Below are 130,345 nucleotides of genomic sequence, written 5' to 3'. Positions count from 1 at the left end.
AAGAAAGAAAGAAAGAAAGAAAGAAAGAAAGAAAGAAAGAAAGAAAGGAAGGAAGAAAGAAAGGAAGGAAGGAGGGAGGGAGGGAAAGAAGAAAGAAAGAAGGAAGGAAGGAAGGAAGGAAAAGAAAGGAAGAAAGAAAGAAAGAAAAAAAGAAGGAGAAAGGAAGAAAGAGAAAGAAAGAAAAAAGAAAGAGAGAGAAAGAGAGAGAGAAAAGAAAAAGTCACATGTGAACAACACTCAAAATGAGTTTTGCTGATAACTGAGAAATGTTCCACTGCGAGGACCTGGAGGATGGAAAGTGGCTTCTACTGCACCCATCCAGCTCTGCAGCTCCGTGAACTTTGCAGGTCCCTAAGCTGTGGCTTGGCCTTGAGCCTCTCTGAGTTTCAAATGCCTTCACTGCCTCCCGTTTGCCTTTGGGAGATGTCCCAAGGAGGCGATAAACCTCCGTTGAATCCCAGGGTCCTGTACTACAAAGGATTGTTTCCTAGGTACTTAATCAAGCTGAGCCTCAGTTTACAAATCTATAAAATGGGGATAATTATTTCACTGCCTATGGAGTCACTGGAGATCAAAAACCCGAAAGAAAAAGAGTCACAAGGCGGAACTGGCAGTCTCTGAACTGAAGCTGAGAGGCTCTTCCTAGGGCTTTAATTTAGGAACGGGGCTAAAGGTTAACACTGATCCGCTATCTCATTCTCACAACAGCACTATGACAAAGATGCTCTTAAATCACTGTTTTTACTAATGGGGGAATTGAGGCATACAAACACTGAGGGCTCTGAGCTGCCTAGTGCTAGAGCAAGACCATGAATCCAGAACTGTAGGAGTCCGGGGTTTCAGCCTACACACCACACAACCTCTCTTGATTCTCTCAAGCCAAATTTTCTTTGGTGGTGTGAGCAGGAAGAGCCAGGTTCTAAAACCTAAACTAGACACCACTGTTCTCACATTTCCTCCCAATCAGCCCTAATCTCTGTGGCCTCCTTTGCTGGGATACAACCCAGCGGTTTTCTCGGCCGCATTCTTATAAAAGAATGATTCCCCCCGAAGCTGAGGGCCTGATTAATCTGGGCGACTGTGGGAGGGAGAGAAGGGGAGGCATTCTTAGAACTGGGGCCTAGGTTGGGGCTGGCGGGCTCCACTTTCAGCACATTCTAGAGACCATGGGTATGGGGGTTTTGAGAGAAACCTGTGACTCACCTCGCCTCTCATGGTCTGTTTCACTCGGAGGCTCACTGTCTTCCCATCATCCTCCCTCAGCCCCCACCGCCAACTCTGCCCGGCTGCCAGCACCCCTCAGTGACCCACCCACCTACTCCTGCTACCTCCCAGCAAGCCTACAGCTCAGCAGGGCAGGAGTTCCTCTCTGCGGGGCTAGAGAGCCACAAATCCACTGGGTCTGAACATCCCTGCAGCAGACCCTTGTAGCAGCCTCCCTTCTCAACGAAAGCCACACAGCATTAATCACCTTTATCCCAAAAAGAGAAGTCCAGGGCCGGCCTAGGGAATTAACAGTAACAACTGCCACTCTTATAAAAAGGGCACGTGTGAGGGGATAGAGAACTCAGGAGATGATGGAGCAGGGAAAGGGCAGGAAAACAGGCTTCTTGACTCCTAAATGCAGTCTCCTAAGTTAAATCAACCTGCTCACACCAGTACGATGGTGGCTACAGTACGCACTACATAATACATGATAATAATGAGTGCTAACTATGTGCCACGCTAAGGCTTTTCCATAATTGTTTAAATGATTTAACTATGCTAAGTCTTTCATATGACTTTTTTTTACCTGATTTGTCATTTAGTCCTCACCACCTTCTAAGGTTGGTGATAATACCGTAGTCTAGATTTTCCAAGCAGATGCCAAAACAGGGTTACACATACAAGGGTTCAGTTAGGGGAAATTTCTTTATGAGACAAAATACGGAGTGTGAAGCGAGGCTGGGGAACCACCAGACAGTATGTGACCCCACTAAGGAAAGAGAGAAAGGAGGATGCACACAAGGGCCCTAGGCACAAGTGTCTATGAAGTTGCCAGGGGCGAAGCTGGCCATCCTTTGAGTCCTGGTTCTCCCAGGAATGGTTGTGCCTTTGCATCCCTGTTGTGCTGTCACTGGGAGCAGGAGGAAGGAATTGTGGCCTCCACACAAATGAGACAATGAATTTCAGAGCGCAGTAGCTGGGGTCCTTGGACAATTAAGCTCCCCATAATAGGAGGCCTGTGGGGCACACGTCCATGGGTGCCTCAATAATAATTCTCATTTTACTGGGTTGACAAGCTGAGGCTCAGAGAGGACAAGTCATCTGCTCATAGTTGGGGCCCAGCTTAGAGTAACTCCAAAGATTTATCTTGTGCCATATGCAACTGAGCTACTGAACACCATATCCCAAGCCATCCCCAAGACTGATGCCTCAGATTCGGTACCCAGCAGAGGGCTGGGCACACAATCAGTGTCACATTGGGAGGGAATGTGGCTGAGCTCCTGTCTAGTGAGCTCCTATACAGTGGGACCTGCATGCGTCCTGTGTGCTCCACAACACCTACGTCCCCGAGTCAAAGCCGCCTCCTCCTCCCTGCTATTGCTAACCAGAGGGGTGCCTCCTCCGTAACTTCCCACAGCACTCTGGGCCTCTCTTACAGCACTCACCAGAGTCGGCCTTATGTCACTTATGTTATGTGCACACCTGTCATCCCCCACAGGCATTTGTATGCCAGTCAGAGAAGTAGGTAGCCCGGTCAAGATCAAACACCAGGAGGCCGAACAAAGCTGAACCTCAGATTTTTGTCTTTGAGCCATTCTGCCTACACGCCCAAAATGTATGCAAATAACCATAATTGAGTGAGCAGGGCCACTGATGTGGGGAGATGTTGAAGGAATCCCCTAAACCCCTCTATATCTGACTTTTCCACTCACCCACAATGTGACCAAAGGTCTACATCTCTCAGTTTTGGGAAGTGCTACAAATGCCCTTTTACTCTCGGCTGACTGACTCTACCCCCAGATTTGCTGCTGACAGCAAACCCTTTCATAAAGCTCTCACTTGGAAAGCAATATGCAAAGTGCATTCATTCATAAATCAATACTGTCTTTTTGACAGTCCCTATCAAAAACTAAAATGTGTATACCCTTAAATCTTGCCATTCCACTACTAGGGATCTCTACTACAGAAATCCTTACGCACGTGCTCAAATATACTGTACAAGATATTTGTGAGATCTATATAAACAGTAGAAAAAGGGGGGCAGGTAGTCCTTCAGTGCAAATGAGGTTAAAAGACAAATAAAGAAGAGAGGCAGGGAAATATCCATCCATAGCAGATAAATTGTGGCATATCATATTATAAAATTCTCTGCAACCATTTAAAAAAAGAATGATAGTTCTATAAGTTTGGTCATGGAAATTCACAAGATATGCTAAATGAAGAAAGCAAGTTGCATGTTGTTTAATGGGTATGAAAAAGTTCTGTCAGTTGCACAACCATGTGAACATACTGGTGAAGTGTACAGTTAAAATGTTTAAGATGGTACATTTTCAGTTAAGTGTATTTTATCACAATTTTTTAAAAGCAGCTTGCAGAACAATATGCCTAATGATTCCATTTATACTTGTTATAACTGTCAAAGAAATTTCTCAGTTGTGCTTATAAGTATATTTGTATCTAGATAAATTAACAGAAACTTTTTGGATAAAAATTAAAAAAAAAAAAAATAAAGCCATTCAATGAAGTTATTTCTGGAGAGGGAACTGGCATCACAGAGGTGGAGAGATTATAAACAGAAAGGTTCACACCTCACTCTGTATGTCTGTACATGTATATATAATGTCTTGTTTGAGTTACTAAAATTACTTGTGTCAATTTTCCTTTAGATGCATTCATCCATCCAACAGATACTAAGCATCTACCCTGAGTAAGCTGTCATTTTCAGAGCCTGAAATAAGCCAATCAGACTGAATTTCTCCTCTACCCTTTCTCTTCCTTGCACATGGCTCAAAGAATGCCTGGCTGTCATCCTTCCCCTCCTGCCATCAACCCTCCTGTGGGTGGGTAGGGCTAAAGTCTCACTATGAGGACCATTTCCTTAGAATAGGTTTGTGACCAGAAAAGGAGACAGCTGAGTGCCAGAAAACCAAAGGCCCCTCTAGGTCTTACTACAAATGCCAGGTCTCTCTGCACCACAGACTCCATCTAACCAAGGTCTCGGTCTTAAGATTTAGATGAGATCGTGGTTTCTTTAAAAAGTAAACCTTTGACTGGTGAATTCAGAACCACATGTCTCCAAATCAGAGGGTAAGGGCTGAGAGAACTCAGCTCATTCTGAAACTTGAGGCCTTATTACCCCAAGAGGCGGTAGCTGTTTGAGGAACAAGAGACCCACAGCTGCCTGGACAGAGAGGAAGGAGCAAGATCACGTTTCACACACTCAGACAGCAGTAGTCAGAGCTAGTAACTGCCCTGGGCTAGGACCAGAGCCACCCAGACAGGATGCTCATTTGCATAAACTTGTACAGATACTTTACATATCAGCGTCCTGGGAACACTACTATTCGAGGATCAGAGAGGTTGAGACGAGTATTTGGTCACACAGGACCTCAGAGACAACACCAAAACCAAGAGGTGGGGGAGGACTTAGGAAGGGAGGAGGACTCGTGAGCAGGGAAAGGGGAAAATCAGTCCTGGTATTTCACTTGCAAATCCTGGCAGGGGTGTGGGATGGTGGTAGGAAACTTTACTGTCCCTGAGAGCAAGAAAGTTATGCAAACAAATGCATTTGCATGGCAGCCCTGGTCCCTAAAAATGACTTATCATACACAGGTTCCACCACCTCGGCAGCCCCACCTGAAATCCTGCAGGCTTGACAGCCAAAAGACTTCCTGGCCAGAGGCTCCGGGCAGTAACTTCCCTTCCAGGCAACTATGACTCCCTCTAGAGGAGACAAGTAAATTCCTAGGTAATCCTGGGTTCCAGATGGCGGTGTGTTAAAAATGGAAAGGGTGGATGCCAAGTATACTGACATTTTTGTGTGTGAGTGCCAGGGAGGCTCCCAAGGGCTCCACTTGCAAACTGAGTGGAGTAAGAACCATGAAGACAAAGAGATGAGAAAGGCTTTTTAGTGGCAGAGGGAAGAGGGACAAGGAAGCCCCTAACAATCCTGCTCTTCCAGGAGGGCTCCCAATTTCATGTAACGTCATCATTTTCCATGACGATTCATAAAGTGCCTGACTACAAAAGATCTCAGTTTAAGGTGTACCACTGTAACACTTTTTAAAAAATTAATGAATTGGGTGAAATGTGGCAAAATCCCCATCAGACCACATCCCCAAATTTTGGTTTTTGGGGAGCAAACATCATTTATGAAGGGAATCCAAGTTGGAGGGGCTGGAAAGGGAAAATGGACAGAAAACACCAAGGGCACCCCACAGACGGGCATAAATCAGATTTCTGTGAGCAGAAGCCATGAGGGGTCAAAGGTCAAGCTAACGAGATGAGCAGACAGCAGTTCAGATCAAAAGACAGGAGGGGGGTGAACCTGCTGGAGAAGGAAGGATCTAGCTCTTGCAGAGAGAAGCAAGAGTAGAAATGCAATGGGGAAATCTCCATCATGCTCTTCCATTTTCTACCATCAAAACTGTCAGTCAGGTGCCAGCTCCAAGGGCTGCTAGGAAGCTCTCCTGGGTCTCTAACAGAACAGCTCCATCTTATGCACCCCAATCACCTCTGCTCTTGTTTTGGAGAGCATCAGTTCTCTTTCTGTTACAGCAACCCCCGCCACTCCTCTACACTGAGCTCCACAAAGGCTAGACCCACTTCTGGAGTCATCTGTGTGTCTGCAAAGTCCTAAGCACTGGGCATGACACAGAGGAGGTGCTCAACATGAGGTGAATGTTGAAAATGGCATTTTTACTCTTGGATAGTGGCTGAAGGTCTTCTTTTTAAAGAGCAGCGTAGGCTGAAAAGGCCAAGGCACTGACCTGTCTGAATGGTGGCCCAGAGACCGTGGGCAGTCCTATCTTTCCACATATGAGTTGCGCTTCCCCCACCTTTCAAAGTCTTGGCACAGCCTCATTTAATCCTCACATGCCTGGGTGGGGGAGGACTGAAATCCTCCCCAACAAGGCATGGATGTGAGGTCTTCGTCCAGAGGACGAGGATCCAGGGTGTGGTTTGCTTTTTTGTTTTGTTTTTTTCACCTCACTCATGGTCATCTCAAAACCTGTGGGCAGCTGCCCTATGCCACCGGGGCTTGGATGACACATTGTTCACAGTCTGGAACAGCCCCTAATGTGTCCAGGCCTGTGGGTACAGGGAAAGGAAAGACAAAGTCACTTGCTTCTGCACACAGGCATTTTGTGTCTCCCCAATTAGGTTCTCAAGGGCAGGAACTGGGCCCTACACTTCATTTGTTTCTCCCAAAGCACAGCATACACCAAGTGCCTGGATTATCTAGCGGTCGAGTATGCTGGGGAGTCACACTGTTCTGACTGCGTGCAGGGAGGCGACAGGGAGATGAAGTCAGCAACAGGACCCAGGGGTGGCTGGAGCCCCTAAATGTAGGCGTCCGGAGACAGAGGCCGAAAGGAGCTGCATTCTCAGGGCTGAGGATGCAGTGGCTGCCCCTCAAAGCCTCCCCTGTCCCCACTCTGCCCCACCTGGGGAGCGCCCAGAGGGTTTGTTTATATTCACCAGTAAGTGGGCCAGCCACTTTCCCCAGCCTCACCACCCTCACCCTCCTCCCTTGAATAACTGAATTTCCTTCACACCCTGAGCAGGCCCGACCTACCCGACCTACTGCTACCCACTGTACCCACTCGTCACTCACAGCCTCCTGCATTTCCTGTCTCCAACCCAGTCAAAGGAAAACCCCAAATTTACTGTTATTGTTTACCAACCCAACTACCTGCTCACCCCAAGGCACAGAGACCCGCCCTGAAGCTCAGGGCAGGAACATGGACCAGGCCTAGGCCACTGACTCAACTCCAAGCCTGGGGCACCCTGTGCCCTCACTGCTGAGCAGCTCACTGAGGGGTGGGACCCTCCTGCTGATAAAGGCCACCTGGCAGCTGGCATTTTAGGAGGCATTTAAATCCACCATCTAGGCTGGGCACAGTGGCTCATGCCTGTAAGCCCAGCACTTTGGGAGGCCGAGGCAGGTAGATCACCTGAGGTCAGGAGTTCGAGACCAGCCTGGCCAACATGGTGAAACCCCATCTCTACCAAACATACAAAAGTTAGCTGGGCATGGTGGTACGCACCTGTAATCCCAGCTACTCAGGAGGCTGAGGCAGGGGAATTGCTTGAACCTGGGAGGCGGAGGTTGCAGTGCGCCAAGATCACACAACTGCACTCCAGCACGGGTGATAGAGTAAGACTCTGTCTCAAATAAATCAATCAGTCCACCATCCCACTGAATTCCTTAAAACAGCCACTGGCCTAGGACTATCACCCTCCTTCCATAGCAAAGAAAACTAGACCTTCCTCAGTGGAGCGGAATCCAGCCTCGTATCTCCTCTCCTCCCCCCCTCCGCCCTGCACTCCCTTACCAAGACGACGTCCACGTGCTTTGTTAAAAGCAGCTCTAAACTTGGAAACAGGAGGTCCAGGTCAGAATCCCTGACTAGCTGTGTGACGCTGAGCGAGTCCCTTTACTCCTCTGAGCTGGAGTTTCTTATAGGTAAGCTGGAGACGAGACTGACTACCTCAGAGGGTTCTGATGATGAAGAGATGGAGGGGAAGAGCCCAGCATCGGTGCCTGAGGGGCCCAGGAGTGTCTGTAGGCTCCTCTTTACATCTCACACCACTTAAGGGTGTTCAAGAAGCACACCTGCTCCTGAACTCATGCAGGTCAGCATCTGCCCTTAGGGACAAAAGTTTCCATTGCCATCCCACCCAGGCATTTAGCAGAAGTGTTAAGTTCTCCCTAGAAACAGGGACTCGCAGGGCCATGCCAGCATGGAAGGTCAAGGGCATGGGCATGGGGGGCGGAAAGGTGTGGTGAGACCCCACTAACCACGCCAGACCCCTCCTGGCCCTTTGCCCCAGCCATTTTCCCTGAAAGCCAACCCCAGGCTGAATCCTTGCTGACCACAGAAGCATCCTCCTGAACTGGGCTGAGTCAGGGAAGGAAGCAAAACACAAGGGCCAACGTTGGGCACAAGCACAAGAAGGCTGTGAGATGGGCCTCTGTGGCAGAATCCTGACCCCCAGTGATGCCCACGTCTTGGTCCCAGACTGTGGCTATGTTCCCTTACATGGCAAAGGGGACTCTGCAGATGGGATTACAGTTAAGAGCCCTGCAATGGGGAGATCATCCTAGATTATCTGGGTGGGCTCAATCTTATCACACCAGCTGGGTCAGAGATGTGACCACAGAAAGATCAGAAAAATGGAAGGTTGCAGTTGAAGATTGAGAAAGGGGTCCATGACCCAAGGAATGCAGGAAGCCTCCAGAATTGGAAAAGGCAAGGAAACAGCCTCCAAAGAGGAATGCAGCCCTGCTGAGACCTGGACTCCAGCCAGCCTAGTAAGACCCTATCACGTTCCTGACCTACAGAACAGAAACATCATAAATTTGTGTTGTTTTAAGCCATAAAATTAATATGGCAGAAGTTTTGTTAACAGGAAACTAACGCAGCTTCTAAAGATAGCAGAACTCTGACAACTTCCTCTCCTTCTCTCCCTCACTCCCTCCAACCACCCCTCATTCCTCCTTCTCGGATTATTGCTTCTAACACCTTCATAAGTGCAGACAAAATAAATGGATTTCTCTGAAAGCAAACCCCCATGCTGCTTTGTTTTGAGCTGTGATTTTAGAGTGATGAGTAGTATCTCAAGGCAAGAATCAACTTCAGCAACCATTGGCATGAAGGGGAGGACCAGGGCCTGATGTTCCCGTGAGCTGACAGTGGAGACATGGTCCCTCTGGCAGCAGAGGGGACAAGCAGGTCTCTCCTCCAGCGGGAAGGGGGATTTGATTTCCAATCCCACCACGCAGCTGCAGCACATTATCCCGCCTTCTCAGTCACTTTCCTCACACATAAAACAGCAGCCACCCTATACTGTCTCTCGCTGGCAGCTCTGAGGGTCACATAAGAAAATGCGGGTGACACAGTGAAGGATATGCTGTTTTCCCGTCTGACCCGGAGGGAGTGCAGTGGGACAGGTAGCCCAGTTTCCACTTTAGGCTCTGCTGTAGGTCAAGTTATCACGTGGCCCCAGCTCTGGGCTTCAGTCTTCTCATCTGTGCACTGAGAATGGGCCACAGGAATCCTGAGCTCTCTTCTAGCTCCGAGGTAGAGCATTTGGTTTCTACCTGACCCCTATCACCGCCTCCTGGAGAGTGCCGGTATTACACTAACCTGCTCCCCTGGTATCTTTTCCAGGATTTCAACAAAATTCACCAGCACCCCGTCTTCCCTGGACCCCCGTCTTCCCTGGACCCCCTGGACCGAAAACCAGTCGGCTTTCACAAGCTAAAAGTGCCAGCACCTGGTGGTGGCTATGTAGGTCAACGAATCATATGCCAAAAAGAGCTTGGCTCCTGACTCTGCATTTGGCAAAAGATGATGGGCTTGCAGCCTCTCTGTCCTGCTTTGAGGATGCCCTACACACATCCTGCTCAGGTCCTCACCAATGAGGTGCTGGCTCCTGCTCGCCCAGGGGGCCCTCTGCTCCTCTCCCAGGACCCCCAACCCACACCCCCACCACCCAACAAAACCCCTCTGCACACAGAGGCATTGGGGGCTAGCGCCTGAGCCCCAGAAAGAAAGAGAAAGAAAAACTCTCAACTATTAAATCTGTTTAGTAAAGACAATTTCGCTCATACAAAACAACAGTTTACAACAATCGAGTGCTGGACACACCATCTGAGACAAGGGAGGCGCTGCAGGCACCCAGCACCTTCCCTGGTGCACAAAGACGACCCTGGGTGCCCCTCCACCACCTGCCCCTGAGGGAGAGGAAAGGCGAAGTATTCCTGCCACCTCTCCCTCCAAGGGAAGGGGGAGTGGGGGGCCATGGCACAGAGAGCCTACCCCAGCTGCTCCTCATCTGTGCTGGGGGAGGCCCCTCCCTTCACCGGCCCCGAAGCTGAGTTGTTTGGGGTGATAGCAAATGGCTGATGGGCAAGGGGGCAAAGTCGGGACATCTTTGGTGCAAAGACTCCCCCTGACCCACCAGGCCACACAATGGAAATCTGAGGGAAGACCTCAAAAATGGCCCTGCCTTTGCCCACAAGGGGTAGCTGGCTGACGCCCCAGAACCCAGGAGAAACACAGGAAATGCAAAAGCTTTGTCAACAGAAGCTGCCCAGGCTCACCCACACGAGCTGGACGGCGGCCTATGGAGAAATGGCTAAAAATTTAAGGAAAATAAACAAAAATGGGTTAATAATGGCAAGAAGGGGAAGTAGAGAGGTCATTCAGTAGATAAGTGCCTCAGAGGACCTAGGACCAGCACTAAGTAGGGGGAAGGGGGCCCTGGGGCTGGGGGTCCAGTCTTCCTGATCGCTGTGCCAGTGCCTGGTCACTCCTCTCTCCCTCCCGGAACCCAGCTAACAGAGACAGGCCACAGAGGGCCTGGCTCAGAATCTGGATGGGCTTCCCAGGCACTTTGGCAGGCTCAGTATGGGCAGGACAGACCCCAAGAAGGGAGAAGGTTCCTAAGCCCCAGCAGGGCCGTCTCCCTCTGCAGCCCTGCCTGCCCCTGGCCCCTCAAATGCACGATCCCAGGCACAGATCTGCGCACTCATACACACGTGTGCACACACACACACACACACTCACTCCTTTTTGTCTGGCACACTGGAGATGTCTGAGGGCTCCGAGAGAGGAGGTGCATGGCATCCTCCTCCAAGGTGGCCTTGAGCTCCCAGAACGCCTGAGCCAGCGGGGACAACCCCAGGCTGTTGTGGAGAAACAGGGAGGGCAGATGGGACAACACAGGGACAATCCCTATGACAGTTTCCACAAATACCCTCTAACAAACCACAAGCCTTTGCAGTATCCAGAGAGGAAGGCGTCTGGTGGAGAGGAGGAGTGGGGCAAGGACAACAAAAGAGGTTTCATAAAAACTCTAAGTCAAATTACTGATAAAATTGCAAAATGAGCACAGGTTCAAGAGCACCTTGCTCACTTCTCTCCATAGCCTCCCAACCTCCCAACCTCTCCCACTCTGGGGTGGCCAGAGCCAAGGCAGAATTCAGCCACTGACGCAGTTCCAGGCTCCACGCAGCTGAGAAGGGGAGGAGGCGGATGTGGACAGTTCTGTGTCTCTTCGTTCAAAAAATATATTCCTGTAGAGAGTTATTGCTTGTCCTCCCGCGGGCAGGACAGCGTGGTGGCTCAGTGGGCCAAGGCCGCAGCCTCTAGGGCCCGAGCTTTCTTCCGCCTCTTCAGCAGCAGAGGGTTGGATGCATCTTCAATCTTTTTTATCTTGATCTGCTCGTAGTCAACGCGCATTGTGGCCAAGGCACTGGTCATCTCCTCCTGGGGGCACAGCAGCACCAGGAAGGGTACAGAAAGAGCCAGAAGACAGGAAGGAGAGACAGAAGAGAGATGTAAGGGCAGAAGAGAGACGTGAGAGACAGAGACAACAAGAGCAGGGTGAGGGCGGCGGGGGTGGGAGCAGAGAGAGAAGACGGGCTGCTTAGTGGTCCATGCTAACAATGGCAGCCTCACCCCAGGGCTGAGCAGCAGAGAGCTTGGCTACAGCACTGCTGCTGTTCCCTGAGAGCCCCCAGTGACCCCGCAGGAAAGGAGGAAGAGCCCTGGGCCAGGAGTCAGGAAACCTGGGTCTGGTCTGCCCCAACCAGTCACCAGCTGCGTGACCTTGAGCAGACTGTCCGTCCCCCCGCCCCGGGGCCTCAGTTTCTCTTCTGCAAAATGAGACCATTATACCAGATGGTCTTTAAGGTCCCGTTAGAGACCCAGAGAGTAAAGGGATTCTAAGAAACAGTCCTGAGTTTGGACAGGAACACAGAATTCTCTGCTCACAACCTAGTCAGCCAAGTGGCCTGGTTGCTGCTCTTGAAATGAAGACACCCCTGGGATGAAAGAGTCAGAATCAAGCTCTCCCCTACCAGCACCATGCCTCACACCTGGGCAATCCCCGCAAGCCACCCACCCCACCCGGAGCCCCTCTCGCCCAGTGGTGCCCCTCACCTTGACATCCTCCCACCGCTCCTTGTCCTCCTTCAGGACCCGGCTGGTGTGCAGTGGGGTTTGAGGGACCTTCATCGATTGCTGAGAAGACAGAAAAGGGGTCCGAGTGAAAGCCTGGGGTGGGCAGGGTCCTAAGACTCTGTCCTGTGGAACAGTCCCGTGGGACCCAAGGTTCCCCAGCCTGCCGAGCTTACCATGATCCAGGGGTGGTTCATAAACTCGGTGATGGTCATTCTCTGGGTGGGCTCTGTTTTCAGCAGGTTCCGAATGAGCATCTTCACTGTGGGACGGGGCAGGGGGCAGTGACAGCTCAGGGGCCACTCTCGCTGGCCTGCTCCTTTCCCCAGTTTTTATGGGGAAACCAGATTCAAAGAGGGGTTGCATGGAGGCAGGCTGCCTGAACAACTAGCCCCAAGGACCATGACGGCTCTACCACTTGATAGGCCCTGCACAGCCCCACAGCCTTGGCCCTGCCACCAGCCCTCCACACAGGCAAAATGAGGCAGGATGCACCCCGCAGGCGTGGGCATAGGTGTTAACCCACAGTTACACCAGGCACATGAGATGGAGGCCCATACGTGTGTCTGTGTGTAAACACACACACACACACACACACACACACAGAGGCTCTTCCCCTTGTCCTGAAAGCCTGGGTTCTTACCTTCCTCTGATACTTCTGACCATTCTGGGTTGGGAAATTCATACTGGCCCATTCGGATGCGAGTCTTCATGCCCGGAGAGATGGCAAGGCCGTGGTTGGAGTAGAAGGGGGGATACCCACACAGCCTGCATCAACAGGAGGAAGGAAGTGGGAGACACAACAGCTGTCACTTAGGGGCTCTGCACCAGGAACCGGATGAGAATCAGGCTCTTCTCCTTGTAAAGGTCACAGAGAAATCAGGGCTCATTGACACAGGCACAATATACGAAGCCAAGGACGGGGCCTGGGAATCCAGCACAGCAAGTATCTAAGGCGCACACTTTCCAGTCCATGAGCTGGTTTACACCCGCCACTTAGCTATAGGAACTGAGAGAAGGGGCATGCAGGGGACCTCCCCTGTAGAAAGAGGAATGCTAACGTCTGCCTCTTCCTCTTGTCCTGGAGAAGTACTGGCCGCCCTGACTCCCTGCCCCACCCAGCCCTCTCCCCAGCACACTCACAGGATGTACATGATGACACCCAGGGACCACATGTCACAGGACTTGTCATACTTCTCTGGACCCAGCACTTCTGGAGCTGCAAACCAAAGGTCAACATGGGTGGGCAAGCCCTCAGAATCCTGTGATCCACTCAGTTTCTCTGCGAAAGATGCTCCCCATCCCAACCTTTCAGCCTATCATGAGGTGGCAGCAGCTGGGGTGCAGAAGGAAGAGCTGAAGCCCAGCCCAGGGACTGGAACAGAACACCCTCCTCCACGAGAAACCCTGGAACTGGGATCTTAAGATTTTAAAGATCCTGAACTGCATGAGACTTTCAGACCTATGCCGTCCATTTAATTTCACAGATGCTCTGAACACGCTTTGAAAGTTTTTTCCATGCCAATCAGCTGAGGCTCCAGAACAAGACCTGGGTCCAGATTCCACTGAGAATCTGATGGAAACCATGGCTCTTCTCAGAAAGATCCCGGCAGATCCTTTCCTACAATTCCTCCACTGTAGCTTCGCTCTGACAAGCCCTACATCTCAGCAGGTCCCAGCAGAACCCGCACCAGAAGGGGCCACACAGACACAACTCTCCTAGGATTTGCGGCGCCCCCCAACAGTCAAGAGGAGGGGCTGAGAAAAGTTCTGGGAAAAGCCTAGGTCCCTGGGCCCCTTGGGGACTTACCCACATAGTATGGCGTATAACAAGGAGTGGTCAAAGAGTTGTGGCTGGTGGTTTCCTTGGCAAAGCCAAAGTCAGTGAGTTTCAAGATGGCGTTGGGCCTTTTGGAGGTGTATAAGAGATTCTCAGGCTACAGAAAGAGAGACAGAAAAATAGCAACCCTGCTGGACCTGGGAGGGGCTATCAGAAACAAAAGCGTGCTGGTTCCTTCCTTCCTCTGCTCGTCCAGCAACCATTTGCCTATCCTGGGCACTGCCCATCACAAGGAGTGGCAGCTCTCTAGGGGTGTCTGCCCAGCCCACGCACTGCCCATCACAAGGAGTGGCAGCTCTCTACGGGCAAGTGCCTGCCTCTGCAGGGTTTCCAGAGTGCCTGGAGATAAGAGAGTGACACACAGAACCCACAGTAAACACCACAGGGACAGAGAAACCAACAGTGTGACTGGGGGCTTCTGCCTGAGGAGAACCACAGGGCTGAGTGGGGTCAGAGAATGCTTCACTACTGGGTTTATGAGTTTGCCCATGGGCAGAGAGGGCAAGGCCCTACAGGGCAGAGAATGGCATGCTCAGGAACCAGGCAGCAAAGATGCCGGGTGGCCTGGCAACCATCCCTGGGGTGGCCACGGCCCCCCTGTTGCCCCCACAGCACTCGGGCTCAGGGCTGTGAACAGTTGGCACCTTGACATCCCGATGGGCAATGTTGATTGAGTGCAGATACTGGATGGCCTCACCGATGCTCTTCATGATTTCGGATGCCTCTGTAGAAGGGAGGGAAGAGAGAGTGGGAAAGAAAGTCACAAGGACATGTCATTAGGCTTGAAAACCCAATGCACCAGTCCCACCTCTGTGTAGCCTCAGGCTCCCCACAGCCACCACCCACCCCAGAAACAAAGCCACCAGGAGCCGCCCTGGTCAGCTGAGGCAGCCCTTGCAGTGTGCTGGAGGGGACAGCAGCCTCAACACCCTTCCCCAAGAGCAGGAAGAGAGGCCCCCTTCACGCCCCCTTCACACCCCCACTGCCCTGCCTGCCTGCACCTGTTCCCACAACAGACCCTTTCTACCTCTTTCTGTGAACGCCTGGTCTCCTCGGTCCTGGATTCGGCTAAAGAGTTCTCCACCGTCCAAACTGAAATGAAGCCACAGTGAGATCCGGAGAACACAACAGCCCGCTGCCACTCTCTACTGACCCCCAAAAAATCAAGTGTTTACATTCCAGGCTTCAGGCCCATCCCTGCGCTGTCCTCAGAGGGCAAGGTGCCTGAGTGAGGAGAGGGGACAGGCTGGGCCGGACCCGAACAGTGGCTGCTTACCATTCCATGACAATCAGCAGGCACTTCCTCCCTGCGTACAGATTCTCGTACACATCCACGATCCGTACGATGTGCGGGCACTGGGAGGCCCGCCAGTGCAGCTCCACCTCCCTGCGGGCCTTGGGGCAGTCCTGAAGCATCTGCAGGCCAAACAGCTTCCTGAGTGACTGCGCTGTCACATGGCCCTGCTCTAAGCCCCCGGCCCACATGCCCTGACATTGCCACCGACACACCACAAACCCCGACTCCTGCTGGCCCTCCCTACCAGCCCCCCTGGCACATTTCCTGAGGCCTCTGCATTTCCTTATCTGCTCTATATGAAATCTCACAATGACTCTTTTGGGGCCTTGACAGCTACACTGAGATCAGCCCTCGGGCCATTCAGTCCAGCTTAGGCCTGTCTCCAGCTTAGGCCACGAAGTCTACTCTAGAAGGCAAGCAGCACTCAGGTACTGGGAAGCAGGGGGTGAAGGGGCTTCAGGAAGCAAGGCCGACTGAGAAAAACCAATACAGTATGGGAAAGGCGGCTAGAGAGAAGAGAGACTCCAGAGTCCATAGGAAAAGCACCTCCTCAATTACTCAGACCCAGCACAACAAATCCAGAGTAATGTTCTCTCTACCTCTGTGGTTGACTTCAACCAGGCAACAGATGGCCTTCGAAGTCAGCTAGATGCCGATTTGAATCCAGTTATTACTAGATTTCCAGGCTTGAACAAGTTACTTAACTCACTGAACCTCGTTGATACCCCTTCTCCCTGGACCAGTTGGCTGGGGGTATTAAAGAAGGCTGGCTTCTCACCAGCCTCAGGGGTTCAATCTTGACTTGTCTAAGCCAGTCTCATTAAATCCAGTCCTTTTGCTAGTGACTGGCTTGGGAACGAGCCTACAACCCAACCGGCCAAGAACCTTGTAAGAAATCTGCTAAGAGGCTTCTTAAAGAGGTAGAAAGGGTCTGTTGTGGGAACAGGTGCAGGCAGGCAGGGCAGTGGGGGCGTGAAGGGGGCGTGAAGGGGGCCTCTCTTCCTGCTCTTGGGGAAGGGTGTTGAGGCTGCTGTCCCCTCCAGCACACTGCAAGGGCTGCCTCAGCTGACCAGGGCGGCTCCTGGTGGCTTTGTTTCTGGGGTGGGTGGTGGCTGTGGGGAGCCTGAGGCTACACAGAGGTGGGACTGGTGCATTGGGTTTTCAAGCCTAATGACATGTCCTTGTGACTTTCTTTCCCACTCTCTCTTCCCTCCCTTCTACAGAGGCATCCGAAATCATGAAGAGCATCGGTGAGGCCATCCAGTATCTGCACTCAAGAAACCTACATCTCTCTCCTGTATATGGCACCTGGGACCATGACAATCACATACCAGTAAGGGGGGCCTAAGAGGATAAACCAATGCACCAAGGAAGGTAACCAGGAGAGAGAGATGGCAACTACCTGGATCCTTGCTGACATCACCAGGGATCCCTCAGGACTTATTTTTGACAAGATAATAAACTCTTCTTACTGTTTAAGCTGCTTTTCGTGAATTTTTTTATTGCCTGGAGCCAAAATCATCCTGATCTACCCTCCCTTTGTAAAGTGGGGATGGATAATGGCTTCTATTTCACATATTTGTTGTCAGGATTAAGTGAAATATTTCTACAAAGCACCTCACAGAGTGTCTGACGTATATGCTCACTAGTAGCTGTCATTTTTTATCACCAATTGTCATTTTTATCACCAATTGTCTGGTGACCAGTTGTCTGCTAAGTGCAAGCACAGGTGCCAAAATAATTAAGACGACGACACTCACAGATTTAGCATCTTCATGGGAAGGCAAGATGAGCCCTATATAGTCTACACTCCAACTGCTTTGGACATTCAGAGGGCTGGGGTGTCCAAGAGACAGGCTGGGAAGGAAATGGACAGGCAGAGGGAAGGCATGCAGGCAGAGGGGAATATGGCAAGCAGGTGCTGACTGACTGAGATGGAGTGGAGCTGGGGTGATACAGCAGGGAGGCCTAAGAACCTGCTAGAAAGTATCTGAAGCTTGCAAATAAGATCAGATGGCCACGATGGAGCCAGCCTGCAGGGGGCAGGGAAGGGCAAATGAGCATTTCCAACAAGAAAGCTGGCATACATTCATGCTATGGCCCATGGTATGTTGGGTTTTTCCTAACTGTACATTTGCCATTTTACAGGATGAGGAAGCTGAGGCTCAGGGAAGTAGCATGCCCAAGGCTAAGTTTCTGAGAAAAGCAGAGCCAAGGTTGGAATCCAGGCCTGGTAGATTCCAAAGACCAAGGCTTTCCACCACACCACCCAGTTTTTAGAGGAGGCTGGAAGCCAGGATTTCTCTGACTGACTTTGCAGAGGCAATTCCCCAAACAGGTGTCTAGAAGGAGTCAATGACTAGATACCATAGAGTAACCATGGAGTAACAGGTGGCTGGAGCCAATAGTTGCAGGAGGCAAGGTTCCCATGAGGTCACACTGCCACCTTGTGGCCATATGAGGACACGGCTTGGGTCTTGAGTTCTGCCACCTTCAACTTCCTTCGGGTTTTTTTATTTGTTTGTTTGTTTTTGGGACCGGGTCTTGCTCTGTTGCCCAGGCTGGAGTGCAATGACACAATCTTGACTCACTGCAACCTCTACCTCCCAGGTTCAAATGATACTCCCACCTCAGCCTCCTGAGTAGCTGGGATTACAGGTGTGAGCCACCAGGTCTGGCTAATTTTTTGGTGTTTTTAGTAGAGACGGGGTTTCGCCATGTTGGCCAGGCTGGTCTCGAACTCCTGGTCTCAAGTGATAACCTACCTTGGCCTTCCAAAGTGCTGGGATTACAGGTGTGAGCCACCACGCCCAGCCTTCGACTTCATTCATTTGGATGTACCAGGAAAAAAGTTTACTTTCCCATGCTCTAAGGGGAGCAAGAGAAGGCAATGGCCAGTTTCCTCCGTATATAATTCAATCCAACAAGCATTTACTGAGCTCCTACTATGGGCCATGCATTGCACTGAATGTCAAAACCAAATAGAGCAGTCCTGATCTGGAAAATCCTAGGCTAGTGGGGGCAGAAGAAGATACGAGGGGAGACACAGAAAATCTTTAAAATCCAGTGAGATTACATGCTGTAAGAGTGCTAAATTCCAAGGGTTCAGGAGGAACAAGGTTTCCAGAGCAGCCACGCAGAAAGAACCTCGATCGCCCCCTACAGGCACATAAGAACTGGAGCCCAGAGGAGAATTAAAGTTGTCAGATTTACTCAGAAGCAATGCATGGTTGTAGAGCTACAATCAGGGAAGACTTGGCCCAGTCTGAAATTTGTCAGTTTCTTCTTGCATAGCCTCACAGAGGTCTGCCTTTCAGAGCCTGTGCCACATGCATTTAGGAGCGATGATACCTGCCTAGCCTCCCCTTCATGGAAACATTATGAGCATCTAATGAAATAATACCTCTAAAAGTGCTTTACTGTCAGAAAGGCATTCATCACTGTTAACCAGTACCGTTAATGCCACAGAACAGGGGGGTCCCTCCGTCACCAGTGAGTAGAGCCTGGGGCATGTAGATGTAACCAGTACAAGTTACCAGCAAGACTGTAGGCTGAGTTTCTGTCTTCAGTGCAGTGACCACCACCAGGACATCCACCAACCAGAGCTGTGCTAAGTGAGGATGCACCAAGGTCCAAATCCAAATGCATGCTCCTTGGCACCCCCTGAATTCCAAGCGCCCACTGCAACCTCCACACTTTCTGCCCTAGACATGTTAAGAGTGCATGGTACAAGGCAAAGGAGAGTTTGCGCAAGAAGGGCTGGGTTCACATCGCACTTCCAGACTTGCACAAACTCTCTACCCATTAGAGGAGGGGGGTGTAGCCCAGTGAACCTGGGTTTTGCAATTACAGGCATTTTGAATCCCAGTTCTGCACTTCCTAGTTTGTGTCAGGCAGGCCCACCTATCTTTCTGAAAAGGGTTTCCTCATCGGTAAAATTAGATTCAACTTCGTGAAATAATATCCTTGAAGGTGCTTCTCAGAAACTCTATATAGGGTAGTTTTCACTTTTAAAAAATTTACCCTTTTGCATATTTATGCCTTATCTGCCCAACCTAACTGAGTTTCTAATGGGCAAGATCTAATCTGATTTCTGTTTACTCCCTGCCCTCTTCCTTCCCTCACCTAGTGGTTAGGAATTTCTGAGCCAATACTGCCTCATTCTGTTGCTTCTTCTCCCTACTAAATTCTCTCCCCCAGTGACTGAGTGAGGGTGAGCTGTCCTTTCCGTCCTGAATTGGAAAAGGTAGTATTTTTAATTTCTTAGAGAAACATAGCAAGAATTTCCCATGAAGACTGGTCATTGCACATCCTGCATTTGTATTCCAGAACTTAAATTAAATTTAAAAAAAAAAAAAAAAAAAAAGGACTGGTCATTGACATTCATCCAGGCACATGTTTATCAGAAATCCCTGATTGGATAGGAAAATCAGCCCAAGCAATGAAAGACCTTCAAATGGGTGAGGCAGGCTGGCTGACGTCATGGGCGCACAGCCCTGAAGTGCCAAAGTGGCTTTGGCTTTGTGGACAAGCGTGGAGCGCAGAAAGCCTGGAGAGAGGAAACCAAGAATGTGCTAATCTGGAGTTCAGGGCTAAGTAAAGAACAGCAGGGGAGGTGGCCTGCGCTCCAAGCCAGAGAAGAGACAGGGAAGGAAAGCAGGACTCCTAGGGCACTGCCAGAGGCCACCAGCAGAGTGAGGCGGCGGGCCCACCCAGAAGCCAAGGCCCCCGCTCCTTGGGCATGGCCATGGCCATGGGCAGTGGAGGCCAACAGGCCCTGGACCACAGCTCTAAGGACTGGAGACGAGAAGAAGGAAGGGCCTTCCCACTAAAAGACCACAGATCGTTAGTCAAGGAACGCCTGGAGGAATTGTGAAATATTTTAAGCCCAAACTAAGTCCCAGTCCAACATTGTGACTCACCTCAGCCCCACACAGTTTGTGCCTGAAATGCTCTTACACGTAGAAAAGGTTAATGATTGCATGTGCTCAGCTGCAACGCAACAGGCAAGGCCCCCTGCCAACTGTGGCAGGGGCAGGGGGTCAAGCCACAGAGCCCATTGCCTGGGGAGGAAGCTCTAGGACAGTCGCAGTGAGGGAGCTGCGGGAGCTGCCTAAATACAGTCCTATGCCTCTCTGTCTCTGCCAGAACCTGAGGGGAAGGAGCACAGGACCCCTCCCCCTATTCAGGGTGTGCATGGTTCCCCTCATCTCCTCCTACGAGTCTGCCATTGTGGAGCCTCGTGGAAAGACTCAGGAGTGGTCGGCATTAGAAGCCTGGCTGAGCCAGAGGACAGGAAAGCAACCGGCACCCAGGGCCTGACGTGCCACTTGCCAGCAAGGTGGATATGAGGACAAGATTGGGAAGGAGGAGGCCCCAGGCCCTCAGGAGGACCCCCTTCACAAGTGCCACTGCTCACTAGCTATGTGAACTTGGGAAAGTTTCCAACCCCTTTGTGCCTTGGTTCCCTTATCCATTAATAGGACAGTAACAGCCCCTACTTCATGGGGTTGCTATATGAGATGAGTTAATAGATGTGCATGATGTAAATAACTAAGAATAATGATTGGCATAATAAGTACTGCATCCGTGTTTGCTATTATTATTCTGCTCCTCACTCCCCATGTGTTGGAGTTCCACTGGGGTGGGCAACTGGGATTCCATTACACCCATTTCAATGAAAGTGTTATTAATAGCTCTGGACACTGGACAGAGGGGGGACCCCAGGATACGGGGAGGAAAGCAGGCTGTGGCATCCCAGCCCTACGCGCTCCCTCACTACACCACCAAAGCTGGGCAGCTGGCGGCGGGGGTGCGCATGTAATGAGAGAAGGAAGACATCCCTCCCCAAGACAGACTCTGATTCAGCACCAAGAGCGATGCAAAAGGCTCATCTGGCACCAAGTGTGTTGTGGGTGTGTGGTGCGGTATGTGGTGCGTGTTGTCAAACAAGACCTCCTCTTCACTCCCAGGAGGCAGCTGGGGGTCAGGGGGAAAGCCACGTGTGTCACACACTAACCCACCGTGCCTCCAGGCCAGGGCCACCCTCTCCGCCTCCTGGACCACCGGTGCCTCTGCTGCACCACATGGAGGATGGCTGGCCTGGGTGCTCTGCAGGGTGTAAAGGAAAGAGGACTCGGGAGGGCAGCTGCTGCAGGTGAGCCTCGGCAACCTCTTAGCAAGGTGCTGGAGCAGGCTACAGGCTGAGGGGCGCTGGCAGTGCTCTGTGCTAAGTGGCTACTAAGTACTGTTGGCCCTTGAACAACCTGGGTTTGAACTGTGTGGATCCATTTACACAGGGATTTTCTTCTGCCAGCCCTGCAACAGCAAGACCAACCCTTCCGCTTCCTCCTCCTCTTCCTCATTCTACTCAATGTGATTTTCTTAATGATGTGTATTTTCTTTAGCTTATTTTATTCTAAGAATAAAGAGAAAATACCCATAACAGACAAAATATGTGTTAATCAACTATGTAATCAGTAAGGCTTCGGGTCAACAATAGGCTACTTTTTAATAGTAGTTCTGGGGGAATCAAAAGTTTTCTTTTGTTTGTTTGTTTTCTTTTGTTTTTTTGAGACGGAGTCTTGCTCTGTCACCCAGGCTGGAGGGCAGTGGTGCAATCTCAGCTCACTGCAAGCTCCACCTCCTGGGTTGGCGCCATTCTCCTGCCTCAGCCTCCCAAGTAGCTGAGACCACAGGTGCCTGCCACCAAGCCCGGTTAATTTTTTGTATTTTTAGTAGAGACGGGGTTTCACCATGTTAGCCAGGATGGTCTCAATCTCCTGACCTCATGATCCACCCGCCTCGGCCTCCCAAAGTGCTGGGATTACAGGCATGAGCCACTGCGCCCAGCCGTTTATTTTTTTCTTTTTCTTTTTTTTTTTTTTTTTTTTTGAGACGGAGTTTCACTCTCATTACCTAGGCTAGAGTGCAATGGTGCGATCTCAGCTCACCGCAACTTCCGCCTCCCGGGTTCAAGTGATTCTCCTGCCTCAGCCTCCTGAGTAGCTGGGATTACAGGCATGTGCCACCATGCTCGGCTAATTTTGTATTTTTAGTAGAGATGAGGTTTCTCCATGTTGGTCAGGCTGGTCTCAAACTTCAGTCTCAGGTGATCCACCCACCTCGGCCTCCCAAAGTAGGAATCAAAAGTTTTCTGTGAATTGTTGACTGCTGAGGGGTCAGTGGCCCTAACCCTTGCATTGCTCCCAGGTCAACTGTCCTTCTGACACACGTGGTGCCAGAACCAGCCTTTTGTACACTGAAGTACATTGAACTGCACTTCGAATGGGCATCTCTCCCACTTCACCCCTCCCTGGGAGGAAACATCCTATTTTATAAATGAGAAAACTCACTGAGTCATTAATTCATGACCTTTTGGACAGTTGTCCCTGGCAGGGTTGGAATTTGAATCCTGCTCTGGCTGCTCCTACAGCCTCCTTTCCACCACAGCACAGTAAGGCAAAGAGTTCAAAATCTGCCCAAGACTGCCCGCAACAGCAACAGCCAGAAATGGAGGTTGAAAATGCCTTAAAGTACAAACCCTTTGATGTTAAAATTCTACCTTTAGAATTTCATCCTCAGGTATTAATCTTAGATGTATCTTTAAGAAAATATACGTTTCAAGAGTTATTTACCTTTACTAGAAATAGCTAACAAACGTATTAGTCTACTTTGTGTTGCTATTAAGAAATACCTAAGACTGGGTAATTTATAAAGAAAAGATGTAACTGGCCTATAATTCTGCAGCTGGTACAAGCGTGGCACTAGCATCTGCTTTTGGTGAGGCCTCAGGAAGTTTACAATCATGGTGGAAGATGAATGTGGTGCAGGGGTGTCACATGGCAAGAGCAGGAGCAACAGGGGTGGGGTGCTACATACTTTTAAACAACCAGATCTCCTAAGAACTCACTATCTTGAGAATAGCACCAAGCCATTCATGCGGGATCTACCCCCGGGGCCCAAACACCTCCCACCAGGCCCCACCTCCCACACTGGGGATTACACTTCAACATGAGATTTGGAAGAAACAAACATCCAAACTACATCACAAACTTAAGGCCCAGAGATAAGTAATAGAGGTTGTTTTATTTAAAAGTGAGTTTAGCTACACAATCTACAGTCACTAAAATGGTGTTTCAGATGAATATTAAATGGGGAAATGTGGATTCCTGAGTGTCTACTAGATTCTCAGGTATCATCACTGTCATTGTCTAGAATACTATCCTATTCTTTCTTTTGCAACCCAAATCCCAATGTGTACTTTCTTTAAATTTCGTTATCAGAACGTGTCTGATGGTAAGTGAAAATTACAAACCCTTATGTACAGCATAAACTCGGTGCTATATGGATATTTATTTGGATCTGTATATAAAAACAATACAAGCATAGGTGCCGGGCACGGTGGCTCACGTCTATAATCCCAGCACTTTGGAAGGCCAAGGCAGGCAGATTACTTGAAGTCAGAAGTTCATGTCCAGCCTGGCCAACACGCTGAAACCCTATCTCTATCAAAAAATACAAAAAAATTACCCAGGCATGGTGGCACGCACCTGTATGTAATCCCAGCTATTTGGGAGGCTGAGGTGGGAAAATCACTTGAACCCAGGAAGCGGAGGTTGTAGTGAGCCTGCACTCCATCCTGGGCAAGAGAGCGAGACTCTGTCTCAAAAAATAACAACAACAACAACAACAACAAACAGTAAAGGCATTAAGACTCAATGACTTGTTAAAAGTAATGATCTCTGAAAGACAGAATCACAGATTTAATTTCCTTTATTATGTCTTTATTTTCTAGGTTATTTACAATTAGTATATGTTACTTTTTAAAGAGACGAAGCTTAGCTCTCCGAATTTTAGTCAGAGGGCAGCCATCCACACCTCAGGCCCTATGGCCATGGAGCATATCTCTGGGGCTTCCGGAAACCCTGCCAGGTAGAAGATCTAGAGTCACAGAGGGACACAGGAGGAGATACATGAGCACTTGATCCCATCCTCACAGAATGGATCACTCAGTGAAATCCCAGAGTGCCCAGCATGCGCCACACACTGGTTTAGAGGATGCCAAGGGTGTAATAGAGAATATGACAAATAAGGCCTGTGACCACCATGGAACTCAACATTTTAGTGCAGGAGGTACACAAAAAGCAAGCTCAAAGAAAATAGTTTTAATTATACACTGTGATTTGTGCTGCAAAGGAAAGAAATGAGATGCAGCCACAAAAGTGGCAATGGTTTTAAGGGAGAATCCCTCTCATCTCTCAAAATTACAGACAGCTGCTTATAGGCTGGAGTGAGATGTCACACTTCTCAATTAGCCCAGCTTGGAAGCATAAGAGGTGGCAGACAGAGCAATCTTGGCTGAACTACTGACTTTACTCTACATTGATGGGGGAAGAGACTATGTCCTCCTTTCAGAGCCTCTGCAAAACTCAATGAGGAGTGACAATGGTTCTCCCCTAGAACCATGGTCTAAACATAAATCTAACAACAGATTTTAAAAGGCTTAGAAGGTTGATGAGACAAAGATACCACACAGACCCTTCACATGGGTGTACATTCCCAAACATTTGGTTGGGAGGCAAAAGCAAGTCTCTATTTGTTATTAATGTTCATTAATATGATGGGGAAAAGTCTCTAACCAAAACAAAGCTAAAACTTTCAACAGGGAATCCCAGTACCAGAAGCCTTAAAACAACCACGCGGCACTGCCCAGAAGATGGGGCCTGGCTCGACTGCGGGCCACTGTCCCTGTCGGCCCCCTCTCCAGAGCTGTCACAGGCAGTCACAAAAGCCCAGGGCTCAACCAAAAAGTCAAGAGGCCTAAAAATCGCACTGTAGATGACAAATCTTTAAAATATTTACAACACAGGATGGATAAAAGGCTAACTTAACTCAGACAAATCAATTGTTGAAGATCGCCAACCCAGTATAAAAATGGACAAAGGATAAGAACAGGCAGTTCAAAGCAAAAGAAACACAGATGGCTGAATGGAAGATGCTCAGTGTAGCTCAAAGAGAAATGTTTATAAAAACGATGATAATCTCACCAGACTGGCAAAAAAAAATTAACGTTTGACCAAAACAAAACTCCCAGGTTGATACAAAGATCTGGGGAGAAAAGGCACTCTCTTACACACTCAGTTGGTAGAGAAATAAACTAGTATTTTGGGGGAGGTATTTGGCCATGTCTATCAAAATTGCAAACATTCAAGCCTTGGACCCAGTAATTACCCAGCAAGAAACCATCCTACAAATTATATTCATAAAGCATTTTAATGGCAAAAAAACTGGTAACAACCTAAATGCCTACCAATAAGAGGCTGGTCAGATAAACGACAGCAAATCCATACAACGGAATACCGTGCAGCGTCATAGAAGAAAGAGGCAGCTCCCCATCTGTAACGATGGGGACAGCAGGATGATATTAAGTGAGAAAGCAGATAAGGACCAAGATGATATAATACTTTGGCTTTATCTTTAACATCCTAATTTTTTAAATGGAACTGCTTCCACCTTACTTAAGTAGCCTTTAAAGTATATTCAGAAAGATAAGAAGCAAACACACCAAAAAGTTAATTAGTGGTTAATTTAAGTGGTAGTAATAGGGATGACATTTTCTTCTTTTGCATATTTTTTAAATTTTCAGAAACAAGTAAAGTACTGAACAGAATGGGATATAGCATAATCCCATTTGTGTAGTTTTGTTGTTATTGTTTTGTTTTTTATGGAAGAGGGGAGAGGATATATGAAATTGTAGATGTTTACATTTTTTTCTGGAGGAATTTACCTCCCCTGCAAAAAAAAAAAAAGGTAGCAGTGTTGACTACTGGGGAATAGGTACTAGAGAAAGGTGTGTATTTTTTTTCTGTTTTATATCTCTCTGTATTGTTTGAACCTTTACCATCTGAATGAAATTTTTTTTTAAAAAATAAGTGAAAGGGTTTGGATTCTGAGGTGTAGTATGATTCAGGTCTTATATTTGAACCCCTGGTCTGAGACAGTAACATGAATGTGCCCCAAATGTAGGCCAACCTTCCTGCTAGAGGCAGGAGAGCAGAGATGAGAAATTTCTGCACTAGCCACAGAAGGAAGAGAGGCCTTGCATAACTCTAGGTCAGAGGCCACACTTGACCAGGCCTGGCATCTTCCCAGAGGATGTAACCTAAGAATTGATAAGGAGCGAGCAGAGGCCCCAAAGCCCCAAACCACTGCTGCAAACCACTTCTGACTTATATGGACATGAACACTGCACACAGCAGTGATGTCAACCACACAGGAGTCTTGGGTAGGAAACTGAAAGATGGGGACAGAGGTTTTCTGTTTCTTCCAGCAAATGACTTTGAAAGAGAAAGAGGAATTTTCATATAAACCGCATCAATCATGTACCAGGTGCACTTATATATAGAAAACATTGCTATATTTAAGCTTCCTAGCAGCCCTACAAAACAGGATCCATCACTGACTCCATCGTACAGGTGTGGCAACCAAGGCCCAAGGAAGTATTAATAATTTGCCCAAGGCCAGATGGCTAGTAGGTGATAAAGCCAGGACTCCGACCCAATTCAGATCTAACCTTTTATTCACAACGAAGGAGGCTTTGACAAATAAACCCTGAGTTGGTAATATTAGTTTACCGTTGGCCTCTCTCGTCCCCTCCTAAGTGACAGGCCTGCCCTATTCGCATCAGGCCTGGGGCCAGAGCCCAGTAGAGAAGAGCCACAATAAACACTTACTGATTAAATGGGCAGACTGTACACCAGAACAAGACACAAGGCATCTTTCCCTAGGAGACCAGGCAGACAGTGGTAGGAAGGAAACATCCTAAATGCTCCAAGTTGGCTTTAAGCTAAAATCCAAGTGGCAAGAAGAAAACGATCATGATCTTAGTAGTATCTAGGTATCTAGTATCTACTTTTAAAAAATCCACAGAGATGGGCAAACTAGCAAGAGAAAGTAAGATGGAAGGAGGTCAGGAACACGGTGCCTCTGGCCTAAGCAGCCCCCATACATATGACCCCGCGTGGCTGCCAAAGCAAATCTAAAATTTCACTTTGAAGTGACAAAAGCAATCTCACCTTCATCACCCCAGCTGAGCAGAATGAGACTCACGGCAACATATACCTGAGTCAACAGATCTAGATCTCATAGCAGGCAGAGGGGAGTTGAGAGAGAATGTGGAGGAAGAGAAGGATCCTGCAAATCAAGAGGACAGCTCACACACACATCCTCCACCCGGTACACAATTCCACACGCCTAAGACTGGAGACTACTGGGTGAGGAGAGAAGGAAAAAGAACCAGAAGATAGATCATTGTTGTGGTGACACACAACAGACTACACGGCCAGGGAGATGACAGGAACCATTCTTTCCTACACAGTGAGAGAAATGGCCCAGACACAAGCGTGAGTTCAAGCCACCAACACAAACACAAGGTCACCTGTGAGAGAGAAGTCGCGTCTTCTGCTACGAGCAGGGCACCTGATAAATTCTCATTCTACATCACCTTTCACACAGCTGAAGACACAAGGAAGGGAACTATTACCCTGAACTTACTTCTGACCAGGAAGAAAAATCTAGTAAATTATGTTAAAAGAGAAAAAAAAAAAAACTTCAGCTAGCAAAAACAATAATAAGAACGCCACATTGGGAGGAAGTAACCTTGTCAATTCCGAGTTCAAAGGAGGGAAATAAAAAAAAAAAAAAACCTGAGACAAAAACAGTTGTTTTGCCTAGACTTCAAAAAAACCAATATTTAGGTCAGGTGCAGTGGATCACACTGAAATCCCAGCACTTTGGGAGGCTGAGGCAGGAGGATGGCTTGATGACTAAGAGGATATAAAAAGGAGAAGGAGGAATTCAAGACCAGCCTGATCAACACAGGGAGATCCTGTCTCTACGAATAATTTAAAAAGTTAGCAGGGCATGGTGGCACTAGACTGTGGCCCCATCTACTCAGGAGGCTGAGGCAGGAGGATCACTGAGCCCAGGAGGTCAAGGCTGTAGTGAGCCAATGCTTGTACCACTGCATTTCAGCCTGGGCAACAGAGTGAGACCCTGTCTCAAGAAAAAAAAAGAGGAGGAGGAGGAGGAGGAGGAGGAGGAGGAGGAGGAGGAGGAGGAGAAGGAGAAAGAAGAAAGAAGAAAGAAGAAAGAAGAAAGAAGAAGAAGAAAGAAAAAAACAATATTTAGATATTGAGACCAAGGAGTATGATGGGCAGAGATCCCAAAAGGGAATGCATTTTGAAAGACATGGTCCAAGTCTCTAAAATGTGAATTCTGATCATCTAAAATACAATAATCCCCTAAAGAAGAAACCAGGAGAAGGCAGCCACAAATGTCAGGGAGGAGTGATGAGCTGAGATAGTAAAGGATGTGTGCAAAGACACGAGCAACTGCCCCTGAGACAGGACAGGCCCAAAGGGAGTAGTCTGGGCTCACTAAACAGAACAAGCAGAGCTTGTGAAAATGCAAGAGCTGCTAGGAGCACGTCTTCAAGTTATATCCAAAGCCACAAAAAGAACCAGGGAGGAAGTGGCCCCGGGATGGGGACAGAGACTCTAATACACAAAATGACACAGAATGGGGGAACGTTTATCTCCAGCATTTCCCATCTTTTCTATGAAACAGAATGCTCCAGACTAGAACAAGTTAAACAGTTACACACATTCTCTCTCTCTCAAGAGAGGCCTCAAATCTAAGCTAGACCATAAACCAACTTACAATCACCCAGAATTACACCCCAGGATGCAGAAGGAAAGTGCAGGTTGATTCCGGAACCACTGCTGGCAGTGGTTCAGGAGATGAGGGGAGAGGAGGTGGCAACGTTCTGCTTTCTGGCAGCACACATTCTCTCGGTACCGGGTACCCACAATGCTCCAGGCACTAGACCAAACTCACAGGGCTTCAAGGTTCACAGTCTAGCCAAGAGGGAAAAAGAAGCAATATGTAAACAAAACTGTTAATAAACTATGATGACTAAGAGGATATAAAAAATTGGGGTTTTTTTTTGAGACGGAGTTTCACTCTGTCACCCAGGCTGGAGTGCAATGGTGCGATCTCGGCTCACTGTAACCTCCACCTCCCAGATTCAAGCGATTCTCCCACCTCAGCCTCCTGAGTGGCTGGGGTTACAGGCGCCTACCACCACGCCCGACTAATTTTTGTTTTGTTTTGTTTTAAGTAGAGATGGGGTTTTACCATGTTGGCCAGGCTAGTTTCAAACTCCTGACCTCAGGTGATCTGCCTGCCCCAGCCTCTCAAAGTGCTGGGATTACCGGCGTGAGCCACTGCATCCAGCCAGCACTTTTGTTTGTTTAAAGGGAAGGGGATAAATAGGATAAACTCCTTAACATCTGTCTCTGGAAAAGCCCTAGAACAAAACATAATCTGAATCATCACAAGCTAGCCTGGGTCGCTTAAGAGGCCACAGCAAGCTAGTCTCGTTTCCTTTTTAGCAGAGTTTACTGAATTACAGACCAAAGGAACGCCAGACGCAAGAGGTCTGGACCTCTATAATGTATATGAACACAGTCTCCCGCCAGACCTTAGGGATGACAAAGGAGGAGGCAGTGAGATGACAAAGCATTTAGATAATATCTGCAGTTGTTACAGATGACCAGTAATAAAGTGTCGTTTGGTAGATCTAGGACAGGATGCTGAACACGTACCCAACTCAACTCACTGCCTCCTTGAATTCGCTCTAGGATCTCAGTAAATGGCAATGACATCACCACCTAGCCAGGCTCCCCGATAATAAATCTTGAATACTCATCCTCAGCCTCTCTCCCTCCCTCACCCACAGAACCAATCCAATTTTGTCTCTGGGAAGATCTCCCAAATTCATCTTTCCTTTTCCAGTCCTGCTGTTGCTTACTGGGTTGCAGCCCCCTTTTCTCTTGTGTGCTTTCTCTTTTTGAGACAGGGTCTCATTCTGTCCCCCAGGTTGGAGTGCAGTGGCATGACTTCAGCTCACTGCAAACTCCACCTCCTGGGTTCAAGCGATTTTCCCACCTCAAGCTCCTGAGTAGCTGGGACTACAGACATGCAACCACCACGCCTGGCTAACCTTTTACTTTTTGGTAGACACGGGTTTCATCATGTTGGCCAGGCTGGTCTCAATCTCCTAACGTCAAGTGATCCCTCCACCTCAGCCTCCCAAAGTACAAGGATTACAGGCGTGAGCCACCATGCATAGCCTACTCTTGTGTGTTTTCTAACTGGTTTCTAGAAGGGAGACTTACTCCATCCTAGTACATCCTGGGTCACATGCTGAAAAGCAAAGCTGAGCAGGACATTTTCTTCCTTAAACATCTCCACTGGCTGACATGATAAAATCCAAATTCCCTAACTTACTCTTCCGTAGCTCCTATCCACATCGTTGCTACCCTCACCTCCCAATACATCCCCTATATTGAAGCTACAATGTACTTCCTGACCTCAAGCATGCCAGGTCTTGTCATGACTTCACGTCTGTAAGAACCATGGCAATGTCACCTCCTCTGTGAAGCCTCTCTGACCACTTCCAGGCAGAGTCAGCCCCTCTGCCTCTCTGTGCCCACAGACTCTTGCTAAACTCCTACTTCAGCACTCACCAGTGGGATTTATAAAACGGTTTCTCTTCTCACTGTAGACCATGTACCTCTTGGAGGCTGGGACAATGTCTTGTTCATCTTTTTATTGTAAATCCTAGACCCAGTATATGGCATTTAGGAGGTGTTCAATGAGTATTTGTTGACTAAACCCAAAGAACAACCTCAGTGGCAAACCTATTTGTGTGTGTGTGTGTGTGTGTTTGCGTCACAGAGTCTCACTCTGTCGCCCAGGCTAGAGTGCAGTGGCACAATCTTGGCTCACTGTAACCTCCACCTCCCGGGTCCAAAAGATTCTTGTGCCTCAGCCTCCTGAGTAGCTGGGACTACAGGTGCTCACCACCACAGTCAGCTAATTTTTATATTTTAAGTACAGATAGGGTTTTGCCATGTTGGCCAGGCTGGTTTCAAACTCCTGATCCCAAGTCATTCACCTACCTCGGCCTTCCAAAGTGTTGGGATTACAGCAGGCGTAAGCCACCACGCCAGGCTGGCTTTGCCTAGTATTCATATTTACCAACAAGCTGACTAAAGACATCATAGGCAGTAAGCTTATCACACTTCCAAGTGACACCCCCTAAGAAAACAATGGGAGAGGCAGGCTGCGCTAGGTAGTAGATTTTTTTTTTTTTTTTGAGACGGAAGTCTTGCTCTATCACCCAGGCTTGAGTGCAGTGGCACGATCTCAGCCCACTGCAAGCTGCGCCTCCCGGGTTCACGCCATTCTCCTGCCTCAGCCTCCCGAGTAGCTGGGACTACAGGCGCCGGCCACCAGGCCTGGCTGATTTTTTTCTATTTTTAGTAGAGATGGGGTTTCACCGTGTTAGCCAGGATGGTCTCGATCTCCCAACCTTGTGATCCGCCCGCCTCAGCCTCCCAAAGTGCTGGGATTACAGGCGTGAGCCACCACGCCCAGCCGCTGGGTAGTAGATTTTTAAAAGATTACAGTAGGAGAAAATATATGCCAAAACTAACCCAAAAAACACACACAAAAAAAAATCTGGCCGGGCACGGTGGCTCAAGCCTGTAATCCCAGCACTTTGGGAGGCCGAGACGGGCGGATCATGAGGTCAGGAGATCGAGACCATCCTGGCTAACACGGTGAAACCCCGTCTCTACTAAAAAAAATGCAAAAAATTAGCCGGGCATGGTGGCGGGTGCCTGTAGTCCCAGCTACTCCGGAGGCTGAGCCAGGAGAATGGCGTGAACCTGGGAGGCGGGGCTTGCAGTGAGCCGAGATCGCGCCACTGCACTCCAGCCGGGGCGACAGAGCAATACTCCTTCTCAAAAAAAAAAAAAAAAAAAATCTATAACAGCACAGGATGAAAGAGACTTTTCTCAAGTCATATCTTTATAACATGAATGAGAGCCAAGGTTCTAAGCCAGGCTGCATGGGGGCAGTCCCAGCTCCTCCATTAAACAGCTGTGGACCCTGAGCACCTTTCCTAACCTTCTTATACCTCAGTTTTCCTTCACTGCAATTCAGGGATAACAACAGTATCTAACTCGCAGGTTGTTATTTAGTGAATAATAACAATGTAATTGCACTTAGAATTGTGCCTGACTCAGTAAGATCTTTTGTTATTATTTGTTGTCATTGTTAAAAGCTGCTTCTAAGAACAGGGAAGAGAAGGTGTAAAGCATTGTGATTAAAAGCAAGGGCTCTGAAATTACACTGCCCCAAGTTCAAACACCAGCGCTAAAGCTTAGTAGCTGCCTGACCTTAGCCAGTTACTTCACATTCTAAATCTCCACTGAACTCAAAGATTAAATGGAGTTTATGATAGTATCAGTCAAAAATACTCACTTTAGCATTATTTCAAATTGGGGGACAGAAGGAAATAAACTAAACACCTGTTAATAGAAAACTGGGCCAGGCACAGTGACTCACACCTGTAATCCCAGCAGTTTGAGAGGCCGAGGTGGGTGGATCACTTGAGCCCAGGAGTTTGAGACCAACCTGGGCAACATGGCAAAACCCTGTCTCTACAAATAAAATACAGAAAAAACTAGCTGGGTGTGGTGACAGAGGCCAGTAGTCCAAGCTACTTGGGACGCTGAGACATGAGGATCACTTGAGCCTAGGAGGCAGGGGTTGCAGTGAGCAGAGATCACACCACTGCACTCCAGCATGGGGGACAGAGTGAGACCTGTCTCAAAAAAAAAAAAAAAAGAATGAGGTAGATTAAGATATACCGAAATCAAAAGTTCTTCAAAAATACATTCTTCTGGCTGGGCGCAGTGGCTCTCACCTGTAATCCCAGCACTCTGAGAGGCCGAGGTGGGTGGGTCACTTGAGGTCAGGAGTTCGAGACCAGCCTGGCCAACATGATGAAACCCCATCTCTATTAAAAACACAAAAATTAGCTGGGTGTGGTGGTACACACCTGTGGTACCAGCAGCTACTTGGGAGGCTGAGGCATGAGAATCACTTGAACTCCAAGAGATAGAGGTTGCAGTGGACTGAGATAGCGCCATTGCACTCTAGTCTGAGCAAACAAGACAGAGATGGTGTTTCAAAAAACAAACAAACAAAAAAACTTCCATGAAAAAGCAAGTTGTAATTTGATACATATAGGCTGATCCCATTTTGTAAAATGTTTTAATAAGAGAAAAAGCACGTGTATGTGCATGCGTGCGTGTGTATTCACCCACACTTTTTGTAAATACAGGCAGCTCTTGCTTTGCGCAGTGATGTGGAACCATAAAAATGACCATGCAAAGCAACCTTAATCATCAATGAGGAAACTTACGATTTTTCCATGACATTTAAAAATTTCTGTCAAAACATTAAAAATTCTCTTGCTGTCAAATTATAAATAATGAAATGAGAACAGTAAAAACTATTTATTTTGTATACTCTAATTTAAAACATTAGATTCACTGAGAATGAGTGTTTTATTGCTTTGTAAAAACCTTATCCAGAGTAATTTGAACAGCACTTGCCTTCTTGTTGTTTAACATCCAATATGGAATGAGTATCTTACGTATGCCTTTGCAAACTGTCATACTCCTTTCTAAGTTTGGATCTGTTTCTAACATTTTATCCTTTGCACTTTCAGTGTTGTGAAATATGTTCAAGGATGCCTTTAATGTGAAGTTTCCTTCTGCAGTGTCACCTCCTCTGGGACCTCTTCGTCCTTTCATCAAACCACTTTCCCCATTTATGCTGACATGCCACCTTCACTGAGTTTCCCAGGCTGTACATGTAGTCTTGAACAGTGGCAGTGTTGACATTCCCACAGTCAGCTATGTAGTCTATAATTCCATTACGTTTTGCTTGAATTTCACTACCAGCATTACCACATTTCATTTGAAATTTCATCTTTCTTGGCCAATTCCCTCATCAATTGTCCATTTTTGTAAAATGCCACGAGTTTCTCACTAGGAGACAGGGAGGCAACACAACTACACACTTTCCTGTCTGCGTGTGAAGTGAACAGGCAGGCAGTGACCAATCACCAAAAGACTCTTCAAGAAGAAACATGATTGGTCAGCGACTATGAAGAGCATCTGTTATGTACATAGTGATCTGTGGACTACAGAGCTAACAGCAAAGTTTGTACTCCATGCACCTACTTATAATACAGATATCTTGGCAACTCAAATTTGAGTCAAATTCTTGGAGGACTGATATTATTTAACGAAACCATAGTAACAGCAATTCATGCAGATCAGAACCGGAAACTGAGGACTGTCCATAGAAAGAGCATAATCTGTAGGTATATATGCTAAAGAGCTGACAGGGATTACCTTTCAGGAAGAGCTATATTGTTTAAATTTTTTATTAGTGACTAAGCTCTATACCTTGGGAACAGTTCTCAACCTGGTGTTAATTTGCCCCCCAGGGGACATCTGACAATGTCTGAAGGCATTTTCTATTGTCATAACTTGGGGGGATGGGTAGATAGTTGCAACTGGCATCGAATTGGTAGAGGCCAGGGTTGCTGCTAACTCCTACAAAGCATAGGACAATCCCCCATAACAAAGGCTTATCTGGTCCAAAAGGTCAACAGTGCCAAAGCTAAGTACCCTTGTTTTAAATCAAAGAGTTTTTATTAAGCTAATTTGAATAGTACCTTTCCCACCAAGTGGTAGGCAAAAACTAAATGACACAATGGCAAGTAGAAAGTTTACAATAAATGCCATTAGTATCAGAGGTTCGGACTGACTTCAAGCTGAATGGATACCTTAATATGAGATTTGTGGTATTTTTACAAACATTAACTCATCTGATCTGATGCCATGACGTGGCTGCCAAAAAGTTAATCTTTCCTTCAGCTCATAGACAGATCAAGTACCTAGCTCAAGACAGGGATCCAAATGCACCCACACTCTGTATTTCTCCCATACCTAGAATCCACATGTAGATCACATCGAGCAGCGACCACTCAGTTCTGGGCAACACATCTGTAAAACAGTATTATATTTCCAGAGGAGGACAACCAGGATATAAAAGATCTAAGGAGCATAACATATGAGCAACAGCTCAATAAACTGGGGTGATATGCCGGAAGAAGAGAAACCCTGAAGGAGCAACTGAGGGACTGGATGTGATAACAGTCGTAAAATACTTGGGTGCACAGTACAATGAGAGGGCAGGGCAGAGAGTCCGACAGGAACAATAAGTAACAGCCTCCTGTAACCCGGCAATCACACTCCTCGTTGTTTACCCAGGAGAAATGAAAACATTACGTCCACAACAAGACTTGTGCAAGAATGCTAACAGGAGCTTTATTCATCAGAGCCCAAAACTGGACACAGCCCAAATGTCCATCAACAGGGGAATAAAGAAGCAAATTTTATATCTATACAATGGAATACTACTCAGCATAACAAACTACTGATACATGTCACCATGCAGATGAAATTCACACAAAAGGGAGAGTTCACACTGATTATCCCATTTATATGAGGTTCCAGAACAGGCAAAACTAATCTATGGTGAGAAAACATCAGAACTGTGATTACCTGCGAAGGGGTATGTGTTGGGATGATTGGGAAACAACACGAGAGAACTAACTAGGTAGTAAAACTTTTTGTTCTGTAGTTGACAGAGGTTTGGGTTGCACAGATAGAGGGATTTATCAAAGCTTATCAGGTGACACCTTAAAAGTTGTGCATTTTTCACTGTTATATAAATATTATCATCAAAAAAATGCATGAACAAATATTGAACTCAAATTAATGCCTATGTATGCTGAGATATTTAGGGGTAAAGTACATTGATGTCTGCAATTTACTACGAAATGCATCCCCCAAAATAAGACGGACTGGTCAATGGATAGAGATTCAAACATGTAGAGACATGATAAAGTAAACATAGTAAGAGGCTAATGGTAGAATCTAGGTGGTTTGGTATAACGTGTTCACTGTACAATTCTTTCGAGTTTGCTGCACATCTGAAATGTTTCATAATAAAAAGTTGTGAGGAGGAGTAGGAAGTAACAACAGGTGGGGAGCACCACAAGGGAAACAAGAGGTGGCTGGGAGGTCACAGGAGGAAAGCGCAAGGGGAAGAAGAGGGCTGGTTTCAGCCAACACAGGGGCCTGCAAAGGGCAGAACTGCAAAAGGCCAGGGTGACCTGGGCACAGATAATCTTAGCCAACAGGGAATCTTAGCACATGTGAGGCTGCTACCCAGAGCTTTACTGTTGTAAGTTCTTGTTCTGACTATGTGGTCAGAGCAAGTAAGTCCCTGCCCCTCTCTGGCTTTGGTTGAAGGGATCAATGTACAATGTAGAGATAGGTTTAAAGGATCCCTACTAAACGCTTTCCAGCTCTGACAGTCTATTCTTCACAACATCTGTGGAAACCATTTTTTTTACACAGGAATAAAAGAATGCAGAGACACAATTACAGCTTCAGCAAAATCCAGGTGGTTTCACACAAGCAAAATGCAAGGAGCCTCCTGCTACATCACTATATTCTCAAAGACAGGACCTGGGTGCAAGTAGCTCTTAAGTGTCTGCATGTGGACTGTCCACTTTGTAGTTTAGCCACAGCAAACACTAAATCAGTGAGCAGGAGTTCCCTGCCCTACCCTCAACCCCCCCCACACACAACCCAGCAGGTCTCTGGGGCACAGAGTCTGAGTGAAGCCAACACGTTCCCCACCTTAGGCATCTTGGTGGAAACTAAGGTGCAGAGAGTTGCAGGTGTTTACCAAGGTTACACAGCCCGTTAACACAGTGAGGGCTACAACCCAGGGCCCTGGGAAAACCATGTGGATTCCCCAGAAAAGCGCTGGGACCCAGAGAACTCTCCTCAATTGCAGTGCCTACAACCAGCCCCTTTTTTCTCTGCCTTTGCCGCTCTGGTTTCCAAGGAAACTAGAGTCTACTGCTTCTGGCTTCACATCTTAAAGAAGAGGGAGAGATGTATGTTTCTCAAAGCAAAGTCTATTGCCTCACAAACCAAAAACAACTTCTGGCAGAACTTCCTTCCCACCATTCTCCATGGGGGGAGGTGGAGTTGGGGACAGACAACTTAGAGGTCACCACTGGAAAGTGGGGGTCTGGAGGAAGTCTCTGGAGTGCCTGGGGGTGGGAGAAGTCCTGCTCCCACCCTGCAATGACTATGGTCATCACCTAGGGGAAATCTGGGATCCTCATCATGCAGGATAACAGGACACTCCGTCTAGGTCCAGATGTGCCACAGCTGCAAGCAGGGCCCTGACAGGAAGTAGAGGCCCAACAAGAATAAGACCTGTGGGAGAGAGAAGGGTGCGGCTGCAGTGCCATCCCCTCCTCCAACTACATGCCTACTAAGCTCCAGCTGGACCCACAAGGCTGCCAAGCTGATCGGGGCTGATGGGTGGAAAGACAGGTGAGGGGAGAGAATGAACGAGGGGTAGGGAAGGGGCTCAGACACTGCCCTGCCTTCTAGCCCCGAGCGGCGGCAGGTAAATGCTCAGCACTCAAGCCAGGACCTAGAAAGAGCACCTCTGAAGCCTCTTCTGAACAAGTAAAGCCCCACCCAGGGCCAAGAAAAAATTTCCATCATGACCGATTTGTCTAGAAGTGGCCTGAACGTCTTCCCAGCAGCAGTGATGCATCCCCAGCTGAGGGGAAGGAGGGAGTCATCTGCACACTTCTCCTGCTCCCGAGGCCTTCTCCATCCTTACCCCACACCCACCTCGGTGAGCTCAGAGGTTCTTGGCAAGGCTTGCTCCCTGGGGACCACAGCAAGCCCACGGGGGTCAGAGCTGCTGGTCCCTTCAGAGAGCCTGGAGCCTGCGAGTCTGCAAGTACAAGCCCAGTTGGCAGCTGCAGCTAATACTCCCAATTCCCAAACCAAAGCCCGGCCCACCCAGACGTCCTGCAGGGTGGTGGGGGTAACTGCGGAGCAGCATCTGCCCTTTCTCCACTAACAAAGGGGCAATGATGAGAGGGACTGGCTTTGCTCTGAGTGACTCTGGGTCTCCGTGGCTGTGGCCAGGGAAAGGCAGGGAGAGGGCCAGAAGGACTGGGAGACAAAGGACACTTCCCCTACCTAGCTCCTTCTGGGAACAGACTAACTCCCATCCCTGTGGAAAGACCGGGAGGGGAAAAGCAGCCTTTTAAGATTAAGTAAGTAAGTAAGTAAGTAAGTAAGTAAGTAAGTAAGTAAGTAAATAAATAAATAAATAAATAAATAAATAAATAAATAAATAAATCAGAGATAGGAAATCCTGACCCCGCCTTAATTACACTGGAAGTATATAATCTTCAGGAAGAGTAGCTGATTCCCACCCCACACTCCCATTTACTCCCAGTTGCCAATTTCCTGAGAAATAACCACTGCCTCACAGCGAAGCTGCGCCAGAATGGTGTTGAGGCCTGCAAAAGGCTCCAGGAATTCCCTAGGCCTGGGTTTGTTCCAAGCGAAAAATCCAGTAAGGCCCCAGGCATTTCTCGGGGAGCCGGCCATCTGCAGGACCCATCATTCATATCCACCTCCGACCAACGTTCCAAGCACAAGGCCAGCCAGGGCTCTCGAATTTTCAAACTCCACAAACCTCCATAAATCCAGTTCACAATTCTGAATTCCTCCTTGAATTTAACCCAAAATGCCTTCGTCTCAGCTCCCCTGGGTAACAGAGAGCTAATCGCCTTTCCGCCCTGGTCCACCCTCCAGGTGCCCTTGGGTTGGTGGACAGAAGAGAAAGCATCCAGCCCACCTGCTTCTTCCTGGCTGTCCCTCAAGGGTCAACACAACTGCCCCCATTGGAAAGGAGAAGGCAGAGAGATAAGGGAGCTAAATCTTGTTCCCCTCCACTTCCAGGATTAGCAAGCAGCTGCCTCAGAATCACCAGCCTCTCCCTTGTCCAATACCCAGGCACTCTCGGCAGCCTGGCCCTCCAGCAGGAGTGCCTGCTCAGGCACCCCCATGCTGCACACTGCTGCTTCCCAGGCATGACAGATGCAGCTGCTATTCAGTATTTTCCTGCCAGGACAAAAGCTTCTCCAGAAGCACAAAGCCAACAGGGAGGCAGACAGGGCTGACTTCAATAGAAGCCACCTGCTGGGGCCCCTCCTCTGCCACACCCCTCCCCCCAACCCACCGCACATACACACGCAAACATACATACACCTTTTTCAAACCTCTCCAACTTGTGCTGACCCAGAGTCAGGTGACTTTTGCTCTGAATCACTGAACAGTTCTCCCAGAGGACGGGGGGCTGTTGCCATTTCTCAAATAGTATTCCGTAGGATGTTAATAAGTGCTAAGTAAAAAAGGGGTCGTATAGATGGCAGAAACACTAGGTTAAACAAAGTTAAACAGATTCTTTCACTGTAGAACTTCTCAGAGCCTTTAATTCAGTAATGTGCATTGCAGACTGTTCCCCAATTTAGGAGATCACAGAGTGTCTCAGGACTGTCGCGGCACTTGGAGAAATGGGCGGCTCCTTCTTCCAAGTTCACCCAGTTCCCTGAACCTAGCTCTTCTACCACTTGGAGTACATAAGAAATACCTTGCTTACATGTTTCCCCCTCAATAAGCCTGCAGTGAACAGATGAATGGACAGATTAATAAGTGCACACACACACTTGTGCTGCACTCATCTTCACTTACTCAGTTCAAATGATGATGAAGCTTCCGGAAGGACCATTAGACTTCATAAATGGGACTGAACCCATGCACACCCTCAAGTCAACCTTGACTGCAGATCATCTGTGCCTATGTCACCACAGACAGATATCAGCCCCCAGATGAGCGGGCTGGTTTTATTCCCTTATCAAATCCTCCCCCACCCTGGACCTCAGGCACTGTTTTGCATCTGGCTATAAAGGAAGTTGGGTGACTACTTTCAAGGTACTGTACACATCAGCAGTCAGTGAGAAGTCACCACTTTAACCATCACACACAGTCTGGGTGAGCTGAGCCACCACCACCACTAATTCCACAACCTGAAAGGAAAAGCAGGAAGGCCCACCAAGCTTGCCCAGGAAGGGGACCCTGGGAGACTCCATCCAACCTCCTCCATCCGTGGGCCAGGTAACAAATGGACAGGTAACAATGAGTGAGAGACACTCAGGAGTAAATCTTCAACATTTCCCAGAAAGTCGAGTGCGTTCACATTCAAATGACATATCTCAGATTTTCTTTTGGATCTGAAAGTAGGACCCCTCCCCAACCCCAGGAAAAACTATCAGACAGACTCTAACTTTGGATTGAAAAAATACAGCCTGTGTACCCTGGGGTATACCCAGCAGCCTCTGTGATTTCCTGGGATAGGTTTTTTGCTTCATTCATAATGAAGCAGACCCTGAAAGGGTGTCTCCCACTGACTTCCGCAGGCAGCTGAACCCCGAAGCAGATGCTCACCTCCCCCAGGATGGGGTGCAGAGCACTCTCAAGCTCCCCGCCCTCACAAGAAGCCTCTGCCTCTTTAGCAGGCTGTCCCTGCTCTGAAGCCACCGACTGTTCCTGGCCTGCATGTTTCTTACAACGTCTTCTGCAGAGATGCAGACTGTGGTCAGTGTCTGGGTACCTCAAGGGGCTGGGGAATTCCTCATGCTCTGGTTGTGATCTAGAAGGGAGGAGGCTCTGATGTCAGCTCTCCCCTCCTGCCCCCAGGAGCATCAAAAGAAAATACAATGAGATATTACCAGGCATTACGGAAAAGTCTCTATCGCTGAATACGAGCGTGTGCTGCATCACCTTAGGATAAATGTCAGGGTTGATGCCTACCCTCTGTTTCCCAATTTTTCTTCTTGGTCACTTGGAAAAATTAGTCCAATCTATAGCAACTGGGAATGGAAGAGAATACAGACAGCCCTTTCTAGGGAAGCACCTCCCACCTGCTCTCCAAGCAGCCCCAGCCCCACCCCAGAGAACAGAAACATGAAGGCCCCTTTTCCAAGCTCCTGCCAATATGCACCCAGGCCTCTTTCCCCTGGACTCTTCTCAAGGCTAGAGAGAAATCTTTGGTTCCACTCATTATTCCATTTATCTTCTCTAACTGGGCAGGATTATGTTTGGAAGTAGCTGCTTCTGAAGCTGACACTTTAATGCTTGATTTTTAAAAACCTTACTGTTTAAATACCAGTTTTGCCTCTGAGGCAGCCAAACCTCACGTACTGTCTGTTAATTATCAGCTGCTAAATAGCACTTTTCTCACTGGAGCTGATGAGCTCTGGGCCACTGAGGGTAAGAATGCCAGTGCTGGAAAGGGGGACTCCAGCACCGGTGCTTGCTTGCACTTGGGGACATCAAGCAAGACATAGGTCTTATCCTCAAGGAGCTCGGTCTAGCAGAGAGGGCCTGGCAGGGGGCTGTAATTCGAGTGCATAGCAGTCATGCAGGTAGAATGAACCATCACTAGGGCAGAGGAGGGAGGCAGTTCTGCCTAGAGTTGGGCAGGGGAGTAAGGGGGTAAAATCTATTATGAGCCTTGAAAGATAAATACAGTTTACAGAAAAAAATTAAGAGGAGCAAATGTAAGATCCAAGAGAAGATGCAAATGTAAGATCCAAGCAAACGAATGCATGGCAGAGCAGGAAGGAGTGCTCTCCTGGAAGGGAGAGGGTGGAAGGCAGGACAAACCAGCTTGCTTGAATGCCATGTTTAGAAGTTTGAATTTTACACTGGAGGTGAAGGGAGGCTACTGAGGATCTCTAAACAGAAATGACATTTGTCATCACCGGGAATGGATGGCTGAATCTTTCAATGCCTCTGAAGAAAACCAGGTCGGTGTTAACAAGTGCTAACATGCAAAGAAACAGGGACTCTTCCCTACAGAGCAGGATGCAGAGAGGCAGAGGCACACATGGCTCTCACCAGCTGGATGGCCCTTGGGCTGTCCCTGTAGGGCTCCACTGAGATTCAGACCTTTCCTCTGGCTCTCAGCAAGGCCTGACAATTGGAAGGATCCTGGAATGATGTTGCGTCTCTGCATCTCCCTAGAGCCCTTGGCAGATCAGGCATTCTGACGCGTGCCATGAGTTGGAGTGGCAGGGACCACGCCACAGCTGCCCTCAAATACCTGCTGAAGACTGAGTGCGGAGATGAAGATGATGCGTTCTGCAAGGCTCTGAAGACGCAATGAGTACCAAAGGATTTCACGAACTCAAAGAACCAAATCTCAAGATTTGAAAAACATAGAACTTTAATAATAGCAAACTTTTCTTTAATGGTAAGGTTTTCTTGAAAAGGGATAAGCTCCTCACCATTGGAAGAATTTAAGCATAGGTATGATAGGTTGGTGGTTGCCAAACCCAGATAATTATCACTTGGGGAGCACATTAAAAATGCACATTCCAGGTTACCTTGTCTGAAGAGTCTTGGACTCAATTAGACACAAAGAGTGGTGCCCAGGAATCTGAATCTTGAAATGCTACCCACAAGTGAGTCTAACAATCACCCTGGTTTGGGAACCACTGGGCCAGGTGACCATCTGTTAGGATGTAGTCCTCAACAAGCTGAACTCCTTTTTTTATTTTTATTTTTTTTTTGAGACAGGGTCTCATTCTGTCACCCAGGCTGGAGTACAGTGGTGCAATAATGGCTCTCTGCAGACTTGACCTCCCAGGCTCAAGTGATCCTCCCACCTCAGCCTCCTGAGTAGATCGAACCATGTGTGCATGCCACTACGCCCGGCTAATTTTTGTATTTTTTGTAGAGACAGAGTTTCGCCATGTTACCTAGGCCGGTCTCGAACTCCTGGGCTCAAGCAATTTGCCCGCCTCAGCCTCACAAAGTGCTGGGATTATTGGCCATGAGCCACTGCGCCTGGCCCTACAAACTAAATACTTTTTAAGATTCTTTTCTAAATGAATACCTTCTACTTGCCCTCTCACCTGGGCTTCAAAATCTCTCCCTGTACCCTTCCTCAAATCCCTTTCCAGCTCAGATAAGTGTTTACCAGGATTAGAAAAATTATCTCAGAATCTTGCATTGTCTGAGAGAATATTCTGTGATGATAAAATGTTCTCTATCTGTGCTGCATAAATCCATGGCCACCAGCTAACTACTGAGCACTTGAAATGTGGCTGGCACTACTGAGGAACTGAATTTTAAATTTTATTAATACTTAATTTTAATAGCCACATATGGCCAGTGGCTACCACAGAGGCCAGCATAGCTTCTCGTGAAAGAGAGCTTCTGTATTCTCAGTGGGATCCAGTAAACAAGTAAATTCTGGCCCCACTTCCTCCACCACTCCTCTAAGCTTGTCTCCAGTCTGAAGAGATGCACCTGATCACAGGGAGATTAAATTCAAAGAAGACAGCAGGAAAGGAGGGGCTCTGCAGCAGCTGTACCAGAGGCAACAGGTACAGGGAACACAGTGCCTGAACAAAAACTCTCGCCCCCAAGGACTTTACCCTGCTCTGCCCAGAAACGTAATTAATACCAGCAGCTGTCACCCCATCCTGGGCAGCAGGGCCTGACACCTGGTGCCATTTTCCAGCTTCCCCGGAGCAAGCAGACCTCATTCTCAGGGATGACCTAGAACATCCCTTAGTTGACTAATGCTGGAGTCTCAAAACTGGTTTGTACTGGAACTTTTGGCTCTACTGGGGTATAGAAGTCCAAGGGAGAGAAACTGAATCTCAAAAGAGGGAAAGAGAAAAAGCAAGCTAAGTTTATTCCAGACATCAAAAGGTTTCATCAGGAAAATAGATCATCTGTACATTTCCAAACACAACTGGCTTCTTGCCCAGCTATAGCACACAGGCCAAAATCAAACCTTACCAAGTATTCCGGATTAACATGTGTGGTCTTCTAGCCTTGATTTCTACCTCCCACACACATTCTGGGCCCTTTTTCCCAGCATCTGCCTTGACACAGATACACACTGAATCTACCAACAAGGTGGTTATCTGAGTTGAGAAGTAAGTATTCCCTCAGCCTTCTGAGACACAACACAGACCTGTGCAGCAGCAAAACAAAACAAACAAACAAAAAAAGCCAGGTGGGAATCAGGAACCACCTGTCACATTTAAACAGCTCTCTGTCTAGGGAGAGACCACCAGCAACCTTCCAGGTGTGAGCTGGTGCAACAGATCTCTCACCTGGAGGACAATGGAGAGGATTCTCTCTCAAGGTTCCCTTAGTCCAAGCACTGACTACTTCCCTCCGGAGACATAGCTGGCCTGCTGCAGAGACACAATCTCTCAGAGGAAAGGAGAGTGGAAGGTGTGGATGGGAAAGGAAAAAAGAAAAACTACACAGGAAAAGCACTGCAAGGGGTGGGGCAAGAACCACCCATCACAGACCAGATACTTTTTCTGACGTTTCCTGGAAGATGGTTTTACCTGCTTCTTTATTTAAAAAAAAAAAAGGAAGAAGAAGAAAAAAAGAGAGAGAAAAGAAAGAAAGAAAAGAAGAAGGAAGGGAAGGAAGGGAGGGAGGGAGGGAAATGGAAAGAAGAAAGATGAAAAGAAAAAGAGAGAGAGAGAGAGAAAGACAGACATGTTGCAACTTCCTTTGTCACAGGACATGCTCAGGAACGAACAGACCCGACCCATTGCTTCACTTTCCCATCTGCACTAACGGTCAGCTCCATCCAAAGCCCTGACCTCTGTTCTCTCAGCTCCTGAGCTGCAGGACACAAACACAGCCTCCCCGTCTCCCTGCATACAGTCTGCCCACTCCTTCACCTAGAAGGCTAAACTTAAGAAGGATGAGATTCTTCAGAGCAGAAGAGAAGCCATATGAGGGCCCAAAGGAGGATAAAAAGGGCTGTGCCACAGCTTCAGCCCAGCCATTTCTTTTTCATGCCTCCTTCGTGACTTCTCCCGGCTCTATGTGACGGTTCAGTTCACACCAATCTCAAGCATTGCCTATTACCAGATTCCTGGAGAGGCAGCATCTCTCCCTCCTTAGCCAGACAAAATATGGGAGCCCTAGTGGAGTTCCTCACACTTCTCCTTAGAAACCATCCCACTGGACGTATTTTCACCTGCACCCTCCCCTGGGTGTGTCACAGGTATGTGTCCATGAAGCATCCTCTGCCCATGCCAGGCAGTGATCCCACCCTCTACTCCTTCCCACCTTGAAGAGCCCATTGTGTGTCTCTGCATCCTTTATTGGCCACCCTGGTGCCCAGACACTTAACCCCCACCCACTCCCTGGACCTCTTCCTTCAGATACAAAATGAGGAATCACACCACCTGGCCTACAAGGGTCAAATGACAAAATGCAAGAAATGGTACAACCTGGATTTTGAGAGGAAGTCTTCTTTCAATCATTTTATATACATGGGTGTTCATTCCTCTAAACTGTATGTCTCCAAAGGCAGGGCCTACAACTTATTCATATCATCGTAGCAATGTGCACAAAGTAAGTATCCCATAAATACTGGATGATAAACTTAAATTGCTAGGTCATCTAAGTACCCAATTATAACGGAGTCACAAAGGACGATTAGAGAGGCAATACTGTAAGCTGGAGGGAGCCTAGGTTTTAGAGCTAGACACACTCATTAATAAGCCTCAGGCTTTTGCCTTTGCATTTGCTATTCCTCTACCTGGTCCCCCTTCCCACCCCCCAAATAGCTTTTTTGTCTGTTTTATATACTGATGTATATCCAGAGCCCAAGATAATGCTTAGCACTTAGTAGGTGCTCAATAAATAATTGCTAATGAATTATTCTGTGTATGTTTGAACATGTTTCTTCCGTAAAACGGGGACTTTCACTTTGCACTAAAAGGATTATTTTAAGGATTAACAAGAATGTAAGTAAAACACCTAACACAATGCCTGATACAGAGTATCTGCTCAGTAAAGACTCGTTATTAATCTGGGAAACCTTCACAGAGTTGCTAAGTTTCCTACAGTGATCTGAATAATAGAAAATTATTATATTGTATCAAAGTCTATCTGCTGTTTTGAGCTATCCTTAGGGAAGCTGTACAAGTCACTCTTGGCATTGCCAATTAATTTTCTTGAGTAGTAAGCTGCTTTGGATCTCAAGGGTATAGAAGTCACCCACAGGCAAATCCTGCTTAGAAAGGCAGGGGTCTAGTCTAAGCTGCTAGAAGGAATCAATGTTCTAAATTCTTCTCATCTCATATAGCAGAGGTATTAAAGGGGTCTAAACCCAAGAGGATGACCCTTGATTGTTCTGCCATTCCAAGCTAATCCTGCCATCTGGGCCTCCTGATGGCCAATCAGCAGAAAAGACAGGAGGCAGGCATGGAGAAGAATAAACATTTATAAACATTGTCTGAATGAATAAAAACACTGTAGCCAGGAGAAAGGTGAAGTAACACTGTCCTGCAGAAACTGAGGACAGACATGATGGCTCTTAGTCCCCAAGGCTCCCTGGGACCCAGGCTGACCACTTGTTTCCCAGCATTAGGTTATTTTCCCAGCAGTGCAGATGCAACAACAGTGATGAAAGGCCTTCGGTGCAGGAGTCCTTCAAGGTTAAGTCTGGTCCTGTTCATTTACAATGAGGAGACTGAGTGAGGCCCAGACAGGTCCTAGGACTTGCTTGGGGCCACACAGGTAGAGTTAGTAGCCAGGTCTCTCAGATTCCAGTCTAGTGTCAGGTTCTCTTTCCTGTGCAAATCTGTTGTGGCATGCAGTTAAGAAGCTCCCTGAGGTTCAAACCTCTGACCTCAGTCCCAGCAACTGGGTACTTGATATAGTTTGGATATTTGGCCCCTCCAAATCTCATGTTGAAGTATGATCCCCAGTGTTGGAGGTGGGGCCTCGTGGGAGATGTTTGGGTCTTGGGGGCAGATCCCTCATGAATGGCTTGGTGTCCTCCCTTGTAGCAATGAGTTCTCACTCTGAGTTCATATAAGATCTGGTTGTTAAAAAGAGTCGAGGGCCTCCCCCACCCCCATGCTCCCTCTTCTCAACGTGACATGCCTGCTCCCCCTTAAACTTCCCCCATGAGCAAAAGCTTCACGAGGTCCTGACCAGAAGCAGATGTTGGTGCCGTGATTCTTGTACAGCCTGCAGAACTGTGAGAAATAAACCTCTTTTCTCTATAAATTGCCCAGTCTCAGATACTCCTTTAGTGCAACACAAAATGGACTAATACAGTGTTTAACACTGGTCCATCTTGCAACACACAGGAGTAGGACCAGCAGATAGAAAACCATGGACTGCATCTGTGTGTCTATGCCATGTCTGTAGCTAACTAGAAAATGCCAGGAGCTGTAGGAAAGTTGGCAAGCTCCGCATCTGTCCCTCCCTCAGTTGAAGTTCTCCAAAGGGCAAAAGGGTCATCTCCATGACTGAACAGGAATAGGAGGGGCCCTGGAACAGGGAGAAGGAGGAGAGGTATCAATGAGAAACTGTGATCAGAGTCCTTGTAAGAATGAGAACTCTGTAAGCAGAAATAGAAGGTACCTGCTTGAGTCAGCAGATCCAAGTGGGTAGAGGGAAGAAATGCTCAGAAGACTGTCTAAGAGCAGCTTTTCAGCAGCAGGAAAAATAAAAACAGACACTGTGAGAGATCATCACTCTACCCCAGCTCAGTCCCACAGAGGACAGCCCAGTACTATCCCACTTCTGGGGCTGCCACAGCCCCTGACTCTGAGGATTACCTCTAGTACCTTACATTTAATATCTGTGGCATCCACTATTACTCAGTTATCACACCTTTATTCAGCAGCTAAGTATAATGTGTATAATGCACAGTGCCAAAATACTCTAGGATTCTTTTTTCAGAGACAGGGTCTCGCTCTGTCACCCAGGCTAGAGTGCACTGACATGATCATAGCTCACTGTAACCATGACTTCCTGGGCTCAAGTGATCCTCCCACCTCAGCCTCCTGAGTAGCTGAGACTATGGGTATGTGCCACCAGCTGGCTAATTTTTTTAATTTTTTGTAGAGATGGGGTCTTGTTATGTTGCCCAGGCTGATATCGAACTCCTGAGTTCAAAAGATCCTCCCAGTTGTCCTCCCAAAGCACTGAGATTACAGGCGTGAGCCACCATGCCTGGCCTGTTTTTCAATGAGGACATATGGTCACTACAGGAAAATAAGAGCATACAAAAATAACGAAGATGTGGGTTTTCAAGGAATTTACAATCCAATCCGATATCTAAAGAGGTGCCTTGAGTTCCTGTGCGGAGTCTGGAAACAACATGCAGAAATGGCACCTTGAAAGGGGAAGAAAAAGAAGAAAGGTCATCAGCCTCAGAGCTCAGGTAGCTGAAGGACAGAATGTATTTGGTGTCTGCCCTATCTTTGCATCCTTCAATGACACTTTTGTCCATGTCACTGATCTTTCTGGCAAAGAAATCATCTGCCGTGCGACTGGTGGGACGAAGGTGAAGGCAGGCTGAGATGAATCCTCACCACATGCTGCTCTGTTGGCTGCCCAGGATGTGGCCCAGAGCTGGGTATCACTGCCCTACACATCAAACTCCAAGCCATAGGAGGAAGTAGAACCAAGACCCCTGGACCTGGGGCCCAGGACTCAGGGCCCTTGCCCGCCCGGTTATCAAGATCGGACAGATTGAGGACGTCACCCCCAACCCCTCTGACAGCACCCACAGGAAAGGGGGTTGCTGTGGTCACTGCCTGTGCACAGGACTCCTCAAATACTTTCCATTAACAAACTGCCTTCCTGTTAGAGAGAGAGAGAGATGCCTTGCACATGGAGAAATGCACTTAAACAGAGAAATAAAAGGTAAGAGTGTATCACCAAGTTTGATGGAGAAGAATGGGAAGACCCGCTTTTGGTGTGAAAGGTTCTGGAAAAGCAGCATCTGTGCAGGGTGGAGGGTGGAATAGGTAGATATAGACAGGACGGGGGACGGGCATGGTACAGAGAAGATGCAGATGGATAGATGCTAAGGTGTGGGGGTGGAAAGCACAGTTTTGTTAAAGAAACAACATATAAAAGCCACTTAAGCTGGGGACAAAAAAAAAAGCATGTGTTCAAAAAAAAAAAAAAAAAAAAACAGATTGGGGCCAGATCTGGGACGGATGTGGATATCTCATGTATTCTGCAGGCAAAGAGACCCACTGAAGGGCTAAAGCTGGGAAGCTACATGATCAGTGCTGGCCTCCAGGCAAACTAATCCCCCACTGCGCACCAAAGAATCATGGGGGCAAGACCTTCCTTCCATAGCTGAGGGTTCTCAGAGTTAGCCACATGTTTCAACCGCCCATCCCATCCCCTACTACTCTCTATTCCTTTCCTCTCTGGTTACACCTCAAACCTAATTTTATTTTCTTTTAAAGAATCCAAGCCCAGGTAGCCAAATCAAATGCATAAAGTTAGCAGAGTTTGAGACCCAAGAGAGGGGGCACTGCTACCCTTCCTCCTCCTCTCTGTGAGCACAGGTCCCTAGAGCACATCGGGGAAGAGAACACAAAGGGTATGAAGTCACTAAGAGTCCCAGGTGGGCTCTGCTAGAAAGGACATGAGGACATGATGCTCGTGAGCCTGGCAGTCAGAGGGAATGACAGCACTTGGCATGTCTGCAAGCGCAAGCGTTTCCAAGGCAGGTTACTACATACGCTCATTTTCTCCCTGTGGCCTCCCCATCTGCCAGAGATCTGGGTGCCTGTAAGGATGAAGAAGGCATGGGATGACCCCTCGCTGGGCTGTCCAGCTCAGCTGTGCAGCCAGGCTGCTCTGAGCTGCAGGGCACATGCAGCCTCTCATCAAGCCACTTGCATTCCTAGGATGCTCCAAGTTCCAGACACATGGCCTTTAGTGTCCAGGACTCTCCCCGCAGGACCCTTTGAGCTCTGCAGAAGCCAAGCATGATGAGCAACCTGCAGATTCCTCACTCAGAAAGGCTGCCCTTCTCCAGCTCCTGTGTAAGCCTGGCCTTTAGAATCCTACTAACCTTCTTCTAGGAATCACAGAAGCCAAGGAAGGCAGTTGGGATACGGAAAGACAGAGGATATGGCTATTCTGAGGACAGGGGCTCCTTCTGTCAGAGTTAAAAATAAACACTTAGCAACTATAACCAACCCTTCCCCTGCATAGGCCAATGGGCCCTGGCAGATTAATCTTTCCTTGCAGAGGAAATGAGGCCCCAGGGAGAGGTGGGAGAAGCAGGCCATGGACACATGGTCAGAGGATGTAACTCCAGCTGAAGGCAGAGGGTTCCTCAAGTCCTATGTCTTGGTTGCCATTACCATCACTCTCCACCATACGCCCCTTCCCCCAAATAAACCCTAATTCCCGAAAGCAGACACAGAGCCCTCCTAGGTCACGATTAGTATCAACACCTATCTAGGGATTAGAAAAAAAAACATAAAAAATAGTAACGCCACGCTGAAGAACAGAATGCCAATGTCACACTCTGCCCAGTATCTCTCAGCTAAGCAGATATTCTAGCTACCTGAGCTCCTTTCCTCACCTTGCTCCACAAGTCTCCAGGATCTCTGGGGAGTAGAGGAAGAGGCTACACCTCCATGGACACACATCAATACTGCAGTCAAGAGATAGAAGAAACCTATGCACTTGGTGATATTCTGCACGTGGCTGAGCTGGGAGGGCCAGAGGTGCCATGGCCTGACTCAGTAAGGAGGTACTGAGAGCCAGACTCAGTTATTCTTGGAAGCTGACAAGATGAGGTCACACTTTTGAATGTGGTAGCCCCAAGCCTCCCAATGCAGGTGGAGAATATAACGTAGCAACAGGGCAGGAGTACACGGTAGGTAGCATGCTCAGTGACAGGGCAGTCAGGATGAAGGCCTGGGGCAGACTATGCCCATGTGGGGCTGTCCTAGCATCCCTAGGTAACTCTGGCAGAGAAGCCTGCTTGGAGGTAAAACTGGAGGAAGCCAGGTCTGGAGGCGAGCACAGTAGAAGGTCTGATCCACTCTAACATGCTTGGTCACTCTCCTTTTTGTCTAACCCTTTCCCTACTGGGAAATAAGCAGGACAGCTTCACAGAGCTTTCATACACACAAATTCTAGACACCTGGAGACATAAAAATCATAGCGCATCTCCCAGCACTCAGAAGAGTGAGTTAGCCCCAAATCACCTACCAAGCTCAGGCTAGAAGAGAAAGGGGTAAGCAGGGAGAACATCAGCAACAAGTGAGAGAAACAGGTCAGCAGTGTGGCAGGAAGCACTGGGACAGCTAACAGGGCCTGGCTGTGAGGGGAGACTGCAGCAGTGGCAGGTTTATTTTTAGCTGTTGGGCAGAGGGGCTGAGTAACAGTTCTGGGCCCTGGGCAGGAGGCCAGGCTACTAAGGTCTGGTGTGTGCTGAGAGCCTCCTAACAATATGGATCATTAAAATGGCAGCAAACGATCAACTCAATCATCTCCCTGTAGACAAGCAGGAGGATAAGGAGCCCCGCAGGAGGACGAAGGGGGAGGAGTCGGCAGGGGGACAGTCAGTAGATCTCCTGTTCAGCCCCTCCCCTTGGAGAGATTTCACCTTTGCTTCTGGTTCAAAAGAATCTTCATGGAGATGAGCCAGAGAGAAGGCATCAACTGTACAGCTCCCTCAGCTCCCTCATATGCTCTGAAACAGAAAAGGCTTCCATCGGGCAGCCACTGGCTTCCACCTCTGGCCACCACTCTTCACTTCTCAGATGAGTCTAGGATGGACAGTGGCCACAGAGAAGCTTGGAAATGTCCCTCAAGAATAAGATGCCCTTTCATACGACCCTTTTGGAGAGCTCAGGTTCCCAGCAGAATGAGCACACAGCTTGGCTAGTCTTGGAGGAGAACACCAGATACAAATATGGGCTGACCTTGGCGCCCTGTCCCAGCTCATTCTGGCACACAGAGGTGTTTACTGATCAGAGAATAAAGACCCCAAGAACCTTTCACTGCCAGAGGCCCAGCCCAACTTTATGTCTCCTTCTACTGTGGTTTTCTTCCTCCTCACACTAAATCTGATGACCCGGCACACAGGACCCCACAGTCCAAACCTCCAGGGCTGAAATAGCTGCTCTAGCCTTGCATGGGCAGGAAGAGGAAGAAAGCGAACAGACATCACCAGACAACCCCTTTTCCTCCTGCTTCCTTGGATTCCTGATATCTCTTCTTACTCAGCCCTGTCTGAGGGGCTGAGGGTCACCTGAATATAAACCCTAATTTCCTCATCAGCTCTGGGAATCAATCCCCAACTCTAAACTCAGAACCACCCCTAATCCATAACTATACCTTTGGTGAATTAGAAAAAGGCACTCCTTTGAAAGAACCCAGCCACACACAAAGACAAAGTCAAGCAAGGGGACAGTGGCTAGACTTCAGCCCTCCCTTAGTTCCTCAACCAGATCCCTGTGCACAGGGCACAGCCTGCACCAGCAATCACAGTGGCCTTCAAATGCCCCATGACTTGAAATGAGAAAGGAATCTCAAGTAGGGAATAGAGTTCCTCATCTCTGCTTTGCACCACCACTACACCATGATTCTTCTGATTTTAAGGAAAGAGAAGATGCACACCCTGCTAAATTATGTAGTCTATCCTCTCTGCCAAGTCACCAGCTAGAACACTTTCTATGTCTTCATACAAGAGAAGGAGCAGCTGGTCAGTGATGATTACTCATTAACTGAACACAGGCTGCCCTGGAGCCCAGCATTAAGCCTACGAAAGGGCATCTATGCTGACCCAAATACTGCTGATGGTCAGACCCGGAGCAAGTCAGCAAGCTATCCTGCCTGCCCTCCGCCTCTGGCCTGCAGCACCACCTTCTACTGCCTCACCCTGCTGGTGCTCAAGAAGCTGCTCGAGCCGACCCTCTGTGCAATGAGCCCTGGCAAGTTTAGCCGACCTGTTCAAGGTCATGTAACTTGTTAGCAGCATGCAAACACTAGAACCTTTCTATTTATGTATGTACTTATTTTTGCTTTCTTATCTAGCACATAACCCATGGTAACAAGCTCATCTCTACATATCTATATCTATATATATCTTAAAATACAAAATATCAGTATTTTCCTAAAAACTAGAAAAGGTACACAGCAATCTGATTTGGGTTCTATAACTGCCATACATGATTACACTGTCCAGTAGCACGGCCCTTTCTCTTCACCAGTGCCCCTTTTACAAGGTGACCTATGTGGAAAGATCCTAGCTGATGCGTTAGTGGAGCTCAGTTTTGCTCCACCAGGTCTGCAGTCTTCCTGCAACCAACCAAAAACCAAAGGAGCCCAGACCAAGAGCAGGTCCCAAGGAACCAGAGGTTTCAAGATGTGGCTCGGATGCCAACACCATGTAAGACCTTGGACATGCCACTGAACCTTTCTGCACTGGCCCAGCTTCTTCCTCAGTGATGTGCAAGGAGTCAAGAAAGATGACGAGGGAGTGTGGGTTCTAAGTTACTATGAAGTGTGGGTCGCTTTGCCACTGGGCCTCAAACCATTACCAAGAAAAGCTGCAGTCCCTGCAAAAAACAACTCTTCTCTGCCCATCCACCTCCCTCCAGGACACAGAACCATCTGGAAAGATACAGTGCAGGGGAAAGAGGGGGAAAAGAGACCTCATATGACCTTTGGCAGGGCCTGAAGTAGAGGAAAGGTAGGAGAATAGAGTGAATCCTGCACCACAGACATCACGCCACCAGGAAGAACCCCGGCTCAGAGCATGGCAAGGCTGCTTGGGAACTGGGCAGTGGCTCAGATGCAGACAACTATGCCCTGCTCTTCCCCATCTTGGCTGACATTCCTCTTGGCACCCACTCAGCACACTCCTGGGCTCTGGGTAACGGGAGCTTTGGCCCCTCCCCTAGCCCAAGGATTAAGTTTGCCTCCAGCAATTCTGAGGCTGGACTCTTCCAGGCCCTCCTCTCAATCCCTTGTACTTGCTTCATAAGAAAAATCATCAACTGTGGATGGCCCAATCCCTCAGGTCCTAAGTAGTAGAAATGTCACAGGTCCCAATACCTTCCTCCTCCCACAAAGGGGTTCTTTTGTTTCCTAGACACCCACCAATATTTGGCCCTAAGGCCCAGGGACTGCTTTTCTCTCCCTTCCTCTCAGTCACTGATCCCATATCTTAGCTGGAGATGGTCTCCAAGCTCAGTCAAAGCCCAGAACTCACAAGTGAAAAAGGACAATGAGCCAACCCGGCTTCGAACCTGCCTCAGTGAACACCAAGAGCCCTGCTGCAGGAGCCAGGGTTCAGGGCTAGGGCCAGGAAGGACAGGATCTCTGAAACCAGAAACCTGACGCTTCCCTCATAATTCCACAGGCCCAACCTCAATGATTCCTAACCTTTTTGACACCTTCATGCCCCTCAAAAACTCTAAAGCCTGCTTTGACACAAGACGAGTTAGCTTCAATTTCGAGCCACCAACCCCTGACCACTCTGACCTCCTGTTCCTCTCCTCAGTTCTAGCCAGGCCAACATCACCACACCTCTCACAGACTTGATTACTCCTCAGAGGCACAGCCATGTCCCACTGACCCCAGCTGGAGCCTCCCTTAACTCCCAGAGTCACCAGATTCCCCTCTTTCAAAGCTCCTCTATTCCCAGCCACATGATTTAGCTCCCAGACCAGCAAAGTCTAGGAGAACTTTCTACAAGTATGAAAATGTTCTTCTGCACTGTTCAATTCAATAGCCATTAGCTACATGTTTACTGAACACTTGAAGTGTGGCTAGCAACTGATTTTTCAAATTTAATTTAGTTTAATCCATTCATGTTAATTAATTTTAATTTAATTAGTCATGTGAGGGTAGTGGCAACCAAATTGGACAGTGCAGCCCTAACCTGTGTTAATTTCATCTTCTCTAAATAGGTTTCTTGACTCAAAATTTTACAGGCCAGTTTTTACATGTGTATCCTCCACGCAACTAAGCTTATGACAGATACTCAGCAAATTGTTACCTATCTGTAACCACATTGCATATAAAAGAGGCTGGCTTGGTCAATGAAATTTTCCTAACCTTGTGACTCCTCCAGCAAACTCCAGTTTGGGACACTGCCTCTCACCTAGCCACACTACCCGTCTTGCCCTCCACAGGTACACAGTATGAGGTGTGCTGGAAAGGAGATGGTGCCTGTACTGTGAGGATGTGGGAGCTCTGGCATTTCCCTCCAACAGCATCCAGAACAATCATGAGAGGCTCTAATCATCTCCCCTTCACCAGAACAAAGGAAGCCACATCGCAGTGGCACTTCCACGATGACGTAGGGAGAGAGGACTGCTGGAGAAAGGAAAGGAAAAGAAACTACAGGACCTTGTTTTCTCTAATCCACGCAATGGAAAGATACACAGAGATAAGTTACGACAACATTCTATAAAGCAGCAACATACCTCACCTAATCAGAGTTGCACGGCAAAGAACAACGATACGGTTTTTAATTAAATTTGCTGAGCTAACACCTAAGGGTCACCATTACACAGTGAAGTAGCAAGCAGCTGAGGGACCCTCCCGGGGAATACAACTAATTAATACACAAGTGGGTTGAGACTAGGTGTCCTTATCAAAGAAATAATAGAATTCCCATGTTCTTGTACAAAAAACAATAAGTAAGGTGTCTATCAAATACTCTCTTAAAAAGGGGAGGGAGTGGTTAAAAAGATGCATAGAGCTACTGTTGAAGTTCCCCTCCAACTTTGGGGACTGTGCTCCGGGCGGAGGGGGCAGGGGGGCAAATACCCATCCATCCCCCTTCGCTGACCTCCCCTCCTGTCCATCAGGGCCTGAGGTGACAGAACAGCTCCTCAGGCTGGCGGCACCCTGGAGCAGCAGCTGGCCATGTCCCTGAGCCTGTGGCTCAGTTAGGAAGTAAGTGGCAAGAAGCCTGAGTCTGGGAGTCAGGTAACCTGGGTTCCAATCCTGTCTCTGCCAAGTGAATGGCTATGGTACCTTGAGCAAGTCACTCCCTCACTCTAGGCCTTGGTTTTCGCTTCTGCAAAAGATGGGGGCTGGACAAAATGACCTCTCAAGTCCCTTGCAACTCTGACTGGAAGCATGACTCAGAACTTAGCAAAAGCAGCCAGGAGAGATGGTGAGGTAAGGTCAAAGCACCCACCAAAAGCATTTAAATGGGAGCTCTCTGAGGTGGAGGGAGAGAAGCAGCAGGGTGAGCTGGGACTGTTTTTCAAATGCTGATTTCACTTAACAGGGCTAAGAGGTCACCAGACTATAGGCTAGGAGAAGAGCATCTAAGCACCTGCCAGCTGCCATCAACTCTCAGAGCTGCAACATAGGAGACTTCTGAACCCCAGCAGAGGCTGGGCTGCTGCCCTCCAGCTCTGCCCTAGCCCCCAGCATTGCCCTCCGCACACTGCAGAATAGAGGTCTCCTCCCCTTTTCTCAGGCACCTTCCCAAGGGGGTAATCCCTCCTGCCCCACTCCATCTTCCTCTCCTGCTTTATAATTATGAGACTTCTGGTTTTGAAAATCATTTCACTACTCAGCATCTGAGGTTAATCAAAATTCAAGATCTAGAAATCTCTTTGGTATGTGTCTCTAGAACAGGGTTCTTTGAACCAGATTCCCTCTACAGCTGTAATCATGTCTCAGCCAGTATTTGGATATGGAAGTGCTGTTAACACTGCTGTCAGACTCCAAATGCCTTGTCTCTCCTTTATTCCTCCATTATTAAGTTTTAACACAAAGACGTGTGTGGGAAATCCACAATTTAACAGTTGAGTCAACTTAAAAGATCTGGGAGCAGGTTGCCTGTCAAAACAGACTGACTTCACTCTTCACCCACTTCTAACCTGAGAGGGATAAACTATAAGCGTTATTTAACACAATGCTGGATTTTTCCTTCCAAAACTATTCAAAGTAGAAAAATATCTAAACCTTTATCCCATTAGTTACAAGAGAAATCTGAATTGCCACTCAAAAGCATTTCACAGGATGATTTTGTGCATGTGTCTATTACACAGAATACAGAGCAGAAGCTGGGAGCTTTTGTTCTGAAGTCTTTCCATAATATTCCAAATATCCAAGAAAATGAGCAGCCAGTGTCCCCAAACTACTAATGGGTGAAGGCAGATGGTGTCTCAGAGGGGACAGCAAACGCTCCTGTAAAGACCGTCTGCCACTTCCTCAGTGATACAGGTTAATTGTGGTCAAACTGTATTCACCCAACTCCAGTCCCCAAGGTCATGGAGTTGGGTGAATGGTCAATCCAAACAATTTCTCCTCCTCCTTTCCCTTCAGTTATGAGTAGGGAAAGAGAAGTCTAAGGTACAAATATTGAAGTGTTGAAGATACTTATCCCCTCTCCAACAGCCAACACTAAACAACAACCGAGATCCCACAAGAACTTACAGCAGAAACCACAGAACTCTGACAGGGTTGAGTATGAGAGCAGCAGGAAAATAATTCTAGAGGCCTTAAAATCCAGAAATGGAACATGCTTGCTCTGTACAACTTTGAAGTACTGGTGTTTTTCAAAACGTCTGATTGTATATTCCAATAGTTCCACCCATACCTCATTTCTGAGTTTTGTATTTGATAACTGAAATACAGCTCGCTATGGGGGCTGATGGGGAAGAGAAAAATACAACACAGGAAGTATTTTTCTCCTCCTCCAATCATTGAGACACCCCAGGGGAAACAAACCTGAAATGTCACCTTTAGAGATTGGTTTGACCTGAAACCCCTGTGAGAGGAAAACCTTGTTGGTGACCCTGCAAGACCGGCTCACACTTCGCTGGGGACCCACCCATCTCCAGAGACCTCCCACTCCATTCTGTTTAACTTCTGAAGTCGATATTCTCACTTGAATCCTTATTCTCCCCACCACCACACCCCTTAAAGAAAGAAAAGGGATGGGCTTCCCTGGCTCAAGGATAATGTTTCCTCAGACTGCCCATCACCGCGCGAGTCCAGGACAGCAAGTGGCCCTCTCCGGGAGGCGGAATCAGCACGGATCCGGCCGCGGGTTACAGACTCAGTTCACAATGATCGGCCGGGCCGCGGACACCGCCGGCCTCTACCCGGAGCCGCCCCGCGCGGGGGGTGGGGGGGGCCAGCTCCGGGATCCAAACAATCCCGCCCCCGCAGCCGGGGGACGCCCAGGACCCGGCCTCAGCACATCTCCTGGCTGGCGCTCCCAGCCGGCCCGGATGCCCTCGCGAGGCTCGGGGAAGTGAAATCACACATTCCGGCTCCCAAATAAGGAGTGAGGCTAAATAAACCTCTGCGATCCGACTTCTCCAAACCAACCGACCAACCGGCTCAATGAGTAATGGGCCTTTTGTGCCCGCAGAGAGAGAAAAAGGAGGGAGGAGAGAACGGGGAACCACCCCCCCCCCAAAATCACTTCCTTGAGATGGAGTGAAATTAGCAGAAGTCCCGAGGCCAACCGTTCCGACTCGGCTGGATTCCGCTCAAACCCCAAAATGGCAGGGTCCCCTAAGTCCCCAGAGCGGGTTCCAGGGCTCCCGCCCGGGAGCGGCCGGAAGCGGTCAGGGTGGCGAGGGCGCTGGGACCCGCCGCCTGCCCCGCACTCGGCACCCCCGCCCGGCCGCCCCGCCCCGCCGCGGCCATCCCTCCGCCCCGCGCCGCGACCCAGGCCGGGGCAGGCACCAGACGCTGGGGAGCTCCAGGGCCCGGGGCCGACCCCGCCTCCCCTCCCCGGGCCCCAGACCTACTTTGAGGGCGAATTTCTCCTGGGTCCTCTTGTTGAAGATCTGCAAAACTTTCCCGTTGATGCCCAGCCCCAGGACCTGGCTGGTGACCTTGTAGTCATCGATGATGGCGTTCTTCTTGATCTGCAGGCCGGACTTGACATGGAACTGCGGGAACTGCTGCGGGGGCGGCGGCGGCGGCGCCTGCGCCGGGGGGTGCGGCGGGGCAGGGGCGGGGGGCTGCGGCTGCGGGGCCGGGGCGGGGAAGGGCACCGGCGGGCTCTGGCCCTGGGAGTTGGACAGCATGGTGCCCGGGGGCGCGGGGACACGGGCGAGGGTGCCCGCGGCCGCCCCCTCCTCCGGCTCCGGGCCCCCTCCCCGCCGCCCCCCGACCGGCTGCGAAGTTCGCTCCGAGCTGGAGCCGGCTTCCCCGACCCGGCCCGGCTCCAGGCTCCGCGGGTCGCGGGCCTCCGTGGGTCCCGCCGCGCGCCGCTGGCGCCCACCGGCCCGGCGCCCTCCCTCCCTCCCTCCCCCCGGGGGCCTGGCGCTCTGGGGACCGCGGGGCGGCGGGGGCCCGGCCGGGGGGAAGCGGCCGCGCGACAATGTACCCAGCCCCGGGCCGGCGGCCGCGTCACAGCCTCGTCTGCGTCCGGGGCCGGTCCTTAAAGGGGAGGGGTGGGGGGGTGTGGCCTGGGGAGGCGGGGTGTGGGGGAGGGGCGGTCCTTAAAGGGGAGGACGCACGGTGCCGGGAGCTGGGAGGACGGCGGAGGAGGCTGGGGGCTACTGCCTGGGGGACAGGGAGAGAGGACGAAGAAATCCTAGTTCTTAACCAAGGCCATGCAAAGGGAGAGGGGAGGCGTGTCAAAGGAGCTGCTTAATTCAGATGGAAAATCCACTCCTCTCCAATTGTCTGGGCCTCAGCGTCAGCGAATTGGAAGAAGGGTGTATTTCCAAGGAGAGGGATGGCTCGTAGGTGTCCAGCTAGATGAGACCTCGCGGGGGAGCTGGAATCGTCCCAGGAAAAGGTGTGAGCCAAAGGCAGGTGTATTAAATATTTCCCTAACTTCAACATTTTCCTCTGAGGTTTTTTGCATCTCTTTTCTCATTAATGTATTGTTTTTCAGTAAAGACGTATTACTGTGTCAGAAGCACTTTACTAATTATACCTTTGAACATGTTTTCATGTAAATAAGCTAAATGGCAAGAGGATGGGTTGAGATTTGGGCCGCCTGAATTCCCGCCATCCTTTGCCACGGATTGGCTGCGTGAGGCTGAACAAGCCTTGCACCTCTCTCTTCGTGGGAAGAACAGCGAGAGTTTTTCAAAGGTTGTGGGCAGAGTCAGAGGAGATAATGAAACTGAAGGGGAGGCCCTAGGGAATAGCTTCTGATTTCTGATGTGGAAAAATTAATCCGTAAGAAATGGGTTAGCCCCGGGTATCTCAGGAAAAGCCCAGGGATCTAGCTGGACCCTGCATAGAAGCTGCCAGGAGGCCTCCACACACATTCTGATGGGGTTCAAGATGACCAAGTGCATCCCTGCTGACCTCCTCCCACTTCTGACTGACAAACAGTTGAGAAATGGCAGGCGACCCAGACAGGTGAACACAAAACCTCAGCTTAAGTCTTGGTAAGGCCAGTTAGAGAATGAGGCTTGACCTATGGCCACACATTCCCCCTGATAGGTCCCCCAAAACTCCAGAAAGAAGACAGCACCTCCGGAAGGGGCCCTTGGGGATAGAACTTAGGTAGGTAAGGCACAAGTGCCAATGTCTCTTCCCTTATTCGCCTTTCTCAGAAGATGCTTGTGGAGGCAGGAATGAGGGGGAGGAGTGAGGGGCGGGACTTACCCTCCCAACGCTATCCTTTCCTGGGGCAGGCAGGGCTCTGTAGACCAAGGAGAGACATGGTTTCCCGGACAGGAACATTTGCCCTTCTCAAGCAGCATCTGCTTAGCTCCATGTACAAGGTGCCATGCTGAGCCCTGCAGCAGTGGATGGTGTTAATCTGGTGGGGAAGAAGACAGATACCAGTGGCACAGAGAGTATGGTAGACACCTTCCTAGGAGCCCGAAGCACAGGGATTCTCTTCTGTCTGTAGCAGCTAGCAGCTTCCTCCTGAGTCTACAGGATAGATATGGTTAGACAGCTCCCCGGATTCCCTTGACTCTTCAAAGACAAAGACACTACCTAAGGCCAAGGGGATGGGAAAACACCTTCACTCCAACACTTCTATAGCACTGCTGTCATCTCCCAGAAGCACACACAGGAGATGCCCAAGGACAAGAGGAACGCAGGGGTGGGAAGGTGGAAGGCTGCAATTGCTCAGGCTCTGGTCTGGGGCTGCTCTGGAATCTGAGTTGGTCTTTTTTCTCTTTGCAGAGTCACTGGAGGCTCCCTATGGCTTGGTGTTGAGGTATCACCTGTTTTTCTCCACAAAGCTAGAAAGAGAGTAACTTCTTTCTGCCTTTTCGCAGGCAGCAAGGCACAGCGGTAAGATGACAGGATCTAGAGACAAATGAGCTGAAGCCAAGGCTGTCCTCCAGCTGGGTTACCTTGAGCAAGACATGTAACATCTCTCAGTATCTGAAAAAGAATAGAGAAAAACAATAAAATCTACTTTCAGGGCTGAGAGAGAACAAAATGAAATAGTAATTATGAGAACACATCCTAAAGCATAAACTATAAATTATCATGAAATATTAAATATCACCATTATTTGGACATTGTTGGCTTGCTCCTCTGCTCTGTGCCCACAGCCTACGGATCTGTTCCTGATATCAAAGCCACTTTCCTACCAAGCTGGAGCTCTGGGGAGATGGTGAAGCCCTATGACCTAGGAATAATAGGACAACTGAATTCCCACCTGAGAGTCCTCCCGAAGTTGCAAGAGCCAAATAGGCCTAGGGGGCACACAGGGACTCTGAGGGTACATACATAGTGGATAGAGATTATATGAACTGTGCACACAGCACTAGAAAACACACACATATATGAACACAACACATAAGCACAGCGTGCTGTGTAACAGAATAAATGCCTAGTGGATGAATAATTGAGGAGTGAGATGTGCTAAATGCAGAAGCACTGGACAAGAGATCTTGAGTCTTAAGTTCCATTCTGATACCGTCTCGCTATGTAACCTCATGAAAGCCCCTTGCTCCCACAGTTCCTTCCTTCTCATCTATAAAACAGTGACAATAACATCTGCCTTGCCTACTTTGTAGGGCTTGTGCAAGGATAAAATAAAATACCCACAGGAAGCAGTACAAAGTCCTATTTGTGTAACACCAGGCTCTCAGCCATCTGTAATGAACTACTTAATAAACAGTTTTTATGGATGTGTAAAAGCGCTTCAAAACTTGAAAGTCTATGCAAATAGAAAGTCCTATTTTTGTCTACTATTAATATGCAAACACATATGACATACAATATAGTACACACAAAGACAATTTAAGGACCTCAGGTACATAGAAATGGATTAATTATAATCCTTGATTCATGACCCGCTCTCATCATTGGATCATTGATCCATGCAGCTCCACTTTTATTGTTAGTTAATAATTCTTTTTAATAATGCAGTAAGCACCTGTGAATCCATTACCCAAAATAAAAACTAGAACTTCAACAATAATGTACACCTAACTAGATGATTCCTCCACCCACACTCCCCCAACTCCTCTGTTTCCCTGGCCCAAGACCCCATCATCCTGGGTCCTATGTTCACCTTTCCCTTGCTTTCCTTTTTATATAGTTTTATTTCATGAAGGCATGTTCAAATGTATCATAAAAGATGAAACTCAAATCATCTTAAAAGGGAGGTGGCCAAGGGTGGCTTTAGCAGCAAGACCAGGTTAAAATAAGAAAGTGCCTTGTCATAGTTTCAAAGTATTCCTCACCTTCTTATGATGATGCTGATGCTGCTGCTGCTGATGATGATGATGATGACAATGTTTGTTGAGTGCTTCCTGAGTGCCCAACACTGTGCTCATCCCTCTACCTGCATTGTCTCATTTAAATCTCATGACAATCCGTGGCCGAGATTGCTAGTTGGATGGGCTAATACCTTTTTTCCCTGTCTTTGACAGTAAAGAGACCCCCATATTTAGCTAAGCACAAGACTGCCTGGAATAAAAATTACATTTCCCACTTGCCCAGCCTCCATTACAGCTGGTTACCTTCATAAGATTAAGTTATAACCAATGACTTGTAAATGGAAGTGGTTTATGGAAAGAGGTAGGTCCTTCTTCTTCTCCTTCTCTTTTTTCTTTCCTACTGGCTGGAATAAAAATTTCACAGCTGGAGCCATCTTGGATTGTGAAGTGGAGGTTACAGGTTGAGGAAGACAGAACAAAAGGACAGAAGGAGTCTGTATCCTGGTGAGCCTAGATCCATCATATCAGCACTGAACCACCTATCCAGACTTTTATATGAAAGATCGATAAATGGCCTTCTTGTTGAAGTGACTGATGGTCTAGGTTCTCTGTCATTCACAGCCAAACCTTATCCTACTTTTATACAGCCCTATGAGGTCTGCACTGTTATCCTCACTTATCTGTTGTCTAAACAAGAAAACTGAGTCCCAGAGAAATTAAAGAACTTTCCCAGAGTCATTCCACTAGCAAAGGACAGGACCCAAGTCTTTCTGACCCAAAGTCCAGGCTCACAGTCCTTACTGTAGATCCTGAGCAGACATACACTCACATATCCTTCTTAATGTCAGAAATACGGTATCTGCTATTTCTGGGCGGGAATTGCCTGAAGAGGTATGGGCTATTCTTTCCATTTTAGAGCAACATAAATTTTTCACACCTCAATTTCCTTCCATCTTGGCCTAATTGTTACAGAGTATAGGTCTATGTTAATTTGCATGACTGGGTTATATGATAGGATACATTGTGACAATCTTTTTCTTCAAGATTCCCCCACCCAGCCTTCACACCATCAGGGAGTTTAAGTTTCCTGTTTTACTATGACGTGGCATTATGAATGAGTGACAGAGGGTGGAAATTTATGGAGGTGGATTTCCTGGAAATTTTCAGCTAACACTCTCTTGATGAGAGAGGATCATCCACAGGCTGGCGGGTCTGCGCGTGAACACAGATAAAGCAGCCTTTGTATCCACTGCTACTACCACAAACAAAATATTGCAAGAAGGAGCATGATTTACAGAAGAAGCTCTGTCCACTAAAACCCACCCTTGGAAAGAAAAATGGCTCAGAGCCAGAAAGAAATAGTCTTCCTGTCATAGGCTAGTATTTCTGTGATAAAATGAGAAATTCCCCCAAAACAAAAGTGACAGATATGTATACATAAGACTCATTATTCACAAAAATTTCTGGCCCAGAAAATGACCTCAAAATATTGGTCAGGATGGTCTCTATCATCCCTTCTATCTTAGCTCTTTCTGAAGATGCTAACGGCTGCCTCACAGAAAGGAATTCTACCCAAAGCAAGTGCCATTGGTAATGCCCTATTTAAGACATCCCAGAGGGGAAAAATGCTTCCCCACCCACAACGCCCTCGGTGCCCTCATCTGCACTTCATCCTTTGATAGTTTAATGCCATGGAAGGGAACAGCTGGGGCAGTGGCAAAGAATGAGAATAGAAAGAGAAAGAAGGAATTACCAAAGGGGAACAGAAACTTCACCTCTGCACATCAACAGACATAATATGGTCCAAAGGGACTACAAATGAGAGTAATTAGGACTACAGTATGCCTAAGTCTTTTTTTTTTTTTTTTTTTTTTTTTTTTTTTTTTTTTTTTTTTAGACAGAGTATTGCTTTGTTGCCCAGGCTGGAGTGCAGTGGTGCAATCTTGGCTCACTGCGACCTCTGCCTCCTGAGTTCAAGCAATTCTCCGGCCTCAGCCTCCCGAGTAGCTGGGATTACAGGCACCTGCCACTACGCCTGGCTAATTTTTGTATTTTTAGTAGAGACGGGGTTTCACCATGTTGATCAGGCTGCTCTGGAACTCCTGACCTCAGGTGATCCACCTGTCTTGGTCTCCCAAAGTGCTGGGATTACAGGAGTGAGCCACTGCACCCGGCCAGGATGCCTAATGCTAAATCCACGGTTTACAATGGGAAATGTAGGGAAGAGAGGCAAATATCCAGCCGTATTCAAGAAGGCTTCCAAGGCTGTTGTCCTTGTATTAAAAGCATTGCCCTCCAACCTAGCTTATATCTGGCATATCAGTTGCTACTTAGATGAGTAACAGCCTGGATAATGATTGGGAAAGGAGGAAAGGAAAGGGGGAGCTATCTAGGAACACAATCAAGATGGCTCAACGAAAAGGATCATTATCTTCTTACCTGGTGACCTGGTGATGCCTGGAATTTTCTCCCTTGCTTAAGATAAGTAAATGGAAGTGGAAAGGTAGAAAAGGTAGGGGAGAGATACACACATGTGTATGTGAAATGGGTAGAGATTTCCTAAGGGTATAATGAGCCATAGCTCCACATGAGAACGTAACTTTAAGGCAGCAGAGCATGGTGGAATCAAATTCTGGTTTCCAATCCCACCCCATCACTCACTACTTTACTTAACTGCACTTCATTGTACTGTTTGTATAATGAAGGATTAAATAATATTCCCTAGATTAAATACAGGGTAACATTTTCAATGGTTTCAGACACATAGTACTTGGCCTCTATAAATGTGAGCAGTTACTATGCAGCAGGTACTTTCATAGTAACCATCTCATTCAATCCTCTCAACAATGCTCTAAGGAGTAGTATTTCTGGCATTTTGATCACTGAAAACACTGTGGCTCAGAAAGGTTAAATAACTGGCCAGTCATCACACAACTAGATGGGGAAGACATGTTTCCACATGTGTCAGAGCCTATGTTCCTAAATGCTCTTGAAAGTGGTCCAGCTCCCTGACACCTGCCAGGCTGACCTGGGGAAGCCATCTCAGCCTGTGTGCATGGCTCAGGAGAAGGAGACAGTCTGCAAGTGCAACTGACTCAGAGCTTCCAGAGACTGTTCCTACCACTAAGATAGACAGTTAAAGGCAATGAATAGAGTCTTTTGAGCATTAATGGGTTTGGAATCTTAGCATTTGTAAACTTTTGAGGAAGTACCTAAATATTTGAGGTATATGTGATATCATTTATGTAGTATATGTGTATCGTATATACATATATAAACACATTATATATATACACTATATATACACACACTCCATATGAGCAAAAACAAAACAAAATATAGTGTGTATATATATATACACACCATATATACACACACTATGTATATACACTATATTTTGTTTTGTTTTTGCTCATTCCATGACAGATCAAAGTAGGACCTAATTTTTCCTCCCACATTTCTTATGAAGCGGTGAAAACTACAACATTGTAGAGACAAAAGGGATATGTACAGATAGATCTGCACCTTTCCTCCAAAGACCATCTCTACACCATCATATAGACAGGTAGGTGTGTGACTTTTAAAACTAGGCTCTCAACCCAGGTACGGTGGCTCACACCTGTAATCCCAGCACTTTGGGAGGCTGAAGCAGGTGGATCACTTGAGGTCAGGAGTTTGAGGCCAGCCTGGCCAACATGGCAAAAACCTGTCTCTACAAAACATACAAAAATTAGCCAAGTGTGGTGGTGTGCGCCTATAGTCTCAGCTACTAGGGAGGCTGAGGCAGGAAAAATCACTTGAACCCAGGAGGCGGAGGTTGCAGTGAGTGGAGATCACACCATTGCACTTCAGCCCTGGTGACAGAGCGAGACTCCATCTCAAAAAAAAAAAAAAAAGAAAAGAAAAGAAAAGAAAAGAAAGAAAAAGAACAGTAAAAGAAAAACTAGGCTCTCAGAACTTCTGGTGCACATTTATTGTACCACAAGAGGCTGGGTGCAGTGACTCATGCTTATTATCCTGGCACTTTGGGAGGCCAAGGCAGGAGGATCACTTGAGACCAGAAGTTCAAGACCAGCCTGGGCAAAACAGCAAGCCTTTGTTTCTAAAAAAAAAAAAAAAAAATTGCTGAGGATGGTGGCAGGAGCCTGTAGTCCCAGCTACTCAGGTGACTGAGGTGGGAGGATTGCTTGAGCCTAAAAGGTTGAGGCTGCAAGGAATCATGATGGCCTCATGATTCTCCCACCTAATGGACAACAGGAGCCCCTCCTGACCCAGAGAGGTCAACAGGGGCAGGCCCTTTGTGCTATTTGGTTAGCCTTGTATTTGGAAGCTGACAGGGAGGGAATGGGGCAGTGCTAGCGCCATGGGTACCCAGGATTCTCCTAGATGGATGCCAGACACTACTTCCATATTGTGTAATACACAATAGGCATTGTGCATTGATCTTAGTACTTTTGTTTCTTTTTTGAGACTGAGTCTTGCTCTGTTGCCCAGGCTGGAGTGCGGTGGCATGATCTCAGCTCACTGCAACTTCCGCCTCCTGGGTTCAAGTGATTCTCTATCTTGTGCCTCAGCCTCCCAAGTAACTGGGACTACAGGCGCATGCCACCACATCAGGCTAATTTTCATATTTTTAGTACAGACAGGGTTTCACCATGTTGGCCAGGCTGGTCTCGAATTCCTGACCTCAAATGATCTGCCTGCCTCGGCCTCCCAAAGTGCTGGGATTACAGGCATGAGACACCGTGCCCTGTCATACTTCATCTCTTTAAAAACGTTTCTCTCCTTTTTATTCTACATTCTTATATTTATAGAGTGTGTTGAAGTTTGCACAACACTTTCACATACATTGCCAATAGCTCCCTATTGACCAAAGTCCAAAGCCTGAGAGGAATTTCTAGCCCTTAAATCTGCCTCTTACCTTACATCTTGACACCCTCCCCTACAAACCGTATCTTCTTGCTGGTGCTAACCATCTGCTGCCTCTAAACAGGCCATGCAGTTTCTTGTCTCTCTTCGTTCCTCTTTTCATTAAGCCTTTCTCCTGTGTGGTTTTACTCCTCCACCTGGAGAATTCTTGCCCATCCTTAGAGGTCCAGGTCAAATGTCACCTTCTCAGTGAGAACTTCCTGCATATATCTCTCCCGTTTCTGAGCCCCAGGGCACAACGCTTAAACCTTCTTAAGGCTATCCCCATTAGAATGGCTATTACTAAAATAAAAACAAACCCAGAAAATGAGTGTTAGCTAAAATGTGGAGAAATTGGAACCCTCGTGCACTGCCGGTGAGAATGCAAAATGGTGCAGCCATTGTGGAAATAGTATGGCCGGTCCTCAAAAAATTAAACATAGAATTACCATATGATTTAGCAATTCCACTTCTGGGGATATACCAAAAAGAATGAAACAGATATAGATATAGATATAGATATATATGACTCCATCTCAAAAAAAAAAAAAAAGAAATTCTGATACATGCCATAACATGGACTGACCACGGAAATATTGTGCCAATAAAATAAGCCAGACACAAAAAGACAAATATTATATGATTCCACTTATCTGAGGTACCTAAGTAGTCAAATTCATAGACACAAAAAGTCAAATGTCCTTCTAGGCCTGGATAGAAGCTCAGGCCCATCCTCCTCCATCCAGGACCATCACACTCAGCAACACAACCCTCATCATGCAAGATTCTGTGTCATTCAGACACTCAGAAAATCTCAAACCCAAGCAGCCACCTGCCTTTGTCAGCCCCTTCTAAGCCTGAAGTCTGGCCCAAATGGGGCCTTTTCCATGCAGCTATCCCACTCTCCCTTCCACCATGAGGACAGGGGCCAGAAATTCTCTATATCTGACATACAAGAGGTTTACAAGACCACAGAATTCTTTAAAAAAAAAAATTTTTTTAATACATTCACATGGTACAAAATACAAAAGCCCTAAAGGGCATCTTGTAAAATTTCTCCCTGGCCACCTAACCCCTCAACCACCCAGTTCTCCACCCCAGTTTCTGTGTATCCTAGAAGTATTTAAGACAGTTCAACCTTCCATCTAGGAACTAGCAAGAACTGTGCTTGGCCTAAACATCCAGGAGACCTGATCCTACACTCAGAAGTCACATTGTGAAGATGAAGGCCCTGGACCAGCTTTTACAGCCTGTGGGCCAGTGCCCCTTCAGGGCAGGCTTCATTCCTGGGTGCCCAGGATCAAGGCCTCTGCACAAGAACCTAAGGTTTCACCTGGCATTGATGAGGGACATGCATGATTCTCCCTCAAGAAGGAAGGCACAGGGAGTGCAGGATGACAGCCAAGGGTGGGAGTCAGACACATGAGTAGGGAAGAGGGTGGGGAAAATCCTGGAAAAGAAGAGGTGATGGAGGAACCTAGTCTGGTTGGGAGATGGGGGCTGATGGTTGCCCACTCGTGTCTGCAGAGCCAATTGGTGCCAAGGCCCCTGTAATTCAGGCCAAGAATGACTAGAAGGGTAGCAAAGAGGGACACGTGGGCAGCCTCTCCCGTGGGCCTTCCCCAAGCAGGCCAAGGCCGAGCAAGAGGTGTTTCTTCATGTCTTGGTGTAATCACACAGCTGCCTCAGCCACAGAGCTCCGGCCTGCGTCACTCCCCAGGAATCTGGTTCTTGTTTACCATGAAGAAGTGTGGTTATTACAGGGCCTAGTGGCCCTTTTCCAGCTTCCCCAGAGAGCTTGTGGGAGAGCTGAGGGCCTGGGAAGGGGAGCCTGGCCCAAGAGGGATTGCTGAGTGGGAGGAGCAGCAGGCTTCCCTGAGGATCTGCCCCTCCCAGGGCTCCCTCACCAAGAGGAGCCCTAGAAGAGCCTGGCAGGATTCCAGGGTCCTTCCTTGGCGGAGACACCTGGGGCCTATCTTCCTACAGAATTCGGAAAGAAAGAGCAAGGAAGCAGAAAAAGCAAATGGAGAGAATGGGTGAGGAACAGGACCAAGGACCAGCAAAAATTGAGTTCAAACTTATTGTATGTTCTGCTCTTAACATTAAGAATTAATGTTTAATTCTTTAAGAAATATGAGAATTAAGAAATTAAGAAATAAGAGAAACCGGATCAAGAAATAAGAGAAACCTGGGGAGGAGATCAACCCTCTGACGAAATTTATATTCTGTTAACTTTGTGCCTATCCCTAGTGACTTGACCAGCGCCTGTCACAGAATATGGTATTTGTATTTTTGCTGGATGGATGAAATGGAGGATGATGAATGGCACATAGAGAAAGACAAATTTAAAAGGTCACGGTGATAGCTCTCATTTAGTGAGCACTTATTATGTTCCTACAATGCCTGTGATTCCAGATGTTGACTCAACCAATGCCCCATAACAACCCTGCAAGATAGGTGTTACTAATATCCTTCCAGGGGCCCAGATGAGGAAACTGAGGCCCAGTGAATTTAAGCAACTTAAAGTAAGGCCTGGAGTGGGGATCTGAATGCAGGAAGCTAGGACCTAACACCTGTCTTCTCAGCCACCATGTTCTCCTGAGCAGGCAGTAAGACTTACAACTGCTGCAGTTTGGGATATAAAGCTCCATACTAGAGTTGTTCTTCCTCAATCAATTACCTTGTTATGATCCTCATCCTCCATCCCAGCCCCTGGATGGGCTTCGCTGGATTCCTATTCTAGGCTCAGAAAAAATCATAGCGAGAATAAGACAGTTATGTTTTTCCCAACCCAAAATTCCAATAATCTATTAATCTGGCTCAAAATCTTGGTATGAGAGCCATAAAAAAGGTGTGGGCCCAGGGACCAGAACATGAGCCCAATGCCCTGCACAGCTGAAATGCTCTTTCTTTCTCTTTCTTTGCTATCCCCTGCAGATGCCTTTTTCTCTTCTGTTCCCTATGCATTTTTTTTTTTTTCAGAATATTGTCCAAATGAGGAGGTGTTTCTGAAACACTAACTTGGTTCATTTACTCCCCACATAGCTGCCTGCTCTTTTCTCCCTGGGAAGTTGAACTAACAAGGTAGTATGAAAATCAGGTCATTTTCACTGTTTCAGTGTTTCCAGAGACCATGGTGCTGAAAATGGAAATGTCAAAGTGGGATAATTACATCGGCCCTGAAGCCCTGTTTTCTAACTACCATTTATCCATAATCGATTCCTGAAAAAGACAAAGGACATGAATAATCGACCAAGCAGATGGAGCCTCAAGCAGTGAGGCAGAAGAGAAAACATGGTCCCCCGAAGGGAAAAGGAAGAAAGGCCTGGGGGCCCAGGGAATGTGTCTGCCCTGGAGACAGACCCGGTGATCAAGAAAGGCACACAGCTCAGACCTGGCCTGGGCAGATAAGGCATGTGTAGTGAGAAGTAATTAATCACTGGACTTCTCCTTTAACATCTTCTGACAGCCATGAGAAGCTCTCTCTAGGAAATGGGGAAGGAAGTAGTAAGGAAGAACCCTGAGGATATCACATGAAGCAGGAAGCTTGGGCATAAAAATAAGGTTGAAAGATCACAAGTTCTAGAAGCTGTTTATTTAAAGACACTCCCTGTAACACACAAACACACACACACACACACACACCACACACCACCAGAAGTTGTTAAAGCTTGTGGTGGGGCTACAATTTTCTTTGGCCGGTTTCTTCTTTGCCTTTAGGTCCAGCTGAGGGGACACAGTCAGCCACGTATCACTGGGCATTTTAGTCAGTTTCACTTCCTGTTTCTCATGCTGAAAACGTAACAATCATCGTAATGATAATAATAATTCTGCAGCCTTGCCTCTGGCTTCTATTTATATAGGGCCTCCCAGAAATGTGTGCATCAGTGGGAGGGGGAGTAGAGCACATCTACTCCATCAATCCACAGCTGAGGGTGGAGGCAGGCTTGGAGGAAAGGGTGGGGACATAGAAATTAGCAATGGAAATTATTAAACTCATTTTTTCAAGAGGGGGAATCTAAGTGGGTTGATAACTCCCCAAATGGCTATTCTTACCTTAGAGACATTTATAAAGCCTTTCTCCCAAGATCCTCTAAAAATAAATCATTCCCAAACACTCTTCACCCTTCAGCCTGTCCCCAGTCAAGTTAATCTTTGTGATCTGAGGCCCAAAAACATTTAAGCTAACTTCCCAGAGTCCCACAGCAGGTGAGGAGGGAAGACAGGACCAGACTAGGCTTCTTCTACATCTATCAAGAGCCGTAACAAGGAAAGGAATTTCCAAGTTTATGGGGAACTTGCAAACTTGTCAGGAAAAAGTACAACTGCTTCTGCTAAGGAAAAAAAAAATGCATAGTTCTTGCAGATTTAAAACCCTAGGACAATGAGAGAGAGTTCTCTCTTACTAAGAATGTGCTGCGAATGTCTAAGATTAGAATAGGGGTAGGAGGGGCAGCTTTCAGACTTTGGTCAAAACAACAGCCTCGCGTAGAGGTATTGAGCCAGTATTTTAATGTTTTACTGCCTGTAAAGGGTTATACTCGAAGGACAAAGGTTGAACACTCCACAGGCTCAAGAGAATGAGATGGGAGTGGAGGGAAGTGGGGGAGGAAGCCATTATCTTGATGACAATGGGGACATAGTCATCCTTTAGATCCTGCCCTCCCTGCCCTGGGGATCTGAGGAGCAGGGGAGGGGGAGGAAGCAGGTGGTTTCAGGGTCCTCTCTATATGAACCAAAAAGGCAGGTAAAGAAAAAAAAATGAAGCCACCAGAGACAGCCTCTAATTAATTGAATTAAAATTAAATGAAAAAAAAAAAAAAAAAAACTCCCTCTCAGACACAAAGACACACAAAGCACACAGACACGCCCTGAAGCACTAGCTAGCTACACTAAGGATCAAGAGAGGATGTGATATCACCTGTGTATTTATTGTGATAATTATTGTTGTTGGAGTTTTTTCCCCCAAAGGACAATCATAAGCCTGGGGCTGCATGGCAAGTGACAGGTTAGAAACTCGAAAATGAGAAAAGCCCACTGTGACCCTTCGAATAATCAACCTCAGGCTGTTAGGTGTCGAACCAGTGCAAGGAGGGAGCAGTAATGATATCAAACACTTCCACAGCATTCCCTATGTGCCAGGCACTGTTCTAAGCACTTTCCACATATTTTCTCATTCAACACTAGCAATAACCCTGTGAAATAGACTACTACTATTGGGACATTGTCATTCATATGCATTTCCACCCTGGCTGTCTTGGCATCTCTGAGCCTGTAAAAGATAAGGTCCTTTAGTTCCCTACCTCTGTTCAGGGCCATTTATCTCCTTTGCAGGACCCAGTGCATGCAGAGAACCTTATTCAGAAATTATTAAGAATTCCAACCAGGGCGCAGTGGCTTACACCTGTAATCCCAGCACTTTGGGAGGCCGAGGCAGGTGGATCATGAGGTCAGGAGATCAAGACCATCCTGGCTAACATAGTGAAACCCCGTCTGTACTAAAAATACCAAAAAAAAAAAAAAAATCGCCGGGCGTGATGACGGGCACCCGTAGTCCCAGCTACTTGGGAAGCTGAGGCAGGAGAATGGCGTGAACCCCGGAGGTGGCCAAGATCACACCACTACAGTTTAGCCTGTGTGACAGAGTGAGACTCTGTCTCAAAAAAAAAAAAAAAAAAAAAAAAAAGAATTCCAAGTGAGTATTAAATCCACACAGGGTCCTTATAAGTGCAGGTCCCTGTGCAACTGTATGGCTTGCATGCCCATGAAGCTGGCCCTGCATGGAATCTCCCCGAATCATTGCACAGAACAATTCTGCTGTCTTCTGTTATCCTACCCTGGTGCATGCCCAACTCCTAAACAAGGAAAGAGGAGGGAGAAAAACCTACTCCAAATACGTTGGCTGTGTGTGAATGGCTTTGTTGAAGAAGGTATTCCTCAGCTAAATGAAAGTTTGAGAACCATGATCTAGATGATGTTTTTCTTCTCTTCCTATCCTCCCCCATACCTAGAAGACAATACAAATGATTTGTTAAGATCGCCCCCATTGTTGTTTTAGGAGGTTTGTCCTTTTATTCACCCCTCTCCTCACATCCCACATCCAATCAGCTGGCAATTCTTGCTGACTCTATCTCAGCAAGGCCTCCTGTATCCTGCCCTCTTTTCCATCTCCCCTGCCACTGCCCTAGATTTCTCTCACCTAGAATATTCCACTAGCTCACTAACTAGACTCCTTACCTTCAACCCTTTATGATGCTTGTTATACTTGGGGTTTTATTTGTCACTTTTGAGGACTTTTTTTTCTCCCAGGCTGTCAATTTCTCAAGGGCAGATACTCCATTCCCAGTCACCTGTGCCCCACTCAGTAGCCCCGAGAGGAGCAGTCTGTGATTGCTGAGTACATGTGCAATGACTCCCTTGCAAATATCTCTCCTTTTCCATCAGGCTCACGTTCTAGACAACAGCTCAGCCTATTGAACTCTCAGTCTAGAGAGTTCCTGTCTTAAATTCTAGAGAAAAGCATGACATCTGAAGTTCTATCTCATACTATAATAAAAATGTAGCCAATTGGAATGCTTAGGAGAGTTTACTTCCCAATGTACAATAAGGCATGGTAATAATTATGAGAAGCTGTGGAGCGGACTAATGGGTGTTTCTTGCTTGGAAGGCTGGTTTGACTTGGCTTCAACCAAAAAAGGCAGAAAGTCCTGACTTCCATAATCTTCACTACCCATAGCAAAGTCATTGGTCTGTTTAAACAATCAGGATTGTTTTAAAGAATGATGGCCTTGAGTACTACTTTAGGGAAGAAACCACAATCAAAGATGGTTTACCTCAACATTTCAAAAAGTCTTACTGGTACCCTAATCTCATTTTAAAACCAGCCTAAATTACCTTGGATCCAGAATATGAGAACCATTCTCTATCAGTTAGGATGCATGCAGCTGAAAAGACAACTGGCAATGGCTTAAATAATAAAGATGCTAATAGTTTCTTAATAAGACTAAAGGGAGGTGATCTTGGGTTGTTCAGCAGCTCAACAAAGTCCTCAAGCTCCATCAAGGATCCAGGTCTGACCGTCCTCTGCTTTGCCATGCTCAGCAGACAGGACATCTCCACCACCCCACTTAGCATATCATTTCATTGTTGCAAGACGGCTGTAACAGCTCTAAGTATCACATCTTCACATGGCATGATTCAACAGATTAAGAAAAGAGGCAAGGGTGAAATAAAAAATAAAAGTAAAATTTTTTAAAAATTGAAGTCTTGGCTGGGTGCAGTGGCTCACTCCTATAATCTCAGCCCCTTGGGAGGCTAAGGCATGAGGATCACTTGAGGCCAGGAGTCCAAGACCAGCTTGGGTAACATACAGAGACCCCGTCTCTATAAAATATAAAAATAGCCGGGCACGGTGGCTCAAGCCTGTAATCCCAGCACTTTGGAAGGCCGAGACGGGCGGATCACGAGGTCAGGAGATCGAGACCATCCTGGCTAACACGGTGAAACCCCGTCTCTACTAAAAATACAAAAAACTAGCCGGGCGAGGTGGCGGGTGCCTGTAGTCCCAGCTACTCCGGAGGCTGAGGCAGGAGAATGGCGTAAACCCGGGAGGCGGAGCTTGCAGTGAGCTGAGATCTGGCCACCGCACTCCAGCCCGGGCGACAGAGCAAGACTCCGTCTCAAAAAAAAAAAAAAAAAAATATATATATATATATATATATATATAAATTAGCTGGGAGTGGTAGTGTGTGCCTCATCCCAGCTGCTCGGGGGGTGCTGAGGTGGGAGGATCGCTTGAACCCAGGTGATCAAGGCCGCACTGAGGTGAGACTGTACCATTGCACTCCAGCCTGGGCAATAGAGTAAGACCCTGTCTTAAATAAATAAATAAATAAATAAATAAATAAATAAATAAATAAATAAAATTTCCTCCTATAACTATCTCATTTATCAAGGGAAAAGTATTTCCCAGAGAACTTCAGTTGGCTTCCCATAATGTCCCATTGGCCAGAAGTGGGTCACATGCCCACTCCTAAACCAATGGCTGCACAAAAGAACCAGAATGTCCCCCAGGTCGGGGAGGAACCGAACTTCCTCTGGCACTTTGCTACCGACCTGCTGAACCAGGTATGGGTTTTGTCGCAAGGAAGGAAAAAGAGGATGGGTTTTTCGTTCTGGTATTGTTTTTTAGAGAAAGAAGCTTCAACTGGGTTGCCTAGGCTGGACTCAAACTCCTGGGCTCAAGGGATCCCTCGGCCTTGACCTCCCAAAGTGCTGAGATTACAGACACATCACCCGGCCCAACAAGCGAGGGGGATGGTTTTGAGTAGGGAACAGCATTTGCTCCATTTCCACTCAAGTGACACCTTCCCCTGAATCTGTAACATCTTTAAGTATTTCTTGCCCGCAGTCCTGCCTCCCCCTGACGCCTGCCTGGTTTCCTCTTGTTTGTTTCCTAGCGTACTCACTGCAGGAGCAGTTTAACTGTACTTCCTGTCTCCACTTCTTCAACTCTGAGCACTCAACTCTTCTGAAATTCGGCTTTTGCCTCGGCCACTCACTCCTCTGATCTCCTTATCTTAGATCACCATCTCAGTTTAGATCTCTCTGCTGAATTTCACTTTGCCCCAACCCTTCCTTCTTCCTTCAAAACTCTGCCCTGGGCCTCTTTGTAGCACAGGACCCTTTAAGATTATCAGGACCTCACACTCTGAATTCTACTTCTAAATCCTTGCCCACTTCTTCTCAGTTTCCTTTAGTTGCTCTTCTCCCCTACTTCCCTCTAAAATGTCAAAGTTTGTCAGGGCTCCTCCCTTGACTGTCTTTACTAATAATTTTATACTATTTTCCAGGTTTCAACTACCAGCTAATCTATACTCATGACCCCCAAATCTACAAATTCAACCCAAAAACTTTTCTTAAACTCATACCCATAGTGGACTTTCACTACTATTTTCAGACAGCTTAAATTCAGTATCTACAGAACTGACTCTATCTACACCACACACACACATATACACACTCCTTCATCCTACACTTAGAGAAGATACCACTCTCCATCTGGTTGCCAAAGGCTGAAGCTGGTAGTCAACCTTGACTCCTCACTGTCGCTCACCCCCAATAATCAATTACAATTCCAGCTAATGTCACCTCCCCAGTGTTCCCTTCTCTCCATTCCCATGCCACTGCCCTGCTTCAGACATTCACTAGCTTCCATCTGGATTATGGCACCAGCCCCCGATTGCTTCTGGTCTTCCCCTTTCCAATTCATTCTCCCAGTATCACCCCAATAATTTTTTAAAATGCAGATCTGATCATTTGATTCCAGGGGACTTAAAAATCTTTGAATAGCTCTGCAGAGCCTAGAGAAATGGGCCAAACTCCCTAGAGTACATGGGACTCTTCACAGTCTTGACCCCTAAGTCATGAGCACTATTTATATAAACTGTAAGTGCTGTGTAGATTAGATTGAGGAGGGGACACATAGTGACTGGGATATTAGTTAAGAGACTGTTCTAAAATACTATTTTAAAATCTCTGCCATCAGATTTGCAAATTTCATAAGCTCATCTTGCCCCAAAACCTTGAATATTCATAGCACCCAGTGAATATTTACTGGTTTGAAATTGAAGTGCATTACTTTCCTTTGGGTTTTAACTTTTCCAACTACTTCACATGGTAGACAGAGTCATACATCCAACAGGGCATAGACCTTAGCCAGCTCAATTTCCACAAATAATTTACTCCATGCCTTTATCTTAGAATTTGGAGGTGAAAACAAATGTGCCAAGTAATTGGAAGGAAGAGGTGGATGAAAGAGGCATTGTGAATGATGATAATTCCTGGCTATTATTAAGATTTGAGTGCCTATGACAAGCACTATGCCCTCTGTCCCAGGGGAATGTGGCCAAGTCCTTGGATTTGGAAATAGTAAAAGACATGATAGTTTCAGTTTAGTGGGTGAGAGAAGTGGCTTGTGTCAGTGATTATGCATCAGAGGCAGGGGTGGGTGGTGAGGGTGAGGGCACGAGAAGAGAAAAAGGGAAGGGCACGAGAAGAGAAAAAGGGAACACATAACATGCATAAGAAAACACAAATCCAGCCAGGCGCAGTGACTCACACCTGTAATCCCAGCACTTTGGGAGGCCGAGGCGGATGACCTGAGGTCAGAAGTTTGAGATCAGCCTGGTCAACATGGCGAAACCCCATCTCTACTAAAAGATACAAAAAAACAGCCAGGCGTGGTGGCTCACACCTGTAATCCCAGCACTTTGGGAGGCTGAGGCAGGCGGATCAGTTGAGGCCAGGAGTTCAAGACCAACCTGGTCAACATAGTGAATCCCTGTCTTTATTAAATATACAAAAGTTAGCCAGGTGTAGTGGCACGCACCTGTAGTCCTAGCTACTGGGGAGGCTGAGGCAGAGAATTGCTTGAACCTGGGAGGCAGAGGTTGCAGTGAGCTGAGATTGCGCCACTACACTCCAGCCTGGGCAACAGAGTGAGACTCTGTCCCTGCCCCCAAAAAATACAAAAAATACAAAAAAATGAGCTGGGTGTAATGGTGCACACCTGTAATCCCAGCTACTCGGGAGGCTGAGGTGGGAGAATCACTTGAACCCAGGAGGCAGAGGTTGCAGTGAGCCAAGATCAAACCATGCACCGCTGTACTCCAGCCTGGGTGACAGAGTGAGACTCTATGTCAAAAAAAAAAAAAAAAAAAAGAGAGAGAGAGAAGGGAAAAGAGAAAAGAAAACACAAATCCATCCAATGAAATAGAAATCAAGGAGGCTCAATTTCAAAATACAAAGAAAGTATCATTTCCCTTTCACATTTTACCAGCATTAGAATCCTAACTTGAAAGGGCTAAGGTTAGAGTTCAGAAAATAGGGAGGATTCTCATTGTTAGGAACTGACAATAAGTGAGGCAATGGGAAAAGGAACTGGCATTGAGAAGAGAAAGTCATTTCTGGAGATGCGTCTGTGAGATCTTCTAGTAGATGGAAGGGAGACAGAACTAACATCATTGAGCTTCTACTACTCTGAGGTAAAGGACCTCATGTACATTGCCTCATTCAAACTGCACATCATAAGGTAAGAATTGTTATTCCTATTTTGTGGCTCAACAACAACAAATGAGCCACATACTTAGTAAGGAATCAGGCCAGCACATGAACCCAGATCTTTCTGACTCCAAAGTCATGCCCTTGTCAATTCATTGTGACCATGAGCAGCTATAAAGTCTCCTTTCCCAGGGATGGCAAATCTCTCTGTCTAGATTCATTTATCAAACAAATATTTATTAAGTGCTTGTTATATGTCAGGCCCAGGGCTAAGCTATGGGTTGGCTCTGGTTCTGATTTGAGGAGAGACATTCAGGACCCCTGGAGGCACTCTTCTTGCCAAAGAATTCAGCAACTATAGGAAATTGAGGAAGCTCCAGCCCCCTTCCCTGCTGTATTATCTGATTAATTCTCCCGGAGAAGGGACCAGAACACAGTAGCCCACTACTCTTGTGCCCAGTCTAGGGAGACCAGAAGGAGAGAATATGTGCAGTTGAAAAGATAATTAGCAGTGGCTTAAGTCATAAAGAAGCTAATAGTTTCTTTATGGTTCTTGAATAGCGGCAGCCCAGTACAGAGTTTCTTTTGGGGATGATGAAAAAGTTCTAGAGACAGATGATGGTGATAGTTGCACAACATTGTTAATGTACTTAATGCCAATGAATTGTACATGTAAAAATAATTAAAATGGTAACTTTAATGTTCTGTTTTGCCACAATAAAAACATTGAGGTGCACCTAGCAAAACTCTCGAAAATAACTTTAAAACACACAGTGCAACATTGCTCCCGAAGAATTGACCTTTCAGACCATTCAGACAACTCAGTTCATTTTTGTTTTTAAGCCAGCAGTACAAAAAGAAAACAAAAGAAGCTGTAGCAAAAGCTCCACTAACTGACCTGTGGAAAGAGAGTCACAAGCATGGGCAAAGTATCTCCCTTAGAGAGAGCAAGAATTTGTTCTCTGTCTTGTGTCCCACCAACAAAATCCAGCTTCTGATAGACAAAGAGTCACAGTGCATAAAAGAAATGTCCGGTAAGATACCTAAAAATAAATGTAAATAATAAGACTGTTAAGTGGCAACAACAACAAATAGGCCCACGACTCCTCCCTGTGTCTTTCCAGCCTGAGTGCCATAATCACCATGTCACCCTGTCCTCCCCTGGCCATCAGCCTAGGCAGCTGGAAAGGTGACTTCCTGACCAGAATGAAATAATCCTGGCAGCCACGAGGAGCTGAGCCTTGTGGGGTATCTCAGGACCAGGCATGGATGACAGTGGTGCTGGCTTCTGACAGGAAAGACCACCCTAACCAGCAATGGAACTGAGTCCCGGGACCAGGAAGCATCCCTCTTCCCTTGTCTGTGATTAGTGGCTCACATTGGATCTCACAGCCTCCTTGGGAGGCAGACAGTGCCTCTAGCATCATCTCCAAATTATAGCTATGGAAACAGCTAGGCTTAAATAAAGAAATTCAAACTCAGATTCAGGGCACAGCGCCAATGCTTCCTCCGCTGTGCCATGTTGATCCATAAAGTTGAAAGCCTCTACCTAGGGACCATAACTGCAAATAGGAGAAAGAGAAGGAAGCTGTAAAGAAAAGGAATCAGCCCTGGACTCACACCGCAGGCTCCCAGTCACCTTTCGGAGACTTGGGGGGAGAAATTGCAAGGCCAAGTGAGGGCCAAGTAAGCTGTCCCTGTGTAACCTTATCCCGATATTCACCACCAGGGGGGGTAGTTGCTCCACATCGGTGGTCTTTCTGCGGCGCTAAGGGGGTATCTGCTAAGGGTGAGAGACCCTCAGGGCTCTAAGGGGTCTTTTTCTCTCTCCCTTGCCCGAATGCTGCCTGCATTTGCTTAGCACGCATCACCCTATTTTAGATAAGGAAGGCATTGCAGAGATCATCTGGTCCCAGGCAGCTGGCAGTTCCCCCTACTCTTAAGAGCTCCAAAAATAGACTCCAGCACCTCAGTTGGCTGCTGTCACAAGGCTGCGGGTGTGGGCTGTTGGCTGCCCACAGCCCTGAAACAGGAGCCAGACTAGGGCGGGTGAGCCCCAGGCGACCCTGCATTCGCCCTTGCAGAGGAAGCAGCGGTTCCTCCTGCCCTAGAGACCCTGCACAGCTTCCCCGGCACCTGCTCCCATGGCACCTGCTCCCACCCTTCTCGCCTCCTCACTAGCCATACCGGCTCCCCTCCGTGCCCAGTGCCTGAGACCCTTGGCTTGCAAGCCCAAAGGCTGCAGCCCCTTCGTCTGCCTCTTGAGCTCCTTGTTGTAAGAAGCAGTCTTGGTAGCGGTGATCCTGGACTCATAGAACCCCATTTAGCATCTACTTCCGCCTTTCCTTGTCCCCATGCATCTGCCTGTACTTCATTCCACCTGGCATCCTTGGAGGAATGGCTAATTAAATGGAAAAGAGTTGGCCTATTTTTTGGTGTTTTTCAGCTAAGACCTAGGGGAATTGCCACAAAATGTGGAACGAGCCCTGGGGAGACTGACAAGCTCTGGGGTTGGCTGGTTCCTCTAGGATTGGCAGGTCCTGAGTCCCACAGACTGGCTGTTCCACTTAAGGTTCCATCCCATTCTCTTGGTTGTCAAATTTGGGAATGGGGTAAAAACAGGAGGAGGAGGAAATGTTCTCCTGGGTGTTCGACCCACATTGTCCTAGAAGAGGAAACAAGCTCATTTATTTGGCCCCGTTCTTTGGTTGCAAAATCAGGATGGTAACAGATTTCAAATAACAACTGTTCTCTGGAGAAAGATGGGGATGGGGAGGTGAGGAGGTGGGATGTGGGGTGGGGCCCTGACAGGAGCAGAGGAACAGATCCCTGTCTCAGGTCCTATTGCTTGTATTCGAGCAGTGTCATCTCCTCCTAGAAAATTGCCTTTCCAAAAAGAAGCTCATTATGCCCCTCCCTTGTGTTAGACCATCTTTGGTTCCTTATTTGTCTGCTTAACTGGCGAACTCCATAACTGGAGCTATAATAACCCTTTAAACCAGCCCACAGCTTTTCCACTAGACTCAATTACTGCCATCCTAGGCTCTGGCCACCCCGAATTTTTCACCATCCTTTCTCACCTTCTTGCTGTTTCCACACATTTCAAGTTCTCTGCCAGGAACTCCCTCCTCTGCCTAGCAAGTCCTACTCATTAATGGAGTTGTAGTGCAAATATTACCCCTCTGAAGCCTTTTTTTAACACCTCTAGGAATGAGTCACTCTCTCCACTGCATTTTCCCAGAACTTTGCTCATAACTCCATTACACCTCCTACCAAACACATTTTAATCATTTCTACACGTCTCTGTTCTGTTAGAATACGAGTTCATTGAGAAGAAGAGGTGCTCTGAAGAGGTGTAGCCCAAGTTCCCAGCGCCTTCTACTTACGAGGCTGGTGAATTTTTATTGATGGATTGCTTGATTAATTAGGACATCACTCTTGGAGTTGGAAGAAAGCTGTGGTTCAGAGAACCCACCAGGAATGACATTAAGGCAAACTGATCCTTCCCAGGTGAGGTGAGACGTAATATGTGGAGTCATATGGCCATAGTCAGATGGGTATCTTTGGCCATGCCTATTACGTAAAATCTCAGGGATGGAAGATCTGAAACTTGATCTGGGGGTGGATCAAGTTGCTGAATGATATTCTGCTACAGTGAAGGAAAGCACTCCCAGCTCTCTACTCACCTGTCATCCAATCTCCACCTCCACCCCATCTCACATTCCCACTTCCTCCATGAAGCCTTCCCTGAACACTCCTGCTTCTGAGTCCCAGCTGGACTATCAGGTTGCTGAAAATCCATTTCTGTGTCTTATCCTTGGTACACAGCAAAATGCCTGTGCATGATTTGTGCTCAAAAAACTGTTTACTGCCGGGTGGGTGCAGTGGCTGACACCTGTAATCCCAGCACTTTGGGAGGCCAAGGTGGGAGGATTGCTTGAGGCTAGAAGTTCAAAATCAGCATGAGCAACATAGCGAGACCCCATATCTGCCAAAACAAACAAACAAACAAATTAGCTGGGTGTGGTGGCGCGTGCCTGTAGTCTAAAGTAGCTGGGACTACAGGTGCGCACCACCATGTCCAGTTAATTTTTTTTTTTTCTTTTTGAGACGGAGTCTCGCTCTGTGCCCCAGGCTAGAGTGCAGTGGCACAATCTCGGCTCACTGCAAGCTCCGCCTCCCAGGTTCACGCCATTCTCCTGCCTCAGCCTCCTGGAGGCTAATTTTTTTGTATTTTTAGTAGAGACGTTTCACCGTGTTAGCCAGGATGGTCTCGATCTCCTGACCTCGTGATCCGCCTGTCTCGGCCTCCCAAAGTGCTGGGATTACAGGCGTGAGCCACCACGCCCGGCCAACCCAGTTAATTTTTGTATTTTTAGTAGAGACAGGGTTTCACCATGTTGGCCAGGATGGTCTCGATCTCTTGACCTCGTGACCCACCCACCTCGGCCTCCCAAAGTGCTAGTATTACAGGCATGAGCCACTGAGTCCAGTCGTTAAAAAACAAACAAACAAACAAACAAACAAAAAAAAACATTTCTTGATGCTGATGAAATTACCTGCTTAGGATCATAGAGATTTGCTGTATATACTCTTTGCTCCTCTGGATCCACTCTCCACTCTTCTACACTGTGCTCTGTGTGCCAGGAGGATGACATTCTTTTTTTTTTTTTTTTTTTTTAGAGATGGGGTCTCACTATGTTGCTCAGGCTGGTGTTGAACTCCTGGGTTCAAGTGATTCTCCCGCCTTGGCCTCCCAAAGTGCTGGGACCGCAGGTGTGAGCCACTGCGCCTGGCCAAGGATGGCATTTTTTGACTATGCCAACCAGACGTGGTTTCCAATTAGGTTAGGCCAATGGGAGGCACAGGAGTAAGATAAGCTGGCACTAGGGTGAGGCCAGCACATTTATTCCTCTGGTTTCTCCCCCACTGGCCAGAGGTTGCGGTGCCTGCCCACCTCTACCAAAAGCCACAGCTTCTGTCAGGCAGGTCACCCTCTCCTACAGCCTTATCCACAGCTATTGCTTGCAAAGATTCCAGCAACCGCTCCCTTCTTTCTGCCCCATGTGGCTATCCTGGGTGTACCTCACTGTCCCTTAGTAGTTTCCCGAAACTCTGTCCACATTTTATAAATGGTGTCTTCTTTCAACTCCCTAGTTATCTCACCTTGAGGAGGATTAGACACAGTACCCTCAGGAATGTCTCTGACCCCCACGTCGAGCTCCATGTTGTCAGGGCTCCCCAGATGCCTGCTTGACATTGATGCATTGATCCCAACTTGGCTCAGAATCACATTTGTTGATCATATTCCAGGAAGTCAGATGCTTCTGCATATGGCCCAGTTCCACCTTGGTTTCTTAAATTTCCCAACCAGAGAAAATGGGCATTTGTCCCCAAAGTTAGGATTAATCTCCATGGAGTTTGGAGTTCCAGAATAGTCCTTGAAATTACAAATGATACTGGTTTCCCTCCCTATATGTCCAGTGTTTTTCTAGACCAATTAGATATGCAAACTTGCAGTTGGTTTTTTACAGAGGAGGAACAGTTTCTCTCTTGAAAAGCACTTCGGGAGGCCGAGGTGGGCAGATCACTTGAGGTCAGGAGTTCGAGACCAGCCTGGCCCACGCGGTGAAACCCCATCTCTACTAAAAATACAAAAAATTGGCTGGGCGCAGTGGCTCACGCCTGTAATCCCAGCACTTTGGGAGGCGAAGGCCAGCGGATCATGAGGTCAGGATATCGAGACTATCCTGGCTAACACAGTGAAACCCCGTCTTTACTAAAAATACAAAAATTTAGCCGGGCATGGTGGCAGGGGCCTGTAGTCCCAGCTACTCCGGAGGCTGAGGCAGGAGAATGGTGTGAACCCAGGAGGCAGAGCTTGCAGCGAGCCGAGATCGTGCCACTGCACTCCAGCCTGGGCTCTGTCTCAGACAAAAAAATAAATAAATAAATTAGCCAGGCGTGGTAGCGCATACTACTTGAATCCCAGCTAGTTGGGAGGCTGAGGCAGGATAATCCTTGAACCCGGGAGGCAGAGGTTACAGTGAGACAAGATTGTGCCATTGTACTCCAGCCTGGGCGACAAGAGCATAACTCCATCTCAAAAAAAAACAAGCAAAACAAAACAAAAAAACGCAACTATTATCTAGTTGAGAGCTATCGAGTATGTCCTGCCTGCCCATGCTATGGCCATCGCTCTAGCTCAGGCTCCTGGAGTTCAGGCATCTTGGGGCCTATGACAGCTCCTGTTCCCTCCATGTCCCCATTCCACAGCACCATATCATCCCACAGAGCAAGTTTTCTGTCCCTTCAGGGTCCCTAGACACTGCCATCCAGCCAACCCACTGCCATGAACAGGTGTTCTGGGGGTTGCACTGGTCCAACCACAATATATGTGGTACTTTCCTCACCAAGAGTCTGAGCAAATGAGCCTCTTGACTCAAGGTCCCCCAACATCTCAGGGAACTGAGATCTGAACAGGGAGGTCTTCAGCTTGCTGAATCCTTTAACCTAGTTCTGGGACTTCAGTAAAAGTGAAACTTCTCCCAGGAGCCTCCCACTGTCTTCTGGCCCAAATTGCCTAGAGGGCCCTGGGAGTGGGATCTGAGACATGTTGCCTAAGGGGAAACTGAGGCCTAGAAAGGAGAAGCAGCCACAGGCCTGAGTCCCAGGAGAGAGGCATGGGAGGAGAGAGAAGTGTCTGTGTTGCTGGAGATAGGCAGATGCTAGCATTCTGAACTGGAAGGGGTGGAGGAGGGGGCAGGAATGCATGAAGGGGATCGAAGCTGTGGGAAAGAAAAAGATATGCAGTGGTGTGTGTGTGTGCATGCGCACACGGGGTGGGGTGTGACGGAAACAACGGCTTTGGCCAAATTAAGATTTAGTCCTGGAACTTCTGCCAAGCTTTTTCTCCCTTCCAGTCATCTGCCCTTACTAATGTTAGGCAGTCACAGTGTCCTTACCAACGTTATCACCCTTTCCCAGTGCCCAGAGCTGGAGGCTGATAGCTGGAGGCGGACTGGCACTGGGGCCAAGTCCACCTGTCCGGCTCCCTTCCTGGCCCACTCCCTCCCTGGCCCAAATTGCCCCTGCCCACTGGGCCTCCCTGTCCACCAGGCCCTGTAAAGAAAAGCTGGCACCGTCACCCCACAGCTCCTCATGCCAGGACAGATACCTGAGCTGGGAGATCACCCGAGCTCTCTTTTTAACCTGCCTCGGCTCATGTGACAGGCTGGAGTCCAGGCAGACATATGCAGGCCAGGCATCCAGGCAGGGCACACAGCGCTATTTATTTCCTACTGGGTTCTCTTCAGGCAGAGCTGGCAGGGTGGGACTTTCTCATTGTATTTAAGCCTCAGCTGGCGCCACAGAACTGCCCCAGCCTCAGCCTTTGCCCCTTTTCCAACCCAGTAGGTAAAAATAAACCAATTTGGCAGCTTTGGGGAGTGGGATGGGGACTGTTGAAAAGGCGCTGTAAACGCGACAGTGGCGGCGGGATGGGGTTGGTCGCAGCAGGGAGGGGTCTGGTCATAAACCCTGGCTCTGCTGTGAACTGAAGGGACGGGTGTTTGATCTCTCCAGCTGGGCACTCTTCCTCCCATTTCTTCAGCTAGGAAGAGTCTGGGCACCATTCATTCCCAATCTCTGAGGCAGAAGGCACTGGATGGAGACAGTGGGTGGCCACTGGTGCTGCGGGTGGTGGCTAGGGTAGAAATAAGGGAAACAAAGGAGAGGAAATGGTCATGGCTAGTGAGGGACCCTTCATCCGAATGGGTCTTTCGAGGAACACTTGGCTCCTAGGGCACTAGTTCAAGTCTACCATCATATGCATCTCATTGTATTTCAATTCTTTACATGTTTGACCTTCCACTAAACACGTGTGTTATGTTTGAATGGATCCAGCACAGCGCCTGGCCCACCGAGTACACTGGGCATTTACTGAGCGACTGAAGACAAGGCAGAGAAAGGTGGAGGCAGGGCCTGGCGCCCCCTCGGGGAGCCCCGTGGAAGTACAGCCGCAGGGTTTGGGGAGGTAGGACACTTCCCACCCAGGAGGCTCCCGCAGCTGTTCCCTACCAGGTTTCTAACTTTACAACTGCGACTCTGTGGTCTGGGAAATCTCCGCCTTGTGTGTTCCTCCGGCTCCAGCCCAGCTTTCCCAGCGAAAGCGGCGCCTCCCCTTCTGAATGTAGTAGAATTTAAGGCTGGTACTAAATGAAGAACAGAGGAAGTCCTCTCTTTGAAATGCAGCTGCCCCAGGCCAGGTTGGGCTGGGAAGGGGTAGCAATAGCGTGTGTGACACAGCGGTTGGGAAACAGTTGTGCCTGCAGGAAGACCCACCACGGAAGCGTCTGCCCCTCGTTATTTTAGCAGCATTGACAGGAAGCACCTGTGGTCCATCACTCCTCTTGGTCCCCCAAAGAGCTCTGAAGCCTCCTCTCTCTCACTCATGCCACTTTGCCTGGACATCTCGCTGGCATTTTAAAGCAGCTAGTGACTTCAGTTCCAAAGGGAAAAGCGATGAATGAAGAGTGTTTGCTGAGAGGGGAATGGCACCAGGACAATGTGGGACACTGGCTCAAAAACTCGGGTGAAAGATCCCAGGGATGAGGTTTCTGAATTCATCTCTTGTATTCACCTCAGTCTCAGGCTCTGGCTGGATTGTTGGTGGGACAGAAGTAAGCAATGTAGTTTTAGCAACCAGAGAAAACAGCAACACAGCGGGCTACTTGTTGAGGGAAATGAGGGAATCGGGGAAGAGAAGTAGGGAAGCCGGGTCTGCTGGTTCCTCCTCCCCCGCGGACCTCAAGATGGCTAATCCGGGATAGAATCAGTTTGATGAGGGAGAAGAAAGAGCCAAACCCGTGATCTGAAATCATGGCAGAGAAACCTGAAGGGTAACCCCATCTCATCTTCAAGGTCAGAAACAGGGAGGTGAGAGCCAAGTTGCTACTGGATAGCCATGTCTTTCATGCCTTTCATTCCTACCATCTTTTATCCTCCACCTTCAGCTCAGGACAGAAGCCCCTTATTCTTTTTTTTGTTGTTTGTTTGTTTTTTGTTTTTGTTTTTGTTTTTTTTTTTTTTGAGATGGAGTCTCGCTCTGTCACCCAGGCTGGAATGCAGTGACCGGATCTCAGCTCACTGCAAGCTCCGCCTCCCGGGTTCACACCATTCTCCTGCCTCAGCCTCCCAAGTAGTTGGGACTACAGGCGCCACCACCTCGCCCGGCTAGTTTTTTGTATTTTTAGTAGAGACGGGGTTTCACCGTGTTAGCCAGGATGGTCTCGATCTCCTGACCTCGTGATCCGCCCGTCTCGGCCTCCCAAAGTGCTGGGATTACAGGCTTGAGCCACCGCGCCCGGCCAGAAGCCCCTTATTTTATACTATGCACAGACTCAGAGGACATTCTCTTCTGAAACCATCTCCCCTCCCCATCCCATTCACTGTCAGAGTTACACAAATTTTAAACCACAACAGAGTGCAGATAACTTGCTGGCAAGTTTTCTCTGAAGCCATTGCCTAGCTTTTGTTAGATTCTAAACATATGGTCAGCAATGCTGCTGACACTCCCTATCCTTGATAAATGCCACTAGGGTGCTTTTTTTGCACACAACAGTTGCTCAACAAGTCACTGGTGAAAGAATCAATGCACCAACAAAGGCCTATATAGACATGCTTGAGAACAGCAGAGGTGAGTGCAGCTTGGGTCAGGGGTCCACCCTGGGAATGATTTAAGAATTCTCTGCAGTGGTTCAGATTGGGTGTCCTGGATGTGCTCCTCAATCAGGAGATCATCAACAGCCAGATTCAAAGGCAGGGCCGAGCAGCCTCTGCAAAATGAGGTCAAATCATGTCCAGGCTCACTCTACCGGAAGGTCAAGGTCAGTCCTTAGTATCTGCACAGACTAGATGCAGTCACTTTACATTTCTGCCTTTGGACTGACAAATTCCTTCCTAGAAAGTAAAAAGCAATAGGCAATGCACTAGCAGTCCTCATTGCCATTTTCACTGCCTTTTCTAAGCTCTGATAATTTTTGTCTTAAAGGGCATAAAGAGCCATGGGAGTATCCTGGTTTGTGGTGCCTTTGAGCATGGGTTTTGTTTGGTTTTTGAGACAGAGTCTCGCACTGTTGCCCAGGCTGGAGTGCAATCTCGGCTCACTGCAACCTCCGCTTCCTGGGTTCAAGTGATTCTCCTGCCTCAGTCTCCCGAGTATCTAGGATTACAGGCACGTGCCACCACATATGGCTAATCTTCTGCATTTTGTAGAGACAGCGTTTCACTGTGTTGGCCATGCTGGTCTTGAACTCCTGATCTCAGGTGATCCGTGGGCCTCGGCCTCCCAAAGTGCTGGGATTACAGGCTTGAGCCGCTGTGCCCGGCCTGATCATGGGTAAATTTTAACAGCGATATTGCAGGCTGAATGTTCTTTCAAATTCTGCCTGGTCTATAGTTCCTCCAGCAGCAGTTAATGTCTCTAACCTGGATTTGCTCCATGTGAATATGGGAAGGTCCATTTCTAGCTTTAGGCTGGGCTCCCATAAGGCAGAAACCCTGTTCAAGAATCCAGGGAAAGCTGGGCACAATGGCTCATTCCTATAATCCCAGCACTTTGGGAAGCTGAGATGGGCAGATGGCTTGAGGCCAGGAGTTCGAGACCAGCCTGGCCAACATTGTGAAACCCATCTCTACAAAAAAAAAAAAAAAAATACACAAACACACAAAAAAACTTGCCAGGCGCGGTGGCTCACACTTGTAATCCCAACACTTTGGGAGGCCGAGGCAGGCAGATTACCTGTCAGGAGTTCAAAACTAGCCTGGCTAACATGGCGAAACCCCGTCTCTATCAAAAATACAAAAAATTAGCTAGGTGTGATGGCGCACTCCTGTGGTCCCAGCTACTCGGGAGTCTGAGGCAGAAGAATCACTTAACCTGGGAGGCAGAAGCTGCAGTGAGCCGAGATTGTGCCATTGCACTCCAGCCTGGGCAACAGAGTGAGACTCCATCTTCAAAACAAAAATAAATAAATAAATAAAATTAGCTGGGCATGGTGATACATGCCTGTAGTTCCAGCTACTTGGGAGGTTGCAGTAGGAGATCACCTGACGCCAGGGAGGTTAAGGCTGGAGTGAACTATATTCACGCCACAACAATCTAGGGGACAACTCAAGGGCAGCAGAAGGCAGTCCCTGTTAGGTATCCAATTAGCTCCTGTTGCCAGGGCAATCGCGGCTCAGGGCCAGATCAGAAGCAGGGTGGAGCAGAGCCCACAGCCCTTAGGAACATTGTTTTCCTCTTTCATTTGCTCAGTTCCCTTAGGCTTTAAAAGTTATCCCACAGACTGAGGCCTGGGCCTAAGAAAAACATCCAAACTTCCCAAATAAACTGTATTCCTTAAAGTTGCGTGTCAGGTTTCATCCTTAAGCTGAGCTTGGGCCCCAAGAGGGTAAATGGGAGAGCTGCTGATTCAGGCTCCTGGGAGATGGTCAGCCCTGAGCATTCTACATGTTTTCCCATTTTCCTTCACAGCAAGGCCGGAGCTCACAAAGCAGACGGTGAACAGAAGCTCTGGGTACTAAAGGAGGAATACTGGTGGACTCTCTGTAAGGCTGTTTCTCAGGGAAGCCTTGTCCCTTCCCAAGATTTTCTTTCTGTATCATTGTCATCAAGTGAGAGAGGCTGTACCTGCCGCACAGCCCTAATTACCCAGTGACTGGTACTCACCTCCTTCAGAGTTCGGCACACAAGTTCTTGCCTGCGACAGTTCTCGGCCTTGGTTTTGAAACAATCAGGAGATGCTAAAAAATTCTCAAAGTAATTCATTTTTATTTTTTAAAAAACACCCCAAAATAAAAAACCACTGACTCGTCCATGCCAAACTGCACTTTCCAGAGGAAGCATGTCAGCAGACTCAAACGGACAATGGACAGAATCCCATGACACCAAAGTCATTCAAACCTGATGCTTTAGAGGCTGACATTCTGAGCTGAAATAGCTACAGGTCACCACTTGGCCCCATCTGGGACTCTTCTTTCTTTTTAGTCTATTCATGTGGTAGCAGAAGATGTGAGACTCTTTCTAGTCTCCAGTCAGGGAGGCTTCTCCTGTTATAGAAAAATATTAGAATCTAGGCTTAACTTAGCGGTGGGTGAGCTATATTAAGAATCATATCCTGCTTCTTCAAAGTCTAGACGATGTATTTGTAGTTTTGGCTTCTCTCAGGGGTTGTGGATCTCAGGAACCAGAGAGCTTTTAGTCCTTTTATGGATGGGTTCACTATGACTCTTAAAATCTTTTCTCATTGAAATTAGCCAGTATAATTTGACAGACACTCAGAAAAACACCCTAATCATATTAGGCTGAAGGCCAGGTCTGGAGGTACATTCTTTAAAAGTTTGGGCTTCGGGAAGCATAGGTTGAAGGTGAAAATGGGATATGTTAAAATGGGGATATTAAAAATATATTTAAAACTGGGAGGCTAATCTCTGGCAGAGCAGAACTCTTCTTTGATTTGCCAATCCCTGGCCTTTTCTTACTCCTTATTTGTACTGACTCCAGGTTTTCCATAGCATGGATGCCTGCCGCTGCTCTAAGCCTAATAAGTTATAGCGCTCTACAGACTGGTCACCTAGACTGAAGACACGGAGGAAAACATGTTTTGGCAATTCCACCTGGCTCAAGGTATAAGTATTTTTAATTTTCAGAGGAGAAAAAGCATACAGAGGCAGTCTAGAACAATCATTGTCACCTTTCCAACTTCCGTGTTGATGACATCAATAACAGATGCAAAAGAAATAATTAAAAATAAAGGAGAAAGAATTTTCCATGATTCACCAAAGTAGTAGGAGTATTCTGTCAGGAAAGCTTAGAAGCATTTATCAGCTGCTACCTAAAATTTAGCATTTAACTTTAATTATGCCTAGTTACGAATTAAGCAAAACAAAGTGTTTTAACATGACTAGCTGCTACAGATCAAAATAGTTTCACAGTAGAAATTTTTATTTTTTTATTGTTCTTTTTTTGATTATGCAATAAGCCCCCTTCTTAACAGATTAAATGTCACAAAAACTAAAATGTAATGACATTAGCCAGCTAACCTGTCAGCCCCAACTCCCTTAAACACTGAGGAATAAAGCATCCTAATATGGTCATAAGTCAAACTTCCTCTGGGAAAGAAGATCCAGGCTAGACTCTTTCAGAGCCCCTGGGGGGCAGAAGCAGAATTCTTACATCATAGTTAGGTTTTGGTGGTATTCATGTTTTTCATTATTACCAAGGTAACTGCATCTAACACTGGACCAGAAGAAAGTGTCCTTACATAATCCTTATCTGATTACCCTTTCCCAAAAAGAAGACATCAGAGACTGTGTGGGTCAACTTAAAAGAAGAGGCGAGCATGCTCCTGGTTCATGGAAGGAAATGAGCTTCCATCATCTGCACATGATCAGCGGCCATCAAAATCTGTAATTCAGAACAATATGAAGACATGGGCCTGCCCATTTGAAGCTTACTTTCTAATCTAAGCAGAAATCATGATAGCACATGATGAAAGAGTACATCAATAACTCTGAGGGTAGAAGGTAGGATAGAATACAAGAGGATGAGCGGTATTAGGTGGATTAGCCAATTTTCCATATTGAAAGAAAAAATGAGGCTGGGCATGGTGGCTCACGCCTATAATCTCAGCACTTTGAGAGGCTAAGGCACATAGATCACTTGAGCCCAGGAGTTCAAGACCAGCTCAAGCAACATGGTGAAACTCCCCCTCTACAGATATACAAAAAATTAGCCAGGCATGGTAGCGCATGACTGTAGTCCCAGTTACTTTGGAGGTTGAGGTGGGAGAATCACCTGAGTCTGGGAGGTTGAGGCTGCAGTGAGACAATACTGTACCACTCCACTCCAGCCTGGATGACAGAGTGAGACTCTGTCTCAAAAAGAAAAAATAAAGAAAAAGAAAAAATGACTTGGGGAATGAAATCAAAATTCTAACCCAACTCTCACCATATCAGAAACAATTTGGAAATTCAATTTTGTTAATTTAGAAATTAGTAAGTCACCTAACCTAACCAGTTTAACTGAAATGACTACAAGAAAAATGACTAAAGAACAATCCAGTAACTGAGGAAGAGACAGTCTGAATTCCTACACTAACTGATCCAATTCGGTCATTCACTGCTATGGCTGGATCCAAGTGAAACTTTAACAGTGGCCAAAAAGGTGGCATAGGGTTACTGCCTCTAAAAACCACAACTTGTCCCTAAGCTTGAAACCCACCCATAAACCATCAAATTCATGTGGACGAGCACCATGTTTTTAAGCAGCCCACTCTCCTAAAACTTGCATTGGCCTGCAGAAGACAGGCATGCCAACCTCAGTGACTCTGCTCTGCATCACTCTCTAGGTTGCCAAATTTAGGCAGAAACATCCATTTGCCTTCCCGTAGCTTTCTAAAATCTGTCTACAGTGTAATGAGTTGTCTATGCCCTTTCACTTAACCCAGTTTCAGTAACCTTATAGTCTATTTGATACACAGAAATAGAGCACGCACCAACCTCAGCCACAGGCTCCTTTCTCTCCCAAGTTCAGGCACAGTACTGGCTAGAACTCTAAAAACACAAACACCAAAACACAGTGTACATCAGATGCATATGAGGTCATAATCCTTTTAACACAGTTTGTTTGCAGGAGCACTTCTTAAACACTGATAACAACTGGCAAAACAACCTCAACATATGCTCTGCCTAGATAATGCAGGAGATCCTTAAATTTCTCCAAGTTAGAAAATTCAGGACAACAGCAATATGGTGTTAGGGATTGCAGATCTGTGTCAATCAGATACAGCCTTGCCACCACCTAAAGATGTGCTCGCCACCCTACACATGGCGTTAGCAGCAGTTCCAAAGGCCAACACATTCACTCTTGGAAGACAGTGTCAGCTGTCTTGACACTGCTGCTGGCTACATTTAACCAACTCTATGATGTGGTACCAGAGCCCAAGAAATACATCAAGCCAGATCGTTCTGTCCAAACATCCCAAGGAAACATGTGCCTTGGACAGCACCCGAGTGGGAACAGGCTGCTAATGTTGATATAAAATGCAAAATAGTAAAAGCAGCATTTTCTCTAATTTACTATTCAGTGAGAAACCCAAGCACAAATCCAATGCAGCAAATTGTAGAGGTTCAATGCTCCCTGATCTGCAGTTAAGCCAGGTGTGCCACCTCCTTCATCTGACTTGGATCCTGCTCTAGACTTTAAGAAAACATCTACCTGGCTAGCAGTTTAAGGACTCAATATAAAAATAACTCATGCTTTGTTTCAACTGGAGGGTCGTGACACAGTTGGGCCTACAAGAAAATCATTCATAAGTCAATGTAAGCTCCTATCTACTGAAAAAGTAGATTTGAGTTTTTTGAGTAGATGCGAGCTTTTACACCCTATGTTATGATGAAGAGATTCACTGAAGGATTCAATCGTGCTGTACTACTTCCTGGAGTTGGCAGAGAAATCATGCATTTCTTGGTAGTTGAAAGAAGGCTGATCCAAGTACACAGTGAAGAGGTGTTCCCATTTCTCAAGGTGTTTCATCTTCATGGCCATGAAGATTTAGCACCTGCAAAGTTCCCAAAACTATGCAATGCAGTTAATGTGGGGAAGCAGACATTGGATAATTCATTCAGAGACTACCAATCTTCCAAAGAGTCACTATTTCGACTAGCAGATCATGAGGTAGGTAAGGCAGTTTCAAGACCTCCCTTGAAGAAAGCAGTGATGAGTAAAGATGACGAGGATGGGTTATAAGCAGCATTTAGTGTGACATGTGAAGAGATCAAGATACCACTATCAGACAAGAAAACCAATGACCAGACAAATTTCACACAGCTTCTTCAGACAATGCAATCAAGAGATAGGATGCAGACTTAGAAATAAAGAAAATTCAGCAGCAGTTAGAGGGATCTAAAGGAGTTGTACATTTATTGCCTTCTGTAAACCAGGAGTAAAGGAGATAATTAAGGTTTTAAATAATCCAGTTTCTTAGTTGCCAAAAGTACCAAGACTTCCCCCTATTAATGAGGCTAAAGGCTCAGTTTAAGCTGTTCTCTGCCATCTGGCCTTTGTACTTGGGAGACTAAAGCCACCCTGGACATTTAAATGAGAGAGATTTGCACTCTCTCATTTTTCATAGCCTATGCTACAGCAATCATGACTACTTTTGGATAAAGCAAAAGTTCCCTAAATAATATACCCATGGTATTTTTCTTTTCTTTTCTTGTTACTACACTGCCCAACAAGAAGAGCTTCTTCCAATCTCGTCAAGTTTGCACCGCATTCTAGAATAAATGGAACTGGATCATTCTGAGAACTATATTGTAAAAAGCAAATATTCTACTTTAAAGAACACACTTTTTTTTTGAGACAGAGTCTCACTCTGTTGCCCAGGCTGGAGTGCAGCCGCACGATCTCAGCTCAAGTGATCCTCCCACCTCAGCCTTCCAAGTAGCTGGGATTATAGGCATGTGCCACCACACCTGGCTAATTTTTGTTTTTGTAGAGGTGGGGTTTCACCAGGTTGCCCAGGCTGGTCTTGAACTCCCAAACTCAAGGGATCCACCCACCTCAGCCTCCCATTACAGGCATGAGCCACTATACCCAGCCAAAAGTACACATTTAGGATAGAACTTGAGCATACTTTTGTTCTGGAAGAGGACAGAAATAGAGGAAGGGACAGAAAAAAACAAACAAAACCCAGTAGCAATGAGTTAGTTTCTGTCCATTCTCCACCCTTCTAAGTAGGACACTGGCTTAACAACTAGTTTTATTATCAGCCCTCACTGTTTAAATCTCAGCAGAGAAAAAGAAAAGCTGTTGAAGAGAATAAAATTAAGAAACGTAAAGGGGAAAACAATTGTTTATCACCAGTTTCTGGATTTTTAGTTTTCTTCTAACTGAAGTTCACTCAGATCTAGGGAATAGCATTAAGCTTAAAGTGAAAGTGGGAAAAAATGTGGCACATTAAGGTGGCAGGCAGCTGTAAAGAGAAGAGGGAAGCATTTTTAAACTGTAGTAAGGTTTACCCGAGAGTGACTACTTTTATAAGGAAGAGATTCTATGAAAATGCAGCAAGGAGGCTGGTCCATGGAGTACCACAAAGCTGGGGAGCTGCCGTTTTCATGCTGATTCTCTGTCTTTAGCATTCTGGGTCAATTGTGGCAGAGAAGCTGTTTTATCTTCCTTGGACATGGGAGAGGAAAGAAGGAGGGATGCATATGACTCAATTTTTAAATCAGCACCTTACAGGGTTATTTGGTAAAGTGGTAAGGCTTCTGTAAAATGCTTTGAGTGACTAGGAAACAAATCAGAGGCAAAATAACAACATAATAACACCAAACATCAGAGAACTGAAGGGAAGAGGAATGAGTCACTGAAAACCAGAGACACCAATTGTCCAGGTCACCAACAGCTTCCTGGTGCTCCCCCATCCCACAGTCTGCTGTGAGCTCTTTCACCTAGAATGAGCCTAGTGAATGGCCTACTGGGGTAAGGGACCTAGCATTGGCTCTCAGCCACAACTAACACCACATCCCAAATTACCCTTTCCAGGACAGACGCCGAGGGACACTAGAAGTGAGGAGTAGTTGGGATACATTTTTTGCTACACCTTCTATCTTGAGAGAAAGAGATTTAAACCAATAGTATAATACATCAGTTGAAATACCTCTGACGATAATAACAAAGATGCATTGACCTATAAAAAGTCATTTAATGCATATTCCAGATGGCCAATACAAGCTGGTTAGGTAATTAGCCCTTGAAGAATTCTTTCATAGTTATATAAAAATGTTTTGTCTTGTTTAAAAAAAGTCTAGTCTAACAAAAACCACCACCAATGGGCTTGCAATTTTTCAATCTGCAGGTTTGCAAGATCATAAAAATACATACATATGCATCTCTGGGCGTATCTCTGTCCACTAGCTAATCAGTTTTGGCAATACACTGCATAGGGGTATACTACCATTGGTTTCTGACATTAAGTTAGCTTTAAGCTTATTAGCTATTCCAACAACTGGAGGCAGCTTAGAACCCAATCCCTGGAAAGCACTTGCAGGATTAACTACCCGTTTCCCTGACACCTTGTCTATGGTGGTGAGAGGTCTGGGGACAGACTTGCTAATCCAAGGGTGTCTTAATGCTTGAGCTGGGGTCAGGCGGGCAGAGGGGTCCCAGTGAAGACACCTTTTCAAAAACTCTATAAACAAGTAGTCATCACACCCTTTCAGTGCTGTTCCCCAGTCTTTGCTGCCCGGGGGACCCCGCTTTTTACCCCTACGTGAGCGACCCCCCACAAGCACAACCCTCCCATCTGCCTGAGTAGTCACAGAGCAGTAGCGGGGTATGCCCTTGGAATTAATAAAGTACTTGGCACGTTTGGATTGCTCCAGAAGTTTTGGTGGTGGCATCCCTAGAAGCTCCATCATGCAGGCCAACTGGTCTCCTTCATCCTCTCCAGGGAAGAGAGGCTGTCCTGTTAAAAGTTCTGCAAGGATGCAGCCAAAACTCCATATGTCAATCGGTGTGCTGTAACGGCTTCCTAAGATGATTTCTGGAGCTCTGTAGAACCGAGACTGGATATACGTGTAGAGCTTCTGGTACTCAAAACAGCTGGACCCAAAGTCAATGACCTTGGTTGAACTGCGCCCGTGGTGTTTCAGGAGAATGTTTTCTGGCTTCAGATCGCAGTGAATAATCTTATTTTTGTGGAGGGCATCCAAGGATTGCAAGATGGACTGGGCAAACTTGCGTACCAACTGGACGCTAAAACCCTGAAACTTGTTTTTTTTAATCAGCTCATAAAGGTCTATGCTCAGCAATTCAAAGGCCATGCAAACATGGTTCCGGAATGTGAAACTTTCCAGCATGTGGATAACGTTCATACTACCAGTTTTATCCTGTTTTTTAAGATGCTCCAAAATCCGGATCTCCTCAGCTGCTTGACGATGAAAGCGCTTCTCATTGCGCACCATTTTCAGGGCCACGTACTGCCGCAGTTTGTGATCATAGACCCTGGCCACCTGCCCAAAACTCCCCTTGCCAATAATTTTCAGCACCTCATATCGATAAGCTAGATGGTCTCGAGGTACATGAATGTAGGCCCCATCTGCATCATCATACCCCCCATTATTGGGACCACCAATAACTCCATGTCTTTTTTTGGCATTTGGACCTACAAAGTAAATTTCTGGATAATTTATTATTTCCAGCTTCTCATAGGCAGTGAGGTGGTGTTTATATTGCTTCAGGGCTTGTTCTGGAGTCAGAGGCACCACTTTGGGTGCCTTGGATGAACTGTTGGATTTTACTGTATTCAAGCAATCTGAACTTTTACCCTGAGAAACAGTAGGAGAGCATTTTTCAGAGTCACTGATGCCATCTGACTGAATAGTATTGGATTTTCTGTTGCCAAATTCTTGAAACAGTTGTTCTACCTTCATCTCACCTCCATCCAAAAAGTGCTGAGTATGATCTCTTGTAAACTTCTCAGTGATCATCTATGAAAGAGACAATGAATATGTTAAAGTCATTAAAGACATCAGAAAGATGGAAGAATCCTCCCTCCTCTAACTGAATAACATCAAAACATATCCAGTCATATTTACTTTAAGGTTAAAATGATCCAAAAAGGAGATAAGAAAAGCAAGAGTCTCTAGCAACTTATGTTATATTAATTTTCAGACTCCCTGAATATTGCGGCCATCCCTAATCCCCATACATGCCTTGCTTTGTTCAAGACAAGATGGTCTTACCATGCCCCCTACATGCCAGGTTCCTTCTTAAAGATGTGTCCTTGTACTGAGAATCCTTCTACCCCTCATCCCCTCGACTCCTACATTCCTTCAAAGCCCAGTTCATTTCCTCTCTCTTCCACTTAGAACTACTCCAAGCCCATACTAATTAACCTCACATCCTAACTGCAGTTTGTCCAGTTTATGCCACATAATTTGGTACTTGATTACGTATAACATATGCACTATCTTTCACTGTTTACTAATTGTTTCAAGTATCTTCCCAAATCTTAAGGACAAATAGCATGGTCAAAATAATGCCTACTGAAGTGTAAACAATAAGGCACCATCAAGTGACAGAAGCAGAATTTGAACCTAGGTCTTCTGGCTCCTATTCCAGGGCCCTTCCCATTAATATAACTCAGCTCCAGGTTCTCCCAGCATCTGTAGACTAGCAGGGCTGAATGTTGACTGTGGCCTGGAATCAACAAAGTGTTCAATCATCTACTCCCAGGTCCCCATATAAATTACTGCAGCCTTTTAACTTAGTTCATTGAATCACAACAGCTCTAAGTTAGAAAGAACTCTGGAGATCATCTGGACCAATTCTTCAAGTACCTGATAACAGTGAGGGTCCAAGGTCCCTGGGGTGCTTCTTAAAAACTATTCCCCAGCAAGAGCCTACTTGATTAAGGAGCACCACTTCTTTCACTATGTTTTCCACAGTCTTCTCCTGGAAGGGACGGTGACCCACAGAAAAAAGCTCTACTTACTCCTCTGAATTAAGATTCTTTGAATCGAAACAAGGTTTTTTGAAATAAGACAGAGGAAAAGAAGGACAAAAACAACCAAACACCTAAGTAAAATTAATATTAATTAATATTAAGAAAAAAGGGTGGGTGCAGCACACCAACATAACACATGTATACATATGTAACAAACGTGTATGTTGTGCACATGTACCCTAGAACATAAAGTATAATAAAAATAAAAAAAAAGAAAAAGAAAAAAGGGTAACTGTGAGATGACAGGTATGTTTAATTGGCTTGACTGTAGTAACCATTTCACTACCTGTATCAAAACAATTATATTGTACACCTTAAAATATAAAATTTTTTGGCTGGGTGTGGTGTCTCACGCCTGTAATCCCAGCACTCTGGGAGATCAAGGCAAGCGGATCACTTGAGGTTAGGAGTTTGACATCAGCTTAGCCAACATGGTGAAATCCTGTATCTACTAAAAATACAAAAATTAGCCGGGCATGATGGTGCATGCCTGTAATCCCAGTTACTTGGGAGGCTGAGGCACGAGAATTACTTGAACCCAGGAGGTGGAGGTTGCAGTGAGCCAAATCATGCCATTGCACTCCAGTCTGGGCGACAGAGTGAGACTCCGTCTCAAAAAATAAATAAAATAAAAAACAAAATAAAAAATTTGGCCAGGCATGGTGGTTCATCCCTGTAATCTCAGCATTTTGGGAGGCCAAGGCGGACAGATCACTTGAGGCCAGAAGTTTGAGACCAGCCTGGCCAACATGGCAAAACTCCACCTCTACTAAAAATACAAAAAGAAGAAAAAAGAAAAAAAAAAAAAACAAGGCCAGACGTGGTGATGCACACCTGTAATCCCAGCTACTTGAGAGGCTGAGGCAGGAGAATTGCTTGAACCTAGGAAGTGGAGGCTACAGTGAGCCAAGATCACGCTACTGCTGCATTCCAGCCTTGGCAACAGAAGAGAGAGACTGTCTCAAAAAAATAAAAAAAGAAATCAGTGAAAAATACTAAGAAGGGGCTGGAAAGATAAAAATACTAAATTTGTTGTTAAAAAAAAAAGGAAGTCTAGGATACTTAAAAGAACAACTGTTTTTCTCAATGGACCCTGAAGAATTATGTCCTTTATCTGTTTGATAATTTCAGAGAGCCTGTAGTATGAGGAACAGATTAATTCCGGAGGAGCTCTGGGCTACAGTTATAATCTCTAAAAATGTAAGCTAAAAAGTGGTCAAACCTTTAAAAACTAGAAATTTTGATATAACCTAAGCAAAACAAAAATTGTATTTATAAATTACCAAAAATAAATAAGAAAAAACAATATTAAGAAACATAAATGACAAAAATTTAAGTGTTGGCATACTTCAGACAGCCCCCGTAATTCAGTTATAAAAGTCCTTTTAAAAAATCATTTAATCAATTTAAATATTTATAGAACACTTATAGTTACATCACGTATTATATGATCTTAAAGTCAAGAAGCCAGTTCAAATGTAGCCACAGCTTGGCATTTAGTTTTAAAATAAAGGGGCCAGATATTGCCCAAGTACATACAGTCTCTCTGATACCAAAATAGAAAACTATCACTGGTCAAGAAAATAAACAGGCCTGCATATAGAATCTAAATATTGGCCGGCCGCAGTGGCTCACGCCTGTAATCCCAGCACTTTCGAAGGCCAAGGTGGGTGGATCACCTGAGGTCAGGAGTTCGAGACTAGCATGGCCAACATGGCGAAACCCCGTCTCTACAAAAAATACAAAAATTAGCCAGGCGTAGTGGTACACACCTGCATTCCCAGCTACTCAGGAGCCTGAGACAGGAGAATCACTTGAACCGGGGAGGTGGAGGTTGCAGTGAGCTGAGATCACGCCACTGCACTCCAGCCTGCAATCTATTAGGGAATAAATCTGGTGGAACTAGAAAAAGAATTTCAATTGTTTGGTTTTCATTAGATTTACATAACAAAAACAAACATCTACAAGCATCTTGGCTAGTTGTCCTTAAAATCTTTACTACCTAACTTTAATGTATCTAAATATTTACTGCTGAAGTCTCTGAAACACATCCTGAAGAAACAGGGAGTCAGAAGGCCTGGGTTGGGGTCCTGGCTACGCTACTTAAAAGCTGTAGGTCCAGCTGGGTGTGGTGGCTCACGCTTGTAATCCCAGCACTTTGGGAGGCCAAAGTGGGCAGATCACCTGAGGTTGGGAGTTGGAGATGAGCCTGGCCAACACGGTGAAACCCCGTCTCTACTAAAAACACACAAATTAGCCACGCATGGTGGCATGTGCCTGTAATCCCCGCTACTTGGGAGACTAAGGAAGGAGAATTGCTTGAACCCAGGAGGCAGAGGTTGCAGTGGGCCAAGATTGCATCACTGCACTCCATCCTGGGCGACAGAGCAAGACTCCTTCTCAAAAAAAAAAAAACCAAAAAAACTGTAGATCCCTGTTGCCTTCCTGAGCCTCAGTTTCTTTATCTGCAAGAGGTGGATAACAGTATCTGCTTGTAGGATGTTGTGTGAATCAAATTCTAATTCATAATAATAACTTCATCAACTATAAAATATTTAAGACACTGGTTACAATTCAGCAAAATTCTCAATACATTGAAGTTTAAGTTCCTATACACCCTTCCCCTTCCCTTTTTCTCTCTTCTCTCTCTGGTGGCTTCCTCCATTTCTCCAGTCTGATCTCCCTCCATCAAGCGTCTAGCACTAACTACGCCTTCTGCTCAATGAAGGCCCCCACAATAGGCCTTTGCTTAGGATACACGGAATTGCCTCACCCACTTTCTCCCCACATAAAACATACTTTCCACTCGCTATACAATGGACTGTGTTACTTCTCCATGGATATTTGAACTTCAACAGAAGATCAATGCCCTAACCCAAAGGAATGCCTCTCTAGGAACTGCAGTCACCAGTGACAAGCTGTTAGGAAAGGTTATTTGTGGTGCAGGGTCTGTCCCTGGGAATTTCCCCTACTCTGCTTACATGTAAGGCTGTACTGGCTCTGAAGGCCTTCACTTCTGTTTGTGATAATGAGAGGGTCTCAGGTACACAACATAAATACGAAAGATACATATCAGAAATGTAATTTCCACAGAACTATTACAACAATATTAATGATGTCATTTGGAGTCCCTGATTCATGGTTTTTCCTTAAGGTAAACCCAAATTTCTCTCCTTGCAAAATAAGTCTTACTTTGCCTTTGGGAACTACACAGAAATGTCCAAATTTCAAGTAGGAGCCCTCTGGATACCTAAAAGGGGCTGTGCTGTCCCTGTCTCCACCATTCTGGAGGTTTACCATCCCCACTACATCTGCCTCACCTCACCCAACACATGTCAGGCTTCCTCACTCTCCTGTTCACATTCTCAACGTAGGCTGCGCTTTATGTCTCTCTAACAGCATGCCTTCCAGAACAAAGCAGGCTGTCAGTGTAGTCCACCATCAAGGTCATCTTCTCCAGTGAATCTGGAGAATTCTGGGAGGTAATTTTTCCACACAGGGAGGGGTTCTCTTCTTTTATTATTATTATTACACTTTAAGTTCTAGGGTACATGTGCACAACGTGCAGGTTTGTTACATACGTACACATGTGCCATGTTGGTGTGCTGAACCCGTTAACTCGTCATTTACATTAGGTATATCTCCTCACGCTATCCCTCCCCTATCCCCTATCCCACAACAGGCCCCGGTGTGTGATGTTCCCCACCCTGTGTCCAGGTGTTCTCATTGTTCAATTCCCACCTATGAGTGAGAACATGCGGTGTTTGGTTTTTTGTCCTTGCGATAGTTTGCTCAAAATGATGGTTTCTAGCTTCATCCATGTCCCTACAGAGGACATGAACTCATCCTTTTTATGGCTGCATAGTATTCCATGGTATATATGTGCCACATTTTCTTAATCCACTCTATCACTGAGGGACATCTGGGTTGGTTCTAAGTCTTTGCTATTGTGAATAGTGCTGCAATAACCGTACGTATGCATGTGTCTTTATAGCAGCATGATTTATAATCCTTTGGGTATATGCCCAGTAATGGGATGGCTGGGTCAAATGGTATTTCTAGTTCTAGATCCTTGAGGAATCGCCACACTGTCTTCCACAATGGTTGAACTAGTTTACAGGCCCATCAACAGTGTACAAGTGTTCCTACTTTTCCACATCCTCCCCAGCACCTGTCGTTTCCTGACTTTTTAATGATCACCATTCTAACTGGTGTGAGATGGTATCTCATTGTGGTTTTGATATGCATTTCTCTGATGGCCAGTGATGATGAGCATTTTTTCACATGTCTGTTGGCTGCATAAAGGTCTTCTTTTGAAGACATTTCATATCCCTTGCCCACTTTTTGATGGGGTTGATTTTTTCTTGTAAATTTGTTTAAGTTCTTTGCAGATTCTGGATATTAGCCCTTTGTCATATGGGTAGATTGTAAAAATTTTCTCCCATTCTGTAGGTTGCCTGTTCACTCTGATGGTAGTTTATTTTGCTGTGCAGAAGCTCTTTAGTTTAATTAGATCCCATTTGTCAATTTTGGCTTTTGTTGCCATTGCTTTTGGTGTTTTAGTCATGAAGTCCTTGCCCATGCCTATGGTCTGAATGGTATTGCCTAGGTTTTCTTCTAGGGTTTTTATGGTTTTAGGTCTAACATTTAAGTCCTTAATCTATCTTGAATTAATTTTTGTATAAGGTGTAAGGAAGGGATCCAGTTTCAGTTTTCTACATATGGCCAGCCAGTTTTCCCAGCACCATTTATTAAATAGGGAATCCTTTCAGGGAGGGGTTCTCTTCTTAACTTTCTTTCCTTTCCTGTAAATAACTCAAATACTGGCCTGAATCAATTACATATCAAGTCTGATGTGCTATAAATAAAACCTTCCTTCCATTGTTCTAAAAAAATCTAGTGTTCACACATATTAAAGTATAATTGTTTTAAAACACTAAATATTTCCCCAAATGTCCATCAATCAAGGAGTAGATAAAGAAATTATGGTATATATATGCACATATATACATGTGTGTGTGTGCATATATATACGTGTATATATGTATATACGTATATATGCACATATATACACATGTATATATGTGTGTATATATATACACACACACACACACATATAGATATCACATAGAATACTATTTAGCCATAAAAAAGAATGAAGTAATGGCATTCACAGCAACCTGGATGGAATTATTCTAAGTGAAGTAACTCAGAAATGGAAAACCAAACATGGTATGTTCTCATTCATAAGTGGAAGCTAAGCTATGAAGAGGATACAAGGGCTTAAGAATGATACAATGGACTTTGGGGACTTGGGGGATGGGGTGGTAGGGGAGTGAGAGATAAAAGACTACACACTAGGTCCAGTATACACTGCTCGGGTAATAGGTGCTCCAAAAATCTCAGAAATTACCATTAAAGAACTTGTTCATGTAACCCAAACACCACCTGTTCCCCAAAAACCTATTGAAAAAAAAACACTAAATATTTCTAGTCTAAGGTTAGAATCACAATAACCAAGCAAGGTATATGATTGACTCTATGAAGTATTTTCTTAACCATGTAATTATATCCAATGAGATGAATAATGTCATATTTATCATGTTTTATTTCATAAGAATGCTTCATATACCCTGCTAATTTGATGGGCTTCTGGCATTTCAAATAGAATCTCCTACTGCATTAATCAAGTTTTAAAAATCTTGCTGAGAAATTCAAAAGGAATATCCTTCTCACTCAGATATAAAACCCTACCTTTTCCCCAGCTCCTAAACCCTAAATCCCTGCAACACAAAACTTAACCCAATAAAAGTCTGTGGGGCAGATGATTTATAGTTTACCACGAGAACATAAGAGCACCTTGAATAAATGATGCTAGAAAACTTTGTAAAAAGGGCAACAGGATCTCGGGATAGAGTCATGGCATAATGAAATGTAAGTGGCACCAAGAGGTCAAAACGCATTTTTTTTTTTTTTTCAGCAAAATGAGTAAGGACAACCGGGTGCAGTGGCTCATGCCTGTAAACCCCGCACTTTTGGGAGGCTGAGGCAGGCGGATCACCTGAGGTCAGGAGTTCGACACCAGCCTGGCCAACAAGGTGAAACCCCATCTCAACTAAAAATACAAAAATTAGCCAGGCATGGTGGCAGATGCCTGTAATCCCAGCTACTCGGGAGGCTGAGGCAGGGAGAACTGCTTGAACCTGGGAGGTGGAGGTTGCAGTGAGCTGAGATTGCGCCACTGTACTCCAGCCTGGGTGAGACAGTGAGATTTGATCTCAAAAAAGAAAAAAAAAAAGGACTGGGCGCAGTGGCTCACACCTGTAATCCCAGCTCTTTGGGAGGCCAAGGCGGGCGGATCACGAGGTCAGGAGATCGAGACCATCCTGGCTAATATGGTGAAACCCCGTCTCTACTAAAAATACAAAAAATTAGCCGGGTGAGGTGGTGGGCGTCCCAGCTACTCAGGAGGCTGAGGCAGGAGAATGGCGTGAACGCGGGAGGCAGAGCTTGCAGTGAGTGCCACTGCACTCCAGCCTGGGTGACAGAGTGAGACTCCGTCGAAAAAAAAAGAAAAAAGAAATGAGTAATGCGTAAAGACATCTTTACGCGAGAAAGACATCTTTCTTCTTGCTCCCCTGCAAAACTGCTATGCCAAACACCATGCAGTAAGAAATTCATTTTTGATCCTGAAACATACAAAATAAGTAACCTACTAGAAGGTAAATAGCATTGGCTAACTCTGAATCAAAGTTAAAATGACTTGGCCAGGCGCAATGGCTCGCACCTGTAATCCCAGCACTTTGGGAGGCTGAGGTGGGCGGATCATGAGCTCCGGAGTTCAAAACCAGTCTGACCAATATGGTGAAACCCCGTCTCTACTAAAAATACGAAAATTAGCCGGGCATGTTCGTTGGTGCCTATAATCCCAGCTACTTGGGAGGGTGAGGCAGGAGAATCACTTGAACCCGGGAGGCAGAGGTTGCAGTAAGCCAAGATAGCGCCACGGCACTCCAGCCTAGGCGACAGAGTGAGACTCCACCACAAAAAAAACCAAAAAAAAAAAAAAAAAACAAAGTCAAAATGACTTAAAGTCAGATGTTAACACTTCAACCCAATTGCAAATGGTTTCCTATAGAGATGAGCCAATTGGCAGCAAGTAACCAATCAATCTGATGGGCAACACAAGAGGCATATGGTTCTGAAGTTCTTAGACATTTTGACATATTAAAGAAACAAACTTGCAAAGAATGGAAAGAAACCACACTACACTCCAAAAGGGGACAAAAAATAGGGTGACCAGCCTTCAAGATATTTTTAGCTCACGTTTTGTATACTACTAGCACAGAAAGTGGGGAAAAGGGCCAGGCACGGTGGCTCATGCCTGTAATCCCAGCACTTTGGGAGGCCGAGGGAAGTCGATCACTTGAGGTCAGGAGTTCGAGACTAGCCTGACCAACATGGTGAAACCCTGTCTCTATTAAAAATACAAAAATTAGCTGGGCGTGGTGGCAGGCGCCTGTAATCCCAGCTACTCAGGAAGGCTGAGGCAGGAGAATTGCTTGAACCCAGGAGGCAGAGGTTGCAATGAACCGACGTCACGCCATTGCACTCCAGCCTGGACGACAGAGTAAGACTCCGTCTTAGAAAAAAAAAAAAAAAGGAAAAAGGTTGATTTTAAGCAAAAACTGATGACAACAGGAAGGACTATGAAAAATACAAGTGATTTTTTCATATAGAAACAATTTCAGGTCTTAAACACAGAAATGTGAAAGAGAAATATTACAAATGAGTCAATTCAATTATTCAGTTTGTTCATCTGATAACATATGCAGCAAATTTTAAAGTCATAGGATAGCCTCTCCTTGTCATGGAACTTGGCCAAACCCTGCTCTGCCTACCACTCTATGCATGCCAAGGGAATGTGAATTAATTTTATCTTAAGTTAAAAAAAAAAAAAAAAAAAAGCTGCCAGGTGCGGTGGCTCGTGCCTGTAATCCCAGCACTTCGGGAAGCCGAGGTGGAAGGATCACGAGGTCAAGAGTTCGAGACCAGCCTGACCAACATGGTGAAACCCCGTCTCTACTAAAAATACAAAAATTAGCCGGGCGTGGTGGCACGCGCCTGTAATCCCAGCTATTCAGGCAGCTGAGGCAGGAGAATCACTTCAACCTGGGAGGCAGAGGTTGCAGTGAGCCAAGATCATGCCATTGCACTCCAGCCTGGGCGACAGAGAGACTTCGTCTCAAAAAAAAAAAAAAAAAAAAAAAAAAAAAGGCTAAGTGTCGCAGTCTCAAACTGTCTTAATTACCACCTATCTATAAAATGTTTCTCTTTAGCATACTAATAAATGAAGACTGCATTTCCATCGTGCAGGGGAAGAAAAAACCCTGCAGATCTATGAATTCCGAGATGTTTTCTGTTTCTTATTTTTGTTAAAAGGAGCCTTTGTAATACTAGGTGTATATCATCCTATACAAAAATAAGCATTACCTACATAAAAGTAGCATATTATTTTTTTCCTAGTGCTATATATTTATCCCAGTGGAAACGGAAATAAAAAGGTGAGCTTCAAATTGAAATCACTATGAAAAGCTAAATTTGGACCACAGACATTGTTATTTCAAAGTCAAGAGGAATCAAAAAGAAACAAAAAAAAAGTCTGGTAGTCAGTGATACATAAGTGTACCTTGAGCATTAAGTAGCACTTCCTCCTTTCCAAAACAACTCATGTACAAAGAATTACTTCTTTTACTTACATTTAGTCTTCTGGGTGGAGGTGGTTCAGAAGGATTGCAGAGCACATTTGAACAGGGGGGACATTTGGTTTCATCTATCATCATGAAGGTATCATAGACACCATCCCCCAACCTAGTTGAAAGGATTACAGATAATATCTGTCAGTAACTGAAGAATATAAAATCCTGTATCTTAACTGCTTCATATCTGCTACAAGGAACAGTAATAGAAATAAAAGTCTACACTACATTTTGGCACTGAATACAAACAACTGGGGTATTTGGAAGAGGAAGAAAGGAAATCCAACTTTTGTTTTTCAAGGACAGCATTTCTAGGTTTTTATTTTAAAATAGTTGAAACAAGTCTCTCTGAATGTTGTTAAAAATAATGACTATCAGGAGGATCTCATAATAACTTACTACTTGAAAATAAAGTCTAGTTTGAATCTGAAGTTCACAGAGAAAAAAAAAGACCAGAAAAAACTAACAGAGGTAATAGTTTTTCAAAGTCAGAGACTTGGATTCTAATCTCAGCTCTAACACGGGCTGTGCTACCTTCTCCTCTGAGCCTGTCTTCCCCATGTGAATGGGAAGACTAGCTCCAGTCTATACACTTCTGGGTCTTACAGGCAAGAAATAAAAGGCCTTTTTAAGGCTGTCTTCTCTTTATTAATTTACTTGCTTACCTCCTTACATCTACCTCACTTGTAGAAAAATACAGTTAAGTACTACAGCAAACACTAAAAGGATGCTCTAAAATATAAAATGTATTGAATTTACTTCTCTTTCCACTTCATTTTCTGGTGAATGGTGGAGGCAAAATTCTAAATGATTAAGGATCACTTCTCTGTTAACACTGTGGCTCCGCCACTGTAAGGGAACACAAAAGACGGAGAAGATTTATTTAATCCACAAGATGGCCCTGAATAATGTATTTCATCTGCTACCAAGAACATGGATCTCCCAGTTACACACATCAGCATCTCATTGTATCATTTTACATGATACACTATGAATATAACAATGACGATGTTGCAGAGGAATAATTTGTTTAATGTCTTTTAAAATATCCTGGAATATTCTGGTCACCTTTAAAAACTGTTTTGTGAAATTCGTTCTAGAGTTTTCTTTATAGATGTGTTATAAAAATATAAAGGTGAAAAAACCCTACAAATATTTTTGGAATGCTCTTTTTAAAAACATGCTCACATTCTGATAGGATTATTTATATTTTTAACAGGGAACAGCTTCACCGACAGAAACCAAATATTCCGAATGTGACTGACCCTTTGCCATAAGCCTGATAAAACAAACCAGGACAGGCGTCACATTTATAAAGAAAAAGAAAACGTGCAAAATTGCCTAGTGACTAACAGCCAGAGGAGAAATTAACAAGAGTCTGCATGCAAATAAAGCGGGGAGCAGGGGTCTCTTCTCTCCATTGAGGTGTAAACTACAACGCAAGGTGGGGAATCTCTCAAAATAGGATCCGGAGAAAGCCGTACCCAGCACAGCCCACAATCTGTACATCCGAAGCTAGACCGCACCCCTCACAGCAAACCCCAAGAGTTCAGCCCTTGGTTATCCTCTCTAAGCAACAGGGTATCGCTCCCGGTCTCTCCCCGTTTACTAAAAAGCCCCACAAAAAGTCCTAGATTTTCGTAATCCCTTACCATATACCCCGATCTAGGGTTTCAGGGGTATTCCAGGGGTGGAAATTCTTCTTGCTCTAACTCCGCTCTAGTCCTCTCCCCCGCGCCCGGTGAGCCAGGGGTGGGGGGAGGGGGCCCTGACGGAGAGGAGGTGGGGGGAGGTCCCGGGGAGGCAGTCAGACCCCTGCCCCCGTCTCCCCTGCTGAGGGCTCACTCTACCTCCTCCCCGCCCCCAAGCTTCGCTTGCCCGCGCCAGCCGCTCCCTGAGGCGCCTCCAGCCCGTTACCCCGCGGCGCCGTTACCTTCGCTGCTGGGGCGGGAGCCCGGCCCCGGGCAGCCCCGCATCCTTCCGCCCAGGCCCGCGAGCTGTGCCTCCCATCTGCTAGCTCGGGACCCGGCGCGGGGAGGGGCGCCAGTTGGAGGGTCCGGCCGGCCACGCCACCTACGCCGGGACGGCTCCTCCGCGGCGCGACGCTCCCAAGGGGACTCTCGGCCAGACACTGCAGCTCAGCGCGCCTTCGCTCCCAACTGGCCCCGGCTGGGTAGTGGGGAGACGCAGCTGCAGGGGCGGGAGGGGGAGCGGTCTGGTCGCCTAGCAACCGCGGCACGCCCCCGGGAAACGCCTCGGCGCAGCTACGCGCTGACGCACGAGGGCGGGGCCCGTGGCCGGTCCAGGACACGCGGCCCTCCAGGCCACGCGGCGCTCCTAGCCGGTGCTAGCGCTGGCGCGGGAGGCGGGAGGCTGGAGGCGAGGAGCCCGCGGCCTAGGCGGCTCGGTTTCCCTGGCGCGAGCTGCGGACGGACAGAGGGGTCCGGCGAAGGAGGGGTGAAAGTAACAGCCCGCGATCTCAGAAGGGCTGCCCGCCTCTCACGGTCCGCGGTCCCTTAAGTAGCATGTTGCATCCTGGAAGTTCTAAAACCTCCCGCTTCAATATGAATTTTAAATTAAAGAAAACATATGTGTATTATTTTAGGCTTTCCCACCACGGGACGACCCTCCGGGGGTTTGTGAGTTACATAAGAAAGCAATAATAACCCATTTATTGACACGATGCCTCCATTTATGAACATTTGATATCAGTAACCGAAGTACCCGACGACTTTCATCTTTTACAGACTTAGCTGGGATGCAGAATAGAAGCTGGGCCTTTGTCTGACTCCTCTGCAACAGTCAGCCACAGACGGGAAGACAGCGTAGGAAACTAAGGCCAGAAGAGCCGCGCTTCCTCATGAACGTGAAGCGGCAAAGCGGCAAAGCCTGAACTAGAAGCTTCTAACGCCTAACCGTCCTCCTGCCGCACCAGAACGCCTGCGAGGCGCTTCCTGACTTTTTCCTTAGAATGCGTGTATATGTGTCTTTTTCCTTTTCTGATGCTAAGACCCCTTAGAAACACCAATGTTAAGCAGATTTCCATCGTTGGAGGTTAAAACACCCGAACACAAGTGTTTTCTTGAGTGTGGCATCCAGTCATGTTTTGTGGGTTTGTTTGTTTAAAAAAAAAAATTCCTGGAAGATGGGTGGTAAGAACCAGAGCTTGTAAACCCACCAAGCACGAGGCGGTCGGACTGTCCAGATTCTGGAGTCCAGAAGACACCAAACGTTCTCAGAATGCCGAACGCGGGCGCCACCTGGTGGGACTAGAACGCTCATTGTCCCAAATCAACATAGCACAATTCCCATAAATCTTAAAAATTCCCATCCAAGGCTCATTTCCTTGTGACTGAAAGTCATATTCTCTGTTCTCAGGACTCCAAGTAAAAATGTCCCTAAAGAGCCAAAGTCGCTTCACTCTATATAAGAATCTATTGGTGGCCGGGCGCAGTGGCTTAAGCCTGTAATCCCAGCACTTTGGGAGGCCGAGACGGGCAGATGACGAGGTCGGGAGATGGAGACCATCCTGGCTAACACGGTGAAACCCCGTCTCTACTAAAAAATACAAAAAACTAGCCGGGCGAGGTGGCGGGCGCCTGTAGTCCCAGCTACTCGGGAGGCTGAGGCAGGAGAATGGCATAAACCCGGGAGGCGGAGCTTGCAGTGAGCCGAGATCCGGCCACTGCACTCCAGCCTGGGCGACTCAAAAAAAAAAAATCTATTGGTTTGGGGAATTTTATTTTTTGTGATCAATGTTACTTTAGCCTTATGATATGCATAGAAATAAAAAAGTTTTCTTCCATGATTATTTTTTAAAGTTTTCTAATTTTGTAAATAAACTTTTTCTTTTTGTCTCCCCCTTCCCCCACTCTGCAGCCAGAGCAATTCTGCTTTCACAGGGGTTTGTATTTGGGCTCTTATGAAGCTTTTGTTTGAGGAAAGAGTTCCATGGCAACGCAAAGATTGGATGAGGTTACTGTTGAAGTCCCTTCCAGCTCTAAGATTGCGAAATTCTATTAAATAATCCCCGTTCTCAGTACTTATGTGGACACCTCAGACCACTTTACTGCCCTCCCTAAACAGTTGAATGAGACTTGCTCCCACATGATTTCTTACCTCATCGTGAATCACTGCTCGTGAGACGATTGCATCCTCAGTCTGTGTTTAAGACACATCTTCCAGAGCCAAGTGGAAGTGTTTCTGCTCTCTTTCTTGCTCCTAAGGTGGGAATTACAGAGGCCTCCTTTGTCGTTAGCCTATTGTTCCCATGGTCAAGGGAAAGAGGACTCCTTGAGGGTGCTGGAGCTTTATAAATCTCTGACCTTAGTGACCCAATGTTTCTTCAAAGAGCCCCTGTATGATGGGGTTAACGTCCCATAAGGGATCTCAAAGGAGCCTCCACACCCCTGCTGAGCGCTGCCCTGTCCCCTCCAGCTCCCAAGCAGCTTTCACATCATTCATGCCCTTTCTTCCCCTCCAAAGCCTCGTTCAAGAGTAGTTTAAAATCACCATTATCATTCTTCATGCAGTCAAAGTCAGATTTACCTACCATGATTTAGTCAAAAGTCATATAAGATGCCTGTCTGTCCTTTGAAGCCAGTTCTAAGACATCTGCAAAATAAGGTACTTGCGAGTTCTAATACATTGACTAAGGAAATAAACAACAGCAAAAAAGATGCAACTATTCCAGGATCATAAAACCCACTGGGACATTCACAATGTGATCAAAGTTTCAAATGCACAGATTAAGAAAATATCCCTGTGGCCACATTTACCTGGAATTTTGTGATAAAATAGCTGTTGGTAGGTTATGTTAAGTTTGAACAAGTTTCATTGGTATAATTTCTGTACGGCAAAATGTGCCGTAATGCCTACTGTAACATGTGCGTCACAGAATTGAAAAAAAATTTTTTTTTTTTTTTGAGACGGAGTCTCGCTCTGTCGCCCAGGCTGGAGTGCAGTGGCCGGATCTCGGCTCACTGCAAGCTCCGCCTCCTGGGTTTATGCCATTCTCCTGCCTCAGCCTCCCGAGTAGCTGGGACTACAGGCGCCCGCCACCTCGCTCGGCTAGTTTCTTGTATTTTTTTTTTTAGTAGAGACGGGGTTTCACCGTATTAGCCAGGATGGTCTCCATCTCCTGACCTTGTGATCCGCCCGTCTCGGCCTCCCAAAGTGCTGGGATTACAGGCTTGAGCCACCGTGCCCGGCCGAAAAATATTTTTAAAAAATCCTTTGGAGAGAACCAGTGAAACTTACTCTTTTCCCCAAGCTATATTAACCTCAAATTCACCTGTGTTCCTGAAATACATACTTGCTATTTTTTTTCAGAAACACTGACATCTAGCTCACTGGAACACTAAAGCCATGGCTTATTTTTTTTTGGAGCCTCAGAAAACTGTCTCTCTTCTATACCTCAGGCATCTCCTGTTCTTATGCCCTCCCCTCTCTACCAAGATTTGAAAAATGTCCCTTATTAACACAGCAAACAAAAGCCATGCCCGCAGTGCTATACTACAGTACGGCCTCTTCCACTACTATACACACTTAGTTCTGTGTCTCCTAAACCCTGAAGGTTGCCCTTATTATCCCAAACCCTTCACCTATTTTTCTTTTCCAAAACTTTTGCCATCTTTTTCCACTTGCTCCTCCTAAGTCAGTGTGACCAGTTCCACCTATAGCCCTGAGGGGTCCTATGAAGCTTCCTTTCTGAAATCTTGAAACCAAACCAGGAGTCTTTCTAATCATCATTTACTATTTGCTAAGTATTTATTATGTTCCAAGCACCATCTGAAACACTTTAACATATTTGCTCATTTAAAACTCCCAGTAGTCCTGTGTATTATCTCCGTCCTACACTTCAGAAAACAGTCCAAGGTCACCCAGCCAGTAAATGATGAACTGCAATTCAAACCCTGGTCTGTTTGATTGAAAGACCCAGCCTCTTAACTGCCTGTATTCCACCTGTATTCCCTGAGCCTGGGAGGCTAGCCAGGCTAGACCACTGGATCCTTTGAATTCTGTAACATAGTTTCCCTTGATTTAAGATTCTGAAGGTGGTAAGCAGAATGATAGTTTCCCAAAGATGTCCACATCCTAATGCCAAGAATCTGTAAATATGTCACTTTACTTGACAAAAGGGGACTTAGCAAATGTGATGAAGTTAAGGATCTCGAGATGGGGTGATTTTCCTAGATTATCTGAGTGGGCCCACTGTAATCACAAGGGTCCTTTTAAGATGGAAGGGGAGGCCGGACACAGTAACTCACACCCATAATCCCAGCACTTTGGGAGGCCGAAGTGGGTGGATCACCTGAGGTCAGGAGTTCAAGACCACCCTGGCCAACATGGTGAAACCCCGTCTCTACTGAAAATACAAAAATTAGCTGGGCATTGTGGTGTGTGCCTGTAGTCCCAGCTACTCAGGAGGCTGAGGCAGGAGAATCACTTGAACCTAGGAGACGGAGTTTGCGGTGAGCAGAAATGACGCCATTGCACTCCAGCCTGGGTGATGGAGTGAGACTCCATCTAAAAAAAAAGATGGACGGGGAAAGCAGGATGGTCAGAGAGGGAAATGTAACTGTGGAAGCAGAGGTCAGAGAGAGAAAGAGATTTGAAGATGCTATTGTTGGTCTTGAAGATGGAGGAAGGGGCCATGAGTTAAGCAATGAAGGTGGCCTCCAGAAGCTTTTGGAAAAGTCAGGGAAACAAATTTTCCTCTAGAGCTTCTAGAAGGAACAAATCGCTGCTTACACCTTAATTTTGGGACTTCTGACTTCCAGAACTGTAAGATAAATTTGCCTTATTTCAAGCCACTAAATTAGTAGTAATTTGTTGCATTAAAGCTTAGGAACCTTGGCTACTGTGGTAGATTAAACATGGCACATCCTTTGCAGCTGCTCCCAGGGAGAGGAAGAAACTATTTTCCTGGTTCTTGAAGCTGACTGGCCACGTGACTTGATTTAACCAATAACACGTGACAGAATTGGTGGTGTGTGATTTAGGAGCTGAGGCCTCAGGAGACCTCCTTACAGCTTCTGCTCTCCTTCTCTTAGATGCTGCCACCATGTGGACAAGTCTGAGCTGTATTTCTGTAGTCCTCGGCTAATGCCAACTGCCAGAAAAGTGAGAAAGGCCCCCCGGTTGAGCTGACAGCTGACAGCAGCCACATGAGAGCACCACACAAAGCTAGCAGGAGAACTTCTTGGCTGCACCCCACCCGAATCAACAGCCCCTTGAGAATTATGAGCAAATAAAATGATTACTTTAAGCCATTAAGCTTTGGGGTACAGCAATAAACAAATGAACTTTTGAAAAATACCAATTATGCCTACCCTCCATCCCACCAAATCTAATGATGAACAGTTTCTTAGTAAGAATACCTGCTCATCTTTTTATTGTGGCTGTTGTTCATCAGCCAAGTTTGGAAATCACTCATGTGTAGGCCAAGTCCTGTTGGGTCACCTGGCTCTTGGAAGGTCTTAGAAAACCACTATACCTGCTCTATTCACAGCATTTGGGCCAAGGAACTAGTTCTCTCTCATACAGGTTAGAGCTTTTTCTACTGCAAGTATCAACCTAAAACTGCTTAAAGAAAATGTACTAGCTGGGCGCGGTGGCTCACACCTGTAATCCCAGGACTTTGGGAGACCAAGGCAGGTGAATCACTTGAGGTCAGGAGTTCGAGATCAGCCTGGCCAACATGGTGAAACTTCATCTCTACTGAAAACACAAAAATTAGCCAGGTGTGGTGGCAGGCGCCTGTAACCCCAGCTACTTGGGAGGTTGAGGTTGGATAATGGCTTGAACCTAGGAGGTGGAGGTTGCAGTGACCAGAGATTGTGCCATTGCTCTCCAGCCTGGGTAACAAGAGTGAAACTCTGCCTCAAAAAAAAAAAAAAGAAAAGAAAAGAAAAGAAAATGTACCATATACCTTTTTTACAGTATTTTTTTAAAAGCAGTAAAGCTAAATTTGGATATGAGGGGTGCCTGTCCTATCTCCATTTCTTGTTTCTGTATTCCGACATGCTAGTTTCATTCTCAGGGTTCTTTTGTGCAAGCAAGATGGCAACTGCAGTTCCAGATTCAACTCAGTAGAAAAGTTGTCTCAGTCATCCCACAGTCTCACTGTAATTCACTGGCTTTGACTGGGCCCATTGTTACACCAAATCCGCAGCCAGGAAAATGTAATACTCTGAATGGTCAGGCCTGAGGCTCCTAGACCCAGCAGCAGAAACATATTGGACAGAAAGTTAGGGAAACAGTGACTTTCAGAGGAAAGTTGCTATAGAAGTTCCCAAAAAAGAGATAAGTGAATATGGTACAGAAAAAACAACAGATATTCACCACAGCTAGGTTTTGGAAATCAGTTTTATCTGTGTCCCAAAAGTCCACATCAGGGTCACCAGGCTACTGGAAGTCTTTAAAATTCCCAAGTCTCAAAAACCTGGACACCAGACTTTGAAATGCATCTCACCATGTCACCCAAATGATGGAAGACAGGTTCCCCTCTGCCTCAAAAATGGCCCCCAAGCTCTGTAAAACAATTCATGAAGTACTTTCAAGCATGATAATTACAGCCCAGCAGCTAGGGGCCCTACCACCATGCCTCTGTGTTCCTAATGCTCAAATTTCATTCACCTATCTGTACTTTAATAAAAGCCGGATTGGGGGTGTTCCAGTCAAACATGTTCCTTTCCTAGGGTTGTTAAAACTAAGCTGGAAATGTAAGAAGTTGCAGAATATTGTTTTCATTTAGATTACATTCATGGGGACAACCATATGTGCCTGGAAGAAAGGCTTGGTTGAGCACCTAGTGGGAACAGTTGGGGTATAAGGGTAAGGCTCCCAAGAGACATTCCAAAAAATCCTAATGATCCCTACACTGTCTCAAAGCAGGGTAGATCCAGTTGTCTGCAGGACTGGGGAGTCTCAAGCTGGAAGTCCTCCTCTCCGCCCTTTCCTCTGTCCAGTTCAGCCCCTTCTCTAATAATGATGAGCAAATATCTGGGTTGGAGGAAAATTCAGGTGTTTCCATGGGCATTGATTAGAATGATGTAGGCATGGGTCTGTCTGACTCCTTGATTATTTGTTAATAATCTTCATATTCGCCATGCCAGACACTAGTGACTCTCAGCAAGGATGCCGATGTCAGCAGAATTTTAGAAACTATTCCCCAATACATGGATATCTCTGTCTTAATTTGTCCTGCTTTCCCAACATTTTACTTGCTGGTCACCTTGGCTTGAGAAATCCTTCACTTTTGTCTGTTTGCTTGCTGCTTACTTGCTTGCTATTTAAGAGAAAAGCCTGCTCTTGTCCTGGAAGCCTGGAAACACACACAACCTTCCTAGGTTGAGACCTCTGCAGGAACTGCAGAGATTAGCAAATATGTCTCCACTGGGCCCTGGAAATCAGCCTCTTTCCTTCAGGATTTCCAGGCCCCCCTTGGCTTTTATTGTCTGGAGCTCCAGGAGCTGCTCTCTCTTCTGATGCTCTGACATTTATTGCTGCTCTTCTTCCTCCTCCTCCTCCTTCTTCTTCCCCTTCTTCCTCTTCTTCCTCTTCTTCTCTTCTTCTTGTGTGTGATGGTTTTAATAGTTGATACCAATCCAATTTTTAAAATTATGCTTTAAGGTAAAGGGATTTGAGAGGATATCTTTCTGTATTCTAGCTTTGGATTGAGACCAGGCTTTCCAGAATTCTGTAAAAGTCGGTGGCCTCCAGGTTCCAGGCTCCTTTTCACCATCTTCAGGGTCTCAGTACTGTCACAGCCTCTTGTTAATGTCTGGAAAACCTCTAATAAGCTCAGCTGCACCAGTGTTTAGGGATCAAATCTGCTGTTCCTCCCAGGAGCATTGGTACCTTGCAGGTTTTTAAGTGGCATTAACTCATGCTAGCCTGTGTCTAATAAAGACTCCACAATCAGAACATTCTGTCAGATCGCTGTATTAGTTCGTTTTCATGCTGATGATAAAGGCATACCCAAGACTGGGTAATTTATAAAGGAAAGAGGTTTAACTGACTCACAGTTTCACATGGCTGGGGAGGCCTCACAATCGTAGTGGAAGGTGGAGGAGCAAGGCATGTTTTACATGGCAGCAGGCAAGAGAGCATGTGCAGGGGAACTCCCCTTTATAAAACCATCAGATCTTGTGAGGCTTATTCACTATCACGAAAACAGGATGGAAAAGACCTGCTCCCATGATTCAATTACCTCCCACCAGGTACCTCCCATGACACATGGGGATTACGGGAGCTATAATTCAAGATGAGATTTGGGTAGGAACACAGACAAACCATATCAATTGCATTCTCATTGGCTTACAATAGGGATGAGAACTCTTCACAGGTATCTTCACAGCCTTATGTTTGCTGTTTTATATTACAAAGAATACAGATGAAGAGATGCCTAGGGTGAGGCATCGGGGAAGCAGTGCAGAGATTCCATGCCCTCTCTGGGCATGCCACTGTCTAGGAACCTCCATGCATTCAGCTATCTGGAAGCTCCACAGCTGCTCTCCTGAGATACAGATACCACTACTGAATTAGGAAATCACAGTTTTCAATGAGGGAGACACCTTTAAAGAACTCTAGTTTTATCCAGTGCGTGCTCCTTAATAATATTGAACATGAAGATCAAGAAAGGTCCACTGAAGTAAGAGTAATACGTCTTCATATCATCTTTCCCCAGAGGTGTCGTAGCCCTAGGAACTGGAGAGAACTGGAAAGGAAATTTGACTTTTTAAAATCCAGCCTCTAAAAGAACAATGATACTGCAAGACATTGCCTACACTCATACAGTCTTTGATTAAACAAATAGCTAGGCCAGGCACGGTGGTTCATGCCTGTAATCCCACTACTTTGGGAGGCCAAGGTGGGTGGATCACGAGGTCAGGAGTTCGAGACCAGCCTGACCAACATAGTGAAACCCCATCTTTCCTTAAAAAAAAAAAAAAAAATTAGCTGGGTATGGTGGCACACACCTGTAATCCCAGCTACTTGGGAGACTGAGGCAGGAGAACCACTTGAACCCAGGGGGCAGAGGTTGTGGTGAGCTGAGATTGTGCCACTGGACTACAGCCTGGGTGACAGAGCAAGACTCTGTCTCAAAACAAAACAAAATAAAACAAAAAAACCAAATAGTTTTACCTGTAAACTACCTGAACTTCTTAGGAAATACCATCAACATTGAGGTGATCCAAAAACCACAGTTGCAGCTTCTTTTCCTCCAGATGTGTGCACCAAAATCAAACAGATTGTATTTAACAAATGTCTTTTATAGGCAAGGCCCTTTGCTAGATGTACAGAAGGAACCAGATCCTCATCCACATCCCATGATCTCCATGGAGGCCCCGTCTTTCTCCTGCCTGTCTTTGTTTTTCACTCACAAAGAATCATGTTCTCAGCTCACAGTCATTGAATCTGTACCCTTTACAGAAACTTAACAGCTTCCATCCACTTTTCCTAAATAGTCCTCTCATTTTTGGCTCTATCTGCCTTTCTTGGGCTGGACCTCACAAGCTCAGCATATCCCCACCATATGACTAGAATGTGTGTAGTTGGGTTGCCAGAAAAAATACAGAATGCCCAGCTGAATTTACATCTCAGATAAATAATGTTTCATTTTTAGTATAAGTGTGTCCGCTATAATATTTGGAATATAATATACTAAAAAATGATTCAATGTTTATCTGAAATTCAAATTTAACTGGGCACTTCATGATTTTATTTGTTAAATCTTAATACTACATGGAAGGAATAAAATCTTCAGCTGTAATTCCTTAAATTAGACTTGAAACCTAATCTTAGAAAAATCATCCTAAGTAACTTTTCCTCTTTCCCTCTTACAAACTCACATAACCTCACACCTACTCAAGTGCATACAATCTTATTCCCTAAATCTTTTTTTTTTAGTTTTTGAATTTTTTATTGACTAATTTTTAAGGTAAATTTTATACCCAGCAAAATGCACAGCTCTTAAATGCATATTGTGATGAGTTTCAGCAAGTGTGTGCCTCTGTGCAACATACACCAAATCAAGATACAGAATAGTTCCATAACTCCAGAGAGTTCCCTTGTGCCCCTCTCCAGTTAATTATCTCATCCCAGAGATAAGCATCATAGATTAGTTTTGCTTTTTCTTAAACCTCATATAAATGAAATTATACAGCATGTATATATTAGTCAGTTCAGCCTACCACAACAAAAATAACATAGACTGGGTGGTTTAAGCAAGAGACATTTATTCTTTCACAGATCTGGAAGCTAGAAGTTTGAGATCAAGGTGCCAGCATGGTTGGGTCTTAGTGAGGGCCCGCCTCTGGTTTGCAGATGGGTGCCTTCCCCATGTGAGCTCACATGGCCTTTCCTTCAATAGACCAGAAGTCTAAAGTCAAGGAATTGGCAAAGCTGGTTCCTTCTGGAGACTCTGAGAATCTTCTGTGCCTCTCTCACAGCTTCTGGTGGCTGCTGGCAATCCTTGGCATTATTTAGCATGTAGATGCATCACTTCAGTCTCTGCCTCCATTGTCACAGGGTCTTCGTTCTTCTGTCTCTGTCTCCGTGTGTCCTCTCCTCCTTTTATAAGGACAATAGTCATTGGATTTAGGGCCCACCCTAATCCAGTTTGACCTTATCTTAGCTTAACTAAGATGTCTGCAAAGACTCTGTTTCCAAATAAAGTCACATTCTGAGATTCTAGGTGGACACGAATTTTGGAGAGACACTATTCAACCCACTATAGATAAATACCTAAGAGTTGGAATTGTTCAATCATCTGGTATACTACTTAAATTCTCATATCCCTAAATTTTACTTATGACGTTTTTGGCCCTCTTGTCTTCTAACAGTGGAAGTATGGCACTGAGGCAGCAGTTTTGAAAAATTAAAGGAATAGTAGTTGGAAAAGTCACAGCTGCCAATATATTGCTATTTATATTTCCTAGCCCTCCTATGCTATCATGCCACACTATGCTGCTTCTACACTAAAGCCTACATGTTTACTGCTTACAGATACAGTATCTAAGTGAAACAAGAAAGAGATTCAATGGGAGTCTAGTTTCGCTGGAACTTTAGAAAGAAATGAGATTAATGTGATGTTTCTCAAACTTTAACTTGCATAAGAATCACCTGGAAGGCCTCTTAAAGTGCACTGCTTTTGCAGATGACATAATCTTGTATCTGCGACATTGTATCTATCTATACTTGTAGAAAATCATAAGGAATCCACTGAAAAATATTAGACCTAATAAATGAGTTCAGCAAGGCTGTAGGATGCAAGATCAATACACAAAGATCAATTGTATTTCTATATGCATGCATGAACAATCTGAAAATAAAATTAAGAAAACAATTCATTTTACAATGGCATAATAAAGAAAATAGGAATAAATTTAAGCAAATAACTAAAAAGTACATCATTGAAAGATATTAAATGATACCTAAATAGATGGGAAGAGATCTCATGTTCAGGGATTGAAAGATTTAATATTGCTAAGGGGACAATATTTGCCAAATTGATCTACAGATTCAATGCAATCTGTATCAAAATCCCAGTTGTCTTCTTTACAGAAATTGACAAGCTGATCCTAAAATTCATACAGAAATTCAAGGGACCAAGAATAACCAAAACAATCTTAAAAAAGAAGACCAAAGTTAGAAGAATCACACTTTCTGATATCAACACTTACTGCAGAGCTATAGTAATCAAAACACTTGGTACTGGCATAAGATCAATAGAATAAAATTGAGAATCCAGAAATAAAGCCTCACATTTATGGCTAATTTATTTATTTATTTATTTTTTTGAGACACAGTCTTGCTCTGTTGCCCAGCCTGGAGTGCAGTGGTGCGATCTCAGCTCACTGCAACTTCCGCCTCCTTGGTTCAAGTGATTCTCATGCCTCAGTCCCCCAAGGAGCTGGGATTACAGGCGCATGCTACCACACATGGCTAATTTTTGTATTTTTAGTAGAGAGGGGGTTTCACTATGTTGGCCAGTGTATTAGACCATTCTCATTTTGCTATGAAGAAGTACCTGAGACTGGGTAATTTATAAAGAAAAGATGTTTCATTGACTCAGTTCTGCATGGGCTTGGGAGGCCTCAGGAAGCTAACAATCATGGCAGAATGCACCTCTTCACAGGGCAGCAGGAGAGAAAATGAGTGCCGAGTGAAAGGAGAAGCCCGTTATAAAACCATCAGATCGCGTGAGAACTCACTATCAAGAGAAGAGCATGGTGGGGGGGGAACTGCCCCCACGATTCAATTATCTTCACCTGGTCCCACACTTGACACATGGGGATTATTACAATTCAAGGTGAGATTTGGTGGGGACACAGAGCCAAACCATATCAGCCAGGCTGGTCTTACACTCTTGGCCTCAAGTGATCCACCTGCCTCAGCCTCCCAAAGTGCTGGGATTACAGATGTGAGCCATTATGCCCAGCCAGCAAATTGATTTTTGACAAGACTACCAAGACAATTCAATGGGAAAATAAGTAGTCTTTTCAACAAATGGTTGTGGGACAACTTGATATCTATATCAAAAGTATAAAGTTTGACTCCCTACCTCGCTGAAAATTTTTCAGCGAGGCCTCAAAAAATTTTTTTTTTTTTACAGGCATGCGCTATCACACCCAGCTAATTGTTGTATTTTTAGTAGAGATGGAGGTTTTGCCATGTTGGCCAGGCTGGTCTAGAACTCCTGACCTCAGGTGATCCTCCCACCTCGGCCTCCCAAAGTGCTGGAATTCCAGGTGTGAGTCACCACACCCGGCACCCAAAGAATACTTTTAAAAGATACTTTAGAAGATCATGATCTGACCTCAAAGTTTAGAGAAAGAAAATGCTACTTTTCCCACAATGACCCATGAAAGCTTTGTTATCTATGACTTTATCTAAAAGTTTTTAGAATACTTTTATTTTTTATCCTGGGTCTCTACTTTTGACTTGCAGGTTGTTCTGCTGTACATGTACATGAAGGGTGGGATTAGGGTATCATTGGCAATAAACAGCCTATGCATCACCACTTTCCCTTCTGGGGCCGAGAAAACAGCATGCCCTTTAATTATAACCTTCTTTTCTCAGCTCCTCAGGTTTGGCTTCAGAATCCTCAGCATGGCTCTCTAGTCAGCTGGTACCAACCTGGGAGAGTTGACATGGTACATAAAGCTTATTTGCTATCCTGGGATTAGGAGCTCTTGAGGAACCTTTGAGCTCTAATGTGGAATTCAAGTCCAGAGGCATTTGTGAAGCAACTATGACCAAGCCCTGTGGCTGATATGTGGGTGAAAACAGAATGAGTCCCGTGATTCCAGATTAAATGAAATAGGACCACACTTTAAATTGCCAAAATTGTAACCTTTTCTAAGGTTTAAGAATCTTGAACCTGGGAATAATGCATAACAGCTACATATCTGCATACAGCAATTACAGATGATTCCCTGATTTCAGAACCTCTTCCACTCTCATTGGCCATGTATTCTCAAAAGTTTTTCTTTCTTGTCTCCCAATGCAAATGAGCAAGAATTGACTAGAAAGCCAGAATCCATCATTATCGTTGGAAACCCTTCTGTTTCCCTCCTTACCTCAGGACTTGGAGAAGCTTAACATGGGAAAATTGTTCAGAACCTCCAACCAATCACTAACATAATGATCCTTTAGAGCGTTCTATTTCATGTGCTGCAGACTTTGGACACCAGTTGTATGATTTTGTTTTTTTTTCTCTGCTTTAAGCAGCTGAGTATTCTATATTAAGGCCTAAGCAATCAATATAATAATAGCTACCCTATGAGTGTTTACTACCTGCTAGACCCTGTGCTAAGAGTCTGGTGCATATTATTCCATTTAATCCTCACTACAATGAAGTTAGACAGTTTTGTTGTGTTTTGTTTTGTTTGAGACAGGGTCTTACTCTGTGGCCCAGGCTGGAGTGCGGTGATGCTATCTTAGCTCACTGCAGCCTCGACCTACTGGGTTCAAGCAATTATCCTGCCTCAGCTTCCCGAGTAGCTGGGACTACAGGTTCATGCCATCACACTCAGTTAATTTTTTGTATATTTTTAGAGACAGGGTTTTGCCATGTTGCCCAGGCTAGCCTCGAACTCCTGAGCTCAAAGGATCCTCCTGCCCCAGCCTCCCAAAATACCAAGGTTACAGGTAGGTGTGAGCCACCGTGCCTGGCCAGGCAGTTTTATCCATTCATATTTTACAGAAAACTGAGGCTCAGAGAGATTATATAACTTGGTCAAGCTGATTGTTAAATAGAATTTTGCAAGGTGCAGTTTGTTAAACCTAACTTGAAATAGGCCATGGTAGGAGTATTTACACTGCAGAAATGGGTAAGCACTCTAAGTCAGAGTTCCCCTTCCCCCGACATCCAATTCACCAGCAAAGGACTGGTTAACCCGAAAGCACAGTGACGCTACCCTTTTTTGTTGCAATCTTTGTCCTGTATATATGACATTTGAAATTTGAATTGTTTCTACAGTTTGGCAATTATGAAAAAGCCTCTGTATGATTTATGTCCAGATTTGTATGAACACAAGTTTTCTTTCTCTTTTTTTTTTTTTTTTTTTGAGATGGAATCTCGCTCTGTTGCCCAGGCTGGAGTGCAGTGGGCGAGTTCGGCTCACTGCAAGCTCCGGCTCCTGGGTTCACGCCATTCTCCTGCCTCAGCCTCCTGAGTAGCTGGGACTACAGGTGCCTGCCACCACGCCCGGCTAATTTTTTCTATTTTTTAGTAGAGACAGAGTTTCACTGGGTTAGCCAGGATGGTCTCAATCTCCTGACCTCATGATCCGCCCACCTCGGCCCCCAAAGTGCTGGGATTACAGGCATGAGCCACCTTGCCTGGCCTCTTTTTTTTTTTTTTTTTTTTTTGAGACAAGGTCTCACTGTGTCACCCAGGTTGGAGTGCAGTGGTGGGATCATGGCTCACTGCAACCTCTGCCTCCTGAGCTCAAGCGATCCTCCCACCTCAGCCATCCTCTCATCCCATCCCCAGCTAATTTTTTGGTAGTTTTTTTAGAGACAGAGTTTCACCATGTTGTCCACTCCTGGGCTCAAGCAATCCACTTGCCTTGGCCTCCCAAAATGCTAGGATTACAGGTACGAGCCATGGCACCTGGCTGTTTTCCAAAGTTATTTATCATTTTGCATTCCCACCAGCAATGCCTAAGAGTTCCAGTTGTTCCACATCCTTGCCACAACTTAATATTGTCAATTTTTTTTTTTTTTTGAGACAGAGTCTCGCTGTCACCTAGGGTGGAGTGCAATGGCACAATCTTGGCTCACTACAACCTCCGCTTCCTGGGTTCAAGGGATCCTCCTGCCTCAGCCTCCCGAGTAGCTGGGATTACAGGTGACCGCCACCACCTCCAGCACTTTTTTTTTTTTTTTTGGTAATATATTTTTAGTAGAGACAGGGTTTCCCATGTTGGCCAGGCTGATCTCAAACTCCTGACTTCAAGTGATCCGCCCATCTTGGCCTCTCAAAGTGCTGAGATTATAGGCATGAGCCACCACACCTGGCCTTTGATTTTGTTTTAACCATTCTAATAAATGTGTATGGTATTTAATTGTGTTTAATTTGCATTTTCTAATGATTAATTATGTTGAGAATCTTTTCATGTCCCTAATTGTCATTTAACTAGTTTCTTTGGTGAAGTTCCTGTTCAAATCTTTTGTCCAATTTTTATTGGGTTGTTTCCTTATTATTAAGTTTTGACAGATCTTCATATATTACAGATATAAATCTTTTTACCCAGTCCATAGCTAATCTTTTCATTTTCTTAACATGTCGTGTGTGTATATATATATATATATATATATATATTTTTTTTTTTTTTTTTTTTTTTAATGGGATCTAGCTCTGTCACTCAGGCTGGAGTGCAGTGATACAATCATAGTTACTGCAACCTCAAACTCCTAGGCTCAAGCAAGCTGCCTGCCTCTGCCTCCTATGTAGCTAGGACTTGTACAGGCACATATCACCAAACTCAACTAATTTTTTTTTTTTTTTCTGGATCTACTTGTTTCTATGCAATTGACTAAATTTTCTTTTCTTTTTTTTTTTTTGAGATGGAGTCTCACTCTGTTGCTCAGGCTGGAGTGCAGTGGTGCTATCTCGGCTCACTGGAACCTCCATCTCCCAGATTCAAGCAATTCTCCTGCCTCAGCCTCCCGAGTAGCTAGGATTACAGGTGCCCACCACTACACCTAGCTAATTTTTGTATTTTTAACAGAGACAGAGTTTCATCATGTTGGCCAGGCTGGTCTCAAACTGCTGACTTCAGGCAATCTACCTGCCTTGGCCTCCCATAGTGCTGGGATTATAGGTGTGAGCCACTGCTACCGGCCACAACTGACTAATTTAAAAAAATTATTTTTAGTAGAGACAAGGTCTGGCTATGTTGACTGGGCTGGTCTTAAAATCCCAGCCTCAAGTGATCTTCCTACCTCAGCCTCCTAAAGTGCTGGGATTTTAGGCACGAGCCACAATGCCTAGCCAAAATATTATGTGTTTATTTGATGAATAAAAATTGTATATATTTATCATGTACAACATATTGTTTTGAAACATGTAAACTGTAAAATGGCTAAATTGAAGTGATTAACATATGCATTACCTCACATACTTTTTTTATGGTGAGAACACTTAAAATTTACTCTTTTTGCAATTTTCCAGATTTTTTTTTTTTTTTTTTGAGATGGAGTCTGGCTCTGTCGCTCAGGTTGCAGTGCAGTGGTGACATCTTGGCTCACTCTGTCTCCTGGGTTCAGGCGATTCTTGTGCCTCAGCCTCCCAAGTACCTGGGATTACAGGCACTTGCCACCACAGCTGGTAGATTTTTGTATTTTTAGTAGAAACAGGGTGTGGGCCAGGCTGGTCTCAAACTACTGACCTCAAGTGATCCACCTGTCTTGGCCTCTCAAAGTGCTGGGATTACAGGTGCCCACCACCATGCCCAGCTATTTTTTGTATTTTTAGTAGAGATGGAGTTTCATCATGTTGGCCAGGCTGGTCTTGAACTCCTGACCTCAAGTGATCTGCCTGCCTTGGCCTCCTGAAGTGCTGGGATTACAGGCGTGAGCCACTCTGGCCCCTGCATGTCTTTTTTTTTTTTTTGAGACAGAGTCTTGCTCTGTCCCCTAGGCTGGAGTGCAGTGGTGAGATCTTGGCTTATTGCAAGCTCCACCTCCTGGGTTCACGCCATTCTCCTGCCTCAACCTCCTGAGTAGCTGGGACTACAGGCGTCCGCCACCATGCCCGGCTATTTTTTTTTTATTTTTAGTGGAGACAGGGTTTCACCGTGTTAGCCAGGATGGTCTCGATCTCCTGACCTCGTGATCCTCCCGCCTCGGCCTCCCAAAGTGCTGGGATTACAGGCATGCCCTGCATGTCTTTTAAAGGCTCGATAGCTCATTTCTTTTTAGTGGTAAAGAATATTTGATCATCTGCATGTACCACAGTTTATTTATCCATTCACCTACGAAAGAACATCTTGTTTGCTTCCATGTCTTGTCAATTCTGGATAAAGCTACTATAAACGACTATGTGTAGGTTTTTGTGTGGATATACATTTTCAACTCATTTATATAAATACCAAGGAGAGTGATTGCTGGATTATATGGTAAAAGCATGCTTAGTTTTGTGATAGTTTTTGTTTGTTTTGTTTTACATTTAGATCTTTATCTGGAATTTCTTTTTATGAAAATATGAGGTAAACCTTCCCTCCTAAATGGATAGGCATTTGTCCTGACATCATTTATTGCATCCATTTTTTCCTAGTGGTTGGAAAGCATCATCCACAGACTAAATCATGCAAGGTAACTGTGTGAGCCTGAACAAGTTAGTTAACCTCTCTGTATTCCAGGTTTCTCACCTGGCAAAGGGGTTAACAATAACTGCCTACAGCACTGGTATGAAGGTAACATGAGGCAATGGGCATGGAGACATTTGAAAAAGTAAAAATCCCATATCCCTGAATCATCTGTATATGGGTGAAGATATCATGACTCTTTCTGAGGCTGTGAACACACCTGTTCATGTGAAAAGCCATCCAGGTCCAGCAAAGAATTCTCAAACCATTGGTCACATTTGAAATATAGATGCCAGTGATCCATATTTTCAGGGGATTTAAGTGTGGGCTTCAGTAGAAGGGAAGAGAAGGCTAGTGAAGGAGTAAATAGTAGGTAGCCATGGATGAATTATCAGTTTGGGTACCCTGTGGTCATATAGACTTTAAGAGGACATAAATACCACTTGTTTGTGAGCTCCTTGAGGGCAGAGTACTTGTGTCTAATTTGTCTTAAAAATCACAGAGCCTGACTAGAAAGCTTCCAGTAAAGTTTCAATGAATTAAACTAAATTTTCTCCATTAGGACTCACTGGGAAGGGAAGAAAAAGAAAGGCTAAGGAAAAGGGAATCTCTCATCTGGCTTACCCTTGCTTCCAAATACTTGGCACTCTTGTAAGGAATCCAATTTACAGCCAGTTGCTGTCAAGTAAAATTAGTGAAAATAATCCTTTTTCTCAGTAAATGGCAGCTTTCTTGGTATAGTTGTCCTGTGCCTTGCTGCAACTTGGCAGCTCAGACCCCCCAGTGGGGAACAGTCTGGGAGCCCTGTGGGGTGGCTCTGGAGCTGCTGATGGGAGGCTCAGGAATCAGGGTCTGCTGAAGTCAAGGTTCAGGCCGCTTTCCCTGCAATAGGATCAGCCAGCAGGGAGCAGGCAGGTCTGTGATGCAAGCAGAGAAGGTGGGATTGTGCCCACTGGAGAAGGGGGCTCTTGCCCTACACAGGAGGAGGCTGGATGCCATGGTGCAGAATCCTCTGGGGTCTTGGCTCCTACTTGTCCACCACTAATTAATTTTTAGGTTATAATTGATGTTTTCTTATCCAAGGACATCTTGTACACAAAAGTTCCCCTAGCTTAAAATGTTTAGTATTCCCTGAATAGCTTTCCTCTGTTCCCTAAGAAAGAGGCTTCCTCAGCAGTTGTGCTGCAAAAGACCCCAAATGTATTGCACATCCCAAGAGAGGCCAAATGGGAGGTCAAGGGTACAGGGGTCTGTTGTAGGCACTGTCCTCCTCCGGGCTCCTCTAACATTGGCCTGGTGGCTGGGATACTTCAGAGTAAAGGCCTAGTGGGTCACAGGTTTAGGAGGAATTGGGGCTGGTCCCTAGGCCACTATAGGTGCTGGGCAAACATTGCAGAAGGCCTAATGTTTGGAAAGCCAGTGTGGAATTCTCCTTTGTGCAACCATGTCACTGAATCAATTAGGATATTTTTTATTGGTGAATGGACACTTGGAAGTTTTAATATGCAAAACATAATTTACTTTTATTACTTAAATTAATGTAATTTTAATAGGCAACTTAATTTACCAAGAGCCAGGATTCCAGGTGTTTAACTCCTTGTCTCCAGGGAACACAGCTGTCCCTTTGAGGAAAACCTAATTTCTCTTCGCTGCCTGTGTGACTTTGGGACAAATCTGGGACAACAGTGAATTCTCTATTACTGTTATTACCACCCAGGTAAACTAAAAATCAGGGATGAGAAAAATCTTGCAGAAAATTCTAGCTGAGGCTTCTAGCTTATAGTACAATGAATAGACCTTAATCATAGAATGCCTTTTAGAAAAACATTTAGGTCCGACTTGGTGGTTCACACCTGTCCTGTAATCCCAGCACTTTGGGAGGCTGAGGTGGGCAGATCTCTTGACCTCAGGAGTTTGAGACCAGCCTGGGCAACAAGGTGAGACCCTGTCTCTACGAAAAATACAAAAATTAGCCGGGTGTGGTGGTGTCCCTCTGTAGTCCCGGCTAAAGTGGACGGATCACTTGAACCCGGAGGTCGAGGCTGCACTGAGCTGAGATTGCGCCACTGCACTCCAGCCTGGGTGACAGAGCAAGACCCTGTCTCCAAATAAACAAAACAAAATAAAATAAAATAAAGAAAAATATTCAAAAGGCCCTCAAGGTTTTTTTGTTTGCTTTTTGGTACGGAGTCTCACTCTGTTGCCCAAGCTGGGGTGCAGTGGCACGATCTCGGCTCATTGCAACCTCCGCCTCTTGGGCTCAAGCGATCCTCCTGCCTCAGCCTCCCCACGCATGTGCCCACCACACCCGGCTGAATTTTTCTTTTCTTTTTTTTTTTTTTTTTGAGACGGACTTTCACTCTTGTTGCCCAGGCTGGAGTGCAATGGCACAATCTCGGCTCACCACAACCTCTGCCTCCCGGGTTCAAGCAATTCTCCTGCCTCAGCCTCCCGAGTAGCTGGGATTACAGGCATGCTCCACGATGCCCGGCTAATTTTGTATTTTTAGTAGAGACGGG

At 46.3% G+C, this 130,345-nt stretch overlaps 2 protein-coding genes and 1 long non-coding RNA gene across 9 annotated transcripts; all 3 read right to left on the bottom strand.

Annotated features, from left to right (window-relative positions):
* Positions 1–9,784: 9,784 nt before the first annotated feature.
* On the bottom strand, positions 9,785–59,461 carry MAPKAPK2 (MAPK activated protein kinase 2). 2 transcript variants are annotated; one of them, XM_026456682.2, is made up of 10 exons: positions 58,848–59,461; positions 15,296–15,435; positions 15,038–15,111; positions 14,664–14,743; positions 13,990–14,116; positions 13,323–13,398; positions 12,823–12,947; positions 12,356–12,441; positions 12,162–12,242; positions 9,785–11,486 (listed from the first exon to the last, which is right to left on the bottom strand). In XM_026456682.2, the coding sequence occupies exons 1-10, from the start codon at positions 59,127–59,129 to the stop codon at positions 11,343–11,345; spliced, it is 1,215 nt and encodes a 404-aa protein (XP_026312467.1). In that variant the 5' UTR covers positions 59,130–59,461; the 3' UTR covers positions 9,785–11,342. The 2 variants fall into 2 exon arrangements, with proteins under 2 accessions (XP_026312467.1, XP_026312468.1); XM_026456683.2 differs by having other exon boundaries at positions 15,047–15,111; positions 58,848–59,459.
* Positions 59,462–85,937: 26,476 nt separating this feature from the next.
* LOC111522813 lies at positions 85,938–95,139 on the bottom strand. Of its 5 annotated transcripts, none has more exons than XR_002725337.1 (4): positions 93,224–95,139; positions 91,991–92,133; positions 90,397–90,776; positions 85,938–86,370 (listed from the first exon to the last, which is right to left on the bottom strand). It is a non-coding gene; the product is annotated as an uncharacterized LOC111522813 (long non-coding RNA). The 5 variants fall into 5 exon arrangements; XR_002725335.1 differs by having other exon boundaries at positions 93,228–95,139; XR_002725336.1 differs by having other exon boundaries at positions 92,010–92,133; positions 93,228–95,139.
* A 1,273-nt stretch (positions 95,140–96,412) lies between these two features.
* On the bottom strand, positions 96,413–110,178 carry DYRK3 (dual specificity tyrosine phosphorylation regulated kinase 3). Of its 2 annotated transcripts, XM_023187022.1 has the most exons (4): positions 109,934–110,178; positions 108,760–108,849; positions 108,001–108,112; positions 96,413–98,222 (listed from the first exon to the last, which is right to left on the bottom strand). In XM_023187022.1, exons 2-4 carry the CDS (start codon positions 108,774–108,776, stop codon positions 96,645–96,647), a joined length of 1,707 nt encoding a protein of 568 aa, XP_023042790.1. In that variant the 5' UTR covers positions 108,777–108,849; positions 109,934–110,178; the 3' UTR covers positions 96,413–96,644. The 2 variants fall into 2 exon arrangements, with proteins under 2 accessions (XP_023042790.1, XP_023042789.1); XM_023187021.1 differs by lacking the exon at positions 108,760–108,849.
* Positions 110,179–130,345: the final 20,167 nt, after the last annotated feature.

The sequence above is a fragment of the Piliocolobus tephrosceles genome, chromosome 1, assembly GCF_002776525.5.
Source record: "Piliocolobus tephrosceles isolate RC106 chromosome 1, ASM277652v3, whole genome shotgun sequence".
Classification (NCBI taxonomy): domain Eukaryota; kingdom Metazoa; phylum Chordata; class Mammalia; order Primates; family Cercopithecidae; genus Piliocolobus; species Piliocolobus tephrosceles.
The sequence above is the reverse complement of the archived record's forward strand: the minus strand, read 5'-3'. Positions and strand labels throughout refer to the sequence as shown.

Excerpts from the sequence above, each read along its gene's own strand:
- MAPKAPK2 (XM_026456682.2), bottom strand. The coding sequence starts at position 59,129 with ATGCTGTCCAACTCCCAGGGCCAGAGCCCGCCGGTGCCCTTCCCCGCC. Across the intron at positions 14,117-14,663 it reads TTGCCCATCGGGATGTCAAG|CCTGAGAATCTCTTATACAC; the intron begins GTGCCAACTGTT and ends CTCTTTCTGTAG. Across the intron at positions 12,243-12,355 it reads TGAACCACCCCTGGATCATG|CAATCGATGAAGGTCCCTCA; the intron begins GTAAGCTCGGCA and ends CTGTCTTCTCAG.
- DYRK3 (XM_023187021.1), bottom strand. The coding sequence starts at position 110,010 with ATGGGAGGCACAGCTCGCGGGCCTGGGCGGAAGGATGCGGGGCTGCCC. Across the intron at positions 108,113-109,933 it reads CTCCCGCCCCAGCAGCGAAG|GTTGGGGGATGGTGTCTATG; the intron begins GTAACGGCGCCG and ends CCTTTCAACTAG. Across the intron at positions 98,223-108,000 it reads CTCCACCCAGAAGACTAAAT|ATGATCACTGAGAAGTTTAC; the intron begins GTAAGTAAAAGA and ends TCTCTTTCATAG.